A 144,179-nucleotide genomic window follows, 5' to 3' on the forward strand; every position below is an offset into this window, starting at 1 on the left:
GAGTAGTCCAAAGTGTAAGAGCCTTTCTGAGCTGTAGCTGCTTAGCACAGGAGTCCACAAGCACCCATTCATTGCCATTTGTCACTTCTGATAGTCAGCCATTTCAGCCTTCTAGGCCACTAACCTCCATTGCTGAGATAGGACACAGACCTGAAGGCTGCCTGATCCTGTATTATTTGAACCCTTTACTAATGAGGGACAGGTTCTCATCTGCTGTAAATTGAGACAATTTAACTGAACTCACTCAAGCTGGGTAAACTCCAACCAGCTGAGTGCCTGGTGTAACCAATATAACTTCTGAGTGCATTTACTGAATAAAGACAAAGAGAGAATAATGCACTTTATTCTTGGGGATACTAGCTTTGTATTTCTGGGTTTTGTGTTAGCTTTTTTCTTGAAGTATTTTTGTCTCTTTAGGAAGGAAGAGTGAGGTGGGAGGAATTGGTTTTGGCCTGCTGAGCAGTTGAGGAGCTGAAGTGGGGAAGCAATGCAAAAGAACACTTTAATAAATGGAGAGTGCCAAATGAAACACTGGCTTTTCTTCTGTGGATGGAGAAAGCTAAATACAATATTCATGTTACCTCTGTTTCTTCTATCGCTCCAGACAAAACCATTGCCAAGACAAAATAACCCCTTTGCTATTGCATAAAATCTTTATGTGCAGTTATTTGTACTAGCCAAACAGAAAGAAATTAATCCCATTTTGAGCACTGAATGTGTGGCCAAAGATTTCATTATATTGTTACCATTTGGGGCAAATATGCAGGAAGAATGAAAACTCTGCCAGGATTTCAGACTGAAACATACATTTAAAACTTAGCTTGTGACTTCCTAGTGCCATTGTGAGTTTTTTTTCCTGATGTTTCACCCTGGAGGCATCATGTTTTGAGTTCAGTGGGCAAAATGTTGCCATGACATACACCTCATCAGATCAAAGGCATTGCATGGAGTTCCACAGACGGACATGATTCCTTTGACTAATTTTATTATTGTAACTCCACTGACTTGAGGGTGTTAAACCAATGATGAATTTGGCTCATCATCTACCAAATGAAGCTTAACATCTTTTGTTCCAAGCCTTCCTTTTCTATCCACCTCCTCTGCTACCACCTGCTATTACTCTTAGGGTATGTTTACACCACATATTGCAAACAGCCATGAGCAAGCTCTGCCCACGCTCCAAGCTGACAGAAGCCATGTGATTGCACTGGCACCAAGCCTGAGCTAATAATCCCTCCTGAGAAGGATTTTTTTCAGTGAATAGCATGGGCAGGATGAGTGTACATCTACTCATACAGTACCAACATGCCCAAAGAGTAATCTATGCTGGGAATCTCTGTGCAGGCCTGGAATCTTCTCCTTCCCTCTTTCTTTTTACACAGGCTTTTCCCCATGCCCTGTAAAGAGGTCTCGTACCTGCATAATCACCAGAATTAGCAAAATGGTCCTGAGTGGTACAGAGAATGACTGTTTTCTCAACAGTTGCTTGTTGGTACAGAGCACTTCAGAAGTGCTAAGTCCTAGATGCTGGGCTCTCTTCTCTACCAGTTTAAACAAGTTTTTCACCTAAAGGGTTGACAAAACAATCCCATCATTCAAATAATACCATGACTCTCACCCTTTCTTTCTACTATTCCACTACTTTCCTTTGTCTTCTGTATCAACATCACTATGGCTTGTTGATGGTGCCATTCCTGCATATGGCTCATCACCCTTCTTTGGAGTAATACCTGTTGTATTTCCTGAGTTCTTACTCAGCATCTTCATCTTTTGCTTTCAAAGACCTGACAGAGCATTCTCCTGGGGTCTTGCTGCTCCACCATATCCTTGACCTGCACCAGGGTGAAGACAAACCTGTAAAAATTGCCACAAGTGTAATGATAAATAACCTGGACCTCCACAGTGGGAAGGGAACAGTGAGGTCCAAGGCCTTGTGGTGTCTGTGCGGAAGTGTCACATACTCTACATCTCTTGGAATGTATTTTCTCTGATGTAGGGAGAAGTTGGGGTTTTACACCATATTTTCAGACAATTTGAAGTTACCTAAACTCACTGTTTTTAACTCTACTTTTGTTATCAGTTTAAATGAATGACGACACACCAAGATAAGCCAAGTAGTTATCCACTCCATGACAGTTTCCTACACACTCTTCAGTCATGCACTCCTGTACTTGGTCACTTTGGGCTGCTCAGCAGGTACAGAGAAGCAGAATCAGGGTATGCTCGTGGTTTCAGTGCACTCAAATATAAACTCAGGCTGAGGCTCAGCATTACATTCCTATTTCTCTACATGTGCATAATGGTGAAGGAGGCCCATTTCTTGGTAATATGAAACTCCCTCCTCTCCCATAAATCCAGGGTTAGACTAGACGATCTCCAGAGGTTCCTTCCAACCCTAACCTGTGATTCTTTATAATCAGAAACAGTCTCAAAGCAAGAGGTACTAATTTGAACATCAATTATTTGCATACCTACACAGTATTTTTTCATTAATGGAAGCTGAAGAGAAGCCATCACTGTTTTTTCAGGAGCTTTACTAATAGCTTTGCAAAAATTTAGCCCATAAAGAAAAGATCCCAAATTAAACAGAGGAAGCAAAGGAATGTGGCTTAAGAAAGAAAAGACAAGTAGAGAGTGTGGAAGCACATCAAGAAGATAGAAATAAGATAAACATTTTACCTTCCTCAAAACCAGCAATGAAAATACTCTGAAAACTAATATTTTTTTGGTGTGCATCCTCATAGCCACATTTACTATCTTTGTCAACACCTTCCACAATACTAAAAGGCTTTAAGTTCAGAAGATGCAGTATCGCTTGATCTTTCTTCAAATCTAAGACTGCTAATGAAAGGGCTTGTAAAAGTTATGTGGAGTTTGTATTGGCAAAGGATTATAGAGATACTTTTCCAGAGCTTAGAAGTAGCTCATGAATTGTCCATTGATGCAGGGAAAGGGAGCCATGGAATCTACACATCACTCTACACTCTACAGCTTTTTTTCGTGGGCTGCTGTTTCAAGTGAACAGCTCTACTTCACAGTGATAAAGAAAAATGATTTAAAAGCCACTTGATCTGTATTGTCTCAATTCAAAAAGAATCTAAATTGATTTATTGTTGCTCAAATGGCTGAAACACTACTTTGCTTAATGTCATTAAAAACCTGATATCGGCACCCAGCCCTAATAAAAGTATTGGGAACATGGTAGTAACCTACCCATAGAGGGAAAATGAAGCTGTCATTTTTCAATATAATTAAACCTGGTTTCAAAAATCCAAAGGTCTGTAATATGAATTACACTAATTACTTCTTGTGGTTTAAACATTGATTTCAATGTTAAATTTAATGGACTTAATGGATGTTGCTTCTCCCATCAGACTGGTGGCCGATGTTTGTCTTGTTTCTTGACCATTTATAGATTTCTGTTGACCCTTTAAACATATTACAATCGGCAGCCTTCTCATTCTTCGTGCATGAGAGTACCACTATTATTTTCCACAGATAATCCAAGCTTCCATGTAACGTGTCTCTTGGAGTTATTTTTGGCAGCCAGAAGCATACATAGTCTAGGAAACAGAAAAAGAGATCACTGGGCTGAATTTTCAGAAATGTGCAGGCAATTAATTTTGCCTGGGCAGTATGTGAAATCCAAACAAACATTAGGAAATAGCAAAACGTGCAAAAATTCACAGGGCAGTATTGCTGCTGTTTGCTGCATAGCAGTCTCTTTCCCACATTTGTTTATTGCTGAGCAGAATTAAAATACAAGGAGGAAGGATTCTGAGCCTAGTTTTGAGCTCCGACTGGTGCAAATCAGAAGCTGTTGTAATTACACCCATGGCAAACATGTTGGAGACTGGAATGAGGTTCCCTCTTGAACTTCCTGCTTATTTGGAAGAACACCAAAAGCGGCGCACGGGTTGAAAAAAATATGAAATACACTACAAATAATAAACTTTGGGCTCACTGTTGACTTAATGACAGAACCCTCATGGATTTCAAGGAGGGTCAGATGAGATACACTTCATGTGTGATCTATGGGAGGAAAGGACGACCTCTGTATTTGGGCTCACACCCAAAAGGCACTGAGGATACTAGTTGGTAATGCTTTGATTCTCTTCAGGAGTTAAAATTAGTTGAGGTTTTTTCCAGGCCACACAATGTGATTTGTTCCACTGTTAAGAACACAAACAAAGCCCAAGTTCTTCAGATCACAGAGTGTGCCTCCATAGGAGTTTATAAAGCAGTGCTTGGGAGAGGACGTCTAATCCCAAAGGTCCAGGTGAAAATGGTGAGGAGCACTAGTTGCTTCATGTTCTGGGAAACAAGACCACTGACAAATAAGTATGCAGATGAAAATCTTAGGAGAGCTTTTTTAAAGTACCTCATGTTGAAAATCTTGTTCTCCTAATTTATCACTGTTGCTGAAGTCATTCTAGACTAAGGATAAAACAGCAGAATTCTTGTTTTCCCACCAGACTGTTTTTACATTTGTTGTCCTCAGATGAGGGAACATTGATACCAAAAAAGGAATCAATACTTCGTGATACTTGTACTTTTTCTGAAGCAGAAACTCTAGATGCTAGATAAGAGGCAGTTGGTAAGAATGGAAGAGAAGCCTACTGATAATTATTAATTCAGTCTGTCAGGAAACCTGCAACTGCAGTGAAGTCAAGTAGAAGAGTTTGCTGTGACCACAGAATTGGCAGCTGTGGCTCAGGACAACAAAATTATTATACATCTGTGGCAGGTTTGTCACAGTGGTGATGCCAAAGGGGAATTATCTTTCAACAAAACAGTTTTCCTCTTTGTCTCTGTTTGTGGTGCGCTCCTGAGCAAAGCTGTGCTGCTGTGATTGTCACTGGTTGTGCCTAAAACTGTGACTGGTACGATTTTTAAAAGAGTAACACTAGCAGAGAGGAATCCTGCCAGCACCCAAATGTCTGTTTCTGCCCAGGAACTAAAACATCTGTGCATAAGTAAAATGTATGTGTAGATATATATATATATATATATATTATCCATATGTGGATTGAAAGATTTAACAGAGTCAAAACACGCAGCTGTGGGAAAGTCTTGTTAAGGGCCAAGTAATCAGCATGTATAAACTAGCATGATTTCATTGACACCAGTGAAGCTCTGCTGATTCACATCATCTGAGAAGCCTCATCTAGTAAGTGTGCTTTTATTTCTGTATGGGAGTTCACTCAGCCCAGAATTAGAGTATACCATAATGCTCAAAGAAAAGGGAGAAAATTTTTGAAAGGTGATTTAATTATTTCAACTTAGGAACTCAAGCCAAATTAGAAGATACTAGAGATTTCTGATCTAGATGCTACAAAATAGGGAAATTTTTTCCAGAAGTTTAGGAAGGTTCAGAAAAGCTTAGAAACCTTTGGACTATGTTGCCAGTACTGACCTCCTAGCCAGTGTCTAATGAGAGGTGACAGAGCATGAACTCTTATGTCTCAGATTTTGACTGAATGGAGAGTTTTGGTGGATGTGTACTGACATGTGCAGCTCCTATGTAAACTCCACAGTTTCATGATTGGATAAAGCCTTTTTATAGCTAGAAGATATTTGAGTTCATAATGCGTGCCTTTCCAGACTAGATGATAATGGCATTCTTGATTATTTTCTATCTTAAGATCAAGCTGCGGAGATGACAGGTTAATAACACTTCTTCCTTCAAAGGTAACTCTGTAAGAAAAATAATTAAGCAATGGAAGAAGTTGCAGGAAATGGCTCCCTAGTCACCATTAATGGTTGCAGTCCAAAACCAAACATATCCAGCCATCAAAACTCAAATCTGTTTTGACACTGGATGATGAAGATGTGTTGGTCTCATTATTCACTCAACTTTCCTTTCTAGCAAGCATTGACTCCAGACATCATATTACTCTTTAGAACTACTCAGATATTTTTCTAAGCAGATAAATTCACTTCCATAGGCTTATCCTTCCTCTTTCCTGCCTCTGCGCTATGTATTTCAACCAGCCCATGGACGTGCCTTGGGCCTTGTCTCTGGGAAGACCCCTCACTCCTGCAAGGTCTCATCCAGACCCTGCTCAGGGCAGCAGTACAGATGCTCGTTACCATCTCTTCATGAGCACATCCAATTTCCATATTACTTCCTCCCCATGCTGAATATTACATTAAACTGGAGACAGTTCCCCTAGAGAGAGATGTTGGAGCATTTACTTTAACCGGTCACTGAAGTAAAACACATTCTATGCTATTGTCTCTGAGAGCGCGTTGGAAGGACAGAGGGTTTGTGTGCTGGTGCCTCAGGAGCAGGGTGCAGGAGGTCGAGCTGGGGACCAGGAGCTCTGACCCGCCATGGCAGGACTCCTGGCCCTGTCACCAACCCCGGAGCTGCTCGGGGTCAGGGCCGTGCCGCTTTCGCCTTACTGAAATGAAGCAACTAACACCATGTTTTCTCATCTCCTTGGGCATGAGGGAGGACAGATTCTTCAAAATAATGATTTTGATTCACAGTACTTAAAAATAGGCTCTTAACTGTATATGCTGGCATCTAAATAAAAGCAGCCTGACTTTGAGAGGTGCTAAGCATTTGCACCTCCCAGCAATGTGTACACGAGCTGTTTTAAAGATCTCCAAAGATACAGATTTTCTTTCCTGCCAATACCATTTCTCTCTCCTTCAATATAATGTTATAGGCCATCCATTTTGACATTGCATCAAATTAACACTAAAAACACACCTACCACTTTGGATAGAGATTTTAAGATCCCACTCTTCACAAAGAACAAGGCAGAATGCCGATTTTGTGTTACAGACAAGTTCACATTTAACTTTGAACATGTGCATAAGTCATGGAGAATTTATTTTGACTTCTGTGTTGTCCTGAGCAATGACATTTTCCTGAATCAGAGACAAAGAAAGCCATTGGAAAAGCAGTGACAGCAGAATAGATCATGTAATTGCAGTTTAGCAGGGGCATCTGTTTCCCTAAATGAGAGACCCCTACAGAAAAATAATAACCAAGGAGAAAATTTCTTCAGTAAGATTTGAAAAAAAAAAAAACCCAAAACAGACAAAACCTCCAATCAACCAACCAATAAAAAAAAAATCCAACAACAACAAAAAAATACAACCAACAAAAAACAAACCAGGAAAAATTTTCCCCAGCTCCTCCGGATGAACCAGCTCATGGAGTCAGGAATGCTGAAGAAAAGGAAGAGCGCATTGCTGTGAACTTATCTGAGCTTTTATATCTCTTCCATTAAGTAATTTTCAAGTAATGTTGATTTAGCAGTTTCAATTTCATTCAGAAGAGGCTAAACAATGTTAGATGTTAAAGTCCTCCTTTCAGGTTTGCCTTACAATTCACTATGGCTCTTTCTACTTCTAAGCCCATGCTCCGGTATATAACCAGTTATATATTCCTTATTAAAAATGTACAATGTTTCAGAAAATTGAAATAGTTTTCAAAATTGTCCCCCACTGGTAATGCTGCATTTGATTGTCAAAAATGTTAATCTTTTCTCAGGCCTGAAATTATGAGCCAGCTTTATTGGTCAAAGGCCATAATAATTTGAGCTCTTATTTTATAAACTCATTTCTGCCGAGTGATATCCTGATAGGAGCAAGAATAATAAATCACAAACATGTCCCCCAAGATTGCATTGTAAATGTCAAACTAGACAGGAAATTGTAATTAAAGAAAGGAAATTGCTACAAAGAAGCACTTGATTTTAAAATGAGCTAAGCACAGAATTTTCTAAGCATTTAATTATAGACCAATTTCAACTGACTGCTTTGCTTTTGCAGTCATATTTCTTATTATAACTCTTCTACATAATAACCAAATCTTCATGCTTACGCTGGTCAGGAGTATTACTACATAACACTGCATAAGCACAAGGATTACCAACTTTGCAGAAACTATTATCACATTTTAGCATGATGGACAGCAATATCAAAATTTTGAATCGGTGACAATCTGACTTTAACTCAGCAACCGTGTAGTTATCTTTTCATAACAGCAACTGCACCTCTTGGCACCTCACTCTTAACCAAGCAGCAGGACCAGTTTGGAAACACCTGGACTGACAAACGTCTGGATGAGTGAATAATGTGGCCGGGGACAGTCACGCTGCCGTCACAAAAAATCCCTGTTATCCATGAGGGCCGCTGCAGTTCTTATCAATCTAAACAGAGCCTTTCAGTGCCATAAAAAGTGTGCTATTTGCTTCCTCTCCAACACATACAAGTCAGAAACCTAAAGATTTTGGAGAGTAAACAATATATTCTAGTAACCCTAGACTAGAAAAACTCTTAGACGTATGGGTTATTGTACGCTGAACAATTCAGGGCAGCCTTTTGGGAGCCCTTTTGGAGCTACTGACCCAGTGTTTTTTACTGATCTGCTTCAAGAGAGCTATCAGGCCTTTAAAAGCCCTCTTCCCATCTTCTCAGCCAGACCCAGGAGATCATCCTCAGTTACCCAACCATCTTTTTCTACTTCTTGTCAATACCACAGTTGTTGAAGTGGTAGGACTGAAGTGCATAGCTCCCTTTTTCTTCAGCATTGCCTAAAACTTTATTGGAAGTAAAATGCACTATATACCAGCACACCGTATCTTTTTTTATTTGAAAAGACAGATATGCAGAAAAAACTTTTCTACAGGACTGAAAGTGGAGAAAATCATGTTACACTGAATCCTCATTAGGACCTAGCAAAATTCACTGAATATTTGACACTGCATATTTCCAACTAGTAAGGAATAAATCAAGATGCAGATGTGATCATTTGCACCCATAAGCTGGCTGCTATGGAAATATTATGCTGCTGCAGGCACAAGATGGGATTGGATAAAGCATAGTCAACTGGCAGATACTTACTAACCAAGGAATTTACTTGTTGCCTTGTGAATCAATATACTGACCTAAAATTTAACTACTCAAACATTTAGGGGAACGAAGTTAATAGAAGCATTCTGATCTTTTACTTTCCTAGGGAATAAAAACCATTAGACTGGATGAAAAGAGTGTCACAACAGAAGCAGCATTTTCTTCAAAGTGCGGATATGTAATTGTAATGTAATGTAGTCATTATTTGATGCAGTGTCTAAGGACCTCTTAGGTAGAATGGGGTTACCTTTTTTAAATATGACATGCAAAGGAACACAATCTAATATGTGTGTCTGATAAAATAGACGTCCTGTAGTCCAGCATAGTTTACTTGCAGATTTTATCAGTAATCAGAGTTCAGGTGGAATGTGTAGACACAGAGACTGGTAATCCAGGGGAAAAAAAGGTACTAATTTGATTGGAAAGAAGTGTAAAGAAATAGGGCCAGTCAAAAAGATGTGTCTTGGCAAGAGAACATAAAAAAAAAAAAGGAGTGAAAAAACCACTAATGTCTTGAGGTTGCTTTCGTTAGTATGAACTGCTGAATTCAAACTAAATAAAGATTCTGTAGGTCAAGTACTATGCACCATCTTTGAGATGTTTGTATCAAAAAAACAGAGATGGAGCATGTGTGAATAGGTAAGTGTTAAAACCACAGGAAAAAATTAAGAGAAATTGAGAAATTAAGAGTAATTTATGAGGGTCCTGTGTGGATGAGAATACAGAAAGACAAGACCAAAGGGTCCCAGGAAGCAGAACCTTGGAAGAAAGGACTCCAACAAGAGATGGAAAACCAGGCACAGAACCCCAAAAGAAGAAGGAAGCAGTGGATGTAAGGAAAGAGCTAAGAGAACAGGTTGTATTCTTTGGTAAGGTCTGTAGCAAAAAGTCAATATTTGCCACTGTGCCAGCCAGCAGGACATGGGGCTGGGTCAGCATGAATGGCAGATTTGTGACTGAACAAAAACAGTGTTTGCTGAAGCTGGTATACTGCTCATTTCCTGAATCTGAATTTTGGTATAACACATTGAACAACAACAAATTGATACAGATGACATAAAATTTACTTTTTGGGTCAGGGTGAATAAATATGTATCTAGTTATATGGAGCATGATGTGAAGTAGCAGTGACTGCAGAGGAGCTGAGGAAAAGGCGGATGGAGATGATGCTGTGATTGAATAAACAGCACAGAAAATAATCATGTCTAATAAAGCATGCTCTTACCAGTGCACCTGGAGAATTCTCCTGCTTTATACAGAATTTTCCTCATTATTTCCTATTTCTGTTTTCCTTCATGGTTATGGCTTTGCCACAGAAGTGGCATTACTGCCACTCAGCTTAAATCCTCTCAAGTTAGTTTCACACCCAGAAGAGAGTGGCAATTTTTGCAAAATCATAAATAAAGCTTCTCAGAATTACTGAATTACCTTGTGGATCATTTTATTACCAGCAAAGAGAGGCTGCTCTGGTCAAGCTGCAGTCTGTGCCCAACAAGGTTCAGCCACGCTATGGGGATGGTCCCAGCATTAGGGTCTGGCTGTTGATAAAATTAGGGCCATGTTCTTCAGATGAAGCTTTCTTCAACTATCCGTGGCATTTATGTCCCTTTGTCTAATTGTTATTGCTTTATTTCTTGTGCATTTTTCATTTCCCCTCTACTTGCATTTATTTTTTATTTCTTCCGGCAGTAAATTCAACCTAAAAAGTCTGCTTGAATCGTTCTTTTCAGAAAGATCGCTACCTGTGCTTAATTCAAGCAAAAATGTGAATACAACCATTTCCCTGTTTACTAGCAGCGATAGCATGACTTAAAACAGGCACAAGCAGCACTGGAGATAGCAGGGAGGTGGGATTTGAGTGGCACTCAGGGTGATGGCACCGGGGACTCATGGTGCCCGAAAAGGGGCTCTGTGAAGGGCAGGAGCTGCCCACCCTCTCCCCTTGCGCTCCATCCCCAGCACCGGCTGACCCACGCAGACACGTGGCACTGCCACCTGATAAGCATCTTGTCTCTTTGGAAAGCAATATTTCCTGATTACTGGCCAGCTTCTAGTGGCACAGACAAATTTATTTTGGGGAAAAAGAAATACAGTCTGGCATCCCACTCTTGAAAGGCTACTCACCTCACGCAAGGATTCCATAACAGTGAGGTCAGGGAAGTAACACATCTCTCTGACAGGAAGATAGCACAATACATTTTCAGGCTCTATTACACTGTCTCCATGCAATCTGGACACGGCATTTCATGACTCGTTTGCCTCAGTTTCTCATTTGTAAGAATGAAGATAGAAAACCTTCTCATTTGTTTGGACTCTACACTCCTGAGCACAGGGACAGTCTGCAATGAGGTTTTACAGCACACAGCCTAGCAGGAGCTATATCTTACTGAGGGCCTTGTTTCCTTTTAACACAAACTTGAAACTTGTGTTACTGAAATGCTATTTACGTTTGTCACAGTATTCATTAGGTAGTTAGGAATATCAAGTGAGACTACTACTTACAAAATTTGCAACCAGCACCATAATAATATATATCACAAGGGGGAGATGTTTAAAATGTTGTCTCTCAAGCACTTCAGAAGGAACTCTGTTTTCGCTGCCCCCGCATAGTGCTCTCGCTCCCCCCGATTGCCAGCATACTGGAATATGCCAGGATCACCGCACAAACACATATTTATACTTCAGCTTAATAAAATGGCATTTTTTTATAACCTGCAGTCTTATGTACTTGCCATCAGGTGTGCATGCTCACAGGGGAAGGGTCCTGAATTACTTGGCGGGTATCGCTAACACAGCATAGGGAGTCATTAGCAGCAGCAGATTGTTGTGAATGTGCAGAATCAAGTCGGAGACACAGTAACATATAAAATGTACACAGAATGAGTGCATTTATAAGCCAGTGCAATGGTAAAGCTTCTTCCAATGCACAGGAAAGGGAATTGCTTTGTTTACTGCCATCAGTGCCCCTGTGAATCCCAACCCATATCATTGGGGCAGATGAAAGGCCACAGATTTAATTCCTCCAGAAAGTCCCACATCAGAACAAACAGTCAAAACTTCAAGGGAAGAAAAAAATTCCAGCAAATGAAAATATCTAGCCATATCCAAGTAACTTTTTAGGATATAGTCCCAGTGCTTCTTTCAACCAAACCCTTTATATCTCATGAAAGCACTTCAACCTTATCAAAATGAAACATAATGATCACTTTTCAAACATCTTGATCAAAATCAGCTTGTTCCCACAAGTTTTTTGAGGCTACTAAATCTCTGTTTTCTATCATGAAGGCTGTAGTGCTCTGTCAGTTGTCAAATGCTGTGTCACACAAATATTTTAAAACAAAAAACATTTTCTCTTTCCTGCACTCCTCTTATTCCCTAATCAGTAACAGAAATAAGGCCTGGCCTTGTGTAACAGCTCCATTCTGTCCATACCAGGGGTAAAAGAGACCAGGGTAAAATTTTGTGTTAAAGCATCAGTTCAAACTGTAGACAGATAAGACCCAGGATAGACACTTGGGATAGACAGATCCATAGATTTTGTAGACTAAAGGTTGAAATCATGCTGAAGGAAATGCTGTCCTGTGAGAGGCTTGTAGGATTTATCCAGGATTCCCTGAGAAGCTAGAGAAGCTGGTGGAGAACTAACAGGCTCATTAATGCCAGCCTACATTACTCAGTGGCCCTTATTGGTGCACTTCACCATTTTTTTCCAGGCTGTGGTTCCTGTGAGTCTCCAGATCGACAGGTTGGAAAGTCACATCACTACTATGGTCAGAGGAGCGTGGGCACAATTATCATTCGGGCTGTCACTGTTGGGAGAGGTGTCTTGTGTGTCTGTTTGCTTAGGGGGCAACAATTTCAGTTTTTTCTTCTGTCTTGTTGGAACGGGAAGTGACAAGAAATCCAGAGGATCCCAAGTCTGTGTGGGAAATCAACGGCAGAAACAGGATACAGGGAAGCAAGCTCAGGTCTTGCGAGTTCCTTTTCACTAAGCTACTGAGCTCAACTAGACATGAAAAAAAAATTTGGAGAGAATGCTGCCTACATATGCCATAAACAGATGCAGAGTTGGATTTTGTCCGCATTGCATGAACATTTAAAACTCAATAGAGGCAAGATATGCAAACAAAGAGGGAAACTTTGTGTATTCACTCATACATTGACTTATAAAACTCAAGCTGATGGGTCATAAAAATATTTGAAGATGCTTACATGAAAATTTCACTTTGCTTGCAGCAGTAGCTGTTTCAGCAGGATATTCTCCCAATAGACCATATCTATTAAAGCAACCCTTTTTCACTACAAGTTGCCGAATGATATTACCTGATTCTAGAAGATCTAGGCCAGTTACACAGTGTGTTCTGTGAGAAGGTTTCATATGTATTTCTCACTGGTGCTTCCTGCAAAGAGTGAAGAACTTGGTGCACTCTTGCTATGGAAGTAAATAAGATGGCCAAGCCAAAGCTTCCCACCTACATGTCTACACCTCTGTGACAACCAAGCAGAAGGTGAGGAGTCCTTGCTACTGCCACAGCCCTGCTTTCCTCCTGGTTCTCATCTTAGTGGAAACCCAGTGCTACTCAGTACACCTGCCCTCCACTTCCTGTAAAACAGTCAATATCAGAGGGCAGACACACCACGATCAGCCTCTTCGGCTGCACCCGGCAGAGCAGAATGCTACGTCCTGCAGAAGTGGTCAAGTTTGCCTCGAAGGGCTGCACTGCAGTCAGTGAAAGTGTGTGGTCAGGACACTGGGCACCTCTGTGAGGCCCTACCCCATGCCATGCAGACAGATGCTGTGACGCTTACAAGTGACACAAGTACTCCTCAAGCACACACAGGGATGCCCAAGCCTGACTCCCACAGCGGGAGCTGGTGACATGTGCTGATCTCCTCATGGGTGCTGCTGTGACACTGCAAGGCACAGACGTGCATCTTTGCAGCAGGTGTAAGTTCTGTGGTGTGTTGCAATGCATCAGAACAAGACTTTGGGTCCATGTGAAGAAACTGTAGCAAGAGTGGTGCCTGATGTGCTCATGAGGTGTACAGCCTGGCTTAGGGTGGCAGACAGGAGCAAAGGGGTCACCACAACTCAAACAGCCACTGGCAACCTCAGGAGTCACTGTGAAGGTATTTAGCTACTGCAAGAGGATAAAAATTGTGCAGCTAAGCATGAATCAAAATGACTATTTTGAGAAAAATCTCAAATTCTCATTTTTTAACTATTCCAAACATGAATGAAGAGTCAGAAATGTGAATTTTCCCCAGGACAGGAATTTTTAGAAAATGACCCTTTGGAGAACCCCATGGGGAGCATGAAAGACACACCAATACGTAGACACGAGTGTGTGGCTATAGCAGCAGAGCCTGAGCAGCAGCCCAGCCCTCACGGGGGCTAGGAAGCCAAGGCAGCTCATAGCCCACCAGCTGGGTGGCCAGAGACCGTGGCAAGCTTGGTGAGCCCAAGTTTAAGTGAAGCTCTGCAACCCCAACACTAGGAAGGCAAAGTGGCAGCAGCTCAGGTGGCCTGCGGAGGTCAGTGAGCCCCCAGGCAGCCTTGCCAGGGGTCCTGGGCAGCTTTCAGGGGCTGCCTGCGAGGTCTGGCCTGGGTGAAGTTGCGCAAGCATGTTTCCAAACCAGGGCTTTGATTCCCATAACCAGCCTTTCCTAAACGAAAACCTTCTCTGTTGGCAAGCTGTGAGGGTGGAGCCCTTCTCTGAGACCCTGTTCCCACAAATGCCCTGCTGCAACCACCGTCTTCTGACCTTCCTCTCACACTTGGAAAGGGAGCTTTTCAGAGGGGCCTGATGAGGGCCCGGGACTGTGCCACACTGGCCATGGCACAGAGGCAGAACCTCCGCCCAGCAGCTCCAAGGGCTCCCAGCAGCTCCCAGGGCGGCTCCTCCCTGGTGTGTACCCTCTCCTGGGCAACCTCAGTGGGGTCTCTTGTACCCCACCAAATGGCCCAGGTTTCACTGACTGACCCTCATCATGCAGCAGTGCTTCCTCTCACTTCAACAAACTCCAGTAAAAGTAAAATGTTTGCCCAAATCCATCTCTGATTTACATCTAAAAATCTAAAATGAAACCTCTACGACGTCAATGCCAGCAGCATCCATATCACTAGATACAATCCAGACAATTCCTACAATTAATGAACTGGGAAAATTACAGGTAAAAGAAAAATGACTGTGTGAAAAAGACCTTGAAAGGCATGAAACAGACAATGAGCTTTTTCTACTTTTTATTTCTCTTTCCCTCCCTTCCATCGCTACAATTTTATGCATAATTGTTTGGTCAGTTTGTTCTTCCCTGAAAGTTTTACTGAAATGGATTAGGTAAACCATGCTCTGAAACAGATTGAAAATGGAAAATATGTAAATATATAGCATATAACTTATAAAATTGTATATATATGTGTGTGGGTGGGTGCTGGAATAAAAAAGCTACTGTTACTTGCTGGTAGAACAACATATCAACAACTGTTAGAGCTGACTTGAAGGTTAAATATTAGGAAGGAATCCAATTTCTCTTGTCTATTCAGCTCAGCGGTGTGTTAGATTGCGGTTGGAGTGTGCTTATGGAGTGTGGGATATGAAGTAGGCTAATCAATCCCTGCTGCTTCATTCTCAGGTTCTTCTTATATCAGGTCCCTGCCCTCAGGCAGCCTTCAGCTTTCCAAAAGCCAATTCCATACAAATAAAAATTGCGACCTGCAGCTAGAGGGTGAAGCTGAGTTTCCCCCTCGTGATTAATCTCTTCTTGGGTGGCTTTCAGAAAAAAAAAAAGAAAGAAAAGAAAGAAGAAAAAAAGAAAAAAGAAAGGAAAAACGCATGCTGCAGCCCTGTGAAAGAGTTTTCCTATTGAATGAGCCCAGTGCTCTGGAGCCAGCTTATCAAATGAAAGAATTCATTTTTTTTAACAGTGCCTCATGTTGACATTGAGAAAATGAGCTATCAAACACTATGATTAAACTTCAGCTGCCATAATTGTCGTCCGAACAACTGCATGGTGGAACTGAAAAGCATTTTTTTTAACCAGCTCTATATGGTTCACCAGTAATACTCAGTTTAAAAGGTTGTTGCTGCTAGCAAGAGAAACAAGGCTTGAAATTAACTTTTTCCAATCCATAGACAAAATTAAACATAGGTATTTGAGTCACACAAACAACAGGTAAATCAGATGTGCTTTAAATTTCATTTTAGTCATTTTATCTGCCAAGGAGTAGCTCCAGGGTATTAAAATATCTGAGCATTTTCTTGTTTCACTGCATTTGACTGGATGCGTTCTGACTTTTATTTTGAGGCAGAGAGAGATACAGACAGATGGACAAGACAGAGAGAAGTGCAAGGAAGGGTGGCTCAAATACTCAGTTTAGTGCAAGGAGGGGTAGAGAGAGGGGAATCTAGTGATTTGTGGAGTATTTTACCTGCAACTAGAATTAAAGATTTTATGAGAACGGGGGACAATCTAAAACACAATTGCCATATTGCATGCAATTATTGCTTGGTCTTCTTTCTGGATTGGGCTAGTGCATTCATTCAACTGAGGCTTACAGGGATACTAACTGTTTGATATTAATAAGTATTTTATATCAATTCTCGGCAACCTTTTATCATCCTCAAGAGACTGTGGCTCATCAAGGAGTCACTCAGGGAGGTTGGTTAGAGGCATGATATCTTGGAAAGGTGACACCCCCAGTGACAGCAGCCCTCTGGCCAAATGTAATGCTTTGGGAAATGAGCTGTTGCACAATTAAATCATGGCTTAAGACTGTTGCAGTAAATTCAGACACTACGGGGCAGACGACAGTGCAGTGAACATGAAGAAATTAGTGGTGGGGAATAACTGAGGGCCAGGTTAGAAGAATATAAGTGGTTTAAATTAGAATATTTCCTTGCCATCTGGCCTTTGCCTGGATGGAATTGCTTTCCCCAGCTTGTCCTCAGACCCCAGCCACCAGCCCTGCCCACCACAGGCTGTCCACCCCTGGCCCTGGCACCCACAGCACTGCACCGCCCATCAAAACCTCTCCCTTCACAAGTTCCCATTTCTTTTGACAGTCCTTCCATCAAATTAATGTCACATTATGTTTTGAAACTAAATGCTTTTTAAAAATTTTTCGTGTTTCCACCTTACTCTACCTACTCAAGCAGGTGTTTCTGTAAAGTCAATTACATAACCTGATCATCTTTCTGTTTCCTGAACATATGGGAGTAACATTCTGAAATAATAATAACATTTGCATCGTTTTTAGAATCTCTCACACTATGAGCTTTAGTTTACCTCTTTCCGAGAGCAAATCTGATAATGTCTAGGGCTTATTCAGGATATTCGGGAGTTGAGGCTATTGCTTGTGAACAGATTTCATGATTTGAGACGAGCAACTGGAGAAGCAGGGAGGTGCAAGATGACTTAGGCATGGGTAAGAGTTAGAAGTAGAGCTGGAGAGAAAGGGACAGCTTCCAGAAAAACAAGTTTAGCAACAGATTGGATGCTGTTAATGAAAAATAAGACAGGTCTGCAAATCTAGGGAATGGTACCCACTCAAAAAAAAAAAACCTTGCACATGTAAAACTAAGAAAACTTTGAAGTCACTCAGATCTGTTCCTTCCATCACATTCTCAACAGCTTATTTAGCAATCTAGTTCTCGGATTGTTCCCACCTGCTGGACTGCACACACTAAGTTATTATTGTAGGGTTGCTTATGCATGCTGAGCTGCATTCCCATGGTTGCTATTTGTAGGGTCACTCAGACATGCTGGCTGGATCATGACTATTTTCAAGCACACTGAGCTGCTGGAAATTATTCATTTATCAGAAGCAACACCAAAGATATTTGTGTGAGAAACAAAGATATGAAAAAGGTACTCTCAGACAAATTTTGGGCCAAGCTGCAGAGGCGCTGAGCAACATATTATTCACTCATCATGAGGACTGCAATATGAAGATGGCAAAGTTATAATCAATTAAGAAAACAGAGCCTGACATTGCAATACTCTTAGCTTAAGGAAACTGAATAAAATATCACAGCTTGTTCGAAAAGCTTATTTTGAAATCTCAGTATAAACAAGAGGTATAAACACTCATTCTTTTAGCTAGCTTTTGGGTGAACTGTCTGATACATTTGCTGCTGTGCAGAAAGCTAAATTATCTTTTAAGATGAGTCTTTCATAAAAGCCCTTGGAATTCTCTCTTATTCCTCCTCTCCTACATTTGAAATGTTTTGATTTAAAGAATCCAGTCTATTGTTCCTGTAATAAAATTAACATTTATGAAGAGATGGGCCTAATATGGTCACTTTTTGAAAAGGACACAGTTTTGATGATATTCTGAGGAAATCTTATTGAGGACCACGGCAAATGGCAGTATGGAATATGTGGGGAAACACCGAGCTGATACACCTGCAGGTTGTTTTGGCCTTAGGTTGTTCTCTGGCTAGAAAGAAAATGTGAACTTTAGAGTAGCTGGCAAGGAGAAAGGGAAGCCCTGGCCTCTCTGCATTTGGAAATGGTTCTGAGGACATCAAGCCTGCCAGGCTTTTCTCTGGGTGACAGAAGTGCTGGGCTCTAACACGCAGGCATTGTGCTAAAGCAGCAATAAAACTGTGACAAACTGACAAAAGCAGGTCAATTCACAGCTCAGGCTGACACCACTTTTCCAGCTCATATTGGTCGATTACCAGTCAAATTTCAGGTACAGGAGAGACAGTGGAAGAAAAAGGCAGCACTGAGACACCTTAAGAGAGTGACACGGGAATCATGGCTCACTTAAGGACACAAACAGTCCCACCTCTTCTGCTCTGTTTTTTGGCAGCCCTCACCACTGCAGGTGTGTGTGGCAACCTGTGGGAGAAGCCCCTGGAGACACCTGCAAGCCACGTGTCTTACTGACCACCCCAGCCAGACGAGGAGACCCCTGGCAGACCCTGCATGACTGCGAATCCCAGGAGCAGGTCTCTGAGACCCCTGGGCTGTGGAGGGCCCTCCCCAGCCACTGGCTAATCTGAGGACTATCAACATATTCCCCTGTATGCCAGTGCCTGAGGATCTCCGGCATGTGGGGTGTCTTTTCTTTTACATCTTTTCCCACAACTCCAAAGGAAGGCAACTATTCATACAACATAGTATCTCTGCTTTTAAGTTGGCATGTTCATCCAGCGATGCTTGCTTTTTTTTTTCTTCACTGTGTTCAAACTGTCGTTAAATTAATACTTTAACAGTAAAAAACAGAGCTAATCATATCATCGCTGCATGAGAGTAGCTGTGACTGACAACCTTTCCAAAAACACAAGCCCATGACTCAGTGCACAAAACACAATCTCTGAAGGGCAAAATGAGAGCTGCCTGGCAAATAACTTCAAAGTAGAAGAGGAAAAATAACACACAGCCTAAGAGTATAATAGGCAAAAAACTTCCTAAACCCCCAAATATCATCTACTTTTCTGTTACAGGTCGTTCAGAGGAAAGAAGGACACTACATCCACACAGTCACATGTAACTAGATGCCTATCCACATTTTCACCTTTTCATGCAAATTTGTCCCATTTTTGCCATGCTGCCTAGAGAAATTACTTATATTCATAAAGTATTGTTTCTCCTTTTGTGTTATCAGAGTCAACTGCCTGTCACGGCCTTATGAGGTCCTCTTTCTCAAAACTGTTGGAGCAAGGGCTGGACTTTGGCATTCAAAACCAGCCTTGAATCTCTGAGTCCAGCCTGAGTATCGCAGGCTTAGCGTCAAATAATGCCTTTCACAAATTTACCTTCTAATTGGGAAGCATCTCACAAACGATGCCTGCTGCTGTGAAGTAATAACAAGTAAATCCAAGGAGTCTTTTGCCTTTTGAAGAGAAAAATATAATAAAAGTTAAACAACTCCCCTCAATTAAATAATGACTAAAACACATAGTAGCTTCTTTCAGACAAGCCTAAGGCAAAGTCCAGAGAGCAGCTTGCTTCATCCAAGCGATGAGAAACACTCCTTCACTGACTAATGCCACCAACTCAATCATCAAACCTCTTTCTTTCTCAATTAAACACAAGTCTGGGACACTCATGGAGAATAAATATTATATTGTTTAACCTGATTTCTATACCAGATATCTCCACTGAGAACAACAATGGTACGAGAAGAGGTTAACCTGTTTCGCACCAAGCTTTCAGTGTTGCTTATACTGATGCTTCCACCATGATACCAAGTAAAATCCGTCTCATCATTACAAAGAAAAGAGATAATCAGCACTTACATTGCCTTCTATCCATTTCAGGAAAGTTGAAGTAGGTTGAATCATGGTCCTAGCAGAAGAGTCCAAAGTATATGGGAAGTAACTGAAATAAAAAAAGATGGAAATTTCTCAGGAAGGCATTTCAGTCTGCTTTCTGCCATTGAGGACTTCTGGAGCTCCAGAAGTTGGGCAGAGAGAGAGTAACCAACAGCTGCATCCTCCAAGAGTAAGTATAGTGATGGAGACATTGAGAGCTGAACATACAATTGATTCAGTGATATATATTCTCTGAGTTTTGGGAACGAATTGCTATTACAAATAGTCCTTTCAATCCTACTCAGCAGGTATAAATGTAAGGAGAGTCTGTTTTTATCTCATAGCTGAAGAAATAGCAGAAGCAGAGGAAAGTACTAAAGACATATGTCCAAGAGCTCTGGCAGTGTATATAGTTGCCGCTATACTGTTTTTAACAGAATTCCACCTATTTACATGAGCTGTTGTGTGTAGATGTGCTTGTCCAAGTAGTTTTCCATGGCCAGAAGCCTATTAGGCATTCATAGTAATTGCAGCTGGTAGCAGGGCCAACTCTTAATGTTGCCTGACACTTCCCAGTGATTCCAGTAGCTCTTAAATTTACTAGATATTAGTAATTCAGGCTGAAATTGGTATACTGGATATGTACCACTTTGTTGAATTTGTCATGAAACCCTGCTGCCTCTTCCAAGGATGAAAGTAGAGGAAAATACATTGCATTGCCTTTGTTCAACACTTTTTTTTTTCTTTTTCTGTATATGTTTCTGTTTGGTTTCTACCACATAATTGCAGTGTTACAGTCTTTCCACTACAGAAATTTTGCAATTTAGCAGAAGGAGAAGAGGAGAGGTTGTCCTACTGTTAAGACTGTCAGCCTTGCTGCCCACTGAAGAGGATCATGTATTGATTTGCTCCTTATCAGTTCTGCTCACACTGGAAGGAGTCTGTGTCTTATCTTTCCAGTCAGGCTGGGTTCCCCCTCATTTGATCACTAGAAGGAAACCTAAACATGGCCAAGGGATGGGACAAGAACATCTCCTGGTCCAGGTTTGCTGAGGACTGTGCAGTGAGGCACATCTCAACAGGAACAAGGTGTTGGGTTATGGCCCTTAGTAAATTATTCATCACCAATGATTCACTGAGCTGTCTTAATCAACAGAAATGACAATATATCTATAAAAATATCCTTGTGATTGGTTATGTCATTATGTAGGAGAACTCCCACAGCTTGGTGAAAATGTGCTATAGTTTCTGTATGTTTGGCTTCATCTTCAAGAGAAGAGGGTAAAAATAGACAGTCAGCCAAAACAGATTTTAACATAAATTATTATTCTATAAAGTAACTGAGGAGATTATTAGAGACGGTGATTACTTCGTGATTTTATCTAAAGAAATAATACTCAAGGCCTGTCAGCCTGCATGATGGGATGGTGTTTATTCCATTTTTTGTGAACCACCCAGTATAGTGGCTGTTTCAAGTCCAGAGGCAGGTAAGCAGACATGTGCCCCTCTAGCCACAAAAACAATCTGACCATCTTTTTATTCTGGTCCAGACTGTCAACAGTGTAAATTGACATAACTCCACCAATGCAAAGTTTCAGGCAGAGTAGAAAAAGTGCCAGTTACTGTCCCTTCATTCCAGTGGGGCTGTGCTCAGATCCACTGAAGATCTGACGATTTGCTCTTAAACATGCATGAAGCATTATTTGCTGGAAACAGCTCCCTTTGACTTTGGGCCTTTCAAAAAAAGTACCCAAAACCTTTAAGAAGGTAAAAGAAAACAGAAAGGTTGAAGAAAAATGACTTAACTCAGTAATATTAGAGATAGACATAGTGATAAGAGAAAACTTCAAAAAGGCTTAAGTGGAATTTAAGATAAATACATTAATTAAGATACAGTTAACACAGTAATCTAAAACTTCCTGGAGACTTAATGAGTTTGGAGCCACTAAAGCTGCACTAAGCACAGAAGACACAATCAGAACAGACACATAGCTCAAAACCATTTCCATTATCTCTTTCACTTACTTACATTAGCTAGAAAAACAGTAAACAGTCAATGGGATACAGGAAGCATAGTCAGACAACATCAATGGGCAACAGAAAAAGGTTAGGTCATACACTGTACAGAGAAGAGAACTTGCCCTTTGGAATTGAAATATAGGCATTTTAAGCTCCAGTGGAATGTATCAGAATGGCCTTTTTCAACTTAAATGCATGAAAGGTCAAGGGGAGGTCATATTTGCCTTTGGGTTCATCAGCACAGAACGTATCTCAGCCCTTTCTTTATTCATTCCCATTAAAAAAAAAAAAAAAAAAAAAAGGTTTTCAAACCTCTCTGGCATGGCATAAATATTCATTCTTCAAGGCCCAGATTTTCAGTTGGTGTAAAACAAGATAACTGCACCGAAATAAGGAACCTCTGCCAATTTATACCATCTCAGAATCTGGCCATCCTGTTAACATTCTTCTAAGATTCAGAAATGGCAATTTTGAAACTTTTCTTGGAGCAAATGCTTCCAACAATAATGATGCATGTTGAAATCTAAGACTTTGACATTTAAATTGTCTGGGGTTTTCTTTGAAATGCATGGCAGGAGGTATCTCCAGAAGAGCCAAGGAGAGAGTAAATACTGCAACAAACTAGTTTACTGCTTCTCTATGTGTTCACCTTTCAATAACAGTTTTATGCCTTTTTCAATATTCCCACAATACTTTTTAGATAGGAAAGAACTTTTCCGTTCCCTTATAAATTGCTTTGAAAATGGAGAAAGACTAAAAAATAAAAGGGCCACTCACAAATGACATTGCCGCATTAACACAACGAGGAGAGACCCAGCAGCCTGCAATAGGACTGTGCATCCATATCAGGGCACCATTTGGCTCTCATACCTAACCAATTAATGACAGAGAAACTACAAGAATATAGGGTGATCATCCAAAGGCAAATGAGTGGCCATCTTAATGAAACAAGTATCTACAGTTACTTAATTTAATATTAGTTAGCCTCCTTTCTGAGGGAAAGGATGAAATCAAGTCTGACATGGTTCAGTGACTATTTCCAAAGGATCACAAGCTCTGTGCCTTCCTGCCTGAACCCAGGAACTTCACATTCTACTTTCTTAGTGCACTAAGGTAATTTCTAAGATATTGGCAAAGAAAAAGTGCCTCTCTTTTTTAAGAGAGAGATTCCATTTGAAGAAATAAAATAATATCAAACTTCTGCTGCCCTGGATAACTATTTTTATCCTAAAATGGATAATAAATAAGAGTTTTTCTTTCTTTTTATTTTCTTTCTGAAGAGTTTCAGATGATGCTATTCAACAATTTTCAGAAACTCTTAGGAAAAACACAGCTCACCCCAGGTGGCATTGGTTTTCATGTGGCATTTCTTAGTCTTTATCCAATTTCACTTCTGTCCCTCAGCATGCAGGACAATCAACACAAAACAGTCAATATTTCTCCATATTGAGAGTCAATTCCAAGGAAGAGAATCTCATTTTATTTTTTATTTTATTTGTAATATGCTTATCCTTAAATGAACATTTTAGACACAGATTCCAAATTATGCATTCATTGGAAAGATTAACTCTGATTAACAAATTTATGCTAAACAACTGTGTTTAATTGGATTTTTGTAAGTAGCTAAATGTGAATGCTTCTCAGTTTTCTACAATATGGAAAACAAAACAAAAAGTAATTTAAAAATATTTAATGAGGAACAAACTCTGTGCTGCTGACCTATCTTCTCTGGTGATGTCCCCTTCTTCCCTGCATTCCCCTGCATGCAAAGTTCCCCTAATCTAGTCCTAATAATGGTTAAAGTTATCTGTCTAATCAAACTAATTAGCACTGGTGAACAGAGACATAATCATAATAGAAAGCAAATGCCAGTTTTACAAAATGAAAACGCCATATGTGCAGTAATTAGTGAACCACAGGCACTTTTTATAAATCATATTTATTAGTTCGTAAACAAATCAAATCCTAAATGAAATGAAAGTTACCATTAACAAACACCAATGAATAAACGGATACAATGGCTGGCCCTGCTGGGTGCATTTCTCAAGGAGGTGTGGAAGGGCACCCTCTCTTCTGAAAGTTCCTTTAGAGGTGTTCAAGCCTTTTTACAGGGCACTTCTGTGCCATCTTCTTCAAGTCACAGCACGGATGTATGAGCTGATCCAGGGAAGCTGCAGTTTGATCATATGGGCTGCTTTTGTCTGGAGACCAGATGGTCATAAATTAGGATATTCAGGTTACATCCACAATAAAAAAATGTAGTACTAATAAGTACTCTCATAGTGTTCTACAGCAGACCAGGTTTCACCAGAAATTTAACATAGATTTTGTCGCCTTGCATAAATGATGATATAGTATGAAATATATTTAATGGCAAACCCCCACCTCACCCCCAAAATTGCCAAAATACATGAACCTCTGCTTGGTTTTAAACCCTAAATCTTCCTTTTACTGATGGTGGTCAGATCATTCCTTAAAGGTGATTATAACAAAAGACAAAAAAGGATTTGTATTGAGAATATTTTTGCAGGTTATAAATTACCCTAAAAACTCAGCTCAAAGGAGTTTCACTTGCAGATTGATCACTTCTTTCTCACTAAGCAGCTCAGTATCTGGCTGATAAAACCCAGCCAGCAGAGGCAACCTTTCAAGCTGGCTTCAGGCTGAACAAAGGTCTATTTCACACCTCAGACAAACAGCTTGAATATACAGTATTGGAGTACTGGAGAGACGCACAGCCCAAACATATAATATTGGAGGCTCAGACTGAAAAATCTGACTCAATACTCACAGGAAGACTTAGTTAAAATTAAGAAGGTTTGTAACAAATAGCACATATTATATATCTGATCACGATGTTTATGGCTTTCCTCTCCATAGGAAATACTGGCAGCAGAAAAATTATGAATAGAGATATTTTGAAGGTAGAAAAACTACCTCATTCCTCTAGCTGTTAAAATAGTCTATAGGCTGAGACCTTTTCTTTACATTAAGTGCTCTTATATTTAATACATCTTGGCTATCTCCAGGCTTTAGGCAGAGACCAGATTTCCTTTCTACAGTTTAGCTTAAAACACTGCAGAACTTGCTCTTTTAGTCTTGACAAAGTGAAGCCTTTGACTTCCGCAGCTTCTGCAGACCAAAACAGATCATGAATTTTCCTAAGTCTGCAGAAATTCAGATACAAGTCTTAGTGTAGTCACATCCTTCTTTCCAAGCTGATGGTATAATCTTGTGATGGGCAGCGCACATTTGTACTCTGAGGTCATGGCACAATATGTGCTCCAATCCCCACTTTGAGGTGAGAACACAGCGAGAACTTGGGAAGCAGAAGTACAAACCAACTTTTCTGCAAGTGGCAAGTCATACTATTCCCTTTGGTGCTCATTTTGAAAACATTAATTAGAGTGGGTATTTAATGTGACTCTCCTGTAGTATGTACATGAATAGCTCAGACTAATCTCACCCCGCCCCAGCAATTCCAATGTACGCTGTAACAATGTCTGAAACATTAACAGTGAATTAATTATAATTGTGCAGTGGCGCCTGGCCACTTTGCTTTCTGTCTAGTTTATCTTTGTTTTAGACTAAAGAAAACAACAATGAAAGAACAAACACGCAGTAAAATCTGTGCAAGAAAGTATCCCCATTTCAGTTCCCCTCTCGGCTATACCCCCCATCTGGGCGGCAAGCATGCTCTTTACATTTAAAAGTGCGATACAGAGAAAACAGACCCAAAGCTGCAAGCATGCTGTGCATTTAAATTTGATCCCTTTTTTGTTTATTTATTTTCCTGTGTTTCTTTGGACTGGACAGGAAGCTTAAGCACTGCAATACAGAAACAAAGGCTATTTTCACTGTATATTTGGCCTGGCCAAGCCTAAGAGGTAATACCAATATTGTGAAAAAGCCTGAGCAGGCAGGTTTTTTTCCCAAAATAGATGAAATGAATCCACACAATTATCTGAATACTTGTGGATTTTCCAAAATGGAGCATTACCAACCACTCATGGTCCAAAATAGCTACTTAAAATTACTCCAAACCCATGAAATTAACTTTGAAATTATTATAGCTAAAAATGGCAATAACACAACAATTTTCTTTGTTTATTTTTTGTCTTCTGAGCTGGTTGGGCACTTTTATTTATTTACACAGGCAAGTAAAGGCTTTCACAAAACCTCTTGTTTCTAAGACCTGGAGCTATAGGTCCCTTCCCCAATCTCCACCACAGGCCCTGGGATAAGATCACAAAAGTTTGACCACTGCAAAGTGCACCAAAGCGTCCCAGCTGGGATCGACTCCTATGGCTGGCAGAAATGCCATGTGAGAACGCACAAAGGGCCTCACACGTTTTAGCAATCTGGGCTGGGATTTTTACACTCAGTGGTATCAGCAAGAGCTAAGGTTAGTCCTAGCCGTGCTGGAAGAACACATTTTAAAAAGCCTTGTTCTCCCCTGAATGGGTGTGTGTTGGACTGGAGAGGTAACAGGAGGAAGAAGGAGGAAGACTTGTCATATGCCAGATAAGAGGAGGTGTGGAGAACCTTTGTGGAGAAAGCAGCAACAAAGGATATGTCACTCATACAAACACCTGGTCAAGCCCCTTCACAGCACTCAAATGCTATCAGCATTCTATTTTACTGTTTCTGGAGAGCAGTTTTAGCCTCATCTCCATGCAGAAGGTATAAAGCAACTTGAACTCCCTCTGGAAGAGTAATTTTGGAACAAAAATGACAGACATCCACCCGGTGCTGTGATGTTTCAGGAGGACTGGCCTTGTTCCTGCTGAAGACCAAGGGGGATTTGTTAGTGACTAATGTGAGCTGGAACAGGGGACATACGTGACTCTGTGATACCCCGATGGGCGACTCTGTACGAGAGGCAGTGAAAAGACCCCTGTCGACTTAAATAGCCATTAACTGTTTAACTAACTAAATGAGGTTTATGGCTTCTTCACATTAAAGCTGGTAGATATCAGTGATCTGACCCCAGCATTGTAAACAGCAAGACAGAGCTTTAATTTGCTTATTCTTTGAAGACTGGCCTTCTAGCGTTCTAATAAAGCAGGATTCTAATTGACACAGGATGAACTACAATATGTTTTAAATAATTATACTGCATGGTTAAACAGTCATTACTGTAGGAGGACAAAGACCAAAAATATTAGTTCACACCAAATATTTCTTTTAAGCAATGTTGTTTTCCCCTCCTAATTTGGTTTCCTTACAACAAACTTTGCCTTCACAATTATTCCCTTGATTGCTGTAAGAGTGCCAACATAATTTAGTATTTAGGGCTGGTACACAGAGCCTGGCAAAAACCTGACTCAAGCAAGTTTTGCTGCAGAATGGAGATTCGGCTTACTGCACAGAAAGCAGTTTTCTACATGAAAACTATTAAAGTATATGAAGAGTAATTAAAAGCATCAATTAAGAATGTGAAATACAAATAATTTTCTATTAGCCAGAAAACTTATTCTGACATACTAAAATAGGTGCTTAAAAGAAACTGAGATGTGGGCTACCACTTCTTCAGAGCTCTAAAATACTGCCAAGTGGTGTCTAAATGTATCATTTGATGCAATATTTATAGGAAAATAATTTCTCCTTATAATTTACATTATCATAATACACTGTCACTGTGTTTATCTGTACGAAGATACCCAGAAATGCCACTGCTATGGTGACAGTAAAACTTAATTCTGCAAGCAAACCTGCCTTTTCTATGTGTGTGGAAAGACACAACCTGACATTCTCTACACTCTGCCATCCCTGTGCCAAGAAAAAGGGCAACAGTGCTATCAGTTGGCCCATGCTTTGTCACATTTCACTGAAATAATTCATATTTACTGTGAAATAGTATCCATTGAACTGACATTTCATCTTAAAATTATTCTGTGACAATTATGAATGAATTTAATGGGTCTAAGGCAGGAATTTCCTGTTTTACACACAGTTGTGTAGCTTTTTCCTATGGAGAGTCACTGCAGAAGGCTGGGCGCCTTGATTCTGCAGAGTTACATTCAAAGAACAGCAGAGACCCTTCGCACTGGTTTTTGGCAGGGTGCGACAAAGCAGACCCATCATCTCACATGCTCAAAAAGGTTACAAATGAGATTTTTACAGAAAACAAGATTTAGAACAAACTTCAGTCAAACCATCCTTGCTATTGCTTGGGAATTTGCTGCTATTAGTCTCTAAAATCTGACATGGCATGTCAAGATGTTATCTACTTATCACATCACTGGCACCAACCCACAACCCTGGGGAAGAGGATCCACAGAAGGAGATTCTGGATCACTTAATGCCAAAATGGGAATAACCTCTCTTAGCATGTCTGCACGCACCTGCACACAGCATTGACAGAGAAAGCTGCTGCTGGATAAAGCAGGACACTGGTTGCCTTCTGGTACTCACCCTTTGCTAAGGTTCTGCTCAACAGAATGAGTACTCTTCTGCTTGTCTTTTAATTTAACTTCAGGAAAAAAAAAATATTTATGGAAATGAAGAACTATTTTTTTTTTAAACAACATCCATCTGTACCGAAACCCAAACTGGCAGTAGCCTGACATAAGCACCAAAAGGAGAAGGTTACAACACAAAAAATGGGTGCACTGAAGGATTGGTCCTGTGATCCTGTAATGGATGACATCACATCCATGGAATAGTTTAAGGAATTATTATGAACCTATACATAAAAGGGACAGTGAAACTTACCCTAAAGTTCTTAATAGTTGATGTTTCTCAAGTTCAGCTTTTTGGAGCCTCATGATTTAAGAAATTACTCAAGGAGGAAATATATATGAAGTATTCCCTTGTACTGATGTGGGACACTGTGACATTGGGGACTGTGTACCTCACCTATGGATGTTTAATACTGTAGAAAAAGGGAAAAAAAAAAAGTATCATCTTTCCTTTTAAAGAGAAGTGTACAGCTTTTCAAGAGCAAGAAGATGACATGTAGCGCTGCGGTCTGATCTAGTAACTTCATGACAACATCTTTTCCCAAGAAGAGCTTGGGAACAGACTGGGCTTCAAAAGACAGATTACTTCAGGAATACATGGACACGCACATCCCTTTGCCATGTGTTATCTCTGCAGTCCATCAACAGTTAGCTCAGAAGCCCAGGCCAAGGCAGGGGCTCTTACCTGGGAGTGCAGCTTCTCAGAGACCAGATAAAATACTGAGCAGGAGCAAGTAGCTGGTGTGTGCTCACTGGTGACGTGTTGCATTCAAAAGGGTCACAAAAAGAGGAACTGGAGGTAAGAATGGCCCGGGAGAAGGACTGCGTTCTTCAGCAGCTCCAGCAGAACTGAGGAGTACAAAAGACTCATAATATTATATTTTGGGCACAAAGAGATTTTGGGTCTTCACTAAACAAAATAAATATTCAGCCAGACCAACAATTTCAGCTGAGTTATAGGAAACACCACCTGAAAAGCCATTTGGACAGTTTCAATTCAAATACATGGTAACATGCTTCTTTATATCTCACTTTCCCTCTGCACCTACTTGTTCAGGTAGTCACCTTCCTACTCCTCATTTTTGACTATATGATCATGCTTGCCTTGAAAACCCTTATTCTCGCTTGCTGAGTTTAACCCTTCACAGCTCCTGCTGTAGCTGTGTTACAAGGTCGTGTAGGAAGAAAACAGAGGCATGGTTTATCTTGTCGGCTCACCAAGGAAGCAATCTAAATTGTAAATCCAAGTCCTAACCTACCCTTGAGCAGCAGGTGATGTCCTCAACTATTTCCCTTGCAAACCACAGTCAATTACGCTAACATATGTTTTAGAAATGCATATGCTGGATCACCTGAAGAACAGTGGTTTCAGCTCTCTTGTATTTTTAAGCAAGAGACAACGGTAAATTTTCCATCCAGAAGAGTAATGTGTTAACCCGCTGTGGCACCTAATCCCTAAGAGTCTCATTTTGATTGTACAAAAATAATGTAGGGACCTAGCAGTTTAAAACTGTCTTTTCTGGTGCCTAAGTGCTTCATTTTAATAGATATTAGCTGTTAAAGATACTCATTTTGGCAATGACATTTACAGCTTTAACCAGTCTATCACAGAGCACAAGTGCATCACTTAGTAGGATAGTACTGTTTAAAAAATAATCTACCTGCTTTAATGCATATTGGAGTGTATTAGTTGATGTTGAATTAGGTCATTTTAACCCTCCAGCTTTTTTTCAGGACCATGAGTACATTTCAGACCCTTTTAGTTCAACATTGGACTAAAAGATTCTTCCACCCAGTCATAATATTCACTTAGGTCTCCCCTTCCATTTAAATTAATTTCCATTAGTTCCTTTCAGTTAATTAAGCCTCACAACGTCGCTGCAAAGAGTTTAAGAGCTACCATTCCCCCGTTTGGGGTTGCAGGCCTAATCCATTTGAGATGGACAGAATAACTCCCACTGTTTTGAAGCAGGGCAAAGAACTAGGCTTTTTCATATCTCAGCAAAGACTCCCATCAGTTTACAAGGAAATTGGGTAGAGACACAGGTGACTGAGCCAAAGCCACACACAGACACATGGCACTGCAAACCTTCTGAGAGGTTCCAGATGTGCAGATTCCTGCGTATCTGTAACCACAGCCCTACCCTCCTTTAGAAACAAAATAATGAGACAGCAGATGATCAAGAAAATGTCAACGGGCTGTATAAACATGCAATGGAAATCTAAGAAGCCGATTTCTCCTTTGTTGCTAAAGGCAGAAGAACTGCCATGCTAGATCAAACAGCAAATCCAATTAACACAGTATCTCCTCTCTCATAGTGGCCAGCTCTTTGGAAAGAATATAAGAATTATGTCACGCTATCTCAGCTTCTCAAAACCAAAAATTTAAACACCTTCCTGAGCCAGACCTCCTATCTAGACCAAGTACCTTTAAACAGCCCTGCCGCCATTTCTGGTCTATCACCGCTGCTGCTCAAAGTGAAGGGTTAGGAAATGAAATGAGGGCATGACCCCCTGAGTAAGACGGAGCCTTGGCCCTAAACAGAGGTGAGTACTGTCCATGAGCTGACCAGATGTCATCTGCTGGGTCTATGGCATCCGTAGAGATTGACACCATCTCTCTGGGAGTCATTGGTGGAAGGTTTTGTGTGTCTGTGTGAGCCTGTACTTCCCCATTCCCCGCTGAATTCTTGCAGGTGGGGGAGCTGCAGAAGCCCATCCCAGTGGGAGACACCCAGGGAGCTTGTGAAAGGTGGAAGGCTGTCCTCACACAAAAGCCCAACACCTCCCACGTGCTGAAGTAGGATGCTGTTGAGCTGCTGACTGGAGACATCTCCCATGAGTTCAAAGCAGCAGAGATCACTGCTGTCTGCAGACACTGCCAGGCAGCCACTTGTCAATAGTGTGTCCATACCAGCCTGTCCAAAGCAAAGCAGGGGCAGCGTGCAGGGCCTCACTGTCTCCTGCCTGAAGCCCCATGAGACAGGTGATGAGAACTACAGAGAGCTCCTGAAACATGGACCTGCCATCCATTTACATGGTGGAATGTTTTCTCTTCTGTTTTCTACTCTTTGCTTAATAGTCTGTAAAATTCTCCTTGCTTTCCCAGCTGCCGCTGAGCAATAAGCAGATATTTTTTGAGAACCAACCACTATGACTCCATAATATTTATTCTGACTTGTAAAAATCTCATTTGACCTTGCTTAATCTTACCCAGTTTGCTGTGTAGGTATTGCCAGGGCTCTTATTTTCCAGTCAGCATTGCTTTGAACATATTGCCATTGAATTTCTCTGCCATTTTGGTTACCTAGTAATGCGAATGCCACAGTCATTAGGTAATGGTACATCATTCTACAGATTCTTGTAGGCTAATTTATATTTTACTCTTTTGTTATGTGATCATGTTCTGTAGGTTTGGATGATTGTGGTGTTCAAATTTCACTGCATGGCTTAAGACTTGGGAGAGAGACAGTTTTCTGGATAGGGGCTAGTCTTTGTACATGTAAATTTTGGTAAAGGTGTCTACATTTTTTAATATCATGTCTGAACTACCTTATGAGGAACACAGTGTAAACAGTGATTTAAATACAGGTGTCTGAAAACTATTAGATTAATAGTTAGAATCAGTCTTCTTTGGCTCTGTCTAGTACACTGAATTTCTTCAGAAGCTATCATGCTTTTGCAGGAGAGCAACAGAAAGTAAGCAGGCCCACAGAACACATCAGATGTATTATTGCTAAGGAAGTAGAGGTTAATAAAGTCGTTTTCTAGATACAGAATTAAAAAGAGATTAAAAAGTTATCTTCTTATCCTGAAAATGATGTAACACTGTGTGCAAAACTCAAGGTTTGACACAAGGGTACATGAACACATGAAAAGATAATTTGTCAGGCCCAGTTCAGGAAAGCATTTCGTGTTATAGGAATACACAATTCATTTTATCATTTGCTAAAACATCTCTGCTTTTCTGAATAGCAATAGAGTTAAGTATCTGATGTAGTCTCCTGAATGCGAAGTTCTAATGCCAATTAAGTTCAATTCATTGGGTCTAAGGCTACTTACCTGAAACAAGACACCGATACATTTGCATACAATAAATGACAGCTTGAGCATCTGCAGAGTAAACCACTGGCCTGCTGAGAGGATGCAATAACGACAAAAAGAACTTGGAGATACCTTTTCCTTTGGCAGACCATGCAAAGCTGATCAGGAAATGAGCTCAGATTCTCACCAGAAAGGCAAGTATAGCATCAACTAATATATCCATTAGTTTTCACAAGGTTTTAGTAAGCTTAGAACTCTCTGTATGAGATGCTGAGCAGCCATGAGTGGAGCTGGATAGAAGTAGCATCCTCCTATGGAGCACTGAAGAGTTCCTTATATATACTGTTCCCTTTGTGAACTGGAATAAATCACACAAATGGGTCATGTAGGATAACAATAAAAAGGAGAACAATAATTTTAAAAACTAGAAATTAATTTTTGGAGCTTTTTTGGTGACTACCTGATGCTTCTCAGTAGCCGTGTGCTAAAACTCAACATCTTTTCTCAGCTTTATTACAATAAAAATCACTCAGTACCATACAGAAGTACCACACTTGGTTATCAGGTCAGCTTTTCTAGAACTGTGTGGGATAGGTTCCTGAACACACAAAAGAAGCATTTTATCATCAGTTTGGAGGAGCTCTTCCCAAAAATCTTATCACTGCACCATTAATTTAGGGAGAAAAATACTACTTTCCAATTGATAAAGCGTATGAATTACTCAGGAAGAACTGATTTAATAACTTTTATTTATAGATAGACTTTGCAATATCTGTATGTAAGGAACTACGGCCAAAAGAACATGCAAACAAATGGAAAATTAAAACACTCTATGCAATTTACTGTCATAGAGTTCTGTGCATGTATGTGTGTTTGTGAATATGTTAGGCATGAAGTTCTGAAGAACAGACATAAAATTTATTAGATAAATAAAACCAGGTTATAAGTATAATAGAAGAACTTTGGACTATCAAAAATAGCATGTGGTATAAAATGCCTGGGAGATCATCTCAGGTATATTAAACTATTGACAAACTGCCCAAAGTGCCAGCTTTTGGGTTAATAACATTGGATAAACTTGTTTTAGATACAGGGTATGATGTTTGGGTTGTTGTCCTAAGCAGCTGATACCAAGCAACACATATTGAATTTCTCTGTACTTTATCAGGGGAAGATGTCAAAACCGAAGTGTATCCTAAGACTGGCATCTCAGAGGATTTCTGAAGTGTTTATATTCAGGCTACACAGTTTCCACCCACTTATGAGAAGGAATGTCCAGGGTACATAGCTGACAAACACAACCCTCTTGACAGCCTGTAACATGTCACAAACCAGAAGATTTGAAGTGAACACGAAACTGTCCAACTTGTACTTTTATTTCCCATCTGGGTTTTTGCAAGAGAAAGTGAAAAAAAAGCTGTCAACCAGCCACAAAGAAAGTGCATATGTCTGTCCTAAGGGAGCAGAGTGGTTTCAGGGACAGGCCATTTCACCCATCGAGCCTTGAGATCTCAGCCTTACTAATGGTGATTTGGGGTCAACCTCTATGCCGTGTTTCTTCTCTTCCCTTGTCTACTTAAGTAACAAGACATCAGCACTATGACCTCAAACGGCCGATTTTTTTGGCGACCAGTATGAACTGAAGTAATCGATGTGATTCACCCTCAAAAATCAACTAATGACATAGTCGGTGACTTCTTGTGTGGGAAGCAACAGCTGCTTGAGATACTTGGCTGTATGAATCTATGTCACTCTTGCTAGGACCACTTTCTACCAAAAAAAATGCCAAGATCTTTCCTTTTTACAGTTCTCCGGAAGTGAGAACGGGACTGCCGCCCACCACAGCCCTTCAGCCGGCAACCTTTTTGGTGCCAAGATCTTGTAACAGGCTTTCTGTGAGCAGGTGCCAGCATCAGGCAGGTATGTGTGAATCTGCAGCTCAGATTTCCAGTTCCTCAGCATTAGCATCCACAGTGCTGTTGATTTGTGTCCCTCCAGTTATGACACTGAGGCTGCTAATGTGGTCATTCCTGTAGAACTCATATCCGATTAGCTGAAAGAACAGATGTGCTGCTTCTAAAATTTGCATTACCCATTTCCACCTGTGAGAATAATACCCATCAGTTCGCCAATTACTCATGGAGATTTGAGTTTGAACTCCAGACCCAGATCTTTTTACAAGCAGTACATTTAACGAATCAGTAGTGCACTCTGCAAAAATGCAACTAAACTGAAGTTGGAGAAAACATCTGTCTCTGATGTGAGCCATTGTGATGCTTTATGTCAGTTTGCATCAGTCAAGCTTGCAATTTAACTCTGTTTCAGGTTTTTTTTTACATGCATCAAAAGGTTTGTCATTTTTCTGTGATTTAGGTAAAGGTAGGTTAGGTAATAAAATTCTGTGGGCTGGCAAGCACTGAAGCAAACCTCAGCTTTTAGCTTTATGTTCCCAGATGCCTACATTTCCAGTGGGTAGTGTGTCATATGTCTAAAGAAAATGAATGCTAATGAAACAGAAAGTGGTGAAAAGCTGCTGTAATGGTAGAAAGTTGCTCAGCTAATAGAACAGGTTCTGATAGAGGCAATTGATAGAGCTTTCCCAGAGGTCTAAAATATAATATTTAAATATTTATATGACCAAATAGCGAGCTGAAGGTGAAAAGGGGGGGAACAATTTACAAGTCTGCTGTATAAGGGTTGTTCTGGAAGGTACCTAATGCATGGTCTCATGGTCTTGCAGGTTCCAGAGGAAAATTCTTCCTCTATTGCCTCAGAAAACTCAGAAACCAGCTTGCTGCTGAGACAAACTTCTGTATTACATCAGGGACAGAGCAATGGATGTTGAACTATGTCTCTTCAATGGAAATCTTTCTTTCCCCAGAGCTGGAAGGCAAAAGTACTATGCCTGCTTCAGCCCAGAACTGTCATCACATAGGAACTGACCCCAGACGTTTCAGAAAATTCATAGATTCCACCAGCTTTTTTATTAAAATGTCACATTCTTCTACTCCTAAACATTTCACTAAATACAAGAGCTGCAAGGGGCAAAATGTTGGCCTCAGCAAAGCCAAGACAGGATTAAAATCCTAGTCCGTTCAAATCAACAGAACTGTTTCCATTTCACTAAGGGGATGGCAATGAGGAGGGGAAATTGCAGCTATTTTGCCAATGCTTTTCCTAAGGACTTTTTTTAATTGAAAACTTGAAAATCTGACTCATTTTCATAACTGACATACACATGAGCATATGGTTAAGAGAGAGTCAACTTTCCAATCAACCCTCTAGGTCTCCAGAGGTCTTTCACCTTCAGCCAGTAGTTTTTGGAGGATGATGTTTCATTAGTGGATCAAATCCAGACTTGAACTTGAATCCAGCTGGCACACATGAGGCCCTCAAGCTGACAAGCTGTTCCTTGGAGCGTTAGCAATTCTTTCCTCTCCTGCCCTAGCTTTTAAGCCAAATATTGGCAGTAGGATGGACCATTTGATTGTGGTATTTCACAGTCATAACACCCACATTTTGGAGCGGCAGTGCATGGAGCTCCAGGAAATTCTGCATCAAAGCTCAGCCTCAGCAGTTATTGATAAACTTCTTCCCAAATGAGCCAGGGCCTCCTGTCCTCTGAGAGGAGGGAGCCCAGGTAACCTGCCCTGTCCACCTGTCTCCCTATGGGGCCTGGCCGAGTCTCTCTCCCATTTCCTGCAAACTCAGGACTCAAGGAGCTCAGACTCTTTTCTCAGCTGCTTGTCCGGTTTCATTCTGAACAGCCGCTCCGATTTGGTGCCAAAGTTCACATGCAGATGCTGCCCCAGGCTGCTAATAGCTGTAAAGTTCCTCCCTTCTCACACCCTTCTCAAGCACTCGTTTATAATTAAGTAAAACTTATGTTCAGCAAAGAGATATGTCTTACCTCGTTTCTTGTGTAGCTCCCCACTGCTACCTTCAGTAAGGAATACAACAGACTAAAGAAAAAAAGAATTCACACGTTTGGTTTGCAAATCGCAAAAATCCTTGCTTTTAAGTACAACGTGTTATATAAAGCAGCAGGCAGTGATGGCCTGTCCTCAAGCTGCAGTACTCTGTATGCACCAATTATAAAAAAGGGCTTAGTCAAACAGAAAGAGACCCCTTGTTTCTTTTTTTGTGTTAAAATGGTGGCGCGGCACTTCCTGCACACCAATAACTAAAGCGATGGACCAGAGCTGAGATTCAGTTTCTGGTGATAATTGCCAAGTGCCAACTGCCTTCTAGGTCAGCATCTGCCTTCACACTCAAAAACCAATTCACACAAATACTGGATTGCTCACTGGTAGCGAAGAAGCATTACATGAACTTTGAAAGTAAAGACAGAGCTTCAGTGTTTCAGTCCAGGTCCAAAATTTATGATGTTTTCTGTGCATCACAGTGTAAGGGTATGTAAGCCAGTCTTAATGGAAAAGCTTTAGTGGCATTCTAGTTAGCTTTGATTTAAAGCTTAATTTAGGTCCTGAAAAGGGTTAGTGCATCTTTACAGCCATCTTGTAATTCTCCAAGAGTCCTGCCATGAAGTTAGCCAAGTCCACATTTCAACACGGCAGGGTCACTTTCAGATCAAAGAGGCACTCAGACAACTACCAAAATCCACTGATAAAAGGCTTACACCTTGTCCAAAAGTCTGCCAAAATGGAGACAGGCAATTCACATTACTATTCAAGTGCATTCGAAGAAGATGCAATGAAAATAACATGTCATATATACATACATATATATAGCCACTCATGATGTTAAATGAAAACTGAAATTCTAGGTTGAAAGTGGATCTAACTAAATATTTAAAATTGAATATTAGAGCTGAGAGAATAATCAGCAGCAAATAATTCACACGATGAATTTAGCTTCTTTTTCGGCATGTGGAGTGTCTGCATACAGATTGCAATTTCCTCAGATTTGATCATTACTTTAAATGAGGCTCAATTTTATAGTGTCATTCTTTTCCTGTATAGGTTGATGGTGAGGAGTCTCCAGTGCTTTCCTGACACTTCACGTCTGAAGTTTGTTCTGCGAGCAGCTGCACACATAACACAGAATTGCTCTGACCCGCAGTTTGATGTGCGTGTCCTGTTTGAAGATTTGAGCATGCCAGCTCAGCACTTAGTTTTTACAAGCACTTGTGAAAGCTGACTGCTAAAGGATCAGGAAAAAGCAAATATTAAGCAGAAAGTATTGCAGAAAGATATTCACTTTTAAATACTAGCAAATCCTCAACAACACAAAGGGCTGAAGAAGGTTTTTCACTTCTCCTGAGTATAAGCAGCTCCAACAACAGCTGTTCATTAGCTCAGCGTAGAGGATACAGCATTACTGGAATCAATACTAAAACCCCAAGTATTTCTGCAGCTGGGATGGAGTGCACCCACATACCAGTACAGGCTGGGGGCCAGCAGGATGGAAAGCAGCTTTGCAGGAGCAGCAGTCGAGGCCGGTAGGACAAGATGCTGAACACAAGGGAGCAGTGTCCCCTGCAGCCGAGGCCACCAGCTGCATCCCGGGCTGCACACCAGGCAGGGGCACAGCCAGCAGTACAGGGAAGGTGATGGGTCCTTTTCATCCACCACTGGTAAGACTGTACCTGGAGTATGGTGACCAGTTCTGGGTGCCGCTGCATTGAAAAGACAGACACTGACATACTGGAGCAAGTAAAGCAGAGTCCATCAAAATGACCAGTGAGATGGAAAAAAGTAACATATGAAGAGCAGCTGAAGGAAGTGGGTTTGTTCAGTCTAAAGAGAAAGTGAAGGAGAGATGTTACTGCTGTTTACTGCTACCTAATAAGAAGGTATAAAGAAAGAGAATCAGACTCTTCTTGGAGGTGCACAGTGATGAGACAAGAGGCTATGGACACAAGTTACAACTTGGGAAAATCTAACTAGATATGAGAAAAAGTTTTTCACTGTAAGAGCGGAAAGTACTGGAGGAGGTTGCACAAAGAGGTTGTGCAATGTCCATCCTCAGAGGTGGTGAAAACCAAACTGTACACAGCCCTTAAGCAACCTGCTCATACCAGACACGCTCAGAGTAGGAGGTAGGACTGGATGAGCTTTGGATGTCCCTTCCAGCCTACAAATTTCTATGATTCCTTTATACTTTAATAAATATTTTCCCAGTGCTTGAAACAAGTCCAAAGTATTTTTACATCCCCAATCTCAATTTCTGTAAGAATTTGAAGATTTTTATAGTAATTTCTGCCTATGGAGAGATTTAAAATGGTAAAATCCACCCCAACAGAGCTAGATTAGTGGTAAAATGAAGGTAACAAAACCAAAGGTGCAAAATTCCTTGAGAGTCGGGTTGCCTGTGAGCATATCTCAGCTCAGCACGGCTGACTTACGGCCACCCTGATTTACACCAGCAGAGAGTTCTGCATTGAATCTTTAGACTGCATAAATGAATGTGTTTTACAGTTAACATAACCTCATATATAGTACAGCTATTTTTAAGACATCCAAAAAATGCTGTCTTTCTCAGTGTTGAGCCACAGTAGGAACCTACGTGCAAGTTCTGTGATCTCTGGCTTGCAATATTATTGTGTCTGATGCAGAATTATTAGGTACTGAAATAAACTTCAGCTTTTAATGACTAAATGTCATGCAAGAGGATGCTGGATTTGAAAGCCAGTAGAAAAGCCCTAGGCTGTTTCAGAATTCAGATTCAAATTATTCAGTTATCTGTACTCCTCTTAGATATCTATAAATATCTACACTCCACAGGGTGCTCATGCAATTTCTGATGGTTTACCAGGCTGAAGCCACCTCCTCAACTGTAGGTTAGAGTTGTAACTCCTTGATATCGATGAAAAGGCAAGGGACTTAGTTATGAAGGTCATTTTTCAACTGAACAGTTAACTGGAGGGCAACACAGAATGAGTTTAGCTCTCTTTTGTCTCACAAATTTTGCAATCAAAGAATATAAACATGAACAAAGCTGTTAAGCAGGCCTCTTCTTGCCGAATGCTCTGGAAAAAAATTTAACTAACTTAATAAGGTAAAAAATTAGAACATTTTCATTAACACAAAATGTTCTTTTTAATTAGGATTTTGCAAGCTAAGTCTCCTAATGAATGAAGGAATGGAACTTCAAAATGATTTGAATTGCTTATTTTTTTTTCCTCTCGCTGAGAAGAACAAATGTAACTTTTTGCAAAATAAATTCAGTTGGTAATTGGAGACTTTCTAATTAACTATTTCATGGATTGAGTTTTCATAGGCTTATAAAAATGAGTTGCTATGGGATGGCTGCTCTCCTGGCTCATCCTCAGGAGCTCTGAGTGCGCTGAGAATGCAGCCGGTGCAAACCGAGCTGAGACACATGCGGTGGGCAGAGGTACAGGTGATTCACTCCTACACAAAGTGGGTGCAAAAACACATCCAGAGGATAATTGTTCCCTTCTAAGGAAGCAGTTACAAGGCACAGACGATAATGCTTATAGGGACACATTTATTGGAGGGATCAATGTAACTGTAGCATGCGGCAGGAGGTACTCCTGCTACCTCCTGCTGCCAGCTGCTCTGGCGTGGCTGTCTTGCCAGCATCAGTGCTGGCCCCACGCTATATGAGGTGCTGAAGAAAGACAGGTTCCATAGGGATGGTCCCATGTGAAGGAAGGCTCCTGTGTGACAAGCTATGGCAACCAGAGGGACAACACACGCTGACTGTGCCACACGATAAAGCCTTGCCTGAAATCACACCACCAACACTACCATGTCAGACCACCGGCAAACGCAAAGCAAATGAACTCAGTTGAACATCTCACATCTGGACACAGGTAGCAGGACCTGGCCACAACAGGGGAAGTGGGGAAGGTTTCATCAGAGTCCACATGCACAGCAGCTGCAAAAATCCCAGGGTGCTGCACAACACTGCACGAGCACCTTCTGCTGACAGTGGAGACGTGTTCAGCACCACCAGCTACCAAGGACGAGCTCAGGTGAGTGCAGCATCTTCCCCAATGCTCCTAGCCCTAATGACGACAAACAAGCCTCTCTGCCCGCGATACACCCATAGCCAGCACGTTGCTTCCAAAGGAAGCGCACCAGGGAACAGGCACTGCCAACAAACATCATCCTGAAATGCCAACAGAAAAAGCATAAGCTATGGGTCTTCAGTTATAAGACAAAAGTAGTCTAAAAGCTGGCATCTTTGTACAACAGAGATGAGATGCCGGTTTTGACCTAAAGCTCTGTCTCCCTTGTTGCAGCAGTTTCAGAAACTTTTTACATGACCACAATACTACATGTTATGCAGGAATAGGCTATAAAATCAACTACCAGATGCCACTATTAACCAGAGAAATGCACTTAATCCACAGAGATTGGAAGATTCAGCAGATGGGCTAAGGCAGACAGAACACTGTGACATACAAGAGAAGTCAAAACAAAGTTGTGGGAATGGGCCTGGATATTTGCAGAATTAGTAAAATCTGTTTTTCCTAAAAGAAAACATTACCAAGCAGTAAGTGAACAAGGCACAGCTAATCATAAATGTAATACATGGGTAGCTGCTTGCTACTGCTCACTGCTCATAGACTTCAGCCCAACTCTACCCTCTCAGGGTTCTAACACTTACTGCATTTTAAATATTCATTAAAATCTCAGTGGTAGTCTTCTAGATCAAGATGTGGAGAAACCTGGTCTTTGGGTTTTGAAGACTAGGTTCTTATCTCCATTAATGCCCATCAAAACAGAAACGAGGTTTGTTTAACCTTCTTGTTTTTTTCCGTGGGAAATGATCAGGTTTGTTTGCAGTGTGGACGCACTCACATTCCCATGTTCAGGATAGGGGTACAAGCGATAAGAAGGGAGTGACCCTTTACTAAATGAATTGTCCTAGGCACAATATATGAAGGAGAGAAAAAAAATATCCTAATATATGGAATGCTGGAAAGAAAAGGCATAGTGAAGGCAAAAGATGATAAAAAAGAGATTTAGTTGAGATGTCTTAATCTATTTACATAGCAGGAGGTTTTCAACAAACTGCCTTGCAAGATTAGAAACGAATTAGCAATTTGTGAAAACAGACATTGAAGTCCAGGAACATAGGTCAAGCACACACATCATTTGTACCAAATACTCAGCACTAGAAGTAAAATGTAAGTCCTATTTGATGTCATGGTGGCCACACGCTGATATAGAATAGAATAGTTCCAGTTGGAAAAGATCTACAACAACATCTAGTCCAACTGTCCCTATACAACACAGTAAGACATGAAGTTGAAGGATAGGAAGTCCTGCATAGGGTCTGTCTGAAACAGAAAACGTAGATGTCTTAAAATGGTGTAAAATTTATCAAATTAACACAATGCAGTAGATATTAAAGAACTTCACAAGATCTTTAACACATTGGAATTATCTAAGGATATATCATACATACTAGTATTCAGCGAAAAATACACGCACACGTACAGGATTTCATTAGACAATTAGAAAAGACATTAAATCTGAACTTTCCTGGAAGATAAAGTCAGATCACATTCAGTATTTGCAGATATCATCTATTTAAGTTACAAGTGAAACCACTTAAACAAGTGTTTGAAGAAGTACAAGATTCAGATCTAGAAGACAATAATGCTGACTGCAGTCCTGAAAAACAGTCACTCTGTTTTCCTGCAGACTGGACGACTGGGCAGATCTTAATGCTGGACTTACATTTAGAAAAAACTATCTGCAGGTATTTTCTCAGACTTTTTTTTTACTGTATGCCCACTGTTTTACACAGTCAGCTTCAGACTAGAAGAAAATGAGACACTACCACACATGGGGCACTGTGAATGTGATCCTGTTACCCCAGACAGATTTTTCTGTATTTGTCTCATGCCATTCTCAGGCCAGGGAAGGATGCACAAAACTGGGGTGCAGCAGTGGTTGGTTTCATGCCTTTCTGCACCACAAAGATATGAGCAGCTGAAACTGGTTTCAGTGGATCTTTACATGAGCTCAAAATCTGCCCCAGTTGCCCTGCAGAGGATGAGAATCTGCCCCACGCGTGTGGGATTCAGGCAGCTCCTGGGTGCTGGAACACCAGCTGCAGGAACCGGCGCCCTGGCCTGTCCTTGTAAGTGCTCCTGGGTCAGGGAGTATTTCTATTTGCTTTCTCTCATTTTCTTCTTTGTTTATTTTTGTGCATAGGCCGATGGCTGGGTGCTTCTCAAAAATACAAGCGCTCCCCCAGAGAGCACACATCCCGTAGCACAGTGCGGCGCAGTGCTGGCTGCAGAACCCTTTTTGTATTCCTTGTGCACTGGGCAGGGATTTTTTCATTTCATGCATCACCCATAACTTGCCGCAGCGATTCCAAAAATCTCTACCACGCTCACATGAATACAAATAATTTAAATTCACATTTTTGCTTTTGGAAATTTATCTTCATAGAACTTGGGCTCATAAAGCAACTGTATTTCTGAAATTTCTCACAGAATAATCAAGTGATGGCACTGCTCAACAAAACAGCCTAATCACATTGGTATTGTACAGGCACTTTGACCTATGACTGCATCTCACAAGAAGGTCAGCTGCTGATATAAATCTGTCACCAGTATTACTGTCCACGCTACTGTTTTTTCTTTGATGTTTCTTTATATAGACTAATTTAATAAACAATTAAAAACCAAAGGGGCTGCTGCTCAGGAAATCGGTAGCCATCTTTTCTCTGCCAATGGCCAATACCAAATGTTTTGGAGGAACTTACACAAATGTTGCTGTGAACGGCTATGGAAGAATTGGCTTGGAGTGGATGTTACATTTCTTGAACATAATTGTGCATACTGGTGTTCAGTTCTCCCTGACCTCAGAGAAAGTGTTAACTTTCAGAAAAAGTGAAGCAAATTATAACTTTGCAATAGGCAAGGAGTTCCACCAGGCTTTGAGAACCAAATGTCACTCTTGTCTCCTACCGCAAGGGCGGGACAGCTGGCCGGAATGCCCAGGTCACAAGCCACCACTCACAAAAGCCACCCAGAGGCCACTTCTTCACAAGCTGGTGCTTCCCCAAGTCCTGTGTTCACCCACTAGCCCTGGCTGTGTGCTCGCATCAAGGCTCCGCGCCTGCCACTGCCTCTGGTGCTGCTCCATAGCACAGGGGCTGTGCAAGGAGAGGCGGGTCTGTGTTTTGCACTGTAAACACTTTCTTGTGACTGACGTTACTTCTTTTCCCAGTGCATATATCTGTATTACATACAACTGATGAACACAATACTGTGCTTCCACACTCAGCAATGCTTACCTGAAAAAAGTGAGAAAGTAGAAAAGAGTGGAAGGAACTGGATTAATTGCAATGGCTTTTGTGTTGAGCTCAAATCTGGCAGAGCACCTGCCTGGGATTCCAGGAACCGGGCACACCAGCTCCTCAAAAGATGCTAAACAACTTTGCCCAAACAATTACAGACAGAACATTTAAGACAACGGTCCTAAATTTATCATTTGAGCAACAAAAACTCCGCAGGAAAATAAATTCATGATTAAAAGCTTCTCAGGAAGACACGCAACATTATTGAGCACCTACCCAGCTGAAAACTTAAAGTTTTAACCCTGTTATTTCTTTTCTTTCTTCATTAGTGGAATGAAAAAGCCTTAAGTTTTTCCTGTCCCTGAGTTGCTGATGGCAGTGGTGGCATATCCTCAGGCACTGTCCCCGCTGCCCCTGTGGCATGTCCCAAAGGGGTTTGTCACAAAGCACACTAACTCCTGCCAACCAAGCACCAGCGCTGCCTGCTGCCTCAAGGAGTTTTATCTAAAAATAGAAGCTGCTTAAGAAAAATGACCACTTCTTTAGAAGAACAGTCAGGTTCTCTCTGAATCAATTTAAGGCTGAGCACATCAATGACATAGAGCTTGACCTTAAGCGCTCCACAGAAATCAAGACCTAAGGTAAAGGTGTGCCAGTAATATGGAAGAAGATAAGGAGACCATGGGCCTGATCCAAAGGCCATTAGGTCAGTGGCATCCTTTAATGTTGATGTAAATGGGCTTTGGAACAGGCCACACTAGAGAAAAGAGCACTCCTGATTATAAAAAATATATTAAAAAAATAAGCAGCTGTTAGAAATGGACTAGAAGTGAAGGAATTTTTTTTTGCAGGCAAAACTTCCACTTTTTCCAGCATCTCAGCAAAGGTTTGGGCCATCTGGCCCCATAAATGAGGAGGCACCAGGTTGTTACCTCATCCTGACTGAGCACCCAGAGGTCAGCAGACTCTGGTTCCTGCACCACAAGCTGGAGTTCATAGTAGCACATGGGTGCATTTTGCACAAGCTGTTTCCACAGCAAAGACGTGATCAGACTCTCTGGTGCAGCTGTTCTTGCAGCACATTCAGGTGCTTCTTTAGCACAGCTGGACACCCATTCCTGCATGCATCCATTTTGCATGGGTGACTGCAGGAATCTATTCCCAGCTCACTGGGAGCAGGGACGGTTCAAATGACAGAAGAGCTGGGTGGTGGTGGTGAATGCTAAGCCTCACCCACTGCACCCCACCTCCAGCTGCTGTTTGCCAGTGGGTGCAAAGGCATTTTTTTGACTCAGGTGTAATAGTCACTAAGCTGTGGAGAAAATGCAAATGTTTATTCCTTTGTGATGAGACAAAAAAATACAACCATAATTATCACCCTCTCTGGCCCATGCTGAATATTCCTCGCTGAAGCTGCTAAACTGAGAAGGTTGTTCCATTGACAAGATATGAAGGAGCAAATATTCTGTAATCAAATATCATGTGCCCCAGCACAAAGAAAAATAAGAGAATGCTCTCAGAGGTAAAATAAAGGATATACTAAGAGAGTGTTGTTAAACGAGCTTACTACACTAAAACAATGGGGAAAGAGGGAATATTCAAACCACCCTGTTGGCTACAATATAATTGGCTTGTTAAGGAAATGTGTGCACACGGAGACGTGTGAAGGAAACAGGAGATCACAGCACACGAGGAGCTGCAGAGCAGCACGGGCTTCGGGCACAGCTTACAGACATTGCCGCCAAAATGCGGGAGCTGATGATGGGACAGAAAGCGGATTTCAGAGCCTTGATAAGTAGTGCACGTAGCTGCATCCAGCTGGCCCCACCGTTTGCAATTCAGGTTCTCCTGCAGGTGGTTTCCCCGTGCCAGCCAAGGGCACTATTCCTCTGTGACCCCACAGGAATTGTGTCGAGCTGTGAGATAGCTGAGACGTGCTCTCTGGCTCGGGAGCTGCCAGTTTGCCTTCAAGTATTAGAGCAGCATCATATTGATTACTGCTTGATATTTGCAGGTCTACAAAATGTCCAAGGAGACACAGGAAAGTTTAGAGACTTTTAATTTGTTGTACCAAAGCTTTTCTGATGGTCCCAGAAGATTACACATTTATGAAGAAGGGCAGCAACAATAAAAGCTTATTGTTTGCACTCAGCCAAACTTCATGGATTTTTTAAGTATGACAAAAGAGAAAATGAGTTACACAGATTTTCAATAACTTGAACACCAATCTCTGCTGTCCAAAGGGAATTACTCCAGTGTTCTCTCTTTGTCTACCTTGGCCTGGCTTTAAGGGTTTATCCTTGTAAACGACATCAGTAGTTACAGTTAACAGGTCCAAATGAAGCTGTGGGGTTGAGCTCCCTCTTGTCTTGATGTGCTAGATGCTCCAGGGAGAAGACTAAAGATAGCAAGAGAAACTTTGTCAAGGTAGACTCACCACCGAACACAGGAGCAAGTAGTGCGCGTAGCCCTACCCTTCGCTTCAATGACAAATCTGAGGTACCAAGAGGATTCTCTCATCAGAGGGCAATGGCACGAAGTGAGATTAAGGTAGCAAGCCATTTTGCTTTTATGTGTTCAGCTAAAGAACAAGGTCAAAGACATAAGGTCTTAAAACTTTTAATTAAGTTACAGTGGAATTATTTGCTTGCTCCTGGATTACATTGATGCAATTCGGCATAAAAAATGCTATTTGACATCTCCCTTGATTTCTCTTGCTCTTTGGTGGAGGTACACAGTAAATTGGTTTTGGGTACAAATTTGCTACTGTTAGGGATGCAGGATGCTTCCAAAATTTTCTCCACTCCCTGTTTTACTGAAATGGAAGAAATGCCATTTCTTTTTAAAGCAAGCAAAAAAGAAGCATTACTACAGCAGAAGCTAATGTGGCTGCAGGAAAGTATGTTGCAAATTATGGGGTGGAGGATAAACATAAGGCAAGTACAGATATTTTCTTTGAGAGCCATGCATGAGAAGCCTCACATCACTGAAAAATAATGGGTCATAAAAGGCCCTCTGAACAGTCCCTATTTGATGGACATGGAGTAGCACGTTGTTTGGAAATACTGATGAATGCATGGGCACATCAGGTGGCTCTGACGGGTCAGACTGGTCCTGGCCAGGCAGCCCTGGAAGCATCCAACCTCCAAATGTATGCAGTGCAACAGAGGCAGGCCCCACAGCCCAGAAACAGAGCACAAAATGCATGGCTATGATAAAAAAAAATAATCTAATGTGACTCAAAGAAAGAGTAGTGTTTTGGCTTCTGAGCCATCTACTTTATTTGTTTTTATGCTCCTGTAACTAAAATCAACAACTTCCTTTTCCCCAATAAAGTTAAATTTTGCAGACCATTAATCCATAATATGGACAAAAACCTTCGGGTGCTTGTGAAACAAAATGAAAAATGGTCAGTCTGGTTCTTGCAGGAAAGCTGATACTTCACATGCACAGTAAAGATTTTCCAACAAGCAGCAGCAGACCCACAGTGACTGTGTTAGCATGGCAGAGGGTAATGGCTCTGAATATCATTTACGCACACTTAACTACCATTTAGTTAATGTTTATGCAGCATTTTGAAAATGTAAAGTGCTATAAAGATGCCAAATGTTATTATTATTAATAATCCAAGTGATAAATATGACTCAAAATTCTATACTCAGTCCTTGTCCTGCATGTCAAAGGGATGTTTGTATACATAATAAGGACTGCAATTCAGCAAGACGCAGTTTACACGCTACCGCAAGTTCATGAGTTTTACACATAAGCGAATAAAGGACTAACTGGTTTCTCCTCAAGTTTACTGAGTGTTACAAAAATACAAATGAAGATGGAAGATTACGTTAAAATCCCGCTTTTAAAAAAGCTGGGTCAGAGCTCTGCTGTAACATTTAAAAGCCTATTTAGCAAGCCACACAGGTCAACACGTATTAATAAAATGTATTTTATTTTAAATGAATGTAAAGAGGGCACAGAAGAGGACTCAAAGCCAGCAACATATGGGCATCTGCTGTCTGCTGTTTCCACTGCACCCACCACTGTCCATAATTAGAACACCAAGACCCCAGTTCTGTCCCTCTTCATCATCCCTCAGAGGAGGCCTATGAACCACAGAGCCTGTCATCACAGAAAGAATTATCCCCTCAGTGATTTTCCTTTCTCTCTAAAGCACTTCTCTTCTATTTGCAACTGCAGCACCAAGTCAAAAGCTAGATGGGAACCACCCCACGAGTTGCTAAGGGTCCAGGGCATGGTCCATGTTGAGCACTCGCCATCGTGGTGGATTACACTTATTGCATTAGACCTCACCACGGTAAATAATCTGTGAGTCAGAGCCTTTGGTCTCTCCTTTTATATTCACAAAGAAACCTCCTGGTGCTCTCGGAGAAGTGGCTGTTATTTCAAGAGGGTGATCAGCTCGTGAGGAAGTGCTAAGTAAGGATAGGGAATTTTTTTTTCCATAGGTTTTTCTCAGGTTTGGAGTGGACTTTGCAATTGCAGTGGCTTCACCACTGAGACTGAATGGAAAGTTTCTTCTCTGAAAGAAACATCTGCCATTCCCCTTACTGGAAAACTGCAAGGAAAAAAACAGTTTTCTAAAATAATACCTTTTAAATATTTTCACTCACTTCACCAAACTGGATTTTCCAGAGAGTTCAGCTCCTATTCTGGTGTTGTGTTGCAGTGGTGAGATGCTGAGCTCTCGGGTGCTTAGTCCAGCCCTTGAGACTGGGGACACAGGTAGAGAACATGTGGTTAAATCCCCTCTTTGAAAGCTTTTTCCAAGACTTAAAAACCTATCTTAGTTTTAAAAAGGAAAATGAGGAAAAAAAATCCCACAGAGACAGCCTGATCTTCTACTTGCTCACACTGGTATAAATCAAGAATAACCCTGTGGACTTTGTAGGACTTACACAAGTATAAAACTGCTAGAAATGAAAGGTTTGCATTTCCTAACTTCAGCAGTTGGCTTGGTTTCCTTTAAATAGCTTCATTAATAAATACTTTTAAAAAGGAAAAAAAAAAAAAGCGTTCTTCCTCCCCCAATACTAATTGCTAGTGCTCAGATTTAATCTTCAGCATTTATTGTGCTTCACCAAATCCCTAATAATCACCCCAGAAGACTCCTTAACATTGTTGTATAATGGGAAACAAGGGCAGGGTATTACTTTTTCATGTACAAAGATGTTTCATCAGGAGGCCAGATTTCTTCTATACAGCTAAAGTACATAGAGCCTGACACTTTTAATTTCTTCCGTAATTGTGTCACGAGAGGGGGTTATGTCACTGTGCCTCTTTGCTGAATTCCAAGAGGCTCAATACTATTCCCATGGTCATTGCCTCCTGCCTCTACTTTAAAATAATGAAGATTTGGGCTGAAATAAATTTGAAGATATCAAATAAGGACCCCTTGAGTTCCAGGGAAAGAAAATAAAGCAGCTTTTATTAAACTTGTTATGAGACCTTTCATGACCACTATTCTCACTGTTCTCTTTGCTCAAAGCCTTTAGAGAATGGTCTCACTTTAGCCTAAACTCAGCTCTTTCTCAGCTCTCTAAGCCTCTGTAAAATTGAAGGACATTCACTCCAACACACGTCTTTAATAACTCAGTATGATTTAAACTTTCAATCTGCATTCCTGATTTCTGTAATAATTGAAAGGAATGCATTAGCAGCAGAAAAAAAACCCCACTTTTGCTTCATAAACTTTACCTTCATTGCCTCAGATTTTCAGTAGTTCTCAATATGTAAGTTTAATGGCGTGACCCTAACAAGAAACGATCAGCAAATGAAACGAACCAGTGTGTAGCTGCTCCACACGGCTACAAGTGTCAGCTGTGGCCTGCCTGCCATTAATTTTATTGTAACTCATTTCTTCAGGTTGAGTACAGCACGATTTAATGTTCCCATTCTCCCATTCCTGTTCTGCATGACAAATTGTTTTAATAAACATAAACCGGGTAATAATAAAGTAATAATAAGCCTAGCACTCACCTTATATCACTGCAGTTAAATTCTCCCACAAGCCAGCGCTGGTTACAGTGACAATTACAGTCGGGCCAATCCGCAGTCAGGCAAGCACAATGGACAGATTTAATATCGTTTGTAAATATGATTAGTGTGCTGTCATGTTATTGCAGCCTGGTATTTACATTTCTCTCTGGGGTTATTCACTACACCAAATCAACATTAAATAGTGCTCCCTTCTCTTCCCCTTAAATCAAATATACCTTTCTTTGTGCTCCACTCAGAAGTTAATGAAGAAAATGGCATCGATTGTTAATATTCAGGGATCAATCAGCGCTTTACATACCTCTTTTTTTAAACAGATGTATGTCTGTCTGTATAGCCCTGGAAGATTTCTTTCAAAATTCATAATCTCTCCCTTCCTCCTCCCCCTACACACACACCCTTTAACATCAACACTCATCTGCTTACTCTCTTATGAAAAATGTTCAAATAATGAATGGCTGTTGTTTACAGAAGTAATTTCATGCTACATTTCCATTATTGCCTGGATTTGTTTAGCTTCTCAAGCTTCCCCATTTCCCCGCAATGAACTTTTAAGGAAATATAACCAGCTTTCACTGTTTATGCCATTATGTTTATAATAGAAGCTGCTCTCATTTGTGACATATTGCAACACTTCATAACTGTGTGCAAATAAGCATCCTTAAACTTGTTAAGGTCAATTAATCATTGTACAAAAGCTTTTTTAGCTAGGACTTCCACCAGCATAAATCCAGCCGTGCACCAGGGTAATGAAAGGGCTCGAGCGTGGACTCGGGTCCTACATGGCACAATTGTGTGCTTCAGATGTTAATAAAACTGCCTGCAGATGACACAGGTCTTTTCCTCCAAAGTTATTTGGTTCTCATGGTCAGGCAGCACAGGCTGAATACTTGCAGCCCAAGTCCAGGAAGGACTCCGGCAGACAAAAATTTGTAATTGCGTTAGTGACAAATTCCCACCAACGTAGCAATTTTTAAAGCCACTTTTTTAACAACAAAAGCAAGGAATCAATCCAAGGACAGCCTGCTGAGTTTGGGGCCATGGCATTTTGCTAGACAGGAATCGGCACATGAAACACCATGCAATGAGTACCTATGTCAAGACACCGTGGAGGACACCACCAAAGGAGAACACCGCAGCTGGCAGAGCAGAACCAGAGCTGTTCTGGTGTGTCCATCATTTCACAACCCGGAGCCCTGGCCTCCTTCTGCTGCTATGTTAACTGCTCTGGGAGGAAGGGATCTCTGGGGAGGTGGCAGTGATGGTACCCACCGTCTGAGAGCTGCTAGCTACAAATACTCTTATTAATTACCATTGGTCCCCTGCATACACAGCCATGGCACATGCCAAGACTCACTCTTGTTCTTCGTGCAGCTAAGAAAGAGGAAATATTCACAGGGTTTAGAGTTAATGCTTCCATTTGCAACAAACAGGTTCTCATCTCCTGCACTTTGACTGAATCAAGATCTATGCCTGAAATTTAAGATATGTCTTAATCAGACTCGATAGGTTTTCTGGATGCCTCAGGATTACCAATGTCCTGGTGCCTGGGTGCATGTAAAAGAAATCTGGACTGTGTCATTGGACTTTGCTGGGTGTGTAAAAATGACAATAGACCCCCACCACAACCTCAAATTAACTATAATAGCAAAATTCAGTAAAACCTTTAATACTAATGGAAAATTAAAATATATAGGATAACCATTTTCTTGTGCATGCACATATTCTGTGCATTCACTAGCATTTTACTTGTGCTTGTATTTCCATGCAAATTGGAGAAAAAAAGAGATGCCTGATCAAGGTCAAAATGCTTGGCAAAGACCAATAATCAGATACTTGTAATAATTACAAAGCCGACACACATTTTGTTATTTACTGAAAGTTAACTTTGCCATAATACCAGTTTAAATTAGGAGAAGGGGAAAGAATGATGATTTAAAGAAAGCATTAACAGTCAGTCAGAAAGCATAGCTATTTTGTGGGGGATGTAGATATTTTGGAGACAAAAGCCGGACATTTTAAATACCTATCTCTAGTTGGGGCTTTATTGAAAGTGATAGATTTAAGAACGTGATTCATATGGTCACCCAAGGGGCATGGATCTGACTTAGTCTGACTTGCTGATATTATTTATTCAAGAGAGTCAAATGTCACAGCAAAATATTTCTGCTAAAATGTGTATTTACTGGATTTTCCTTTCAGAGCTCAGCAAGGTGACAGCTGGAGAGGGGTGTCTGTGCATGTGTGGAAAAAAAAGAGGGGGAAGAAGTGGGGTGTTACTAAACACAAGATCACAGTACTTGAAACATCCTACTGAGATCAGAAGAATTGTGAAGCATACCGAGGTGGTACTCTAGCTATTCATTAACTGCCTGTATCAGCCGACCCAGAGATTAGAGCTTAATGCAATGGTGAAGTAAATGTCCATATCACAGTGGCCTTGGAGGAATAGCGAGATGTAATGAAACTGAATAGCTAGCCATTGAAAGTTGAAAAATATATTGATTTTTCAGTGCTTGATCACCCAGGAGGCTTTATCAGGTATGAATACTTGGGAACCATCTGCTAACTCTGTAATGGTATTTTAGGATTTGTGACAGACACCAGCAAAAAATAAAACTGTGTGTTAGAAAATAACACAAAGTGAAACCTGCTTCTCTGTAATACATCTGACTGCTCCACATCTGGTTTTCTTATTCCTGTCTTTTAATTGTTTTCAAATTAGCTACAGCTAATGTGTGAATACAAATTAAAATTAGTACACAGATTCAATTTCTCTGCACCTTTCACACCAAAGATAGCTCAGACATTTATAGCTGCATTTATCTCTACATCAGATTGCATTACTTTTGTGGTAAAGATTTCTCTCCTCCCACAAGGAAGTCAGCAGGACCCTGGTTATTGTATTTAGCTATTGAACCTCGTTGTCAACATTTCTTAACATTCATTTGTGTAAGTCAAAGAACAAAACCGAACAGGAACAGGCTTGGAGGCACAATATCTACATATTGTCTGATGTAAATAACACTCCCAGACATGATTGGCATTCTCCAAACAACAATCATTGTTATTGAAATGTGCCTCTATTCCCCTTGTTTTAATACTGAGAATGATTATGAAATCTCTTTGGGTACGATAAATCAGCTGAAAGATGTAATAACATGTTTCAGCTGTTGGAATGGATGTTTGATTACAGCTCTGAGGGTTCTTTCCTCATCTTGTTTCCAGTTTAATTCTTAATCCATTCTATGATTTAAAAATATATATATTCCACACATCAACAGCAAATACACATTCTTGTTTACGGAGTGTGGGTAGCCAAGCAAGAATCGAGTTGCATTTTAACAATGAAGGAAAATATTTTTCTATTACAGTTTTGGTTAAAATAGTAAGTTAACCTGTCATTTGAAATCACATTCAGTTAAGTCTCCACTTTAACACCTAAGTAAAAATAGAAAAGATAAAAAAGGAGGGGGAAAAAGAAAAAAGAGAGAGAGAAAAGGCGTCTTCGGTCAGACCATGTTTGATTTCCAGATACACAAAAATTCTGCCTCTCCTGCCCTGCCTCCCTCCATGATTCTGCAACCCTCTCTTCAAGTGAGTGGTAGTAGAATTAACTTGCCCCAAAATGGTCAAATGTAAATGGAGGAAAATTATTTTCCCCTGGTTTTACACTGTAGTGGCAACACACAAAAGATGAAGGAAGTCAGACCACACCACGCAGCGGCAGCAAGAGCGAGGCAGCTGGGCAGAGGCTTTTGAAGGATCTGAGAATCCCCGTACAGCAAAGGCAGCTCTGCTTCTCCAGCCCACTCTCCCAGAAAAGATCCTGGCAAATAATGCCTTTCCCTTAAGTGTATTCTGTGAAAGGGAAAAAGTGAAGAAAAAAATAACGAAGGGAAACAAAAAGATTAGTACATGGGTGGTTTCTTTCTCCAATCAACTTCCCTTCCCGAGGGGCTGCCCTGTGCTGATGAGCACGCTACAGCGGCTGCAAGCACATTCCTTGATGTTCTCCCAAAGTTTGCAGGGCCAAAGAGGCAAACACATTCAAGGCTGGTGGTGGGAAAATTCAGAGAAATTTGGGGCTTCCTGAGGTCTTTAGAACTGCTCAGTGATGTGTTGCCAACATTTCAACAAGAGGCTCCTAAGAGAATTCCCCCCTTGGCCTGTGATAAACCCAGTGCCCCAACAGTGTGTTCGCTTGCCAAGAGGAGGGGTGGGAGATGAGAAAAGCATTCAAGCATTTTCCTTTTTAAATGAAAACACTTTCTCATCATCATAATCAAGAAATGAGACTATCCTACTGGGAGAGCAACCTTACACCACCCATTTGGGTAGAACTGCATATACCCTGTCACCCTGCAAGAAAGAGAACGTGCATTTGCACTGGAGAAATGGTAATCTGTGTAGCAAGATGTCCACTCAGGAAAGAGTAGTCAAGATCCCCACCCTTTGCCCCAGGGGTCTGGAAGCACTTGTGGTAACCTAGAAAACAACCAGTGATAGCTATTAAGGGCAACTCTAAGGTAACACTCACATGAGCAGAGCTCCCCAGGGCCTGATCCACAGCATGCTACAATCAGACACACGCTGACAGCCCAGTGCACACCTACGTGGTGACAGAGGGAGGTTTCCTGTTCCCCTTTACTACGTCGTTTATTGTGTAGCACGTCCCCACTCTTCAAGCAGGCGAGCTTTTAAATTAGGACACAGAACTCACTCTTCCCCAGAGCCACTAGTGCAATGAAGAAAATATTTATAATGTTCAATGGAATCATAGAATATCTTTAGAAAGGTGTTCATCAGTTAATTCACTCCCCTCTTTTTGACCTTTATTCGAGGGGAAAACTGCCAACAGCACGAAATCCTGCCAACTCCAAGAAGCTTAATTGTGCAAATTATGGTTTGTTTGTAACACAGATTATTAAAAGCACACTTGGACCCTTCATGTCCCCGCATTTGATTCACTAATAGGTTCTCCACTAGATAAAGGAGATTTGTTTTGATCCCCTCCTCACAGATGCAGAGTGCCCTACACCTTTTGTATTCCAGACTCCATCATCTGTGACCTCTTTGCACAAGTGATGGAGCCACAATAGGCTGCTCCGTACTGTAACACCGAGCTCCCCACTTTTAGGGGTGGAAGAAATGGTATTTTTAAAAACCAACCAACAACAAAAAAGCCCAACAAACAAAACCCCCACTTCTCTTACTCTGTGTGTAAAGAGCCCACTTCTATGTGGCACAAAAGCCAAGTACAACCATTTTCAAAAGCATAGCAGATGATATTAAAAAAAAAAAAAAAAAAGAGTGAAAATTGCCTTTTGAGTTTCAGAGAATGAGGTGAAACTCAGAGTCAGAATGGAAAAATTATCCTAGAAATAAATGAAGTGAAATAATTGCTTTAGGTTCATTCCCACCTCCCCCCTCTTTCCCATGGTATAAATTTAATGAGAAAGTAACCTCCTCACACCCCCAAGAATTTAAAAAAATGATGTAAAGCATTTACATTTGCAACCTGTTCACAAAAACATAGAGATCACCTTTAATTTGTAGCTGTCATTAGGTAACTCCAATCAGTCCTCTCTGCCCCGGAACTAAGGCCTCATCTGCAGACAGCCATGACCAATGCAGGGGCTGGGTGGGAAACTTCAGGCTTTTACTTTGCATCTTACTTCTTCAGTTTCTTGCACCTCAACATTATCATAATTAAGAATCAAGGACAGGTGTTTGTTTTGTGGGGTTTTTTTTGTTTGTTTGTTTTAACACTAGCTAATATGTATTTTGTGAGGCTCTTGCATACACTTCGCTGCTCTTATGAAAGGAGGGCAGGCGAGAGGAGACACCAGAGCTGTGGCTGTTGATGTCAGCCCAAGATTCAGGACTGGCTGTTGAAGAAGAGAGGGGGAGTCACACCAAGCATGGCTCATACTCCCCACGATGACCCTGCCGTGGCTTCTCTCCCTGTTTACTGTCTTATAAAGTAGGTAGGAGGTGGCAACAGCTTTCCTTGGTGTTAATGTGCTTTTGGTTGCTCGATGAAAATATTTTCCTTCCATAATCGCTGCACAACATAAGAATAAAAGCACAGCATACCCTTTTAATTTAAACACACACTTGTAGCTGTGTGCCAATTCCTTGCTGCTATACTGTTGATGAGCAGTTTTATGTGGAACAAATTGAAGAAAGCCACAAACTAATTTCCTAAATGTGGGTTGCTTTTTTTTTTTTTCTTCAATGGTAAGGAAGTGATGAGTTTTAGATGAGAAGGAACATTTATCTGCAACTCAATGAAGTGAAAATTCAGAAAGAAAACTCGTGCAGTCTTCAGAAGTACCCAAGAGTGACACAAAAGTACAAGTCTCTTCAAATTTTGTGATGAAAGTAAACGTAGTCAGCAAATGGAGAGGATGCCAAGGATGGAGGAAGACCGAGACACACCTGAACTACTGTGATAAATGAAATCAACAGCTTGTTGTCTTTAACAAAACAGTGCTGATTCTGTGACACATACCATAAGCTGTCGTACTACATTTGTTATACTTCAGCAAAAATTGTGCACAACTGGCAGCTCCCTACCTGTCCACTTCTCTGTATCAGATGGTGCCTGTCACATTCTGTGCAGTTGTGCTTCACTTAGTGAAGAATCAAGAGGGTAGCAGAAGTGACTGATTCTCTTATTGCTCTGTACTTTAGTCTCTTTCTGCTATGAAACACAAATATGCTCACATTGGACATGCATTTAAGATAATTGACTCCTACAAATTTTATTTTCAGCCACAAATAATGTTTAAGTCATCTGAAAGCCCACAAAACTCTGTTCCTGTAGAACCAACATTGATAAAATAGCTCCAGTGGAGGAAGCTCACTGCCATGCAGGTGGGTGGAGGAATTCTGTAAGTTTCTCATTTCTGGAACTCTGTGAAACAACTTGATAGGATCGTTTTAAGGCTTAGATTTTACTGCATGCCTGTAATGTACCTTTGGTTCAGCAAAGTAGGTTTACTGAATGCTTTTAGTATCTGGGTCACTTTAAAATGGTGGAGCTGTGTAACTGCATACCCTCACATTTCAATGCAGATGCAGTTTTGCAGAGGAATTCTCACCTTACTTCATTATTTCAGATTTCAATAGGACCTCATCTTTACTCCTTTTGGTCAGCAGGTACCACTAGACCTCACTGCTTTGCCCATTGTGCTACTAGCAGCTTCCTTATGGGATTTTCTTGCTTTTAGCCACCCCTGATGACTTGCAGCACATTTAAGGGAGGCCTGTGCCTAGTGGTGTAGGACATAGAGTGCTGGTTTGTCCTCACTTCTGGCTGACAAGTTACTTCTAAACACAGACGCAATAGCCTCAGCTGTTTTACTGGGTAGGTAACTGCTCTCTCAGAGTTCTTACGCCACTGTAATATGAAAAACAAGGTTAATATGAAGATAAATTAACAATGCAGGATGGGTAAGTCCCATGAAAGCAAGGGGCAGGGGGGTACATTGTCTTTCAAATTAAGATGCAGTTGATCTTGTTTGTTAAACCAGCTCTGGACATCAACAATATGCAGACGAAGTTGTTTGGTGCCTTTCCTCTCTTAGTGCTGTGTTTACCCATTGGGAAACAAATTGAGTTTAGGCCTCTAAATGAAGGCTACATAGCACCCCTGACCTGAACCTGAATGAGAAAGGAATACCCTTGAAAGGAAGAAGTGCCCACCATCCCTGCCACTGTTATGGGAACTCTTTCTGGTGAGGCAAGCAAACTATCTTATTTGAAAGCACTATGTTTCAAATGGGCACCATCTGAAGATATCAGAACTTTCAGGCAACAATTTGTGATATTTGTGGAGGGCGGAGCCTCACAAAGATCCTGAAGCTACAAACTTTGCTACACGTGTACTCCTCGGAACTCACACTGGCGGTGGTCGGATTACTAGCACAATGAGTTCCCACAAGAACAGTGAAAAAGGTCATAATCATTACACTGTGAAACCAAAATCAAGAATGTTAGGATAAAGTGCCTAAAATTCAAAATAACCATCTGCAATAGAATGTTTTTCCAAGTTTTCTTGTAAGGTACCAGCATTTGGTAAGATACTTCAAACAGCGTATTTCAAAGTGGAAGAAGCGAATGTTAATCCCTGCCGATAGCAGAACAGTAATTTTCACTGCATAAGTGATACATCGGTAGCAAAAAGGGCTCCTAGAAGACAGACTTTCAATGTTCCTCCATATTTCACATGTAAATATTTTTTTTTTCTTTAAAATATGCCATAGAGCAAATTTTGATTTGTCACCAAAATTCTGGGTTAGGTGCCAGTTCTTGAAAGCAATCCAAAATTACCCCTTGTTTTTAAACAAGAATTTTAAGGATTCAGACATAAGAAAAAGTATTTCTTATGTGAAACTAGGTGATCATACGACTCCTACTCAGTCCAATAAAAACAGAAGACTAGCAAATATCGAAAAATACACGAGAGCATTAGTTCTCTTTTTTCTTATTCCCTCTGGAATCATTTGGGTCCCAATTCAACACAACAGGTTCCACAGCCTTATTTTTATTTATTACTGGTTTTGCCTTATTGCTATGCAGAGTAAGTATAAAATGTTACAAATTAGAACAGTAATATTTTATAAGCACTTTGTAGTGGTATAAATAATGAGAACTCAAATAGAAACAGTTTTTCTATCTTTCAGAATTTTTTTGAGGTTCTACATTTTTCCAGCCCCAAATTTAGATAAAAAAGCACTTTCAAAATCTTGAAAGTGTTCATAACTAAAAATTAGAAGACTACTCAGTTTGACCATCTTAAATATATTGTTTCAGCCACCTTGGGACTTTCCACTTCTACTGGACCATTTAATTTTAAATGTTTTCTCATTTGTTTCTGAACCTAAAATCAGAAGATTTTGTGCCAAAATATGTAAAGGTATGTCTGACATTTTCAAGAGCTCAAAACTATCAAAATAGAATACTTTGTCAAAAATTATTCTACCCCACCAAAAAACAAACAAACCAACCAACCAGCTTGGACAAACCACAACAGCTAGGAAAGCATGCCAAGTCAACTATAACAACAAGAGATCACGAAGGGCAGCTAAGACACAGGTTAGATTCCATTAAGCAAACTGGAAATAAACATCCACATGCTCAATTTTGGGCTCCTCACCACAGGAAAGACACTGAGGTGCTGGAGAGGGTTCAGAGAAGGGAACGGAGCTGGTGAATGGTCTGGAGCACAAGTCTGATGAGGAGCGGCTGAGGGAACTGGGGCTGTTCAGCCTGGAGAAAAGGAGGCTGAGGGGAGACCTTATCACTGCCTACAACTACCTGAAAGGTGGTTGCAGCGAGATAGGTGTTGGTCCCTTTTCCCAAGTAACAAGTGATAGGACAAGAGGAAATGGCCTTGAGTTGAGCAAGGGGAGGTTTAGATTGGGTATTAGGAAAAATTGTCAGTTGTCAGGCATTGGAATACGCTGCCACGGAATTTGTTGAGTCACCATCCCTGGTGATATTTCAAAGATGTGTAGATGTGGTGCTTAGGGACATGGTTTAGTGGTGAACTTGGCAGCATTATGTTAACAGTTGGATCCAATGATCTTAAAGGTCTTTCCCAACCTAAATGATTCTATGATACTATCCATTTGATGAACAATAATAAAAACTGCCAGGGCCACCATCTTAAGCCAGGCTGCTGCTCATGCTGCTTTATCAAATGTCATGCAGACTTCCAGCTGTGTGTGTTCTTGCCATTAACTGCTGATCTCCAGCTCTGTGCTCGCCTGGCCCTCCCTGGGCACCTCTGCTGGGGACTGGTCTCCCTCTGCCCTCTCTTTGTGTGTCTGGCTCAGCAAAACGGCATCATGAGGCTACAACCACAGCTCCTTCCTGCTGGCACAAGACATCCCGAGAAGCTGGCTAGAAGCAGCTCATGTGTCGGAGGGCTTCATGCACCATCAGGCTCTCTCCAGCACTCCCACAGGAAGGACATCTGCAGAGACCTGGGAGGGATGGAGCTCCCCAAATGGACAGCAGGCTGCCAAGAAAGTGCCCGTGAACCTGCCTCTCTGAGACCCCCGAGTCCTGCAGCACAAGCATTGAGCAACAGACAGATACACTCCAGGTGCTTGACATCACTGGCAAGTCCCTATGCTGGGTAGAAAGGACCAAGAAGTAAATATGTATTTTCAATAACTCTCCAGTTATACAAGAAGACTATGTAAATCCATTTAGGGAAGCGAAGAATCTGCGCTACAGCACCATCATCAGTTGGTAGACAGTCACATAACAACCACAAGGAAAACCAAAGCAATATGATGTAGCTTCATCTTCCTCCAATGAAAAAAATCGATCCATCATGGTGGTGATCATATTTAAACTCTGTTTGCAGGTAAGACATAGCTTCTAAATGCTAACTTCTAAAAACTACAGGATTTGGAAGCTATGCTGTATTCCAATGCTTCACACTTTCCCTCTACTGGTTATTGGCATCCCCATCATCACAATTTTAAGTGATTTGCTAACAGAAACTGTCTTTTACTGAATAAAACAAACAGACACTATTCTGCTTAAATACAAACTGTGGGACCAAGTAACGAGCCTCTTGCCATACAGGTCAGCTATGTCAAATTTATTACGAGGTCTCAAATTTTTTGCAGAACCAGAAAAATTGTATATGAAAATTAACTCCCTAAGGCAAACAGTCTGTGTAATTCTTGGAACAGCATGTACAATAAATATACATATAGACATGTACTTCTACAGACTGTGTGATTACGTTTTCTTCTTACACTCAATGGGAGATGTTCAGAAATTAAAAATAAAAAATAAAAAACCCATATATATGTATATAAATTCAGCGGTATTTTCTACCACTTCTGACCAGTTTGAGTTGCATGTTCTTTATTTTAATTCAGAAAGAGAAATAAATTTATGTTAGCCTATGAACTCTTGCACTGGTATTACTCACCTTTTCTTCTATATTAAAACTACACCTAGTGTTTCTCATATAAGGTTTCCTATTTGTATGGAGAAAGTCCATCTCCCCCAAGTATTTATGTTACATAATCCGTGAACAAAGATTTAATTATATGGAGGTTTTCAAGAAAATCCGTTATGTGGCCCAAAAGTACATTAAAAGTTAGATTTGAAAATTTTCAGCATCTACTTTCATATTTCTGTTTTAATTTCTGGCTAGATATCCATTATGAACCTGTTAAAACTACTTGCCTACTACCTTTTAAGAAACTGGCTTTCTGAATAATGAAGAAAGAGCTGTTTCCCTAGTCTTGTCCATTACAACCAATTTTTTCCTTTCTTATAAGTATAATTTCCTCTATCTACAATTCAAATGGTTTTGCCCCACAAGACTAATGCAGTTTTAGCCTCAGCACCCTCTAACAAAGACAGCTGCTATTTCCCGTTGTGTCTAAATAAAATGGACTTCATTTAGATAAAAATGTAGAATATATTGTTGTCTCTTGCAGTATAATTAAAAAACCCCTATTTGTTTAATTAGAAAATGTCTCAAGATGAGGGATGTGTATTCTAGAAGCACTGGGAGATGGGGTTTGTTATACATTTGCGCAGCACCTCTCCCTCTTCTCCTGGTAGGCACGGCTCTGTGACTGGTCACCACCGAGGTAGTTTTAGCTTAGTTGGGACAAGTCAGAGCTGCAGCACTGGGTGTGATCTTCCTTTGGTGGCCCAGACAAGGGTTATTTCCCTTCCTGGTCATGGCTACACCTCATTATTTAATGAGGGCAAGTGCTGATGAAAAAAATCTTGTTTCTAAAGATTACAGCACCTAACCTAACAACAGAGACAAAATCTAGAGATACAGAAGTCACTGCCCCCCACTGCAGAGGCCACAGTGGGATGAAAGAACAACCTCTTCATCTACCACATCTACACATACCCAAAGTACTTCTCATTTCAATTAGCCAAGTTCACACACAACTGAGAAAGTCGGAGTGTTATTGCTATAATTATTTTATTCCTTTTCTTTCCATTTTCCTGCCTTCTCCACCCCTGGGCTCTTTAAAGAAAGACTCCCAGGAGCTTCCATTCAAGTGGAATGAAAACAGAGCCAGTGGGGGCTAACTTCTGCAGCACAGGTTGTTGTCACCAGTGACCTATTCAACGGCAGCAGCACCAGCCTGGCTTTGTCTTCTGCTCCGCTAAACAAACCGATGGCAAACTCGGTCCTGCTGCAAAAGTGTTGAGATTTAAAGAAAGCACAAAGGGAGCAGGCAGCAGGGCTGAAATATTTAGTGGAAATAGGGGAGCTGGTCGATAAAAGCGGATGGAGACTGGGTCAAAAGGGGCTGACTTACAATGGGACATGGGCTAAAAAGGGGTGTGCAGCATCCCACAGGTCAAAAATAGCAAAAAATGGTGCTCCTGAAGCTGTCACCTTCTGCACAGTAGGGAGGGATCTGGGAGAAAGAAGAAATGCAAAGCGAGCAACTCAGCATATAGGCAATGTATAAAGGAAAAAAAATAAAAGAAAGAAAACCTAAAGGGTGAAATTCTGTGGTGCTTGCAACAAGCTGAGACCACTGACCTCGACGAACCAAACAAAAGAAATGTTTAGAGAAGATCTTGGAGAGAAAGAGAAACAAAGTATGATAAGGAAGAGTGAGATTTTGGTTAAGGCATTCACCTGGGACTTGGGAGAGCTGAGTCCATTTCAAAACTCTGCCACATATTTCCTGTGCGTCCAGAAGTGAGGCATTTAATCTCACTTCAATCTGGTCCTCATCAGTGAATAAATACTCCGGGAGAGGATATGGCATGTACTTTGTGTGTTGGGTCCCCTGAGCTCAGCCATACTTCACTCATGTAAAAGAAAAAAAGTTTGTTGAAGCAAGTAGATGTGAAAAATTCCAAATTCTGAATTTTTCTATTTTACAGGCATTTAAATGGATCACATTATTCTTAAATAAGTTTTCAAAGCATTAAACTTCCAAACACACATTTTGATCATTTTATACCTTTGAGGTACTGAATACAAATATCTGACTGTTTTCCAATGAATACAGATATCTAAATGCCAGCCAGAGATTTTTGTCTTCTCTCTTTTTCTGTGTTTCCTATTTTACCTTTTGCTCTTGTGTTATGTTCCAAAAGCCCTTCTCTTCTGGAAAGGTTAGAAGAGATGAGAAAGAGTAAAATTGTAACTCCTGTGACTTTCCAAAACTGGGGGAAAAATAAGCTAAAACATTAATGATATTTGAGAAAAGTAATTTCCTCACTTTAAAGGGGTTTGGCACATTTTCAGTGGAAAGGGAGGTTTTTTTTCATCATTTCTTCTTTTATGTAACTTCATTTAATTTAAGTATATTTCTCTCCTTAACTTTTTGCAGAAAGAAAGAAGACCAGAAGAGTAAAACAGCTAGAGAAAATATAATTTCTCCGGATATTAAAAGACCCACACACATTTCAATAACATTTTCTTTCCTTAAAAATTTGAAATAAACCCCTGGCCCCTGACATGCATCCTGAGAAAAGGCACCCTATTAAACTCTCTTACCATCCTCGATGATAATAATAACAGAGGCTTCTGGACTGTGAGAATAGACCCTTGCATTGGTCTATGGGGTGACTACAGGGAGAGGGGAACACATCTTGTTTACCTTGATGTAACAAACTGCTTCCCTCTGTCACTGCAGACAATAAGGAAGGCAGGTTCCTATACCCAGGTATATACCACTGTAACATGTCCTGGACAGTATGGAAGATCTGCCTGTGTCCTTCAAACCCCTGTGTAGATGGCATGAAGATCGCGGCCCCGCGGATGAGCTGCTGTTTGTCAGATAGGGCTGCCTAAGCGAGCCTAGAAAAGGCCTGAGCTGCCTGATCATCAGCTGCTCTTAACTATGCTAGTTCCACAGAAATAAATTCTCAGATCTCTCCTCAGAGTTTAAACGCTGGCCACCTGGCTGATAGTCTCGCAAGCAATAAAATAATTCAAACAGGTCAAGTTACCAACTCAGAAACAGTGAGGGGTTTTTTTTGCTTCCTGCCATGGAGAGGAAAATTTCCCGTCTCAGAATTGGCCATCATTATTAAATGCACACATGGATGGGCTTTTTGGCCGTGGTATAAATGACTTAAAGCTGTGATTCAAATAGGTCTATAAAGTGCTCCTATGATGTTCCTCTCCCTTTTTTTTTTTTTTCTTTTTTTTTTTAAACTGTCTCTGCTCTGCTGTTCTTTGTAGAGAGAAGCCCTTGAAAATCACCCTTCTTAAGGTGTAAACTCGGTGACTGTACATTATAGTTAAACATTTGATTTGTTATAGGCTAGAAAAATAGAGAACTTGAAATCTCTTCATGGTGTATTAAAGGTCACACAATTATAATAAAATCTTGCTCCAGCAGCTCCAGTCACAGACAAAATCAGTCTCAAATTTCCAGTGAACAATGAAGTCCCCACAGAGTTTCAGCTTCCCCGGGAAACCAGGGTATCTCAGGCTCTGTTGACTTTAAGTATGTCCTGAATGTCCATCGTAAAAAATGTGTTACTCAACACAGTCACAGCTCTTGTGAGGTCCTCCGATTGAAAATACGCTTGTTATTTCACAGCCATTTGTGGCATCGCATTTTTCTGGTTTCAGAAACTTAAAAAGCAGCCAGCTCTCCTCTGCTTGGGTGAGACACTACCGGCTTGAATGTCATTTCCTAGTATTGCACGCATCAAAATAAAATAATAGTAATACAGAACAAAAATCTACATCCTCACAATACAAACTAATCTTCTGGCTTCCCATCAGGCAAAACATATTGACAACTGACAATAGGCAATTAATAGATTAATGAGCATAGCTCTTATCTGTCTACATTATGAGTTTATCTGGTTGTAACAGGATGAACATAACATGGGCCTGTGCTCACAGGAGTGCTGTCCCAGTAGAAATGAGATCACTGCAGCAAGATATGAATGCAGCATTTTGATTACCAGGTATTGCTCAATGGAACAGAAACCCCCCCCCCAAAACACTTTATTCTATACATTTTTAAATTATTCAAGGGCAAAGAACAGAATATAATTTAGTAGAGAGAGAATTAGAGGAAAAGGTTTTACGAAAGCAGAAGAGATTAGGTTTTGATCCAGGGTTAAGAAGATCGCCTCTGGCACACACAGAATCTGTCAAGATAGGTGATGGAACGTAAGAAAACGAACCATTCCACCTAAAACTGAGTCTAAACCTGGTGATGTCTGCAGTGCTAAATGATAAAACTAACTTTAAAGGTCCTTCAAAAACTCAAATAAAAAAAATCAGACACACAAACTCGTTTTTCAGTGGGTCTAACTCCAAAAAAATGGGGCTGTTGTTTCTGATAGCCATAAACTCATTCACACCATGGATAAATTTGGCCCATGGAAGTACAAAGGTGCCCTGGAGGACGATGTGCTTCACGTGAAGCCTACAGAAAGGCAGCCTTTCCAAATGGCAGAGGTAGGAATGCAAACAAGGTATGAATTTGGGGCACCAAAGTACTATTATCTCGGTTGTATCCTGATGTTTCTCCCCAGGTCCCTGGAGATACACTTGCTAGTAACAGATTTCCCCAGCTGTGGGCTTACACATCCCCCATTTCTACCACGGAAGGAAGCCAGCTTTGCTTTTCTTGTGCCCACAGCCAAGTTCTGCCTTCTTTTCCTTTCATGTGTAATCTAAGTTGTCTCAACAGGGATATTTGTACGGATAAAGTGAATTTGCCCTTGATAGCATTATAAAGTTTCAAAATAAATATTGTGATGTTTTGGAGGTTGGCAAACACAATCTGCAATTTGCTGTGTGGAAATCGTTGTTCTGCTCCAGAATTATGCAGGCTTTCATAATGACTAACGACATGAGACAAACACAGCATGACAGTTGCATGTTGATCATTCTACACAATTTTGCTCATAGGCCATTTATTTGGTTTCTTTCAGAGCCCAATGCAGCTAAAAGAAAAACACCAGTGGAGTGAACTTTGGATCAGGCTTGATATGATTCCACTGTAATATGCTACAGAATCAGAACCAAGTGATTTATTCTGATTTGGACCAAGCCTCCATAAGAAGAGGCATAATCCTGATGATGACACTCTCTTGGGGATGTTGCTGTGGTGGTCTCAGGCGCTGCTGTCTCAGCTGCCTATGCAGAGGAACACGTTCCTCTGTCCCCCCATGTCAAAGGTCTCTGTGTGACTGCTGGTAGTTAATTCCAGCAGTGGAGCAGGGGAACAGCTGCAGGCAGGAGCATTTAGCAGAAATTACCAGAGGACATCTCAGAGCTTGGTAACCCTCTCTACACCTGGCCTGCTGCTGTTTGAAACAACCATCATGATCAAACAGTGGGAAGGGACTCAAAGCTACTTCTGCACGTGTCTGTTTGGATGACAAAAGGAGCTATACAAGCCTAGAGAAACACAGTATTATTATATACCGTATTGGAAAGGGAATTTGGTTTGTGCCTCATTTTTAAGAGCTAATATCCTTTTATCTGATCAAATGGTAAACAGCACAGGTAAATCAAGTTTTGACAGCATATGTATTTGCAAACAGAACTTTATATTCAACCTTTTCTAAGATGATCCCACAAATCTGTGTTGATATCCTCTGTGGTCACATTCTTTAAGAGCCTGGAAAACAGAACAGCTTCCTAGGCGCTGCTTTAAACCATAGACACACACTTTTATGTTTCCTAATTGAATGGGACCTTCTAGGCATGCAGTGAAAAGCAGCTTTGCAAAATCAGGGTAGAGAGGGACAGAGTATTTCCCAAATGCTGAATTTATTCTGTTCTTGGGTTTTCTATTCCGCGGGAAACCAAATGAATATTCCCCCACTAAGAACATGATGTGTCATTCAAACACATCCCCCAGCAAGGTGCTCTGCCTTGGGATGATGTGTTCATGGATGCCACTCAGAGCACCCTGCTGCACTAAGCTGAAGTTCCTGGGCACTGCAAGGGGAAAGGTACAGACAGCATGGCACAAAGACTGTGAGATATTACAATTCTCTCAAATACATTCCTTCCTTGGGCACCGCCAGCCATCGTTTTAGATGGATGCCTCAGGACTAGTCTGGTACAATGACCTTGTCACCTTGTCACTCCTCAGGGTTTGAGACACTGATACACTGCAAGGCATCACAAAAGCACCTGTACTATATCCTGGCAAAACCAAGCCATGAGTGCTTAATGCAGCTTGGTACACTTGCTCCTTATCTTCATGGTAGAAGTGGGAGAGACATCCCAGGCGTTTGCCCCCAGCATTTCTGGAAAAACTCTTTTCAGTTTTGTAGCTCAAGCTGGGATCTATCTTTTGTGGTTTCTAGGCAGAACTGCCAACAGAACTATCAAGAAATAACCCCTACCTGTTTTACTGGGAGATACATCCCAGATTAGAGGATAGGTAACAAATCTGAGTGGAGCAGTTGTGGTCAGCTTCCTCAATACTATGGAATGTAGCATAACAAAGAGATCAGTGATTAATTTTGGTACTTGTGGAGAAGCACTGAAGGACAGTAGCCCTTCGGTCACTGAAAACTACTGTAGTTCTTTACACACGTAGTGTCCACTTGTTAAATTTTTCACACAGATAATTTAAAAAAAAAAGTAAAAATCTGCATGAACCTGTGTTTGAATGTGTGGACCAAAACCACCTCAACAGAGCACAAGGGGAAGAAAAACAATGACTGAGGGCCAACATCTCTGGCTGCTAATAGACAACAGCTTCTGTTGACAAAAAATGGTGCTGCTCCATTAAGGTCATGGGAAGCAGCAATGTTTTATCTTCGCTAAGAGTATCTGGACGTAACTGTTTCTCACTTTTATATTATAATGAATACTTTAACATACTTAAGCATTTTCCTGTGGAGGAGTTAATGAAGCAATGTTTAGATCTGTGGACACATTTACAGCCCTTTATTTAGGTTATAGTGAAAAATAAGGTTCTTTAAGAAATCAGCTACGTGAAACAACGGGAGTCATTATCCAAAACAGAGAGATAGCAAAGTGTTTTAAGCAGCAGTTGAACCAAACAGTTACCTTCAAAACTAGTATTGCAATACTGAAACGGGCAACACAAAGGATTTCAGATACGCTTAAATATAAGCCAGAGGGGTGGTGGGGAAAACAAACCCCAAAATAAAAGACAGCAACTGACAAGAGTGTTGGCTCAGCAACTTTTTAGACCTGACAGCAAATTCATTAACCATTGTACAATCTTTCCTGTGCTCATGAAAGGCAATAGAGTCTTGTACTTTATTTGCAAATAAACAGGACTGCACTAACAGTAGAACCAAATTTGGCATTAATTCCTCTTTTCACTACCGATCTCTGCTGCTCCCCCCCAGTCTGGAAAACCAACTATCAGTTTGGCTCAAAAGGAGAACACAACGCAAAAGGATCAAAGGCGAGTTGAAGAGAGCTACACGCACATTCTCCTCTCTCACCATCAAAGCACGGCTCTGTTCTCCCAACCTCTTTGGCCCTCTATTTTGGTCTGTACAACAGAAATAACATTGCAGAAGAGAGTGAAAGTCACAGATCATGAACTCTGGAAGAAGCAGTTCCCCTTCTGGCCTTCAGCATTTTATGCCTGCAGTACCTCTCCTATGGCAAGTGCTACCTACATGGGAAATATCTGGTTTACTCTGTGCACAGAAACTACTTTCATTTAAAATATTTGTGAAAAGCCACCAGTTTCAGACACATGACTGACGAACCTCAATTAAAATAGAGGAGGCTTTAATACAAATATAAAGCTGTTTATAAATCTCAGACTTCATGTCATCGGCTGTGAATGTAAAACAGCAACAATTTAAAGATCAATTGCCTTTTCCTATGAGATCCCCCATACTGATTTCTGAGGACCTAATGAAATAAAAAGTATTTCAGCATATGCTTCACTAATTAGTTTGGCAGGGACTTCAATATCAAAGTTGTGTGTATTTTCAGATAGGCTTGGGCAATCTAGCTCAGATTTTTCACTATTTGTGTTTCTGCACTAATTGTGCTCTGTGCCATTTCACACACACAAAAATATATTTAACTGAGCTTGGAATTTATAATTCTGCTGATATTTCTAAAAATATCCTTCCAAAAAAAACTTAGATTGAAGTTGACTGGCATGGGAGAGGTGGTGCATACTTTTCTTCCCCTTGCAGCTCCAAAGTCCTTCAAGTAATGCTGTCCGTGTAATCTTGGCATCACGTGTCATACTCAGTTCACACTGAGCTGAACTTTCTGCAGATTAAATACCTTCTCATTGGAATACATCATGTTGTTCAAACAGAACCTTTTTGGCTTTAACAATCTCCCAGCTCATTGCAGACAGGGATGTCCCATAAAACCAGTCATGGGGCTCCTAAATAAACAATCTTGGGAAAGGAGGTGATAAACTTCCTAGGTTGCCTATGACACCTCAGGAGATGCTTTATCCCATTTTGAATAGAAACAGGAATAAAAAATACTTTTTTTTTCCCCTCAAGTCAGTGCTTCTGAATTTCCGTTCCGTCTACAATTCTCTTGTTTGCATCTCATCTCACATCCAAACATCCCAATTAAAGTCTTCCAGCAACGCGGAACTGTTAAATACCACGTTCTCCGGCCTGATCACTCAGAGGAGCAAGAGGGCTACAAGGAGGCAAGAAGAGCACTGAGACAGGTGATGCAGCAGAAGAATCCAGAGTCTTGACACAGATTTACCTGGCTGCTGAAGTACTGCACTGGCTTGATAGCTTTTTCCATGCATGTCCAGCCCAGGTTTAACTTTGGGTTTTATTGCAGGCAAAAGCTATTCAATGCCAGTCAGTTGTGGCTGGCAGCACTTAGCATTACCTAACAGTTCACAAGAATACTCTAGAACACTCAAAAGAAACAGATGGGAAAAACCCTGTTATGCACCGAACTCCCCAAACAAAGGGCATATTCACATGCAGAGCCTGTCCTGCCTCTCCACAAATAATGACATGGTGTGTTAAGGAATCTTCCTACACTTTGGAGAAATAAAGAGAAACAGGGACTATTTTGGAAGTGATGTGCAAAAGGTAAGAGGGTTGAGGAAATGTATTCCTTATTTTTGCATATTCATTTTCACCTCGCAAACAGATGTACACATTCATGTGCCTTTGTGTGGCATTTCTCTAGTAAATATCAAATACTCATTAAGAGTTTCTGAAATTAGGAGGAACATACTCATGGTTTATGTGCTGCCTCTAAGAACACCACATTTATTCAGTCAAGATAGTCTGAACAATATTCTAAAACATAACAAGGTTTACCTCATCAAATGCATCAAAAGCAAGTACCATTGGCCTACATACTGCACTGTGCACAGCCATTAAATAAAGCTCCCAGCATTTTACCCAGCTTGGACAATCACACTGGACAACATACCTGGATCAATGTGGGAGATGAAGATAAAGATCAAACAGCTCTGGAGATGTCCTAGAGAAGACTAGTAAACAACCGGCCTCCATAGAGAAAGGTGCCAGAAAAATCAAATCCCACTGAAATTTATTGAAGCTTAAAGCTGCTTACAAAAATGGCTCAAGGTGAACGATTAATTTCAAACCAGGCCAAATTGAGGAAAAGAAGCTTGATGCACACACCAATTTTGTTCCTCAAAGTCAAGAATTGCCTAATCAATAGTAGTGCTAAAAGGAGATGGGCGCTCTCAGGGGTACCATTACAGAGAATCACACTGGGTTTTAGGCCACCTGGCTCCCAATTGCTTTAATAGACATCACATGGCTAAAGCCCAGTCTAATGCTTTAAAACCTTACCCCTCGGTCTTCCTGAACATCTACTGCTGTCAGGTGGCAAATGTGAAACAGCAGGAGGGACTGTGAGATTTACTCCTGTATTGAGCAGTACTAGAACATGCCCAGGAATTTGTGCAGCTGTTGGGAGTGTCAGTTACTGAGTGAAGAAAGGCAAAGCAGAAGAGGGTAAAAGGGGTGAGTGAGAGAAAGTGAAAGAAACTGTACTTAACCCTTTCTCTGTTGACAGCAGTCTGCATCAGGTACTCATATTGCTGGGTTAATCCAATCAGTCCTCCTCTTCCATTAGCTAAAAATGAACTAGGAGTTTTTAGGCAATGCTCTGACTGCTCCCCCCCATTCCAAATTGTGCGCAACGTCTTAATGGAAAACCTTCAAAGGGCTTAAGGTTTTAAATCAAATAAAGAAGCAGACAAAAGGAGAAAAATCCAATCAGAGCAGAAAGGGTTTGGCTTATAGAAGAACTGATTTTGTTACCATTTTCAACAGCACTGAACTCCACAGGAGAAGTAGCTGGAGAGACAGAAGGAAGCAGGGAAAAACAGGAGAGGAATGGTTTATTTTACACACTCATTTTATACATAACCTTACACAAGGAGAGGTGGCATCCTGTCAACAAGATCTGGGCTTGATATGAGTAGTAGTTATCTATGGGACAGTGAGCACTTTGCTCCCTTTCTCAGGTGGCTCATACAGCTCCAGAGCCCCACATGGACAGGACCACCCTGCTTGCCCAAAGAAAGGCAATGGGAGCCACCCTTGGCAGTGGCCTCCTTGTGAGAGGTCACCTAGTGGTGGGGCTCTCATAGAATCTCTGACTGCCAAGTAATTGCAACCACTTTTTAACAGGAAGTGGGGAAACATTGTCATGAAGAAGAACAAATCAAAATATCCCTAAGTGGAAGTGGGTGGGGAAAGGGAACAAAGGAAATACATGGTGTTTCAAAAACATGGGCCCAATTTCAAAAGGGCCAAAATGCATCTTTTTGAAACTGTAAGTAAACCAAGGAACTTAAAACAAAAACAAAAAAAAAAAAAAAAAAAAAAAAAGAGAAGACTTGTGTACTATTTGCCTTCCTGCCACCCATTTAGAAGACCGCACATCTAAAGTTTAGAAGGGTAATGATTAGACACTGCTTACAAGCAAAGGAAGGAAATGGAACAATCTTTCCCCAAAATAGTAGATAGCTGTTTCAAGCATGCAAAAATGAAGAAGTTTTTTTAATATGTTTATATGAGCCTGAACATTGCTCACAGTATGACCCTTTTCCATCGAATGCTACATACATTGTATGTGCTTTAGAATAATTAAAATTAAAAAAAACTCACAACAACCCCCAAAAAACCCAACACCACAAAAGAATGCCTTGAGCCAAAGCAAAACCATATACTGTAAGGAACGGAGACCATTGAAATTTCTATTGAAATAAAGGACCAAAACCTGATAAGACCCAAGTGTGTAGAAGATGGTACTTGCATGTCTGACCCATATCCCATTAACTTGATAAGCTTTGAATCCAGCCATGAGTGTAGGCCTGGCTTATGAGCCACAGAGTATTTGCAAGTGCTACTGTTACGCTGGCTTTTGCAGTATCTTTTTTCATGGACATTAGAGCCAAACCACATCAGTTCCCCTTAGTTGAGCTGGATTGGCACTTTGGAAATCCTAGTGCACAGGAAAGGCTTAAATCCTCATATCTGAGGAGCAAGAACAACATGGAGCTTAGCTACTGGCTAAAAATGGCTCAAGAAAAATGAAGGTAGAAGAATTGGCAGGAAAAAAGAGAAACAATGAGAAACAAAATGGAGAGGGAAATGAAATAGAAAAAAAAAAGGTACAGCAGGGAAGGGAGAATAGGAGAGAGTATGGGAAACAGTAGGGAAAAGTTAATAAAAAATAAGGAGAAGAAAATGAGAAACAGAGGAGGGTACTACAACTCACAAAGGAAAAACAAACCAGAGACAAGACATGTATTGGAGGCAACAGAAGGAAACAGTGAAGCATCAAGGGAAAGAAAAGGGAGGGGAAGAGGTATGAGAAGCTTAAAGTGGCAAGACATACCAGAGAAGATGAGGGAGAGAGGAAAAGGGAGGCAAAGAGAAGGAATTGTACAGGGAAAGGACCAGAAAGAGGAGAACAATCCTAGGGAGCCTGCTGTGGTGGGTCGCAGAAGAGTTCACAAGCCCATGCACTCCAACTATTTCTTTTTGATTCTGTGTCATTGTCAGGCTTCAGACTGCAGCTGCAAATTGTTTGTCTGGCAGTTCTGGTAGGTTTGATTCAATAACTCCTATAAGAGGGCAGGCAGGATATCAATGCTGCTTTATTGCCTTTTTCTCTGCCTACAATAGCAATCCTCCAGTTATACAGTATTATAAAGTGCCATCACTGGGGGTTGTATCTCAGCATAGTCACGTCTCATCTTCCTAGGCTATAATAAGCTGACAAAGGTAAAAGGCTGAAACTACAGGAGCTTCATGAAATGATTAACATCGAGGCTTAAAGATTGGTGTCAGGGAGGGGCACTGAGCAAAAAACAGACCCTCACTTCCCAAGTACCACAGTGAGGGGCATCTGCGTCCCACAGGATCAGCTCCACCAAAATGTACTTGGTGCTCTGGGTCAAGTCTTGCTCCAGCCACCAGTGGACAAATCATTAACACTCCAGAAAGCTGCAGCTGCTGCTGGGGAACAGGAAATATATCGCACACAGTCACGTCAGATGGGTAACTTTTAATGTCTCTCTCCAAATCCTTTGGATGCGAGCTCTTTAAAAATAGTCACGCAGTGACATTTAACATCAGAGTGGACTGACTGACGTGGACTTACCATTTTTCCTCCTGGAAGCTGATTCCTTCAGGCTGCAGGGTTGTCCCTTACCAGGCTGACAGAGAAATTTCCCCAACCTTGAGTGTGCATGATCTGTCAATAAAAAGAGGCTTTCAGTTACACAACGCTGTCAAATAGTGCCTTTTACAAACACTAAATTTAAGTTAAAAATGTCGCAGCAAAACACCGAAATCACCACAGAGAAAACTACCTATGAGGCATTTTATTGGTGTGTCTTTTAAAAAAGAAAAATTCCTGGCTCATTGTTCTGGTTAAAACCACACAAATCAGAGCAGAACTTCTCATTCAGGCCTGGTTGTTACAAATAGTGGGATTAGCTGAATAAAGAGAGGCCCAATTTGTCAGCTTAAACTTTGTCTCCCATATATACATACATACGTAAAAATCCCTGTTTCATTGTAAAAAAACATAAGTGGATGTCTTTAAGGATGTGCTTATAAATCATAGAGACTTTCCTCTGCAGTTGATTCCATATATTTCCATCCATTTGAGTCACACTGTTCAACTCCCTACTTATTCTTAATAGATTAATTTGCGATTGCTCCCTCGACATTTCGGCCTTTCATGATGAAGAGCAATTCCTCTCATTTCACTCATCAAGGCTCTATATAATAATGAAAGTTCCCATAGGTCACCTCTGTTGAGCCTTATTTCCTTAACCCCTTTAGCCTTCCCGCCGATGAGTGTTCTTAAACCTGGAGCTGCCTGGGCTAAGGCAAAAATGAAATTTCTCCTGCAAGGCAACTGCAACTGAATCCATACTGGATCAGTTCTATAGAAAACGTGACTATAGCCATGTGATTTCAGTCACAATATCCTTTTGTTTGTTTGTTTTTTTCCCCAAGCAGTCATACACACAGAACTGCTGGGATTTTTCTCTAATAACCCCAGGTCTCTTTTTTTCTTTGATACACTGAATAATATGAACTCTGTTGTGGTTCACGAGCTCTAGACTTACTGTTGTAGCCACTGAAAGATCCAAACCCTCCTCGGCTTGGTAAGCATTGCTTCTTACTGTTTGCTTAATCTTTACGTTTGGCAGAATAATCAATGTCTGCTATTTTACTTCTTATAATCTTTCAGAATAAAAATGATAGGCAAGCTCCTGAACTGCTGTAAGTTGGCATGCCCCTAGCATCATTTCAGTAGTCCAGCTTCACACACTAAATAGATGCTCCAAAACAAACCTGGAGGGCAAGAGGCCAATTTTAATTTTCCAGTTGTTACTTATGACCAATAGCTGTTTCCTAAGTTGTGGCCCTGCTGTTTCACAATTTACATTTATGCCAGTGGAAGTCCTGACACAGCCCATGGGCAGGCAGGATGCTCCCACAGTGTGGGAGAGGTGCAGCTCTGGGTTCAAGTGAGGAGTAGCTGAAGGTGGCCAAAAGTAGCCCTGTTCTCCCAAGAAACATGCATTAAAAGAACAAGTCATCACATTTTTTTAAAGAACAGTTTTACATTGCAAAATACTGCAGGATGTCTTTTTGTTTGTTTGTTTTATGCAATCTGTCCATTCCACAGAAAACAAAATACTTCTGAGCAGCAACATAACACTAAATAGAACAACTGCTATTCATACGCATAGCCTTGAAGGTTGTGCATCTTTAGGGGGAGGAGGCAAGAGTTAGTTCAAAGTAATTCAGTGCTGATTGAGCTGGGGATAACTTTCTGGCAACTAAGGACAGGATTGAGACAAAAAAATCATTTCAAGTAACTATGAAGGAGTCACAGGATAGCAACACCTTTCAGTCTCTAGAGACCTCGAATTGATTAGAACTGGTCTGCCACTTAGATGGAGAAAAGCTATTATCCCCTCACTAATCTCTTGAGCCATTCGGTCTCACTTGAACCAATTTTTTCTTCAACAAGCTATTTTACATATTTCACTTAGCCTACAATCTTTATGGGAGAAGCTTATCACATGATTTTTGTAAAACGATAAGTACCCTTCCCCGTTGGATTTCTGTTTATTCTTGGGTTTGTTGCTAACAAGACAGAACTGTTAAACTTGTTCCTCTTCTTCTCTCCTTATGGAACTCTGTTGTATTTTAGAGTGATAGCAAGAAAACCAATTTCTTAGTTTTTGGAAGAAGACCCAGCCTATAAGCCTGTGTTCCAGAGAATTTTTTCCCAGATAAATGTAAATTTATTGCCCTCAGATGTCGTAGTAGTCATCAGTACTGAATACATCAATGCTGATACCTCCTCAATAGCTCTGCAGCCCAAGACAGGTCAAATCAAGTGGTTAAAGTAGAGTAACTTACTCTAGTTTTACCAGCGTATTTTCCATTGTAACTTTAAAGGTTTTACTGCCTCAAGTATGGCACTTGGACTGGTAATAATTTCTATTTTATTACATTATCATATTTTTTAGATTTATTTCTAGGTTTTGCATAAGATTCAAATTCTTACCCAGTTTATAAAAAGTTGCTATATATAAGAACTGAAGCACAGCACTGCTAAGGATCAAACTTGCAAAAGCAGTCTTCATTTTTAGGTGCATTTATGGGCACCAAGAGGTGGACGCAGCAGCCACAAGTACACGAAGAACTTGTAATTAAGAATGTCTTCAAAATTTGGCCTTTTGGGTCTGCTGGTGGACTTGCAAAAAACTAAGACATCTATATTGCAAGAATTTTATGAAATGGGGACTGCAAAAGAGGCAAAGCTGAGAGCAGGGAGGTTGGAGCCGCAGTTTGGTGACAACCACACCAGTCCCGCAGAAGAGCTCTTTCTCATGAGAAAAACACATGCTCCTGCTCAAACCTCTTTACTTCTCTCACTGTTTTTCCACTATTTTATGTGCTCAGAGAAGCCTTTTTTCTCTACTTTGTGCATTCTCTTCCTTAAGCATTTTCCCTGTAGTTTCTTCTCACCGCTGAATTTACTCAGCCTCCTCCATCACTCCCACAATTAGGGCCCGTGCCTTCAAAAACCCTGGGCTTTCTTCATTTCAGGCAGCTAATCCCCCTCTCGCTCACCCTGCAGGTTACACTGAGGAGCAACACCACTTTGATACTGTTCCTCTGGCAGCAATTAGAATCAAATCAGCACCAGGCTGTTTATAAAAAGGGATGTTGCTATAATGACACTATCAATTCTTCCAAACATTGTAGCTATTTATCAAGTGGTTAAAGTAGAGTAACTTACTCCAGTTTTACCAGCCTATTTTCCATTGTAACTTAAAAGGTTTTACTGCCTCAAGTATGGCACTTGGACTGCTAATAATTTCTATTTTATTACATTATCATATTTTTTAGATTTATTTCTAGGTTTTGCATAAGATTCAAATTCTTACCCAGTTTATAAAATAAGATAAATTTATCTTGGTCAAAAATCACATTAAGATAATTATCTTGCCCTTTTGGCAGATAATTTTGTTTGTAATATATTGAAAATACTTATTTTTTGTTTTTCTAACCACTCGCTCTTGCAAAAGTGGCTATTTTTTTCCTAATGCGGGCAACTGTCTCCCTCTCACTGCCAAGAGCTGTCACATCTCCTCCTGTTTTCCCCTCTCCGTTAGGGGAAAACCAAACAAAAGGTTCACCAGCAAGACACCGCAGACCCCTGTGTTCGTGGCAGGGCGGAGGTGCCCGCTGGCCGTGCCACACGGCGGTGCTGGGGACCCGCGGGGGTTCTCACTCAGGTGGTCCCACGTTACAATTAAGGTAACACTGATCGGAGCAAGGTGTTGGCTGCTTGCACCCTGACAGACACCACAATAGCCTCTTTCCCGGCCAATGTGCTCTGCTATGAGTGTAGCTTAATTGTGCTCCTCGCCGAATCCCTGCTTCTCTCTGTTATTGAAAATAATAGCTGCTGATAGCCAGCAGAAAGGACCACTTATTAAAGACTGAACGGAGGTCACTGGCTGGTTCTTTCTCCCTTTGCCCTCTCCACCAAGCCTTGGTACCCCTCAAACTCCTGCCCTGTCTCCCCTTGTTATAAGCCCACACTTCTCCTTCCACCTCCCAGAAGCAGCAGGCTGCATATAGCACTGTACCCTGCCAAGGCAATTAATTCAGAGCCAATCTAGCCAGATACTAATTATCTGTTAAAACTCCCAAATCATCAGAAAAATAATACTTATCAGGTATCAGAAGAAAGTTGCAGCAGCTAAGCCTAGAGTAAGCAAATCACACCTGTCCTCTGCCCTGCCCACAGGGCCACTGGGGAAGGTTTTATGAGCTTTATCTTCAAATATCTGGACATCTGTCTTGAACAGCCTCAGTACCTTGGCCCTGGATGTCTGAAAATCCACCTATGTTCTCCATAATTAACACTTTGAGTGTAATTAGATTTTTCAGTTTATGGGAAAATTCGATACTGAAAAAGCAGGAAATCACAGTTAGATGAAATCTGTAAATGATTTTGTGTGTGTGTGAAAAACAAAACACCTCCAAATAGTGCATGTCTAGGGGAAAAAAATCAGCTTTAGGAATGTTAAAGTTTCAAATTTTATTTAGAATGCATGGATTTTCATTTGTGTGTATACAGCATTATTATAAAATAGTAGTTTAAACTGACATTGTTTCAGTTGACATCAATAATTAGTTAAAATAAAATATCTACTCCTACTTTAAAAATTAAGGTCATGTGATGCTTAGTACTGACGGAAATAACTCTGTTATACAATAAAGTGGCATTCTGGTGTAGAAAAAGGACAGTGATACCCCTGAGTTTTGAATAAGATAAACAATGATTTTTCAATTATTCAAATACACCAGTATATGAAAAACTTACAACAGAAGTACCAACAAACAGACACTGGGTAACATCCAACAGGCTTCGAAATCTGAACTCTTTTTGAGTGAAATTATTCACATTTCTCAATATCTAAAGTAGCCTAAGAGCTTTACAAAAGCAATTCCCTGTATTTTTCCCCACTTCTTGCTCAAAGGCCCAGGAATGTACAGGGAGTATCCTGTCTTTTTTCTGCTTTAACATGGGCAGAGAAAAAGAAGCAATTCAAAACTGGAGAAAACCTAAGAAAAGCCTGAACACACAGTTACAACAGTTTTTCCTTAAAGTGTTCGGGCTCCATTTCATTTTGGGATTAAAGTGAAGATCAGTTTACATATATGTGTTGTTTCTGATGACAATTTTGTGGAATATATACAGCAGAAATTCACCCATTTATAGTGAGAAAACTTCTACCTTTCTCCTTCACCATTGCACAGAGCCCAGGTGACGTTAAACCCCCTTTGTACCACCCTCCATGGCCACGCAGCCAGAAACGTGGGGACAACACACACACGGCAGAAGCCAAACACAAGGGAGGCAGCTACGGCTCCCCGTGGTGAGAATGGGTTTTGTTTTCCATCCAGTTCAGTGCAGTCGTAGAGAAATTGCACCAACAATTTGTATAAATCACAATCCAGATGGGTTGGCCACAAAAGTTTGGCTACGTTGCATGCTCTGTATCTCTGAACATGGCACAGTGAAGAAGCTGATGATCATAAATATGGAATGTATCGCCCTGTCCTTTAACTTTCTCCTTATTGCTTTTGCAACATAATATATGCATATCAAATGAATTAAATATGTGACATATAAAATCAGTTCATGTTTTTGGGGGGTTGTCAAATTCCTGAGAAAGCAAAACGTTGAAAATCACTTGTCAAAACGTTCTGGGATGAAGTAGTTAAGCTGTCATCGACACTGTTTATTTGAATATGTAAAGCAACTTTTTGAAAAACCCAAAGTGCAGGGTCTGTTAATCAGAGTTCTTTCTCCAGACGTCTTAATTTTGCTTTCCTGATCTCCTGGGAAAGAAAACTTCACATGAAGCGCGAGGCCACATACACCCGCAGTGAAGTAAGTACACTGCTCTACTGACACAACTGATTTGACAAAGTATGGCAATGGTATTACCATGGTACTACAGGATTATTACCCTACTGTGCCCATTATTTGAAATGGAGTTACTCTGTGCTTACCACAAAACAGCAAGTAGCATTTTGCGGTAACACAATAAATAACCCATGTCATCTCTGTATCTACACCTTTTGCAGGAACAGATACAGAGCCAATCTAAAAACAAATCTAAAAGTGCTATAATAATGCCAGAATGACATGCCTCTTAAGCTGTTTACAGCTGACAGAGTAAGTGAAATGGTTTGACAAGGAAGAACACAGCATGTGTTGACAGCCCTGCTTAGTTCATATTTGAAAGGCAAAATTAAAGTCATACTTTTACAAGGTACAGAATTCTGCTCTCTTGAAGGACGTTCTCTTAAGCAAGGCATGGTATTAAGCCTCTGCCATCCTCCTCCTCCTGTCTCCCATTTTTATGGATAGGCCACTAAGTGGCACACCTCAGAAACCAGTCCTGACTCCCTATCTCAGTAATTGCTTGTGAAAACGTATCATTTAGAAGAGTATGGAGAAAAAGCAACAGCAAGAGCAGCCGTAAACATTCACCCTCCGTAATTTAAGGGAGCACGGCAACATATGGGCAGCATTTGGCTTTTCTTACAGCAGGCAGCACCGTTAGGAAAGAGCAAATATCAAACAAAGGCTGAGTACAAATCCCCTCTATCCACAGAGACACCTTTCACTTGATTACAGGATATGGAAGAAAAACATAAAAGCACAGTGAATCCTAAAAAAAAAAAAAAAAAAAAAAGGAAATTAGAGCTAAGATAGGTCAGAGGAAAGGGCTGGAGACAGGCAGTAGGAAAACCAGATCAGTTTGGCAGTACTTTCACAGCTCTAAGGCACAGGGAGTGGCTCAAAGGACAAACAGCGGCAAATGCCTGGACTCTCATCTTACCTTGTCCCTGCTAATCCTACAGGTTAGCAGTAACCAGGTGCTGTCAGCAGCTCGTGCAGTGGACACTGTAAGAGTAACTTGGTGGGCTCAGTCCAGCTACTATCAAAGAGGCTTCTTCACTGCAAAAGCTGTTGCTAATACTCAGCCTCTCACTCTCAGAGGCCATGGGAAGCCATGAACATTCACCTTCCCTCCTGCTTTGAGAGGCAGCAGCTTTATCACAGGCCAGATGCACTGAAGAGGGAAAAGCCAACACCTGCTATTCCTTTCCTGTTGATAAGCCCAGAGGTTCAGCTGCTAGTGGTACCAGTCAGTCCAGCTCTTTTAATGAGCCCTGTAATTGATGAAAATGAGCCTGAAGTTGCCAAATGAAATCATCTCGCCAAGGGGAACTACCAGGAAAGCATTAGGAATTTTCTGTGCTCGAAGGCATAGGATGCAGTCACCACTGTGTTTACAATGGACCAGCTCTACCAGCTCTGCCAACCAGGACCAAGGAGCTGGACAGTCAGTGTTCAAGAGGAAATGATCTGCTGGCAGCACCTTCCTTAACAGTAAGCAGAGAGCTGGATCCAGCTGTAACCTTAACCCAGACTTAGTATGCATCAGTTCCCAATAGTTTCAGTTGCAGCTCAGTCTCTGGAGCCCACTGGCAGATCACAAATAGGGACTGTTCAAAACTCCAGGATGAAGCTGTGGTTCAGGAATCAGAACAGTGCTGACTAGAAGCTTTTTTTCAAACTAATGGAAGTTTTGCCTACATATTTCTTCCCACACATGAAGGTCATCAAATGTTTGTGTGCCAAATGTTAGAATTGATGCCATCCTAATGAACTCTGAAAACATTTTCCTGTCAAAGCAAATAGAACAACTTGACATCACTGATCCCAGCATCGACCAAAGAGGAAAAACAAACAAACCATCAGTTCAAAAACCAGAGGGTTTTTTTGTACTCTAAGTTCAAGGATGTGAGTCCAGCAGTGCAATGACAAAAGGGAGCATGGCACAGATGACAAAAGAGTTGTGTTCACTGCAAAATCGGTCCTGAGGGAAAGAGATTGCCTCAGCACCAAGGTCAGAAATGCCTGGGCACTGCCCCCTCAAATGTCACACGAGATGCCTCTTGTCTGAACTGTGCTGGCTTATTACCTGTAACGTTTGTCACAGGCTAGGACCTGAGTGGAGAGGAAAACCTACTACTAAACCCTGTCAGAAGTTGCAAACTGATTACACTCTTAAAAGCAAACCAGCAGGTCTCAACTTGTCTATCAAGAAGCTTTTTCTTTCCTCTCAGAGCTGCCTGTCCCTGTGGCCTCCTCCTCCTTCCCCCAGAGGATCTCCCAAACCACCTATCCAAGTATAACCCGTGGAGTGGCAACCCTGCTAAAACTGGATACAAGTGTGAAGTGTATCTTATGCTACTAAATTGGGGTTTTTTTCCTTCTAACATGTTTCCTGTATGTTCCTTGGCAAATTTGTGAAATCCTTCCACACTAGAAATAACTGTACTGGCTCCTTTGCCTCTCCTGCTCATTCAGAAACTGGGGACAGGGTTCATCTTGCTGTGCACAGTTTCTAGCAAGAAAGTGCCTGGTCAGTCTCTCTAGGTAGGTCAGTGGTTCAGTATATGACTAATTAAAGCTAATTTTATTATTCACATAGTACTGAGAAAAAGATAGAGACTTTCTACAGGTCTGCAAGCCTGGTGAAAACAGCTAGGTACGGAGTACTCAGGAGGTTCCCAAACTAGTGTTTCTCCTTTGTTGCTTTGGCCATTTCATGAAGGAAATTTTTCACAGAAATTGCTACAGGATGGAGGTCCTGTTGAAAAGTACAGCGTTAAATTTTGAAAGAATGACAGAAGAACCAGAGCAGAATTAAAAGGATGAAACATACTTTGTTGCTCCCTACATCAAACACATTTCCATTTTATTTACTGTTTTAACTTCCAGTTGTCCCATGCTCATCCTGTGACATCACCCATGTTTTTTGAGCTGAAAGGTATTATCTCAGCTCCCATTCCTCCAGAAGTCATTTCTAATCTCAGGCACTCTCCAGCCCCACAGTTTTCCTTCTCCTTGAGAAGCCTGGCTACTTCAATTTCTGTCAGCTCAGACGTTTACCCACACCCCTTTCTTTTCCTATCTCATTTCTTCCCCTTCCAGTTTTTGTGATGCCATCATACATCTATGCCAGTGCACAGAGCATGCAGCAATAGACATATAGATCCTGCCTGTGTACAGGAAAGGGGAAAGGTTGAAGTGAATAACATCCTGCGTATGAATGATTCCCTGCTTGCTATACTACAGTGAGCTGTGCTTTCATACACTGTGATGGATGTGAGTTATGGGTCACTCCCTCACTTGTGAAAAAAAATGTACAAAACTTGCCAATTGTTATACTGTATACTAAAAATTTCTATCATTTAGGATTTATACACTTAGCAAAACAATCACACAAGCTATACAGGTACAGCACAATGACTCTACCACCAGGTCTTTTCTTCTTGAGACAGATGCAAAATCACCCTTAGCAATAAAGTGGTGCTACATTATCCAGAGGGGGACATTTTATGGACAAAGGGTTTATCATATCCAGAGTTCGCCTTAGGTGCAGTGGATTTAGCATGCGTTAAGTAATGCTTAAGTGATTTGCTGAACTGACCTAATACCACAAAACACTCCTGGCTCTATTTGCTTATAAATACATTTCAAGGCACTGATTGAAGTCTGTAGTGCCCTAAATGGTCTGGCACCGAGTTACTTAAGAGATATCATCTCTCCTTATAAATCTGACATGGTAAATTCAGGACCACCAGTTGTTCTTGCTTTCTTTCCCTGGGCGGACAGTGGGGTGTCCGTAACGGGAGATGCATGGGCCTGGAACCTCTCCTCATCAGCCTTTGCTCGCCACAATGCTTCAGAGAAACATTTCAAGGAGAAAAATTAAGCTGGTCTCTTCAGTGTGACAAACATCAGTTAGTCACTTGAGTGATCTTTTACATCACGTTAGAACAGAGACCCTGGCTGTGACTGGCCATGTGCTCAGGAAAGCCATTCCAGAAACTGTTTTCTCTTCCTCATATAACCAGAGAACCAGTGCAAGGGCTGAAAAATCACACTCTTGCATACACCACCTGTCCACAAGGTCTAAGATGTCCTGGAATCCAGGTAATGTCACCAGAGAGATTGGAAACCCTTGATGAATCCAGCTCCAGCAAGACTCCCTTAAAGTACTCACAGTGCCACTGGCACGTCTTAGCTAATGAGAGTAGGTCCTGATCACTTGTATTTTATTTACCACCATGTTTTCCATTTCAGATTCATTTTAACCGGCATGAGCTGCTAAAGCACTGGATGCCCTTATCTGCTTTCCTCAAGGGAAATAGATGCATAAAGTACATAAGATTGCAGGTTTTTAAGATTAAATGCTATAAATACAGATTAAATTATATTACTTTTATCCCTTAAAGGAACTCCTGTTCATGGAATTTTATTCCAAGTTTCAAAAATAATTTCTATTTACATTTGCATTTAGAATCATTTACACACAGCAAAGAAGTGATGTATTTGTGGACATACCTGGCAACAGAGAGCTCAGGTCTGCCTCCCGGCTGCCCCCAAACCTAGAAGGCAGCAAACTCCCAGGGCAGCTGAGCCTGCTCAGGCCCCTCCGTGGGGTACCAGAGGGGTCCCCAGCAGCGAGGAAAGGTCCTGTCGGCACGGCCTCTTCTCAAAACCAAAAAACTGACACTTAGGAAAAACAACAGGGAAACTGGTGCCTGAATCTCTGTTTTCATGATGCCAGCAAAGACTGTTTGGTCACCTCCTTGAGACAGATCTTGGTTACTTGTCTATTCGGTAAGGCTGCCCTGATGAAAAGGAACTGAGAGACAAATAGCCACCTACAGGCTAAGAGCCTCAGTGCGTTGTTTTGCTGTTTGCTTTAGTTCACTGGCTTAAAAGGGTCAGCAACCTTCATCCTGAGGACCCTATTAGAGAAGTAGTTTTGAGCAAAACATATAATTAACCTTTGGAACTCACTGTAGCAGGATATCATTGAGGAAGCATATGAGAGAGATTTTCATTTTTTTTAAAGAGATTGCATATAAGCAAGTCTAAGGACGCAATCAAATATTATTTTCACTGCAGAGAATTCACTGGTAACAGCCACTAAGAACTGTGCTTCTGGGAAGCAAGAACAAACAGAAACAGGGACTAATGACAAATTCTTCACTCACCAAGTGGTAGGTAAATATGATGGGAGAAAAAAAATAAGGTGAATCCAGACTGCTTAAAGTCTTCAGAAATAGCCGCAGGAATAGAAATTACACTTAGTGAATGGCTATTTGTCCTATTCCTTTATGAAAATTTTTGTGTCTGCCTCTTTACTTCATGTCCACTTAGTTGTTAGATCACAAGTGATGGCCCTGTACAGCCTTGGAAAGGTAAACCAAAGGTACATAAAACCCAAGATGACCACAAACACTTAACAGGCAAGTTGAGAGAAGTACATGTATAGAGAAGATTTCAGTTGGAAAGAATTTGGAACCAACTGAAAACATTTTATTTTACTGTGCAAGAGAGTAATATGGTTTCTGCTAAGAAAAGCCCAGCTGACGAACTTGTCTCAGAATAACAACCTTTAAGTGACTTCTGTCATACTTAGAAAACAATGTAAAATCCCTGGGTTAGAGGGACAGTGCAGCAGACAGGAGATGGAAGATATTTGGAATGTGTTGACATCTGGGGTACTTTGAAGTAGTGAGACTCACAACTCTCCTTCAGGACAGAGAAGGCCTGAAATGTGCAGCACATGCTGAACCATCAGAGCTACGGCAGCAAGAGGGTGTAGTAAAGATCTGTGCAGACAGGACGCCACAAATTCTTCCATTTTGTTACCATTGCCATCAAAAATAAGCACGAAAATACATCTTTAGCCCTACTACGTGAACTTACCAGAGAGGCAGAAATTGTGTATAATTATATTTCTAGTGACATGTAACCAGCTACCTGTCATTCACAGGGATCTGTCCTCAGCAGTGTAACTCATTCTGGATCCCTCCATGTCCATAAATCTATTCTAGTTTTGAACAGGTAAGCCTTTAGATTTGATCTGAAGGATCATCACAAGCTGAAAAAAAACCCTGTAGTTTGAACTTTAACACTTCTATGTACAAATCCAAAATGTCGTCGTGTGTGGAAAAACACAAAAAACAAAACAACCCCCTCCCTCCCCAAAAAACAACAACAAAAAAAACAAACCTAAGCCCCTGCAGCCTTGTGAAACACAGAAAGAGAAACTATGCTGTGAGCTCTGACAGTAATAAAAACATAACTGGATTGATTCTAGAGAATTTATTGAGCAAAATTTAGTTATGGTATTTTTGTTTTGTTTTGTTTTAACGATTGCACACCACTTAATTTTTATGAGCTCGATTATGCCTTTAAGGCACATTCCAGCAGAGGGTTGAGGTGAAAAAGCCTCTCCAGGCAGGATGCAACAGAAGAAAAAGCCTCTGGGATGTTCAGGAGTTGAGCTGATCCTTTCTAGGCATGTGTTCAGCGTTACCTACTTGCAGCTCTCGCACTTCCCAGTGGAAAAGCAAATCTGTGGGCCCACGGCTAAGAAATTTCAGCCTCCTTCAGCACACCATGCCCAGGTGTAAGAGTGGGCTGGTCTAAACCCTCCTTCAGGCATAACAGAACTTGTCGTGAACAAGTTATTCAAGTTGGGAACCTAGTCCCTTCACCACCACTCCACCACTAAAACCTGGGCTTTCTCAGGAAGGACAGAGATAATTCGTCCCATGTATCCCAGGCAACCAATACTGGCAAGTTTTTTTTTCTAAAAACTCTAAGTTGCCCACTCTAGAGAATGTATCATGACTTAAAACATTGAAAATATGAAACTCAGATCTAAGAATGAACTGATCTTCTCTACCAGCCCAACAGACCAAGCCATAAGTAACACTGAAGGTCATGAAGCCTTTCGACCCCACTCCTTCTTCAGTGACAGAAAGAGGAGCAAGGGCTGTTGCAAGCTAAATTGAGTAGGGGGATGATGGAGCAACATTATGGAGCTCTATTACATTAACCTCCTTACCTCACTTTAGCTTAATTCTTCCTTGAAGCAGAGACCAGAGCTCTGCCCTTTCAGGAGGGGCTACACAGCACAAAGCCCCATGGCTATTGTACTTCAACCTCCTGACAAACAGGTGCTCCTTCCACTTCACTTTCCAATTGAGAGGACTGTACACTTCCTTGGAAGAACAAGCTTTTAGTGCCTGGAGAAAACACTAGAAATGGCATAAAACATTGTTTGTGGTATTTGGGATCCTTGGAACAACTTCAAAGCAAACTCTACCAGGTGTTAAAACTATTCTAGTTCCTCAAATGGAGCTTCCTTCTCCTCAGCAGTGTTGCACATTGAAACACACATGCATATTACCAGCAAATTGCTACAAGTCCTTGCTTCTAATCCATTAATGTGAAAACATTTCCCTCAGACTTCTTTTCAGAAAGAATTTTGTGGTCCTAAAATACAGCATGCACCACCTGGGCTTCTCAGAACCCACCATGGCAATCCCTGCAGCAAACAACTAGTTCTGTGCAGCAACTATTGCCCCAGTCCTACTGGGGAGAGCTGCTGGATCTGCTTCTGAGAGGTGTCTCTTGTTTCTAAAGCCGTCCAGCTCCCAGCACGGCACCTCCAGAGCAGAGCCAGACTCCTCCAGGACAGCATCCTCAGCTGCTGGGGGCTGCCCAAACTCTGAGAGAGGGCACAGCCCCAAACTTGACCCTCTCCTTGACTCCTCTCTCTGGTGTGACCACGTGCAGCCAGTGGTGGGAGGGCAGAGGAGGGACAGACCTGCTGCTCACATTCCTGGACTATTCCAGCTGAGCTGCTCTGTTTCCTCCCCTGTCACTTGCCCCTGTACACAGAAGTTGTGTGTGCTGGGCATTCAGTCCACATTTTCTTACTTTTGCCCCCACCTTCCCTCTGTTTTGGGTCCCAGTCAAACACTGCATTATAAGGCGTGCTTGGAAATGTAAAAATATGTGAACTCTGGGCAGGTCAGTGGGGAAATTCAAACTGAATTTAGAAAGAAAAAATACTTCCCCACACCCCAAGAACCAGAATGAATAAGAAATGCCCATCTTTACTATTAACTTTTATCAAATGGATCACCAAGATGACCGGGGCAGCTGGCAGTCCCACACTTACTCTCCTGCCAGCACAACACCCTATAGCCCACGGCATCACATAGTCCTGGTACAAAGCCGTCCCTGATGGTGACGGTCCCGAGCAGAGCCGCGTGCAGTCTGGCAGCCCTGCCACCCAGGAGGGCTCCTCCAAGGTGAGGGATAAAGGAACAGCAGGACTGATACTGTGTCTAATGCAGCACAAGGTTCCCTCGGCACAACGTGCCCCAGCTAATGAACAGCACTGCCCCAAGTGCAAACAAGCCAGGAAAGGTTCCGTTTTCAAAGCAAGCATATTGCACTTCAATGAAGATTTTTTTCCCCCTAAAAAGTTTTAATATACACACTAAATTAAGCTTGAGAAAAGGGGACATTTCATCTTTAATCTATTTACTTCTGAATATTTAACATACAATTCTGGCACCAATCACCAGATTTAACTGGAAAATTACTCACTAATCTGTTTGCTTATTTGGAATAATTGGGTAGGCTGCCAGGGAAGAGGATTTCCTACCCTGTTTAATATCTCAGTTAGTAGTCCAATTTCAGCTTGGCGGCATAATTACTCTGACAGAGCTGTAGCCACAGGGCCTGTGAGTGGGGCTGCTTTTTAAACCGTAAATTATGGAGGATTAGCATTTATGAATTTTAAATCAGGGCTGTGGTAGGAGACACTAAAGCTGCTTAGAGCTTGCAAACCACTGCATTCAATCACCAGTCATTAACACATTCCTTCCCAGGACTTTCTGCAATCATATTTAATAAAAATGTATTTCTAATTTGTTTTAGAATATTGTGTCTCTGTGTCTCCAGCATAACGCCAGGGATAAGGAGATCCACTTTCCAGGAAAAAAGCATCACAATTTAATCTGACCCTGATTCGCCTCCCACATGAGATGTTAAAGGGCTGTTTCCTCTGCTTGATTCCTACCATTTCCTCTGCCATATGGAGAGCACATGGTTTGACCCCTACTATACTTAATTACAAAAATTAAAAACTGCTAAAAATCAGAGCTGCAATGTGGCTGATCAGCAGAGATCTGAACTCTGCCGTACCCCTAGCTCACGAGCTTTGGCTTGTGAGCTCTCTGCTGTTGTGTTTGCCTGTCAGGCTCACGATGAATCATTATGGGGTAAATCCTTCCTTTGATGTAGGCATGCAACTTCTTTTAAGGCCAGTGAGAGTTATGTACATGCACTGAGGGCAGAATATTTTATGCCCTGAAGAAGTCGTCTTAGGAAAAAAAAAACCTGCCAAAAATCACACCGCTTTGAACTTCGGAGTTGCTCCACTCAAGAGTCTAAAGAGCTCTGAAGCCGTAAGACATGCATCCAAATGCAAATGCTAAGCCCTTCCTCCCCTAAACATGTGCATCTCTCCCACTCTGAGCCTACAATTCAGCAAAGTATTTAAGTTAGTGCTTCACATGACTCTTTCAAAGACCAAAGAGACATGTAGGAAACCTACAGTTTTTACACTGAGAGTTTTCATAAATTAAATTGTATCTATATAAGTTAATAAAAATAAATACATAGAGCCTCCTACCACAAAACAGATCAAAGACCTCAGTGAAACTTATATACAGCAAAATGTGAAAACCAAAAAAAGATGTCAAATTGGTCAGAGTGAAACTTGATACAGCATCTGTCATTAAAACCTGAAGAAAACACAGACAATTTAAAAAGTAGCTTGACTGAACTCCTCCCACAATATCCCCATGTAATTATCCCAGAAACTCAGAAGAGCCCTGAGCTCTCAAAGCCACCTCCAGGAAGAGAGAGGAAGAATTTCCCCACCATTGGGTGGTGATGGGGATTGGTACACGCTCCTCAGAGTCACTCACTCAGCACTGACCTTTGACATGAGCAGGATACCAACCCATGATGCATTATGCTGCAATCAACAGTGCTATTCACTGAAGCAACCAAATGATTTGAGATTCCCAAACCTCATTGAAAGTAGCTGGAAGTTAGGCACTTTGAAAAGTTGACACTTTTGAAAATGCCTTTTAATCTCCTAAATTACTCATGCTTTTGAAAACTTTACTCACGCTAAGTACTTTGGGGGCCTCAGTCAGTGAAAGCTAAACTGAAAGACACTAAGGAAGGACCATTTACACAGAACCCTGCTCAGCTCTTATCTCTTCTCTATCCTCCTAGCAACAATAGACAGAAGGAAAGCAAAGCTCTTGGCAACACCAGCACCGTGCCAAGAATTTGTCTGACAGTGGCAGGTCCCTATATCCTATTAAGGCTACTCAAGACAGATTTTTTTTCACTATTGCACCCAGAGTAGACTTCTTCCAGCTGACTTCCTCCCTCTGAAGGCTAAGTGGTGCCACCACTTCTCTCCAAATCATGAGAAAGATGCGGTCCTTACTGCTGCAGGAGGAACAATCTGAGTGCTCCTCAAGCAGTGCAAACTCCCCGTGTCCCAGGCACGAGCTGAGTGCATTGCTTCTCCTTTTACCTCTTGCCTGCACACAGCTGAAAACCATTTATTCATTCTTCTGTTTGTTTGTCCCACAGTATTCTCACTGACACTAACTCCACACATGTGCACATTACAGTGAGACAAATATGAGAGCAGGAGAGAAGGAGCATCTCTTTGGCATTCAGAGACTGAGGTGATTCTAAGTGCTTTTTCCCACTTTGAGAAGCAGTTTGGAGGCAAGGAACAGATGCACACAGGTGACCAAGGTGAAATAGTCCCCAGAGTAATATATCTGTGACTTATTTAGTGATGCTTGTCTAGATAATGAATTGAGATTTGAGTGGGTGGCAAGTCCTTGATGTAGAACTATGCCCGAGCGTGATGCGTGTCAGGGAAGGAGAAGAAACAACATCACCATCAGGAGCCTTGGTATTTCTCAGGACTCAGCTAGTGCCTGATTAACTGGAGCAGTGCCCAAGCTCTAACTCTAAGGGCCATTCTTTGCAGGTAACAACAGAGTACCCCAAGCCACCCGCACCTCATCTAAAACACCTCTTCAAACACAGTCATCCATGTCATCTATCTTACTGTGGGAGGGGAAAGAGGCATGACACAAGGAACTGAAAGAAAGTCATTCAGTAGCTGCGAGTTGTCTGGAAAAGCACCAAAGAGCAGGACATCCTCCAAGGGGCTGTTTGAGTTGGCTTTAGGAACATTGCTGTGATCCCTGCAGAGACAACGTAAAGGCTATAAAAGAGACCAGATTCAAACCCCTGACAAAGTTTGAAAGGAAAACAACTAAATGATTTGGATTCAACTCGTACACAGCATCTCTAGCAGCTTCAGTTCCTTAGTATCGGGGCAAAGAGCTGTGGCACTTCCTTATTCCTCTCTGTGTTATGTAATCACTTCAAAATGTTGGCTGCAGCCAAAAGTTACATTTTAGTCCTCATAAATCAAAGGAAGAGGAATATCCTGTACATTTAATGTTTATATAGTAATATTTCTAAATACATCCAAATCCTCTCTTGTCCCACAGGGTTTCTCTCTGTGGCTTTGAAAGTATCTCAAAACTTGCAAAAGAAGAAAACACTTCTTCCCCCAAGGCAAGGAGGATGGGGGGAGGTTGCACCATATGTATAAGTGACTGATATAACTTTGACTTGGAAATCTCTCTTCAGCAGGTTTAATATGCTTCCTCTGCCTGAGAAATGTATAATGTATAAAGCAATCCTGCCTGTCTCTTCCTCAAAGCCACCTGAACAATCTTCTTTCATTGGCCATGGAGCTTTACAAGCAACTCTTCCGTACCACCAGGTGGCTTGGCACATAGCCTTGCTTTTCTGCTATTGCAGCTAGAAGCATTTTAGGTTGGTATAACTTTACCTCTAAAAGGCTGGTTGCCAACAAACAGGGTCATCACCATTTTCTCTGCCACCAGAAGGGATCCATTATTACTCTAGGTCACTTCCAATGCTGTACCGAGACTGAATCCTTCTTGCATTACACCTTGATTGAGAAATGGTCAATGAGATGTTATGGACAAGAGGGTCCCTAAAGTGACTCATTTAAGAGTTGCATTCGATCACAGATGGTTATACTGAGGCACAGCATCAGTAGCAAACATGCAAAAATGCCCCAGCATAAGTTGTTTAGCTGTGATAGGAAGGATGGAAGGTAAACAATGTGGTGAATGCTACTAGCAACTAAACGGTCTTTTTTTCTGAAGGAAAGATAAAATATTTAGCAGATACTGTCACATGAAGATTAGTAGTATGATTTACATGGAGTTCAATACTTGACAGGCTCAAAACCCATATAATTTTACAGTTATGCAAACCATAGCCTTATGGCATTAGTGAGAAGGGAGCAAAGATCTTAGATTTCTGTTCTGAGGGAGGAAGAATCAGTTCAACTTATCTTACCCATGCAGAACCAAAGGCATTGATGGCTGTGGAAGACAGGTTATACCCTTCTGCAGAAAACAGTTCCAAGCACAACCTTATTCAGAGCATTTTACTGCCACCAGCTCTACAGGCCACAATGCACTTGGCCTCTCAAGTCCTGCTTCATGATACTGTGAAATCAAGTGTTTCACATTGTTTTTTATCTTACTTTTAGTGTGACGGCACATGGTGAAATTGCTGACTCAAAATGATGGAGCATGCTGAATACTTTGCCACAACCTTTCATGTTCATGTGTGAATTTTCCTCACTTCTGTGGAGCCAAATACTTGATGAATGACAGCTGGAACTATTTTTTTTAGTGCTAAAGTGATCGCCAAATAGTCGAAGGCACATGAGTCCGTTTGCATGTACTGCTTACTATACCTATATACTGTAGAAAGCACAATCCCATAAAGCCCAGGCTTAAAAATAATTATCTCATTGGAAAACACAAGGGACTCATCTGAAAAATACACTGCTCAGAACTGCAGATTTGTAGAAATTATGTGAGACAGAAGATTAATGAGCACACCACTTGATCGCACCCTGGGCAGCAAAAGCCTCAGCAGCATCCTGGTAGCACTGGGGTCACAAGGGAAGTTTTGCAATGGTTTGTCCATGCCGGTTGCATTGAGGAAAAAGGAAGGGCAAAGGTGATGTGAATCCTGTGAGGACAACTGAGCTAGGTCAGAAGTACACCATCCAGATACCACTGCACAGGGTGAAGACTAAGATGTGCCATATTTTAATGTCAAAACTCTTCAGGACACATCTGTCTTGTTATAAGAGGCAGAATGCCTCCCTCTTCTTCCTGCTCTAACTTGGGGAAAAATTATTGAGGCAGGAAGGAGAAGGGGCATCAGCTCAGAGAATCTCGTATGGTGAGATGCTGCAGTAAAAGTCTTCGGACTTGATTTTCAATAAAGGACTTAGTGCATATACTTAGTGCAGTGAATTCAGTATGAAATTGGCAAGTTTTTACCATGTTCAGATGGAAAAGCACTTCATCTGCAAAAACAATATCTCCCTCATGTACCTCCTTGTACATAACAAAGACAACTTCTCCCACAGGCAAGCTGAGAGAACTATAAGGTCTGTGCTGCTTTTGGCTAGAAAAGAGTTCATTTTCTTCATAGTAGCTCATATGGGGCCATTTTGGATTTGTGCTGGAAAGAGCACTGGTAACACAAGGACAATTTTCTTTGTTGCTGAGCAGTGCTTACACAGCACCAAGGCTTTTTCTGCTTCTCACATCTCCCCAACAGCAAGGAATCTGGGGGTGCTCAAAAAGCTGGGAGGGGACAAATATGGGGCAACTGACCCCAACTAACCAAAGGGATATTCCACACCATATGATGTCATGCTCATCATATAAAACTGGGAAAAGAATAAGGAAGGGGAGACATTCAGAGTTATGGCATTTGTCTTCCCAAGTAACCACTACATGTGATGGAGCCCTGTTTTCCTGGAGATGGCTGAACACCTGCCCGCCAATAAGGTGAATTAATTCCTTGCCCGTCATTCACCTTTTGCCCACCAAGAGGTGAATGAATTCCTTGTTTTGCATTGCTTGCATGTGTGGTTTAACTTGCTTACTAAACTGGTTTTATCTAAACCAAGTTTTCTCACTTTTATCCTTCTGAATCTGTCCACTGGGAGTAGTGAGCAAGCAGCTGGGTGATGCTTAGTTGCCATCAGGGGTTAAAGCACAATAGTCCTTTCAAACACCCAACATGGGGTTGGAAGCATTTGAGAAAAGGACAGGTTTGTTTGGAATTGTGCTAGACTGAATGTATAGCTATTTAGCTATTAATTGGGAGGCTTGTGTACTTGCCATGGGGCTTGCTTGCCTTACTGTTCATTAGTGTCAAGTGCTCAAAAGTGGGTGCTTTTTGCTTTTGTTGTACTGCTGATCATCTCACTCTGCTGTGCCTGGGAACACTCTGATAGCACCGATGGCATGTGCCTGGGCTGGCAGATGGCCAGAGCATCGCGGCTGTTTCTGTGCTGCTGTACTGGACAGGCTGGAACTCCAGTGCGAACTCACAGTTAAAGGGATTGTGACCTATGGATGAGTCTACATGGGAGCAGGATATCCCAAAACATCCATAGCTGTGGATAAGCCCACGCCCGAGTAGATACATGCCAAAACACCTGTGGCAGGGATTATACGTCTGTGCACAGCAGATATATCTCTGAAGCCCAAGGATCAGTCCACACTGGAGAAGGTACATCTCAAAGCACCTGTGGCTGTAGATAAGCCCATGCTGCAGCAGGTACATCTTGAAGCATCGGTGGCTGTGCACAAAGTCATGCTGAAGCACCTCAAAGCGTGTGGCCATAGATAAGCCCACAACAGAGCAGGTACACCCCTGGAGGTACTGCAGCCACGGGTAAGGCCATACAGGAGCAGGTTTACTTCTGAAGGAACTGTGGCTGTGGGTAAGGCCATGCTGGAACACGTGTATCTCTGAAGGCATTATGGTCCATGGAGAAGGCCAAGCTGGAACAAGTGCACCTCAAAGCTACTGTGGCTGTGGATAAGTCTATGCCACAGCAGGCAGACCCCTGGAAAGATTGTGGGTCATAGACAAGGTCCCACTAGGAGGTGGTACACCCCTGAGGGACTGCAGTTTGTGGATAAGTTCAAGCCAGAGCAGGGGCAAGTGGAGGAGTTCATTGCAATGTTCTTCCAGCCTTCAAAACACAGAAAGATTTAAGAGAAAGACTACTGGATTGCAGATTAAAACTGATCTACCACATGAAATAGATCCCAAGTCAGACCTACAGCTGGTGTGATGGACTTCAGTGCAGCTAGACTGATTTATGCTGCCCAAGGATCTGCTCTTCCACAGCTCGTGACATCTCAATTTCCTTTTTAATAAGCAACAGGCCCTGTTATAATGGGATATAAGGAAGGAGAGATGTAAAAGCTTATAATGTGAAAATTGATTATCATGTACTTTAGACTATTTCCTGCTGTGCCCTTTGTTTTGGTATGCGTGTTTCATTTCATTACTCCGAGCTGTTTCACCGTCTCTGAACTACACTATAAAATACATTAATTATCTCATTATCTTTGGGGCAAAACCTTCAGTCCTTCTTAAAACCCATATTCACTCAAAACCTTCTTTGGGCTTTATTAAGGATTCTGAGTGTGATGAGAGAGGACAGAACTGCAGCTACATCACAACACACACCAGTTAAAATTTTGGTTCTGTTTGTGCTTCTACAACTTGAAAAACAAAGAGCAACCAAAAAAAATCCAGCTCAGTATGTGTTTGCCTGCTTTTTTTTAATGTTCAAAATAAAATTGCTCTCAGGTTCCCAGCTCATATGTCAGAGTGTGAACCCACAAGAAATTTTCAAGGTTTAGTCATAAACTTCCAAAATAGAGGAGAAGAGAATGGCGACAACAGGTGACTTTACTTATAGCCCTACCAGAAGGTGCCACAGAAATATGGCAATGTCAGCATCCTGAATTAGCCTCTATATCAGATAAAAATGATCTAATACTTTTATTTGCATCAATAAATCTTAATTAAGATAATGTCTTCTGAAAGCATAAAGTACAGGAATATAAAAAAAAGCCTCCACAAAAGTCCGTGTCACACACACTCCCACTTTGAATTTAGGATTGTGTTGGGGTCATTTTCTAAAGAAAATAATGTTCCAGGCCCATCGCAATTTGTGAAAGTCAGGTTAGAGTAAAAGCAAAATTCCCCACTGTCCTCACAAGATTTCTTGCCCTGTTCTTTTGTGAATACGCTAGAATGGGTGATGGATGGGAAGCTGCCCCTTTCTAGAGTTCTTGCTGTGTTTTGTGATAACTCATTATATTTCTTTCTTTACAAATAGCCCCATTAACGCTCCAGAATTGAACAGAATCATAAAGCTTGAAACATCCCGCTCCCATTCCGGTAGAGCTAGAGGTATTGTTTCATGAATTACAGAGCTGCCAAAACCTGATTTATCCAAGCGAAGCCTTCAAAGCCAAGAAACAGATATTTATTTATTTATTTAGGATTGTAAAAGAAAATACTTTTTACTGAGATAAGGATGATATGACCTAGCTACAGCTTTATTTAAATTGAATTATGTGTCTTTTATATTTCTTCAACAATATGGCTGATGGAAATGTTTTAGTCCTTGTTTTTTGAGGGCTGAACTGAAAACCTTATTAAACCATTTATAGAAAATTTACAAAACAGAAGAGAGTCAAGCTCTTTCAAAGTCTCTGTGGCCTCAATAAAACCTTATATATTCTGAGATTAGATGTCACTCTTAGTCAGATGATTCTAAACAAGACTACTATAATCCTCTCTGTTATGGAGATATTTATTTTTGTCTGAAAAACTTCAAAGCAGGCTGTGACAGATAATCAAAATCAAAATTTGCATTCCAATGAGTTTCTTTTTAATAAAGAATAATAATTCTCACAGTTCTTCTGTGAAGAGAACTGAGCTCACTTACTTTAAGTTTTGGGGGTTTGGGGTCTGGGATTTTGGTGGTCGTTTTTTTTTTTTTGTGAGTGGTTTTCACAGTATCACAGTACGTTTGGGATTGGAAGTGACCTCAAAAGATCATCTAGTCCAATCTCCCTGCTGGAGCAGGAACGCCTAGGTGAGGTCGCACAGGAACATGTCCAGATGGGTCTTGAATGTCTCCAGAGTAGGAGACTCCACAACCTCCCTGGGCAGCCTGTTCCAGTGCTCTGTTTTGTTTTGGTTTTTAATGACTCCCATTCATCACTATTCAATAAAGTTTTTGCTGCACCAAATCAGGAAATACATCAACAAAACTGAACCATTTCATTTTTTTTTTTTTTCAGAATTTTTCCCAGATTGAATGAAACAGTGAGGGATCACCATCGATATGTAGTCCTACAACTACCTTCCCAGGTGAATACTCCACGAAGACACCGTGTTTTCCTCTGGGAACTGGAGACAGCTTTCAGTGGCAGCCGCGACTGCATGGGCACTGAGTGAACCTGCTTTTCCTAATGTGCACAGTTCTTGAATATTTTTCATTTTGCACTTGTGGTGGCAGTGGGGAGCTCTGTCTATGAACCATGACCCTAGCGTGGCAAACCCTGCATCACACCAAAATAGCTGATGCTCTAGAGACATTTAGACATCCCTTTAGGGGCAGCTGAAGACACGCTGCACTTGCAGACAGGAACACTCCAAATCACTCCCTCTTACAGGCCTATATGGACACAGCCAGGGCTGGCAGCTCGCCCCAAGTGGGGTGCGCAACAGTGATTTTGTCCAACCTACCCCATTCCCTCTGATAAATTGCTTTTGGGAAGGAGAGCCATTTGGTAGAAAATGCAGTGCACCCCTGAGTGCCAAGACCAGCACTGGCCAGCTCTTTACAGTGGCCGTGCACAGATGAGGGAAGGTGCTTTTCCATTCCCAAGTAAAGCATCAACCTGGCACGTGGCCTTGCTGTAGGACAGATCTCTTTGACCTCTCAGAGTACTGTTGTTTCTTTCCTTTCAATAGTATTAACAAGAAAAAAATTGAATACCCTGAAATAACAATGCACTTAACACTGTTCATAAAACTATACTGTGGCTTCCAGCCTGCCAGCTTCTACCAATGAATTAATGCTGAAATAGCAGTATCGTTCCCCTTTCTGATGCAAACCTCCTCTAATGCCACTTCTGGAGTCCTCCTCTCCTCCCAGGGACACACACAGATAAAAAAGTCCGCACATCTCACAGGTGGGACTGTTGAGATTTTGTCTACTGGGCTAATAACTTAGAGAAACGGAGAATTTGCAGACTCGGGATCATCAGTTCCTTCAGTTACTTATTTAACCCACAAGCTAGGGAAATCTTTGTAAATAAGAGCTATGTGGAAACTGAGGACAGCTGGAAGAGGATGGGTGAAAAGCAGCACAGTAGCGAGGATGGTCTAGCAACTCTACCGACACTTTTGCCAAGACCTCTGGAAAGGGCTGAACAGAAACATCCATCAAAAGAAATAACCTCAGGTTCCCACTTAGTGTCACTGTGGCTTTGTGTGACAGGAACCCACTTCATCCCCTGGGAAATGAAAAGCGGTACAGGACAAGGAGCCAAGAAACTGGGTTCTCTCTGGTGTGCCTTTCTGAAGAAACAGGACAGCTATTTACATTTGCGTAGCAAAAGCCCAGCAGCTCTAAATGGCCGTGAAATACCTCTATCAGACATGGGGTTTGCTGGCAACTTTTGGCAGGGGGCTGGGGAGTAGTCGATGCTCCCTGTGCCTCTCCCACTCCCTGCTACTCTGGCTGTAGACTTGCGTAGTCCCCTGTGTGCAAAGCTGATTTTGTACCTCCTTTGTTATGTAAATGAGATACTGAAACACTTCTCAGATCCTCTAGGGCAAAAGGGCTGCCTGTAAACTGCAGAATCGCACTTCTGTGTGGCAGGCTGCTCAGCTGGCCCATCCAATCCCTTTCCAATTTGCTGGGATTTATTTTTACATTTCCTTTCCAGGCAATACAGCCTGGCCCATGTCACTGCTCATTCACTGTTGCACAATTGCTTTATTAGCACGTCTTTTTATTTATTAGTTGTTTTAATAGTGGTCGTTCCACAACAGCACCGTGTTGAAATGCATCTGAAGGAAACCTTAAAAAAAAATTTATGACTGCACAGTACATGGGCTGCTTTGATATTCTGATCTCACCCCACTTAAGTACAGTTCTTGAAAGTGAAGGACAGTGGTGTAAGTCAATCTCAGTTAAATGCTAATTTTCCTCATTTAACGATGCAATGGGCACACTTGGCTGTGTTCACTAAAATCTTGTTTGATACCAATTAAGCCTTAAAAAAAAAATCCATTAATAGTCTGAATGCTTCTCAAACTCACTTTGCAATTTATTTTGAAAAGACTCAAAGTTGGATGAAACTGCAAAAATCTGCCAAAGATTCAGTGGAAAGGGGCTGATTTGGAACAAATGGTACTTTTAATAAAGATAAACCTCTGCATACCTTTAAAGTGGGCTCTAAATCTGTCTCTATCCTCTTTACACCTTTAACTTTATCCTGCATAAAGCACTACGCACAGTTTTCTTCTTGGAGATATCTCTTATAATTGAAACTTTCTTAAAGAGCTACTTAGCGAGAACAGCCAGATTTCAGAATAAGAACTCCTTTTCCTAGGGTACGGCATCTCCATGTCAGATGTTGCATCTGAGGCCTGTTCACTGTCAGCCTTCATTTGGGTGGGAACGTATAGCCAAAATATTTGGCTATAGAGAAGAAAAAGACTCTTTCCTCTTCCACGATGCTCTCATGCTGCCTCATTGATCAGCAAGCTTTTCTTTTGTGCCTTGCCTAAACATAATTTTTGAGGCCATTTACTCCTTCGGTAAGAAGGGCTGCTTTCATTTTTGTCTTTTATGACAAAACAAAAAGATTGGAATAACTAGACTCGCGCCTGCAGCCTGTCTTAGTTTACTTTATTTTAAGTTTTCCGGGTTTAGTTTCTGAAACTCCCTCAGGTCCTAATTCCTGCTGAATAAGAGCATGCTTACTTCTCACTTGCAGAGTTACACCACAAGACTGGCTTGAAAAAACAATGTTCCCTAAAGCAGAGACAGCATTTTTGCTGAGGGCTGACAGAGTGCACCCTTGGGAGAGCAGGACCCTGGTGACTAACATGACAGACATCATGCAGAACAACCACCACTTTTGGGGAGCTGCCCTGACAAAGCTTCAAGTGGCACCAGGGTACCTATTATGACTGCTCCTCTATTTCTAAGCAAAATGATATCAAATACACAGAAAAGACAGCCAATAATGAGAAACTTGCAGCTGTTCTCGAAGAAAGACTTTTTTTTTTATTGTACCCCAATCCAAAATACTTTAAACCAGTTTTATCAATAGCGATAAATCAGTATGATGAGATGATGTCTCTTTAATCTTTTCTAAAACAAAATTTTTTGAACTTTTGAGCATGGCCTTCCCAAATGGGTTAGGTCTTCTAAGACAGCATCAAACCTTCTTTTCCTTGCTTCCCATGTCAGCCCGAATCCCAATAGTTATGAAGCATAAAAAAAAGTTCAAAGTAAAATATAAATTACCATCCCCTTCAAACACAAGTAGAAGTCTTATTAAGTCTCTAGTGCTTGAATCACGTCCCATGTCTGTTCTTTAGACCTTTCTTCCTTTGTGAGGCATAAATGGACACATCTTATTGATTTTCTTTCAACCTGGATCACCTCGATTGCTGTGAATATGGCAGACAAATCCAACTCATTCTCCCGCAGGGAATGAGGAAGAATGCAGACGAGAAGCTGGGGAAAGTCTTCTCACAGTGGGATACCAGGAGTCATTACGCAAAAACCCAAGTCTAACTGCTTGTAATTCCAAGACCTTTTTCTTTTCAGCTCCTTCAAAAAAATTTCTTTTCTTTTTTTTTTTAACGCTGAGAGCTCTTTCTTAAATTTTTTTATGAATATAATTTTGGCTGCTGTATCAATTTCTGAGGGTGTTTTTGTTTAAAAAGAGAAGTATCAAATAGGCCAGTGATGGCTGCAAACCCTGATAAACGTATAGTTAATGACAAGTGGCTGTAAACAGACACTGGTTAGAAAGAGAAAGTCAGAATCAGAGAAAGTATTGTTTGAAGCCTGACAAAAAAGCTAGTTAAAACTTTTTCCTTCTAACTTGGCTCCACTTTGTATTTTTTTTTTATCATTTATAGACTTACTTTTCTAAGGACAATTGTATGAAATGAAAGGAAGTGTAAAAGTAGAAAGATTTTTGTGCCTTACACCAAACCACTTACTGTACATGAAAAAAGGGATTTACTGAATCAATTTAGTTGTGTAGGGTTTTTTAAATCAAGTGAATGATTTCAGTGAAGTGGAAAAGGTAGCAAGAATGTGCAGCACCCCAAGCTTTGCTCCTAAAAGCAATAGAAAAGACACAATTGAAATGCAGTGGGACCTCTGTGGATGAATTAGACAGACTGTGTACAGACACTTTGCAGTGACAATCTGCTTCTGAAAGGGATATATTAAGTGCTAACTGCACTGAGAACGTAAATTGAAGACACGATATCCAAGGACTAATTTCAAAGCACTCCTTGTTAAATGAATTGCTGAAAGAGCAGGGTTTAAAAGACTTTGTTTTGTGCTAAAGGATTTGAACTACACCTATCAGCAGACTGCAGCAACAAACTAATGCTAACATAATAAACTCGCCACTGTCTTATTACCACCCCTGAGCTACACCATCACAGCTGTAATGAGTTGAATTTCTCAAGTGCTTCTCAACACCCCATACAAAGTGCTCTGCCCCAGCACTCAGTCTCTATCACATAAAATTAACATCATTATTGTACTGTGAAGGGAAAAGTTTAAGTCATCAGTAGTTTAACTACGTAAAATTCCAGAAAATGAGATCATCAGGAGTAGATTTCTAATGCTTTTTAATAACATGTCTAGGCACCAGTAACTGTATTTTCAGTTATTTAAAATGAGTTTTGAACAACAAAAAGTGTGATCTTGGAAGGTGCAGAAGAAATTCTTTCTTGACATGCAGGTTTTATATTGGCCTCTAGTTACCTCATTTCACAAAGTAATTCTGGTATTAATATGGATAGACCTTGGGGATTATCTCAGGACAGTTCTTCCCACAAATATTCATCCAAGTAAGTGACGCTGTTAGTCAGAGTTTGCCCAGCAGGCTACCACAAAGCCCTGCATCACCTGTGTGCTCTCCATTTCTGTCAATACTCAATATAGTCACTGATCAGAAGGTCCACAGGAACATCGAAGGAAGACAAAGCACTGCAAACAGCACATGTGAACATTTGAAAGACAGGTCATGCTGTTCATAGCACAGTACTTGAAAACAGGAAGAGGGAATAGATAAAAAGAACAGGAAAAGAGTAGTTACTCGGGATACCGTGTCTTCTGGAATGACCTGTGCTGTAACTGAGAAATCTCCTCAAGAATCAAAACTACACATGATTCAATCAGAAGAGTCAAATGACCAGTGACTGAGGTTGAAATAGCATCCTTTCCAGGGAGATGACATCCTTTCTAATAGCCCAGTAGACAGAGAACGAGTCAGACATGCTTAGAGACACACTCAGGCTTCCTTTCACATCAGACTTTTTGTATAACCTTGAACACACCCTTTATCTCTTCAGCACATCAGTTCCTCTAAGTACACATGAATATTGTAGGGCATTATTCAAATATCGCAGTAGTGGGAACTATAGAATAATCTAATATATTAATAGTAATTTCAAGATTGGCTGTTCATAAGAATTTAGACATAATTTTCCTTGTTTTAATTTTTAATAGAGACAGTGAAAGTAATGCATACAACTTGTAAGATCCAGCTACAGCACCTGGTAGAAGAATCCAGATGTTCCCACTTCCAACAGCATCATTAAACATGAGGCTGATGTGAAATATTTATAATGAAGGTGAATCATAGCCCACAGAGGAGGAATCTAGGGCTGTACCTTCTACTAGCATCAAGCACAAAAATGCAAATACACTGAACAAATACTGCATTAACTTTCAAATCACACGTTCTATGTCTCACAAAGTAAGACACATTTTAGTCCTGATACAGGTGACAGATGGGAGCAAGAGACCACTAGTTTGGAACAAAGTGTAAAGAACAGATTTCAAATGAAACCCACCCAAGGACCCAGGATGCAGGAACTCGGGACTATGAGTGACCTCCTGGGCCAGGGACTCCACTTCCCCTTTCATAGTAAAGGGCATCATAGAACCCCTCCCTCAAATTAACCAGGTCCATCTTAAAATTACTATGGTCATTTGTGCCAGTCACTCTCACTAAGGCTGTCCCAAGGATTAGAAATCTCCTTATTTACAGGCCATTTTTTTCATGCTTAATTCATACCCATCCCTTTCTGTGTCAGCACTGACCTCTAATCAAAACTGCTCTTACCAACTCCCAGCTATCTACTATCTCCTCCAAGCTTTTGTTCTGCAGAGCTAAACAAGACAAGGTGTGCAGTCTCTTCTTTGAGGTCAAGCTCTCATTTCATCTCTTCCAAACCCAATTAATCCTTAAACATGGGAAGCCACAATTATATTGTTGCTCCATACCTTACAAGATCATTCAACACTTTCTTAGTCTCTACTGGCAAGACTTCATTTAATGCGTCCTAGAGTCATTTCAACCATTTCCACTGTCATATCATGCTGACATTTCTTAACCACTGACATCTCCGTCTCTTATTTCCATGAGCTTACAGTAGAAATCTTATTATTAGTCCCAGGTTGGTAGCAGAGCAAGGCAGGGAATTTACAGGTACTGACTGACGCTTGAGTACAGCATTTGACTGACTCATTTCACTTCCTAAACCATTCACTGAATCACCACCATGTCCACATGCTCTCCAAGTCTTTCAGCTTTTCTTAAAGAACAGTAAACCATAGTTTCCATGGCCATAGTGAAGTATGACTCTCTCAGAAGCATTTTTGTGAGAAATTAATACTGTTAGGGTATATGATTCAGAAGCCTTCCATAAACTAAAATTAAATTAGACCAGTGGCTTCCACATTCATGGGTAGATCTAAGAAGTACACACCTGTTGAAGAGCAGAAAACCATGTAAAACACTGGCCTGTTTACCGCGTTCTCATCATCCACACTTAAAACACCCCACACTGTTTTAGAGGATGGACCGCTGACTTGTACATTTCTTCTATAAACAGATAACGTAAATCATGTTACCTTTGAAGGAAGAAAATGCATAGAGCCACCCGCGTACCCACCAATACATTCACAATAAGAATACAAATGAAGTAAAATAACTGCTACGTCCACTATAAGCTCTGAAAGATGTTTGAGACAATCTTTGTCCTCAAAAAAATACTTAACAACTGTGATTAGACTTTAGCACCAGGTCAAAATTTGTTGTCCTCAATTTTAAGAAGTGTTTAGAGCCAAGCAAGAGGTTAATGGTAAATACATATTCAACTGCTTTGTTGAATAAAGTGTAGAGCTTTATTAAAATAAGAACTTAAGCTCACTTTTTTTGTATTAGCTGTAATTTACAAACTTAAAACGGAGACTGGGCTGAAAATCTAGCAGCTATTAAAAGCATACTATCAGACATACTTGTTGCCGAGGAAATTTCTTTAAGCCACTCACTTTTAAACAATTCATGCACTTGATCCGCGGCAAAGTAGAAGTGCTTATTAGGACACAAGCTGGTACTGAAGGAACCTCAGAGGCTAAGAAAATGGAATGGTTGTAGACCTAGAATCCAGCCATTCTGTTAGAGCAGGGGTGCAGCGTGAGCAGAAATGAGAGCATTGCTCCCCTTGGACATCTTTTTTAATATCCATTTCTAAACATTGTTGCATGTGTTTCTTTGGCAACTATTCATTGGCTTATATTGGTACCTCCTCTGATTCTTCTGCTCCCAGATTGAATTTGACAAAATGTCTTGGATCTTATCTCTCTTTTAATCTCACCTAATATTGTTTCTTTTTCCTCTCATGCTTGACCTGAACCATGGTTCACTGAAGCTGTAGTGAAGACACCAGTTGGCTTCAGTTAGTCCCAAATCACACACCAGAAACTTTGCCTTTGATAGGAAACAGAATCACAGAATTGTTGAGGTTGGAAGCCACTGCTGAAGACTGTCTAGTCCACTCCTGCTCTGTTCAAAGCAGAGCCAACTAGAGCACATTACTCAGGACTCTGTCCAATTGTTTTTTTAATATCTCCCAGGATGGAGACACAGCAACCTCTCTGGACAACTGGCACCAGCGTTCGACCACCCTCACAATGAAAAGTTTTGTTCTTATGTGAAAATGAATTTTCCTGTATTTCCATTTGTGTCTATTGTTTCTTGGCCTATCATTTTGCACCACGGAGAAGAGTCTGTCTCTGCCTTCTCTATACCCTCACATCAAGTATTTATACACATTGTTAAGATCACCTTGAATCTTCTCTAGGCTGGGCAATCCCAGCTGTAACTCACATCAGATGCTCCAATCTCTTAATCATCCATGTGGCTTTTTACTGTGCAAATTGCTGCATCTGTTGGCTACTAATCACTGTCTGTGCTTGAACTTAAAATTATAAAAATTTTGATTTATAATCAAACCTAACAGTACATCAGTACCTTGTTATAAATGGATCTAAACGCAGTATCAGGGAAAAACTGGGCATTAAGCTATCCTAGACTGGCTCAGACTGTGTTAATTTGGAAACTGAAAACTTTTACAAGTTATCAACTAGCTCAGTCACTAAAAACTAACAATTATCACCATACACAGCTTCAGGATTTCAAGCACCAGTTTTGTCTACAGTAAGAAACTGCTTATCTGTTTGGTACAACTGTGGTCCCGAAGAGCTGATACGCAATGAAACAAGATGTACTTTGAGAGAAGCAGCTGGTGCATTAAACCAGACTCAAATTCCTTTCTTCCTGGCACTGACAGAAATTCTGCTAGGCATTATTAAGTCCCACACACCCTTGCAATACCCTGCACACTGATGGACGATGAAGATCTACAGTCCATAATAGCAAATTATTTTCACCCAGCCTCCAACTCTACAAAAATCCATTTGAGCAGTCTGTTCCTACTCTTCAGGCAGTGCTTAGTGCATCTCATTGCCATGAGACATCTACTGCTCAGATAAGAATAGCCTGCAGTTACCGGCCTCTTGTTCCAAAGCAAGGCATGATATTTCGTCATGATGCTCAGTAAAGACCAAGCTTTTCACCTATAGAACACCACAACCAACTCGGGCCAGCACGTCAAGGGTTGTGAAAGAGACTGAAAGGTATATAATGAGATTTCTCAGGCAAGGAACTTGCCTCATTTGAAGCCTTCTGCTTCTCTGTCCTCTTGCTATTCCAAATCCTCCTGATTTCAGGATGCAACCAAGTTATTTATCTGTAAGGACTCCTTCCTGAAGAATTATCTTATCAAACTACTGGATGACAAAAGTCCGCTTCTCTTCTATTCCAGTCAGTCTTCACTGAAATTAGGCAGTTCCCCATCTCTGCTGGAACTGGATGATGCACTTCAGATCTCTACAGTTATTTGTGTGTGTATACAGTTATATGCACCCTCCTGCCCATCGGTGGTGTTACACTGAAATGGGAAGTGCTAATTAATTTCTATTTTATTTTGGATGCCACTGATTAAAAATACTTGGCTGGGGTTTGTGCTTGTGTATGGCTGGTTGCTGGATCTAAAATCTTCAGGAACAGCAGATTGTGTTACTGACCTTAATATTAATTAAGTGTTCTGTGCATTGATAGACTAGGAAAGCCAAATAAGCTTTCCAACGCCTATGTTTCACTAGAGGGTGAAGGCAGACAGAATATAAAGGACATAAAGTAGGCAGCTAATTTTAATCTTAATGTCAATTTAATGTCATATCTATTCCTACCTATATCAAAACAAAATGATTTTTTTTAATACAATAAGAGCAATGATAACTACAATTAGAAGTGTAACTACAATAGCATAACATATTTTAGGAATTCATTTTGTGGTAGTTATTGCGACTCATTTTTAATACGAGAATGAGATAAAATTTCCCTCATATGCTTTGTTATTTCCCCAGTTGTAAAAATCTTTATTAATTTGATTGATCAGCTAATCAATACTCATTATTTTCCTATTAGGAATAAAAATCTTATATCCACAGGAGAAAATGAGTTGGAGTGACTTAGATCCTAGTAGATAAGGAACATCAATGCTCTCTGTGTTTGAAATAAAATGAGAGGTCCTGCTGCCAGGACCACTAAGCCATATACGACTATATCTCTGTGGCACTGGTTACATCATGCAATATAATTTTTCTTTATCTTTTTACATGTCTTGTTGACCAATTCCATCTTGGATTTCTAGAACTTCCACCTTGCGAAGTAAGAATAGAAGAATAGAAGTCCCTAGGCTAAAAAAAAAAAAAAAAAAAAGTTTTAGACTGTAAAATATGTTCCAAACTTAAACAATAGGTTAAAAAAAAAGCTAAGTTACAATAAATGATAAAGCTGTTTTCTACAGAATTTGAAAGAATTAACTGTATAAATTATTTGTGTGAAAACAGCAGCATTTCCAAATGTAAGGCATAGAGACCTGTTAAAAAATTCTAAAAATTAAACAAAAGAAGCCATTTTTTAAAAGAGATAGGGCTCAGTGGGATTTATTAATGCACATCTTTCAGAGATATTCTTACTTGTACAATGCAAGCAGTAGGTTAGCATGGACTTCCAAATTATATTTAATTGGACAATTATTCAAAGTGAAAAACCCAACACAGTAAACTAAGGAGGTCTTTAATAAACACCTTGTCTCTTCAAGAAAAAACAGGGAAGTCATTTACTGACCCAAGAGGCACAATTTTGTCTTTGGCAAATTTATTTTAAAGTAATTGCCGACTCCAGGAGTAACAATTTTTTAAAGAGGAACATGGCGCTCTCAGGCAGAATAATAAATTGTTCTGTGCCCGGTATGATGGCCTAATCACATTATAAAGACATACATGTAGTTGTCTGAGGCAAATAATGGAGGTATGTCACCTGGTCTATAGAACCACTAAGACTCATTTAATGACATATAGTTTTCTCCCCTCTCCACATCAGGATGGAGTTAGAGGGAAAAGACAGATGATAATTTACACATGGGTTTTATAGCTTTGCCTTCCTGCCCCTACTTTCCAGTCCAAGTGAAGTTTCTGAAGAAGTCCTCTGCAGTCTCCTGAAAATTTTCACTAATCTGCCCTCTGCCAGCCAGAACTCTACCAGGAACCAGTTCCATGTTAACAGCATCACCTTTGAGAAGCCGTGGCCTCCTCATGAAACCCAAACACTATAAAGAGCACTGTGATTAATACCGAATTAAAAGCATGAACCAGTATTTAAAATGTTGACGTTCCTTCACCTCAGCTTCAGAAGAGCTCTGCCAGGACTACTTTGTCTTTTGTCTGGCAGGATGTGCCTTTCAGATACAAAGGTCTCTGATACCAAGACTTTAAACCTTGGCCATATAAATGTTAAGGGCAGACCACAGTTCTGTGAGTAGTTTGCATGCCTTCAGTACTGGCACAGAAACAGCAGAAAGCCCCCATGAAATAGTTCCAAGAATAATCCCTGAAGTCCACAAAGCAGCGTAATAGTTTCTTGCATGCGTTATTTTGCCAGGAAATTTCCAACTCCAAAGTCTTTTCTCCTTGTCAAGGTCATCCTGGGCATTGGGACAGCAATGCTAAATTAACATGCCTCAGTGAATTCCCCCTATTTCTGACTAAAAAGCTGGGACTCCTGCAGTGCAGATTACGATAAAAGATTTATTTGTGTGGAGTGGAAGATGGTGTCTTTAGTGAAGTTAAGAAGTTGTTTTTATTTTAGATGCTTTCATTACAAACACTGATAAATCTTAAGGCTGAGAGAATATGTGAGAGTAATGAGAAGTTGAAGGGCTACTCAGCTCTTCGGTGATTATCTCTTTTAGTGCATTACCATGGGACATCTGGCTTCCAAATTTGTGCCTCTCCTTCGCAGATCTGAGGACCAGCCTACCAATTATACATTCACATAGGTTGTAATAAATCAACAGCAGCCATACTCTGACAAGGTGATGGCTGTTGACAGATAAAAACGATACACATTGTCGTGCTGTTCTCCAAAAACAAACACATGCTTTTATCAGATTTTTTTTTTCTTTTAATCAAAAAATTGCCTCTCTCAACATACAGTCACCTAATTTCACAGAGGACTTGCACTACACAATGTTCCCTTATTTAAACCTGAGCTGCATGTAAAACCAATTCTCAAACAGGCCCCAAATTCACCTCCTACCGCAGTCAAGGAAATAACTGCTGCTCTGATCCTGGATCAGCCCAGGCCCAAAGGTCTTTAACATTTTACTCTGAGAAGCATGTTCTGTGCAGCATAAAGAACTAAGCCGGAAAAATCCAAGGATATAGAAGATTTGGATTTTGTCATGAGCCAAGCAGAGGCTGGATATTGTATTTTCTTCAACGAAGGACAGATATAGTAAGGATCTATCCAGCGAGTAGATCTGTGTGGTGCCCAGTCTTTGTCCCTCGGGTCTCAGAGGAATCGCCTGGCAGTGCTGGATTCCTCTTGCCCAACTCCAGCCCTCTGAAAGTTAGCTGTCCAATTCAAGCTAATTTTCTGAACAGTGCCATAGCAATGAATCTCAAAAGCAGTACTTATACAGATAACGTGCCTTGGGCTCTGCAGGGATGGCAGGGGACCGGGAGCAACCTGCTTCCACAAACACCTCAAATTCAGTGAGAAGAACTCCACTGCTGTTCGTAAAAGTGATCACCCTCTTTGCAAATCGAGAAGAAAGTTGTCATACTGTTCCAAACAGAAAATACTTTCAGGTGATATTGCAAAATGTGATTTTAGTGACAAATATTTTAAGTTAGACCTTTTTGAACATGTGTCACCTGCACAAACTATTAAAAATATTTGATCACCCCCCAAAAATGTGGGAAGCAAAGGGCTGTACTAATCCTGCTGGTATATCTGTTAGCAATTCTCATTCAGGGAACAGGGTTTTATCCCAAAGCTTCCTAGCACATGGTGGTAATTTTTCCACTGTCTTATCCTCCCTTGAAGAGATCAGGACTATTTTCACATCAAATGATGTGAAATACCTTAATCTCCAGAAAAGTCAAAGACTGAGAGACCATCACATTGTGCCAGTCCCTTTGTTAATGAGAAGAATGCAGCATAATCTAGCTCATCAGAAGTATTTTAATTCCTTCAGAATTTCTTGCATGTCATGGAAAACAATATCTCTCAGATGGGTCTACAGAACATTGAATCAAATGTAGTCTTTTCTAGTGAATGGACTGGACAGAAAGGTAAAATGTTACCCTCCGGCTCAGTTTTATTCTTTGACGATAGCTTCCAGTAAGAGCTCATCAGACATATGGTTTGAACCCTTTCTTATTGATTTCAACTCCTCCTTTTATCTTTCTAGTTTCCTTTTCCATTCCATTCCCACTAGTTAGCCTACTGCTTTGATGCTAGAACTGGTAAAGCCCACAGAAACAAAAAAGGCATAAGCAAACTTACAGGTTAGCCATATGTTCCCTTTCTGCTAAAGGAATATGATTCCCTTGACACACAAACCTCCCATTCTCATCCATAATGTTGAAGAAACCATTAATTGGGGACAATGAAGACAGAAAATGTCTGCTTTATGATAAATGCCATTCACTTTTGACTATTTTGCAGAATCAGGCAATGAAACTTCAAAACATGTCCTTTGTCACAACTTTTTATGTCTCCTCTCATTTAAAGTTCGGTACTCTGGAAATTACAGCTGTCATATGATCTGTAGCTGTTATGTAAACCAGGGTGTCCAACTTCTCAATATTTGGTCTTTTTGAAAAACTATGCAAACTAATACAGGTATGAGTTTTGTTTATAAAAGACACCGTAAGTAAATATTCTCATAATAAATATGATGCCAGGAACTTATTTATTGCAGTTCTTTAGCAACAAAACCACATGCAGTAGTATGACTAATACTAAAATAACAACCTGAGATTTTCAAACAAGTCTAAGGAAATTATTCATCCAATTTGCATTGTAATTTAATACAAATTAGGTAACTAATTCCCTCAGGTATTATGAAGTTTTAAAAAATGTAAACTGAAAATAAGATTTCAGCTGAATTCAGCTAGATGGGGTACAAGAGGTCCCTGTGGGGAAGTGTATTATCAGAGAGGCTGCCTCTACTGACTTTGGTACAGAACTTAGTACTCCTGATGTGAAAACTAGAGCAGAATGAGGGACAAAACCAAATGGCTCGTTCAGCTACTGCTGGTAAATTGGGGAACCTCCGAAGAGAGATGTTAGCTTGAAAACTCTTAAATTGACATTAAAATTCAAGATCATTATCTGGTTCACAAAAAGAGACACCAGAAAATACAAATTGCTAGAATATTATAGATTCCTTAAACTAACTAAAACTGTTTATGGCACTGAACTGCAGAAATGACTGGCTTCTCCTGCGGCTCTGGGTTTAGGTTCCAGTACTAGCAGCAAACTCATGTAAATACTTTTGTAACTTTCAAAATCGGCTCACTGTTTGCCACTACCACCTTCTAGAGGCAAACATCGTTTTTGGGTAAGATATTCAAGACACGTGCTCCTTTGTGGTCTTCTAATTTGGGTCCACATGTACTCACAACCACTGCTATTACTGGCAATTTTATTCTTTCCTTAATTTCAGTTAGTAAAACCTCTGTAAGTTTTATTTAGCTAAGCTAAGCAGACCAGATTCCATTGTTTCCTCCACTAAGAAAGGTTTTCCATTCTTCTGATCAAAATTAGGTTCCTCTTTGCATCTCTACCTTCTGTTTTAGACATAAATGCCCAGAATTATAAACCTGTGACTTGTACAATTACATTTATACTTTCTTATCATCAACAGAAATATTTCATCTGAAACATCTTAAGATCACACTTGCCTTTTACATGGTCATTTCACAAGAGTGTGTCCTGTAAAATACCTATGCACTTTTTCCTTTGGCATTGCTGATTAGTGACCTACAGAAATTTTTGGTCATTTGACCTTGTGTACTTCACACAAATTCAACCCCATTTCCAGTTCTCCAGTCCTGAAGATGGTCCAGTTCTTCCTGTACTATATCCTAGTCTTTCTGTGTGCAGATGAGGCTTCTCAAACATGTAGCCTCAGCAGATTTTATTTTGCTTTCTCACACATACCTTTTCTGCTTGCCAAACATATCCCAAAGCCTGGGCAAATCTCTTTATCTCTCAGTCTAGAACAGTTACTCCCACAAGAAACTGAACTGAATGAAATGAAGATTCAATACCACTCTCCAGGACAAAGGTCCGATCACAAATCATATCCTCCTCCTCTTTCATAGCTCACAGAAGAGCATTCAATTTCCCACAGCACAACTAAAGAGATACAGGAATATCCACAAAATGCAGCTCACCCTCAAGTGGTGAACCTGAAATGACCTGCCACAGATGGTTCACTTGACTCTACTCAGTGGCATATGGTATTACAAGCTCATGTGTACACATGGACATTACTAACACCCAGGTGCTATTTTTAAGAATGGGATGTGAACCTCACCATCCTGACAGCCTTACCACTGAGGGAAATACTTTCCCCACTGGACGCTACTCTCCTTGTGCTCCTAGCGAGCTACTGGTGCTCCTCTCTTCTTGTCCTAGACCACTCTTTGTACAATGGTTTTAGAGCTTTCAGAATGTAAGACCCTATATAAGTATATAACAGTCATGATTGTATTAGCAATTAATTAACGTCAAGAGAAAGACTGACACTATACTAAACATGCCATGCCTATATCTGAGGGATACTGTTATTGCTCTGGTAATGTTATCTTCTAGTTGCAAAAGAAAAAAATTAAAGATAGCCATGATAGTCACTGTGAGTTCTTCGTCATTATCTTTACACACTCTTTCTATATAGTTTCTCTAAAAGAAAAAAAAAAAAAGTGTACATATATATAAACCTTATAAACCTCTCCACAAAAATCCTCAAAACCTCTATGAAATATATAACACATTCAGCAATATTTCCAGTCATGGATTAAAAGAAACATCACCTCAAGGGTCATAACCATCAAAAAAAGTAAATTTTATGAAACCAAGTGTAGGGTTAAACTTCTAAAACTACCTATGGAACCCACAGTCTCACCTACAGAATAATTTAGGCATTATAGCCATGTGTATGTAGTTACACTTGTTTGGAGCTAGCTTGGGTATCCATACACAGCAGATGTATGTAGCACAGAAACTACACAGAAGCAGAGAAAGACAGCTACTAGAAACACCCTCAATTCAGGATCACATACGTGGACCTGGAAACAAAAATGCTTACCTAGAATCTAACAGCAGAGTTAACAGGATTAGAACAAACCTGCAGGACCTCAGATGTTGAGCTTCTCCCTTGATAAAATAAGTGAATGACATAAGCAATGTCTACATTTTGAGGAAGTTCAGAAAATGGCATTTAAAAATGAAGAGAAGAATACAGAGGAAAGGGAAAGTAGATGTGATCTAAGAGGAGAAAAAACAGGTTTATGACACCAGTTGTGATAAAAAGTCATTATTACCAGGCCTGTTAAGGGAAGCGAGAAGGAAAAGTAAGAATCTCAAGGATTACAGAGGGATTGAAGAAATGGAAAAAATGAGGTGAGAAAGCTAAAACTGGAAATGGGAGGAGCTGTCAGAAGCACAAAGACCAAAGATGACTATGGATTTAGATTTTCACCTGCTCAAGAGTCCAGAGAGATTCACCAGACTGAGGATATTGTAGTATGGTTTTCTAAAAAAACGAAAGCAACAGAACAGGCTTGGTTTAAAAAATGAGGATGAGTTTGTCATTAAGGCTACTGTATATGGCTCTTCCAAGAGCTTGATCAACTCCTAGCTCTGTCAAAGATCCCTTGCGTGACCTTCCTTGCTAATTTATTTAACCTCACCTCTTCATCACGTTCATTCTCATTTGCAAAATGGATGCAACATTTTCTTCTCTTTCTCTTAAGGGCAAAGGCTTTCCAGAGCGAGACTCTGTCTCTAATTTCATGTGTGTACAGTTCCCAATACAATGGGGTTCTCATCTCTGAAAAAAAAATCGACGAAGTAACCGACAACACCAAAGAAATATTATGATAAAAAAATACTCCTTTAGGGACTGTAGCTATTTAGACAGTATGTTATATATGACTGAGTCAGCGGCATAATGATGGTGGTCAAAAGTAAGTAGGCAACATATTCTCTGTCAAGCAAAACCTGTTAAAAAGTCATATACAAGAGGGGAAAGTCAATGAGATGAGTTATGCCTTGTCTACTATGTTATCAAAGGTTATGTTACACACAGTACGGAGGACAGTGGGAATTCCTTCGATCTACAGTCAAATGGAACAACTCTGGCTCCTGCTGTGAGCTCTGAGGTCTCCTCTGTAGGTGTCATTTTAGCTGCTGATGGCCATAGATAATAACAAGTTAGGGTACAGACTAACCAGGAAATGATACCACCTGCTACCCAACATAAATTACCAACCCCTATGGGTATAATTACTCTTGTCAACATGTCACATGGCTATTATATTCACTCTTATGCAGAAATGCAGAGCAACAGCAGATTCTGCAGAAAGAATGGGGTTTGTGGCTTTTCTATGTATTCACTGGAAAAAACGAGTTTGTTCCTGAGGTGGAAAAGAAATGGGAAAATCCTGTAACACAGACAGCAGAACTAGTCTGTCTGCTGGCAGTCTTAGCAATTGCACAACTAGTCAGAGAGGAAAAACAGGGAAATGAAGGGCACACTCCAGCAGGTTTCTTTCCCAGCTTCCCCAAAGTGTGAGCCTCATTCCCAAAGATCAGAGGCTCCCCATTTGCAATTCCCAAGTGACAGTAATGTGCACATTATTACTTGACACTGTACCACCACATGGAAAGTCAGTAGACTTTTGCTCTGCCTTCAGCTGAAGTGACTTTCACGGCAGTTTTAGACACCTGTTTGTGAAACAAGCAGCTGTATCAGAAAGAGCCGAAGCATGAAAGTTCAGTGTTATTGCTGAAACAGTTCAGGTGTGTCTGAACTACCCCATGTTGTCTCTAGACTAGTGCTACATTCTTGAGCAAGATTGCATGCTATGTTGTCAGCAATTCAGTCACTGTCATTCTATTGTAAGCACTTTAAAACAGAGTCTGACCCTTAAGACACTCAGAAAGACTCAAATAGTGAAGAAACCGAGCAAGCCTTTTCACATGCTTCTGCTTAACCGGCTGTGGCTGAGCAAACCGACCACTTGGTTACAATGCCCCTCTGGTGCGCTGAATGAGAAATGATCAGATTTTCTCCAAGCCCTAAGACCCTGCACAAGGCTGGCAACTGTCTGCTCTGGTGAGGAGAGTCTGATTTCTTCAGTCGCTCTTGAGTAGAAGTGTCATCAGAATCATCAGGACATTTACCCAACAGGCCTCCGTCAGCAACTAGGACAGCCTGTGATTCTGTGCAGACTCATATATGAACAATTGAGATTGTTTGCCTTGATTCAAATTATAATTCACATCTTTTCTCTGCAGAGCAACATATGAGGCCTAGAAACTGTACCCTGAACCAGAAGAAGGCTATTTATTGAATGATATGAACAATGCAATATGCCAGCACCTGCCAAGGGTCTTTCTTGATGATTACTTGTAATTATAAAGGTAAATCATTTGCTTGTGTAAAATAATAATTAGAAAAAGTAAAGGTCATTCATCCAGATACAAACCTGGCTGCAAAAAATCATCAGCATACAGATTTAGCAGGTATATTCATTGCTTTATAAACAGCAGGCTGGGATAACATTATATAGTTTGCAATCTGTATTTGTTCTATGTGAATCATTGCTTTGCATAATTTTATCACATTCCTGCCAGGCAAAAGCAAACATTAAAAGAAATATTAGAAGCCAGCCAGTTAAATATCCTAGAAGAAGAAAAAAATTGTGCAGCTATCTCCATTGTAATTACCAATGAGCATTATTTTATCTGTGTTATTTGGTAGCTGGTGTGTAATTTTTTTTCAGTATCACTTTAAAATAATTCCTAATACACGATTAGTTGATTTTGATTGGTCTAATATTGTTACATTGTACTAAAGCACTGATACAACTGCTTGGACTTTTTATATATGACATGATTGATTAGTTACAGATAAGAAAGAAAATATTACTTGAAGAGACCTGACCTTCAGTGAATCATCTGAGATGAATAGAATTTAAATGCTGCATTACTCGCATCAGAAAGTGTTACAGAAAAAAAAAAAAAATAGAAAAAAACACTTACTGAAAATTTCTCCTATGATTAAGAATATTTTCCAGTAAGATTCTTTCTCTCCATTTCCCCTGGTGAAGACATTCCTCATCCCTAAACACTGTTGCAAGAGCAAACGTGCTATGAAAACCACACAACACTTCATCAGATCTGCAGAGGAGTATCTTCTACACCTTTACATCTCTCCTACAACACATGACAGCTTCTTTCCTGGAACTTTAGGACTTGAAGCTCTTGGAAGGGATCTTCCCTCTGTCCCCAAGCCTTTCCCCAAGTGTTCAGTGCCACAAACACCGCTCCAGGCTTTGGCACCTGCACCAGGTCCATGTGAGTTCCACTCTGGTCCCCCAGTCCCTGGCGCAGTGACCACACTGAGCAGTGGCGGAGCAGGAGTGACATCAGGACACAGTGTGTGAGAATCTTGGGACCATGTCTTGGAGTCTGGGATGATGAAAAGTTGGCTTAAACTGATGTTTCTCCTCTAGATCCCCATAATATGCCTTGTGTGCCGTGGCCCGCAGGGAAATACTTCCTCACACACTGCCGGTCCCCTCTCCCGTGTCCCTCCCATTCCCCGACCGGTCTGCACCATAACCTGACTGATCCCCACTGCTCCCACCCATGTCCTGGCACTGGGGTGCCCCAGCTGGAGCCCTCAGCCCCCATCTCCTGCAGCACCTCCACCCCGGGGGAGCTCCACGGTCCAAGGAAACCCCCCACAATGTCCCACTACAGCCAAGCGCTGCCATTTCTTCCCTATCATACAGTCTGTAAGGCTCATCTGCCCCATTTCATTGCTGAAAGGACAGTGCGAGAGAAGAAATTAGAGAGACACCATCATGGGGTTTACTCAGCTCCGCAGGTTTCTTTTGCCACTAGTTGTCTCACACATGGTGAAAAATTCCTGACTCCCACTCATGCCTCTATAATATCCATGAGAGAGAAACTGGGCACAGAGATGGGAGCAGGGAGCTTAGACATATTTCCTCACACCCACTCCCTTGGCTCTAAATATACAGGAATTTAAGCCTGTCCCTGCTAAAAAAAATATTCATCCTAGAAAACAGCTATTCAACCCCCCCCAGCTTAATCCCTGTTATATTTTCCATTTAAAAGAAAAAATGGGGTAGAGAACTACAAAGAGCTAACCATTTGGCAAAAGTAGCTTGCTCCTGTAAAGAATTTTTCATTTTTCTCTGAACTATTTATCATAAAGCATGTCAGAGCAGGCATCAAAGGCAGCCCTGGCATCGGTGGAGTGCACACTGTGCGCACTGTCACTTACTGTGATTGAAAGGACAGTATGTTTTCAAACAACTGTACTTGTGTGAAGTGTCATCAGATCTGACTGCTTAATCCCGATTAAAAAGAAAAAAAAAGTCTGTTCCGTTCAGAGGTGAGACTACACTGATGACATTGTCCAAGAGTAATTTGATAGAGACAGTGGATAATCACAGCAGCCATGAGTGACTAGATTAGTGACAGGGTGCATCTTGGAGTCATCGCCATATTGAACATACAGTACGCGATGCAGCCATCAGGCAAGAATGAAAACCAAGGAGAGGTGGGTTAGAAGTTGCATACAGCAACAAGCAAGATTTGCCAGGAGAATTGTACTTTGCAGATTGTCTTCCTCTTCCTACAGAATGCTATGAAAATTTGAGATTCAACACTGTCAGAGGAGCCTGAATCAAAAAAGAAACTGAATTCTACAAAGCAGCTTTAAAAATTACCCTGGTCCTTCAGGAGTATCCTACTAAATTCCAGTAAAAAAGCAAACTCAAAAGAAAAAAAGCATGAAGTCACAGAAGCCGTTGCTTAAGAAATTTAAAGTGATACAGGAAATAAGTTAGAATACATACAGCAAGGAATAATTTAGGGTCGGCAGGGGGTTGAACTAAAATATTAGATGACCTATTTTTCTGTTTGTGATTTAAATCTAAGGCTCTTACTACTTTTACTAATTAGAACCGAAGAACTGATCACTCTGCACAAAGTCACTTAAAAGTAACATCAGACTCTTAGTAACACCATGAAAACAGTGTTCTGCCTACGTGTGATAAGAAGGCATTTAAATTTGCTCATTTACAAAAGTTCATCTGTTTGGGACCTAAGCAGGAGACGTACGGCATCTTGATAATTCATCACGTTAAGGAGAGTGTGACTCCAGCAGACTTTGTTCTATTCCGCTGCATGTTATCTCCCTGCACATTCCCAGGGCTCTGCTATAAAAGATTGCAAGGTGACAGAATATGTTCATACAGCCTCTAAGTGCTACTTCGCAGGATGCATTGTAGTCTGTTACCCTGAGGCACTAAAGTGTTTAATGATGCTGCTGTATGTCGTTAGTTAGTGTTCTCTAAGTGGATCTTATAGGAAAGTATTCTAAATTATAAATTGTGAAGTTAACTTAATATTAGTGAAGAGAAAACATTAAGAGAGGCTGCTTTTTCAAGTATCTGTGCAGGTGGGTACAAGTTCAAATTTTGCCAGAATTCTTCATGCCTTCGATCAAGCCTGTAATCCCTAAAATGCTCCAGCCCTGCCTCTGCTCAATCCTGATGGGCCAGACTGGAAGAGTATCTTTTGTGCTGGTGCTTTCCATAGGCAAATAGACAAAAGAAAGATTAGATTTTTTTTTTTAAATCATTTTCTTTCTAGGGCTGTCATATAAGTTAGATATCACACATCATAACTATTCTGTTAACCAGCATTTTTATTAATTATCTATTAATTTATATCAATGCCATGTTCTCTGATGGTCACAGTAATTTCCTTGCTTCCTGCTAGTATCTGTCATACGCTTCTCTGCATGCACATCTGTGTATTAGAGAGAGAGTCAGAGAGAGAAGAAGAGATGGGGGGGGAAACAGAGAGAAGAAGGCTGGAAAGTGGGGGGCACTAAGTAAAAGTGGAAATGGAGCTGCAGAATTACAGGCACAGCTCACAGTGACACCTAGAGTCAATCCTGCCTAATACTTTTCCATTGTAAACCCTTGCGCTCTCACTCTTTCTCCCTCCTCTGTTCTCTAAAAACTTTGTTTATAGCTGCGACTGATGTTACCTCTGGCTTAATTTAAAAGAAACCCAAAGCAGACAAAACCAAAGACATCCCACTTCAGCAAAAATGTCACAGCTGTTTCCAATAAGTCTAGAAAAATCTGGAGAAATTGCCAGCACAAACCACTGTTTTTTTAAAACAAAATGGAACATTTTGAAGATCTGGAGAAGGAACATGGGAATTCAGCATAGAGATAACCCTGAAGCAGACAGAAATGTATTAATTTCCTTATAAAAAATCCTCTTAATTTAGCCATATGTGAAGTCTCTTAAATGTGCCATCTGCATGCGCTAAATAGCAGCCATGAGAGTCGGTTGCTTGAGCCCAAAGGCTTCACGTGCTCTGCATGAGCTCGGGCACCCTCGGACCTGAGCTCCGAACAGCACATGGTGGGTGCCGTTCACCTCTCCAAGCCCAGAGGACACCCTGTGTCCCCACCTCTGCCCTTCCTACTGCTACCAGTGATTCCTATCAGAGGTACACACCAAAGTGTGTTTTGTGGATAATCTTGATTTTTCTACCTCCCATCTTTGAAGTCCAGCTTGCAAACTTACTATTCCTTAAATATTTGTGTGTCAATGTACATGCTGCCACGTCCTTGTGTGGCAGCAAGAAGCCCAGAAATAAAGTTGTTGAGAATATTCTTGATTGTAATTGATAAAGAAATGAAATCAGTGACGTTCAAGTTATTGTTCAGAAAAATAATACAATGAAATATAAACACGTGTGACAGCAAGTAATTTGATCAACTCTTCTGACTACCGAGCCATTGTTCAGGCCTCAGTATTAAAGACAGACAGTGTCTTTTGTCCCTTTGACTTTCAACGTCTGATTAACTGAAAGAAATTCATCTAATTAAGATATCCAGAGGATCGTACTCATCTTTTTCTGATTTATTGCAGAATTTTTAAAGTTAACTTTGTTTTACTGTGACTTTTATGTATTAAAATTCAGGACCATCTGCACAGACTTTACCCATGCATATTTCAAACTCTGGAAGAGCTCAAGTTTGAATTAGTGCTGATGTGTGGACATTGTTCATCATTAACACACTGTACGTGTGCCCAGAAGAAAGGTCAGAGGATCCTGAAATATAAAAAACTCCTAATCGACACCTGCTAGAGAATAATGGTATTGTGACAAGCCAGGTTTAAATATCTGTTTGTGAAATAGGTAGCTAGTAGGAAGGGGGGACACATGAGAGAGCAGCTTTATATAATGCAGTTTCCACCCCATGGTTGTTTAGATTTTTGAAAGCTATACTACAGCTATAACTTGAAAAGGACCAAGTATTGGGTAGAAACTTGAAAAACAAACAAACAAAGGAATATCCTGCATCTGTTACTGTGTAACACTTTATGACTTCTTATTTTGTTTGAATAGTCTGAACAAGTAAAGGAAAAGGGACTATAAATCTCAGTAGAAAATAAGAATTCTTCAAATCAATAGGTTTTCCCTATAAATGAGTGATATTTAAAACAACCTAATTTTTTATTTGAACACAATCTTGGAAAGCTCACATACTAAGATTATTTTCCTAAGAGGCTCTTACAATGCATCTTGTCTCAGCCCCATAACTGCAAGTTGGACTTTCTCGACTTATCTGTCTTTAATATATGCTGCTCCTCTCGATTCAATCAAATGGTATTCAAGACCATACTAGTTAGTTGCTGTTAGGAAGACAAGCTTGTACTAACAGACATTGTTCAGCTCAAACTTGCTTTTTAAAATAAAATTTATAAAAGATCTGGCTCCCTAAATGTCACAGGTACAAGAACAGGTTGCATCCTGCTCAGCAGTTCAGAAACTCCAAAAGAACCCTGCACTGCTACTTCCTCTGGGCCATACATTCAGCTGCCCTCTGCTTTTCTATAGGCACACTGTCCTGCCTTCCTGCATCCCAGGCACCAGCATGCACAGCTGCAAATGGCTTGGCTCCTGGATTTGCTTCTGTTTCAGAAAGTGTACTCAAAGCACCAGAGGCCAGGTCCACTTGACCAGTATGCCTGGGGTGGCCAATTCCTATATGTCACTGCTTTTAGTGTGAGCAACGATTAACAGTCTTAAGTATCCATCTTTTCTAGCATAATCATCCTCTTCTGATTATCTAGATAAATCTCCCTTTTCTTGCTTCTTTTCTTTTCTTTTCTTTTCTTTTCTTTTCTTTTCTTTTCTTTTCTTTTCTTTTCTTTTCTTTTCTTTTCTTTCCTTTCCTTTCCTTTTCCTTTTCCTTTTCCTTCCATTCCTCTCTCCTCTCCTCTCCTCTCCTCTCCTCTCCTCTCCTCTCCTCTCCTCTCCTCTCCTCTCCTCTCCTCTCCTCTCCTCTCCTCTCCTCTCCTCTCCTTCTCTAAACAGGGAAGCAAACTGTTCCTATATGAATGCAAGTGCTTTTAAAAGCAAGCTACCAATAAGCAGCCAAAAACAGTCCTGTGATGGAAACACACAGTTTAAAAATTCCTGCACCTTACCTGCCCAGCCAAGTTTAAAGGTATCAAACTATCAGTCTCCAATCAGATAAACAGTGGCAATATCATTATTACTTGCACGTGACATTGAGGTCTCCAAAGAACATTGCTACCAGTCGTGACACAGCCCCAAACAATGTGAGTTTTGTTCAGGGAAAGACAAAAAAATTAATAAATGTAAAAATGAATAGAGTTTTTGGGTCCCCACACCAATTCAATTTATATAGTCATTATGCACATTTCCCACAGCAACACAGCACCTCCCTTTCTATGAGCTGCACACTACGCGTGTTGACATAAATACCGCATGAACTGAAGCCAGGCCAACACCATCCTTCAAAACTGGACATTGGGTCAAACAGCGGTACGCAGCCAACCACTGCAAAGTTTCACAGTTTTCATTTCTCCCACCAGTTCTCCATTTACAGATCACACACACCGTAACCCTGACACTGTGGTCCCGGAGAGCACGGCCTTGGTTACAATGTCACCACTGGCAAAAATCTCCTGCTGCGGTTCCCTCTGAAGAGCAGGAAAGCAGCAGGAAGGTGGGGCAGAGCTCAGTGTTCCTCCAAACCTCAGCACGGCTTGATGATTGTCTTCTGCTCGCTTTAGACCAGGCTGTGGACTCTCACTGCCCAAGGGAGTAAACGGGGAAAAGAGGAGAGCAAGGAGGAGAGAGTTTGAAGCCCTGGTCCTCAGCTTTACCAACTGCGCTTTGCCCAGGGATCCGTAAACAGGATATACACCAAAGATGCTTCTGTTTTAAATGATGTGACTTAAAGCAAACTGCCGAAAGCAATTAGGCAGTAAACCTTACAGCAGCAACAAACATTAATTTTCCATTCAGATTCATACCAGATCTGTTTTCAGTCTTCTTTCAAATGCTTCCTACCTTCCACCTCTAGGTATTTGCCTCAACAATCACAACATATCAAAAAAATTCAAAGGAAGTAGCCAGGGACAGGAGCCCACTACAGTGTGTGGTAAGGAACATAACACAAAAAATACAACGTTGAGGGTCATGTAGATCCTACCACTTCAAAATGTTTGTATGTGTACCACATATTCTGTAACAAAGTTTTATTGGACACTCTGAGACAATTCAGAGGGGCTGAATGGGGATCTGAGTACTTGGGTTGATATCACAGACTATAACAAGGTACAAATTAGCATCTTATTTTAATTTTGTACTATAGCTTCTAGTAGGCTCTAAAACTGTCTCTCTTCCATATAAAGTTCATGTTCACAGGTTTGGAACACTTGGGAGTTAACATTTCTAACCTGGAAGTTCATTGAAATATTTTTCCCTTTTTTGTGCAACAGAGAAATGTCAGGAAAGGTGGAGCATCAAACATTATCCCCCAATCTGTGACCCTGTTATAGGGAGGTACAGTTCAACTGGACATCCTTTGATTTTTGACCAATTAAATTGCAAACCTGCAGGAATTCAAAATGTGTGCAACTGCTGGATGTGGGATCCAGGGAGACCACACTGTTCAGGTGAACACTCCAACCACAGGTTTACTTCTTTCCCTTTGAAGTGGGCTGGCATCCATTTGGATAGAAAATGAACTGTGAAATATAGAGGCTTTACAACATGTAATGACTGCGTCAATTTAGTTAAACCTGATTTTCAGAAGCCAAGAGCTGAGTTTCAAATTAATTTCCTTATCAGTGGCCACCGTGACAGAGCGTATATTTAGGAAATTATTTATTCCAATGTGATATAATTAAACGGAATATGTTCTTTAAGTTCTGCAAGGCATCCTAGGCACTGGGCAAGTAAAATATAAAGTCGCAACTCAAAGAGTATGGCAGCCAATAATTCATGTATGCTGTTCTGGGTGTTCACTTGTCAGGCTCCAAATGAGGGAAAACCAAATAGACTTGATCAAATATTTTCAAAATTTCTAAATTTTGGTAACAAATTCATTTATTGCTCTTTCACTAGTTTAGAGAATGACAGAAACATCTTTTTTAAAAAAAAATAAAGTCTGTTTGCTCCCAAGACAAAACTATGTTATTGTCATGTCTGACTAGTTCTGCTCCTTGGCTGCAGCACATTATGTTGATTATGTTGGCTTTCTGACATCCTTGCTAAAGCTCCATGGTCTTACTAAATAAATAATGAATTGTGTGCATGTTTATCTACACATACACTTTAATATTGCCCTCTGGCACCTGCTCAGAAAGGCTGAGAACCTACAAGAATTTATGTGACAAGAAAAATATCTTTAGCTCCATTTATGAAATATTGCACCTTTTGAAGACGAAAGAAAAGGCTGCAAAGACCCACTTGCGCATGAGCTGCCCACCAGGTAACGGCTCATCTGAGTTGTAAAAAGAGACCAGAACTTCTGTAATAATTGTGCCATGGCTGGTGGCCCCAACATGAGATGAGCTGAGGAAGGTCTGGAATCCTTCAGCACAAGCACCAGGTCTTCCAGCTTCATGAGACTGAATGAAGGCTGATGAGCATGTCTGCTGCAGGTCGTGACAGGTGACTGCCAGTTAAATGAGAGCTTCCCAGCTCAGCTACAGTGGCCGTGTTGATCCACAATTACAGTTAATCTTGAGAATGATGAGATGTAACCTGAAGCTTTTTGGCAGTGAACCCTCGGTTTGATTAAAGGCTGAGAAGCTCCTCGCAGCAAGTGGACAGCTTCTGCGCAGTAACAGCACGACTGTCTGCCACGTTGCTTTGCATTTCCCAAAGGATCCCATGGGACTTCACTCATGGGAGAGAATTGTAAAAAACAACATTTCTGTTACAGCCAGGCCGATGTAAAAAACTTTGCAGCAGAAAGGACAAGTACCAAATTCGACTGAAATTGCCAAGTGCGTGCCACCCACGTCAGAATATTACAAGGACACCTAAGTTCAGTGTCTAAAAAGCACTTACATAAATATAAAAATTTAGTATGATAAAGAAGTTTCTTTCTCCCTCACCACCCATCTAAATGATTAATCAGATCAATCATGCCACATTTCTTTACAGAATTCTATGACTTAAGTGCTACAGACATTAGCAACATTTCAATCTCCTGTCTCTGATCCTGAAAACATCATCTGTTAGGTTTTTGGCAACATTATAAGGAAAATCAAGCCACTTTAAAAAAAACAGGGAACATTTTAGGAGATACCAGTGTCAATCTTTCATTTGCTCTCCCCATCTCTGCAAAAATTTACATAGAGTCAAAAATATGGAAAACTGGCATGGTTGGTGGCACTTTATAAAACCTCATTCAACACTAAAAAGCAAGCAGGGAAAGAAGGCTATTGAGCACTATACTGATAAACTTATCTCCTCCTTTCAGTAAAGACACATGAAGAAACTACATGTTAAAGCACTATGTAGTACCATGCAGCATGCATGTGGAATTAAAGGGAAAAGAAAAGCCCACAATTTTATTAAAAAGTGCAAAGACAGTGGTCTCACACTACTTTGAGTGCTAGTGTTCTAAAAAAACAAAAAAGCTCTTTAAATTTAGATTATTCCTCATTTGCATTTGCCACTACTGAGATTTTTCCTACAAGGTCCAATTAAGAAAAATATTTCTTTTCAACAAGGCAAATTTATCAAAAATTCAAATAAAGTCTTTGATGCAGCTTCTGCATAAACTAATCATGAATAAACATAATCCTGTTGCTCTAAGAACAGATGCCATCCTGTAACTCCCTGCCCCTGACAGCTTTGCTCTCCAATCATAAACGAGAAGGAAATTGTTTGGCCAAGTTTACAGAATGAACCATAAATCACAGGCATCTTTGCCAAAGCAAACTCATGTTTCTTTTATGAAACAATTGCTCCTAAAAGAATTTATATTCATTTCTTCATATATGCATTTTTTATAAAATACATAAGGAAAGTAGAACACACTGTTCTGTTTCTCCTTTAGAAATGCTTGATATTTTTCAGTTCTGGTTAAGAAAGCAAACATTTGCATTTTCACATGGTTTTCTGAAGCTAATTGCACGGACCTAGCTGCGGTATTTTGAGGGATTTGAGGGAGAACATTAAAAATACTTTGGGATGTTTGAGTCACCGTTATTCACAAAAGTACAATTTGAAACTAGAAAATCTTAGGGATTTTTGCTGAAGTCAGATGCTGGAAATGGGAATGAAGACTTGTGCATCTTCACATACAGGGAAAATTGAAAAGCTGGATACTTTCTCAAGCGTTTAAGGGAAAAAATAATTCCAAACTCTATGAAGAATATGGCCATTCCAGAAGCACTCGTATAGCAGTGCCATTCTGACAGGCTGGTGTAGCTCCCTCACTTCTCAGAGGGTGTCCCAGCTTTCAGAGAAAAATCCAATCTGAAACGACCATGGTGAGCAGGAGCTGCTCACAGAAGGGTGTGGGGAGCACAGCATGGCCCTGGCAGCTCTGCTGAGCATGGAGGTCACTGTGGCATGGAAAAGGCTCCATGCTGGTCTGCGTTGCTCCATCACACCCTGCTGACCCACCGGGGCACACGGCTCCTCGGCTGCTTTCAGCAGCAATGCTGGAGAAAACTGTCCTCAGGGCCTGAGGAGAGGAAAAGAACACAGATCTGAAGGAGATGCATATCATCACCAATATCTGTGACAGTCAGTCACTTCAGTGCAGCTTTCTAAGCCTTCTAGGCGAGCACAAGTGCTCAGCGATGCTCTGGCTATGCTGTTAATATCCAGAACATGCCATTCATACTCTCTCGGTTTATAGAGGATGAATGCCTAGTTATATCCACGGCTCTTAAATGTGATCAGCCCCCAAGGGTCCTTCTTCCAGGGTACATGGAAGGGTCCAAGCCTGTGATATGGCTTTATTTTCCTTGGGGTCACCTACTTTGACACAACACGTCTGCTTTTATTCATGAAGAACTTATCCTGTCTGATATGATCTGTGACTCTGGTTGCTGGGACAGACACTGAGACATAGTAAGTGTGACAAGTCCCTGCTCCTTCGTGTCTACCACTCTCATGTCAAAAACCAGACAGTTTTGTAGAAGAATCAGAGCTTATCTTCCCTTTCCACTCCCCATTTTCTGTTCCACGCAGTTTTGAAGATTAAGGCTTTTCCCCATCCATAAGAAATTCAAAGTTTTTCCACACAAGATATTTCTTTTCTGAGACTTGCTTTGCTTTCCCCACCTGCACCTTACCTCTGTTGCCCCCAATAGATTCCTTTATTTTACTGCCTCATGCTTGCCAGTCTCTTTTTTCCTTTTCTTCTCCTTTCATTTTTCTGTAACCAACAAATGTCAATCTAGAATAAGAGCCCTGGTGTGCTAAGTCCTGTGCCAACACTGTGAAATAGCCATCTCTGTTGTGAACAGTACAATGCTTTTCCCTGGTTATCCTTACCCTTTCTGTCCTATGCTGCAACACATCATTACAGCTATCTACCACCTCCCACTCATTAGGATCAAAATCGCTTCTACAGCAAGAACATATTTCAGTTCCAGCAGGTATTGAAATCAAGTGCCTTGCTGCAAGCTGGGTCCATTCTGCAAAGCAACAAAATTTACAACAATGACAACGCAAGAACCTAATGCCAGTGATCTGAGATCACCCTATTTTGCCTTGCACTTAACACACCCCAAATGAAAGACACTATTTATTACACATTTTTGTGTAATTGATGTTTTCAGATGAGACAATGGCCACTGGAAGTGACAACTTTTGGCTGGAAAAAGTCATCTTATTTCCTGATAACACAGTATATAATGTGTGTCATTTGGAGGATGAACAATTTCTTCCAGAGTTTTCATCTACTTGCTTGTTATACAAAGTATATGCATTACCAGATTAAATAACTCATGGCCCCATAAATCGTTAACCATGTGTACAGTACATAATTCAGCAATCTGCAAACTGCGTTACAATGCACTATTTCAAAGCTTTTATTGAGTTGAAAAAAAAAAAAAAAATAAAATAAAATAAAAACAACCTGCGAAGCTTTGCTTATCAAACACTGTGCCAGTGACCTTCCTTTCTAGTTTCCATGGCATGTTTGTTCAGTTAACTGCTCAAAACATTTTAATGCTATATTCAACCCCTGCAAAGTCAAACAGACGCATGACAATCCATCAAAATCAGCCAGATAACAGAAACACATTCCGATTCCAGAATTATTGTTGTCTGATTCTAAATGACAGGGTATGAAACAAAAAGAGCACAGAGCTTGATTTTCCAAAGCAAAATTAAGCCCAAAGAATGATAAGAGAAAAATCCTTTCAACTGAGATCCTAAAGAAATGATATGAAATTTAACAGGATGAGAACATATGCAACAAGACAATTGCACTGTCACACATACAAACTTCGGTCGAGTAAAAAGGTTTCTAAATGTGTGTATAACTGAAGACCTCTTAAAACAGAAATTATGAAATAGTTTTCCGACAATTAATGCAAGAATGTGTTTATGCCATTAGGTCTAGATGCAAACTCTTTCCCCAGGGTCCATCTCAAATCTAAGGATTAAGTATGTAGTGATGAAATGTTTCAATTATCTTTGTTCATATCACTTATTACTAATTAAAATGTATAACTCAGAATAAAAAAAATCAAGATGTAAGACAGCCTGCTTTATGTAAAAAGCTTTGTTAGCATTGTTAGTCAGCATAAGAATTAGCAATAAAAGAAGACCTAAAAATAGGTACTCATGAATTAAAAAGAAGAGATCCTCCAGGTTCTTAGAAATGAGTGAAATAGAAGTGTTGCTATTTAGGAATGTCACTGTCAGAGCATTTTGCTAATTCAAGGAGGTAAAGAGGTTGACAACACACTTCATGTCTCCTCTCTCTCTATCTTCCTTTCCATGACCAGAACAAGACTGCCATTTTGTGAGCCACCTTGTGGAGGGGACAATGCCATCCCAGCCAAGTGTTCTGCAGTTCTCACCAAGCTCTTCTGAAGCTTTTGCCTCCTAGAGTCACAAGTCTCCCAATCTGATTCCAATCTCCTGGTGACAGTGGAGGGTGAAAAATCACACACAGGAAGATGTGGTCCCAAAGTAGCAAACACATGTCTATGTAAAGGTCTAAAAATCTTGGCAGAGACTTTGAACCATATTCTGTCTTCAAAAAGAAGCAAGTCAGAGGTGGGTAATGCAGTAAGAAGTGTGTCAGCCGTGAGTTGCTAAACACCTGGGACCCTCTGAACAAACCTGGTATCCTGGACATGAGACTTCCTTACTCAGAAAGACCCATGACAGCACAGCCTGTGGGCAAATGTGACCAAGAATTTAACTCATCAGGACTGGGCACAATCTCCTCGCCAGCCACAGACATAAACGTGTAGTTTGTCACACTGTGATCCTTTGGGTACCTGGACTCAGTAGGGATGGAGTCAAATTTGAGACAGGATGTAATTGGTGTGTCTGCCAGAACACTTCTTTTGTGATGTGAGGGCAAGTAGTATTCACAAAAAGATGTTGAAAAAGCAATAGGAAAAGGAAGAAAATGTTCTTTAAAAATAGATGTAAGCACAAGAAGCAATTGTTATTTCATCATTTGCGTCGTGAAGGGTGAATGTTTCAAGATTAAAGACATCTAACGATACTTGATTCTGAGCACTTGTGCTGCAATCCTCATGAGGACTTGACACATATGCAAATGTTCTCCAGTTTAAGTTAGGTTAGAAATAGTACAGTACAATAACCTGTTCTTTGGTTTCTGAACTTTCTTTTGTGATTCAGGCTAGAAAAAGGAGTTGCAAGGAGTTGCAAGCTTAAGATGTGTTATTTTCCAAACCATTTCCCTGTAACTTTAGAAAAAAATATAAGTGTTTCCACCCACCTCCAGTGATCCAACCACTAACTCAGCCACTCACTTCTCACTTCAGACATGTCAGCTCCCTCCCACCCAGACATGTTTCTTCCTACTTGCCTTTTCCTTTACCCCTACAGCAAAGTTCAAGCAGCTCCTCTTCAGCACCACGGAAATTTTAAACATTTCTTGTATTTGTTTAACCTCTCTCTTACAGCACTACCCGTGGTATTTTCTCGCTGCCAACAGCAGCCATATTCAAGTCCCTCTACTTGTCTCTCGTCCTTCTTCTCCTTCTCCACATCTCTCTTTAGGACCGTGTTCTGCCACAAGAGCTGTAGGGAATTATCTAGTTGTTATTGGATAGACACGCTAGGGGATGGGGAACAGTGGGACTCATATCTAGCCATAGATACGAACTAAGATATTCTTCTCAATTCTCATGTTGTTTAATAAGAGGGTCTTACACTGACAAACACACATACAGAGCAAAAGAATAAATGCTGGGCATGCAGGAAAACCTGTTAATACACCTAAGCAACAACAGGGTAAGCAAGCAACAACAATATGCAAAAGGAACTCTTGAATTAACTTGAGCAGCGGCACCTTTTCAGGAGAAGCGCTGTCTATATGCACTGACAACAGTGCCCAGAGAGCAAATAGTAATATAATTGACAAAATCAATCAGAATTTGGAAAAGACACATGCCAGCGCTCCTCCACAGAGGAGTTTTAATGTCTAGACCCCACTGCACTCATACACTGTAGTGAATTTCCTACAGGCAATGCTCTTCTGCCTACTGAGATAGACATCAGCTCATTTCTGAAAAGGGATAAACCAGCAGTCCTTCTGGCAATAGAATTAGCTGATGCCCAAGGCGGGTTCTGGCTCCCTCAGAGCTGTTGTTCAGTATCAAAACACTACTGTGCTTCTACCCGTAGGAAAATCTGTCTTGTGCAAAAACTCTTACACATTTTGACTGCACAAGTCAGCATCTAAATCCAGAGCATATTCTGTGAACGAGAATACACATGAAATGCCTGATTTTTACATTTGTTTCTAAGGCCGAACAACACTTATCTATTTCCATGCCCTCCCGCCCCCCCCCAAAAAAAAAAATCTCTCTCCTTACTTCGCAGTTGTGGTACTTATCCAAAGTAATAAATGAAAACATACCATGATAAAAAGTCTATAAACTGCTCACCTACTACACACAGATCTTATTCCTCTGCATATTTTTCAGGCTTCAGACTTTTCTAAAATTATATAATCTAAAGGCTCTCCTTTTTAATCAAAATTAGAACCAGTCAACCAATATCTTATAGACACAATCATATATTTGCATCACCAAGTAAAATTATCACAGTACCTGGGTGCATTTTACATTGAAACCACCACAAAAACTGCTCCCTGCCCCTCCCAGCTATTGAAACAGCCATAGAAGTACCCTGAAAAGGGTAGCCAGGATACCGACTGCCAAGCGAAATTCCTGCGCCTGCCGTTAGTGGAAGCCTTGAACAAAGAGACGCATTTAACACTGCTTCCTCAACTTTGCCAGATTCAGGCTCAGACAGATTTCTGGCAGGAACGAGATCCCGAGCCAGGAGCCTGTCGCTGAGAATGACCTGCCCCTCCGTTCCCACGAGCTCCTCCCTTGGGACAGACGCGCGAGCCGTGACAACCCCGTCATTAACGGGGGGACGGAGCGTGGGGCGAGAGCAACCCTCGCGCTCGGGGCAAACAACGACCTGGCTCTTTGCACCGAACAACAAACTCCACGGAAAATCCTACAGGATTTAAAGAGCGACACCACAAATTGGGTTCCACACAATACAATTGGCTTCTACAAAACATCTTCCAAGATCTGTGCAATTTAAGAAAGAAGGATGACCTTTCTCTAGGAATTTTTTATCCTGTCCTGTGGAGATCTAGCAGACATGTAGTTCTGGTTTTCTTTTTTAGAAAGATTTCAAAAACTTATACAAAAGCTATGATTGTTTTTTTCAACTGTATGCGACTTTGCCAAGGCAATTGTGGTTTTTTTAATGCAGTTAAAACTTCAAAATGATGCCATTGGCAAGAGAACTTTGCCTGTTCTGAGAGAGGATAAGGTAGAGCTGATTATTAATACGGGTGGCCCCAAAAGTTGTTGTGGTACCTGCTGGAACTCTAATGGGTCATACGTGGTATTGTACAATTGCAGCTTCAGTTTATAAATGTCAAACTTTCAACATGAAATATAGAAAAAGTATACTTCTCATCTCTTCTAAGCAACGCCTTAGTACTATATTTCAATGCATTTCTAGCTCTGAATCTTTATGTTTTGCTCCAAGTGAATGAGTATCTGCACACTAGGAATTTATATTGAAAAACACAGAAATATATTTTTATCCAGATTTCTGAATAAACATTTGAATTCCTGAAATTTTATCCAAAAATTCAAATAAAATCATTGCAAAGTAAGAAGAAATTCCAAAACAGACAGAAAAAACACTGTTGCTGCTTGATCCATAGACAGCATGTATCCTGGAACAGATGACACGCTGCGAGGCAGAATACATTGTATACGTCTCGTGTAGAGCTATTTCATCTTTGCATGCACTTGAAAATAAATGGATGATGCAATCCTAAATCGCATTGCATGACTGTGGTTCAAATATTAGTCATACTCATATTCCAGAACATGTAACCAATGAAACTTAGACCACCATGAAAACACAGAATGTTCTGGTGGGCATTTTTCAATGATAAATGTTTTAAAAGATCATTAAGAAAAAAAAAAAAAGTATATTTTAGTTTTTAATCTAGTTCTAATTTCTGAATAAAATTGCAAAATGTAAATATTACACCTCAGGCCTTCAAACAGTGATTAATATATGTAATTTTGGATAATATATTTTTTAGTGAGTTTTCTCTTTTTTTTTTTTTTATTTTAAGCAAAAATTATCTAAATGGATACATGGAGAGAAAAAAATCACTCTAGTATTCTGTAAACTTCTTGAAATAGAAATTACTATTCTTTAAACAAAAGCAGAACTGACATATAATACAACAGAGTTACACAAAAAAGATATTTCTACCTTGAATTTTGACTCTATTTACAGAGGAACAAAACCAAGGAAATTCAAGAAAAATCTTCTAATCCATAGGACTGACATGAATACCACATGATACACCTAAAATTTTACTAGGGGGTAAGTAACGATACTCTGGTATGTCTGTGATTGTCCCAATAGGTGACTGGGGTGCATTATGCACGTGCAGTGTCTTGGGTGTGCTGTGACTACAGATCGACCATTATCTGTTGTCACTGTGACGTGACTGCAACGGTACCGCAAAGCTCCGAGCCTTGGATGTGACTTTATTGTCGTAGCTGTGGCAGAGTTGCCAAGCTCAAGCAGTCCTGGTGAATTTTGGAGGTTCGATAACCGTATATATCTATTATATCCTTTTTATTCTGTAAATATTTTGCGAGGGATTTTCAAAGACAGTGTAAGAAATTAATATGGCAAAAGGACTGATTTTCATCGCCGAGACTTTCAGAATATTTAAATGTGCAAAAATAATAACACATGTGGCTATCTTTTAAAATATATTTTTAAAAGTTTTTTAACTTAGCAGCAGTGCAAGCTGTGATTAGTAAAATACGTTTACTCTCTAATTTAGTGTGTGTTCTCTGGGAATGCAGGCTATCACAGTCACATTTTCAGGGACTAGTACTTCTAAAGGAGGTTAGATCATCTGGAAAGTATACTATATGTTAAAACACAATATTTAAAACAGTATGATAATGTTTAGTTTAGCTCAGTTATAGCACTTGGAGGGAATGGAGGGAGCTGAGCAAAACTTAAAGCATCTAATAATGTTATTAAAAAAACAGAAGCTTCATACTTCTGCATAATTGAATTATCTTTTGTTATTAAAATTTATTCTTGTGGCTTCTTCTGTAAGATTTTTCAAGTTCTTAAGGATTTCAATTTTTTACTAGCAAAAGCCCATGAAACTAGAGGTCAGCATTGACTTAACTGAATATAAACATTTGTGGGAATTATCTTCACAAAACAATTATTCATGTTCACAAAAATAAAAGACAGACATTTTTTAAAAAGAAACAAGTTTTTACCAACTAAAAATTTCCAGCTTACATAGCAGAAAACACAAGAGAAAACAAAAACAACTGGTTTGCAACATCTAGATAAACAAAACTCTAAGAAAATTTATCTCATAGGATCTGTGATTTTCAGTTGTAGTACAGCACAAGAAACATCCTCATAATTGCCAACTTGAGAAGTTTCAGTATGTTACGTATCAACACTCTGATGTCACATTTACAGCCAATGATGTAAACCAGCACAAATGTAAAATCGCAGCATGCTGAATTCAACGTGTGCATAAAATATGAAATAAAAGAAACCATGCCAATGTACAATGTCTGAAATCTGATCCTTGAACTTCACGTATATTCCATAAAATACAGATTACAACCATTTTTTAAAATTTATATCGTATTTTACACCTTAAAAGCAATGCAGAGAAAACACTGGCAGGCTGGGATCTCTGTTACAGGCTGCTGGACTCACTCAAGGCAGGACTGAAGGACACTGACATCATGAAATGCCAAACATGAGCTGCTGCCATCAGCCCAGTTCTCAGCTCTTTGCATGTGCTTCATTCCCAGACACCCCCTAACCAAATTACTCCATGGTCTCTTTCAATAACACACTAGCAGGCTTTCTTTAAAAGCTTCTTCCATGCTGGATAGTTCCTGGCTGCTATAAATGCCATATAAATAGACAAACAAACAAACAAAACCAAAAAAACACCAAACCAATGGATCGGTTCCACTACAAGAAAACTTGTTTCAAAAGAACTAACTGTGAAAACTATCCTTCCTAATTTTGCGGTGAAATCGCAGTTCAAACAGTGATGAACACCTCCATTCGGAAGTATGGAGCTGTGAAAACACTGCCTTGACACACACAAAACCTCTGCACATAACTGTAGAATACAGTCAGATATTTGGAAACCAGTGTTTTGAGAAGCAGCAGGAACTAGTCTGGTAGCAAACTGGGAAAGTTAAATATGCAGAACTTGTCAAACACAGCATACTCACCTAGAACCATACAGAAAGTTTCTTATTTACTGCAATGAGATACAATATTTCTAGGGTGTTAGAAAGAAAACTCAGAAATCTATCTTTAAGGAGACCCACTGCCAATTCTTCACTGGTTGCTTCTTTTCTTTTTCTCAAAATATTCATTTGCTAAAGCTTGAGATGAAATTCTTAACTCAAGTCCTTTGCCTGAAACAGGAGGAAAAGTCTTGATTCCTCACACTATCCTACTGCACAAACACAATTAAATACTCATTGCAGAAGGGACGGGGGTACCTCAGGCTCCCACAACCATGCTCTCCAGAAAGGCTGCGGTCACCCAACCCGTGTGTGCGCTCTCCCGTTGCTGCCATCTGACACAAGGCTTTGCCAATGGGTGGCCTTGTCTGGAGCAGCCAGCAGGGCGGGCTGGTGGTGAGGACATTCACTTTGCAGGTACAGAGCCCTGCAGTGAGGAACCTGCTCCAGACCACCCAGGGGAGAGGTTTCCTCGTTGAAGCCAAACTCCCAAGCCAGTGGGGTTTTTGGCTATGCTAGCACAGGTGTCTCTCCTGGACAGACAAGAAGCACACGTTGGGACAGTTTGGTTTTACCACAACACGGAAAAGACCTGAGCTCCTGGAAAATTTGCAGGCTTGGAAAAGTTTTCCCCCAGCGGCCATACAATTAAATGCAAAACTGCAGCTCACTATACAGAAGGGAAAGGCAAGCCTGTATCACTTTCTTTTAAAATTTTATTATTCCACATCAAAGAAAATATTTCAGCATATCTATTTTGCATATTTACATTCCTGAAATAAAACATGTGCTTAACACACTATCAAAACTATTGGGGACAAACTCTACTGTCACAGATAGCCACACAACTGCGAGAAGTTAGTGATTATAAATGTTAGAAAAATTGGACACACTTCCCAGGATTATTTTTCTGAGCTAGTTCTCTTCTGTTTTCACACCCTCTCATCTGCTTTCCTCCCCAACACCATTCTCCCCTTATATAAGTCTGTGTCCCAATTTAAAATTCAATTTGCTGCATTTATTGAGACGGTTGTTACCTCTGATAAAAGGTATCACCTGGCTTTGCTTAGAGATTTTGTGGTCTTTACAGAAGCCTGGCCACTAGCCTTTCTTTCCAAGCTCGCCTGGATTTTTGATGTAGTATGCAGAAGCATGGTTGGATTCACAGCGAGTAAGTGAATCCGCTGTACTTACAGTTCTGTGCCTATGACTTTGTACAATGGTACTTTACCTTACCTGGGATAACAACTCTACTAAATGTGTTTCATTTTTTATCAAACTCGAGCTTTTTTAATCTGAGGTATAAAACATTGATATTTCTATTACATCCCGCGAGGGAAAAGAAACACCATTTGCTATAATCAGGGGAAATGTTTCATTGTCTAAGACATGCATTCATCTCCCTCACAAACAGAAGTCATAAAAAGAACATACAACTGGTTAAATGTTACTTGATGTACCTTAGGTCCCAATTGGTTTGCTTTAGGTCCTGCAGTGTCTTGTGGAATTAAATCCAGGCATGAACACAGGTTAATGCTTTTTCTTTCCTTTTAGCAGAACTCTGTCAGTCTGGCCCGCACCCCAAGAGCTTTCACTTCAGACTAACCTGCAAGCAGCACTGTGGGTCTCTTCTTTACTTCTCCTTCCCAATGCTCCACCGATTCAGCGCTGACTAATTAATTATAAACCTCTGTTCTTAAAGCTCTTACATAAATCTCTGTCCTTGTTGCCATCCTGCAGATCTATTCAGTGATGACACTCTTGCTTAAATCATATAAGAAAGACTGGTGTGTCCCTTTTATCTGAAAGGCTGTTAAGGAGGCCCAAATTCTAAAGCTTTTTGTAATGAACCGTTCTTTCTTGAAGACAGTTTACCATCAAGCATCCTTCCAGGTCTCATGAAGGGCTGCATTGCACAAACCGAGACGACAGTTGTCAGAAGAGAAGGCCAGTCCGTTCCTGAATGGAAAGAAGAATAGACTTGTCTTTTCACTTCTGTCCTTTCTCCGTTGTACTTTTAAGGCACAACTGGAGCTCCTACTGCAATAGGTATTTTTCTTTGCTAAGATTCATTGTTGGATGCTCACTGGTATTCTGAGTTCCTAATTCTAAACCCACTACTCTCTTTTATAAATGTGCACGTTATTTGTATCTAAAGGACCTTCTTTGTAAAGGCTGCAGATCTCAGAAACTTATTTCCTCTTTCTTCCAGGGCCCTCTGTCTTCCTCTCCTCCTCCTCTCTGCCACAATGATCTCTTAAAGAAGTCTCTCATGTGCGCTGCTATTCAAAAACAAAATCAGGTATTTGATCTTTTCTGCCCAGACTTCCATCTTATTCTCCATTTCACTGTATTCTCTCACACATTTCATTGTGTGTCATACAGGTAGCTGAACAGCCACTATTTAACAGCATATATTGAAAATACTAGAACAAATAAACATATTCAATACCATGTTTCATCTTGATACTTGACATGAAACATAAGCAATTTATGAAAAAGAATATTTCCAAGCTTTTCAAGTGTAACTTACTTGGAATTCCATACTGAAAAAGATGGACTAAAATCATAATGACACATTTTCTAAAAAGCCCTGTATTTAAACTAAAAAAGGGTTCTTCTACAGAAGCCATTGCGTATCAGTCAATAATTGTAGGGTTTCTGGTCTCAGATTTTAATTCAGCCCTCTGTGGGAAAGACTGCTGCTTAGAGCTTTAAACATAGACGTTGATGCTTGTCCATTTGAAACTAAAGGCTCATGTCCACTTTAGGTGAAACAGAGGGTGTTTCAAAAAGATGGACCCATTTTCAAAACAGTATATATTTTGTGATGGGTCCATCTTTGTGAAACACCCTGTACTTGCTGTCCAGAGTTTTTCACGTTCAAGGTCTATAACTCAAACTCTACTACAGTTCATCTAATATCCAGGTTTGAGCAATATACACCCCTCGCTCATGAAGAGCTGTTCCACTAAGTTTGGTTAATGGACAACATAAGACAATTTTCACCTTGATCTCAGAAGAAGCAAGTTTGTGTGCAAGTATTGTTTGGAATGCATGACGTAAAAAATTGAATTTGCCTTAGCTGACAAAAACATGATTTGTGAATCACTATTTTTAAATTTATCTTCCCAAGACAGAATGTTTTTTTGTCTGGGGAGAATTTTTTCGTAGGAGAACATTACCTGAAATTGTTGAGGATAGTGAATAATAAACAGAGTGTTCCAGCCTCTGCTCAGATGCACCTGAGTGTTCTGGATTTCCAACTGCAAACCCATTCAACAGATTTATGAATTCCCTTATCCGCTTTTGTCATTGCTATATCCTCAGGCCTGTGACATTTTGGATGCATGGGAATGCCAATTCTGCAAAAATTCACATAACTTATTCACACAACAATAACAGTTGACATTTTCAGTGGTATATGATCAGGTTTAACTACGACTTAAGGGTGAAATTCAGCAAATCACCAAACTTAATTACTTTCTTTTTTTCTTCTCCCCTCCTTGACGTGAGGCTGGTTTTTGGTTTGCTTTGGGTTTTTTGTTTGTTTTGGTTTGTTTGTTTGTTGTTGAGTTCGTTCTGGGTTTGGGGTTTTTTTGTTTCAGTTTTGGTTTGTTTGTTTTTAAATTACAGGTCTGTATTTAAAGTTTACCTGAAGAGCATTGACATGCATCTTCAAATATCTGGACCTAAGCATATCTGACAATCAGCTCTCGAATAGCTACTAAAAGCTTGTGCACAATTTTTTGATCAGATTTCTACTTCTCCAATTTCAAAGAAAATTCATTAAGGAAATCATAATGTGGTAAAGAGACAAGTTGGACAGATTAAAGAAACAGTTCAGAAACATTTTTTTTCTTTTAATTTTTATGTATCACTCATTTCTCAACCACGTAAAATGTTGGCCTGTAGAGAGCGCTGAAGGATGCCCTCTACAAAGCACTTTTTGCCAGTTACCCTCTTAGGATTTTGCAAAATCTAATCTCTATAAATCTGTCACCATCTTGCCAAGGTTCCTGATGTGGGGGACTACTAAGAATATTTAAGTAATCTACTAGATTTCTGACACTTCATCAGCATTTAACATGTCATTTGAACAACACTAAATTGTATTTGCACAAACATACCAAGAGTTTAAGGCAGTGGAAAAGCTGAAAAATATGAAGTTATTTCCTACATCTGCCTTTGAAAATTCTTTTTCTTTAAAGGACACTTAAAAAAAAATAGCTACAGCTTCTATCCCCTGCCCTCCCAATTAGGAGGATGAACAAGATTTCACGGCTCTACAGCATGCTGTCTGAGCTTGCGATGCACTAGATCCATTAGTTGTTTGCTGGGGGAAATAAAATTAGAAATGTTTTATTATGATTTCCAAATTACTGTGTAACAAATGCTTCAATAATCCTTACAGCAAAATAAAAGTCTGTTTTGCCCAACAAGCAACTGACAGCTTTCTAATGCAGTTACATTAAAGCGCTTTCCTGAGTGTGCGAGGCGCTTTTTAACTAGCTCCTGAGGGCATTGTTAGATATCATTGCTTACAGCCACTGTGAGCCACTGTGCTGTAACAGTGCTTCCCACCTCCTCCTCATCAGTCAAATACAAGAGGTGACTTTAAACATGGGAAAAAGCCTCAACTGGGCAAGATACCAGATCTAAGACCGTGTCTTTACATACAACAGGAGCCCAGAATGAAAGCACAGGCTTCCAGAGAAAGATGGCTCTCAGGGTGCTAGAAGAAGATAAAGAACTTCTACAGGTGCTTTTTCTTAGGTTAGTAGTTTATAGGTGCTTGGAGTCATTTTAAAATGGGAAAATATTAGTTTCTTATTTTCTGCTTTAAGCATACTGTTGTCTACAAAATGAGTAAACTTGAAGTAAATCTCAAAGTCATCTTCGCTAAAGGAGTGAATTCATTTAATCTAAACATGAAAAACTAGGAATTAGAGAGGGAACAGAATGTGTATTTTTGATTCAGAGATTACTAAAAATATTTTATTAGGTATTTATTTAAGAAGCTGCCCGTCACAAATTTTACAGCTCTTCCAAGTCAGAATTTGTGGAGATCAGATTCAGAAGGTATTAAGTTACCTTCTACAGTCAGAGGCATACAAACAGTGCTTATTGAATAAATCCTTGATAGCTATCACAAGCTGCATCCAAAGTTCAGGTGCAACAAATCTCAACGCTGTCAGCTCTTGTTGCCTAGGTATACTGGGATACTGCTAATAAAGCAAAACCAAAACCTCTGCCAGTGGGACCATCTTTAGGACAGATGACACACACAGTTTTCCAGACCCAGGTGAGACATAGGACTAACTAACCAAAACCATTCCAGAGCTATGTGACTACCAACACATTGTTTCAGAAAAGGAGGGGGGGGTAAGTCACCCCATTCCTCTTGAACAGATCCTGATGTTCTCCAGCATGTTGTGTTCCCTCTGGCAGGGGAGGGCGTCAGCTGAGAAACCCTGGGCAGCCTCTCGGCAAGTGTTGTTTGATACCTAATTCTTAAGGCCACCTTCTACCACAGCGACAAAAGGGATGGATGCTGGTGATCCTAGTTCTGTCTGCTGCATTTTGTTTTGTTGTAGTTTTTTCTTTAATTCCTCAAAGTCACAAGAATTTATCTATGTCAGGGCAAAATTGCAAAGCTGAATACGAACTCTTCCCCAAAGCTCAGCCCTCATAACAATATGGGACAAGAGAAGATGTAGCAGACACCAGACACCAGCCAGAGCTATAGGAGCAAGCAGTAGTAGAAAAGCAAATAATTATGCAGTTTTGGAGCACAAGGCTCATGTGATTACGATGTGATTGAGTTCTCCACTATGGAGATAGACGACCATTTACTTTCTTTGTTTATCTACTCACACTTTACATTTCAAGAAGCTGGAAGTCTTGCATCATCCCATTTATCTAAGGTACCAAAGGCAGCACAAAAACCACATGGAAAAAAAAAGAATGTGGCCCTGGGATATATGTTGAGCAGTTTTTCAGTGAATCTTATTTATTTCCTCTGAGTCCTCAATATCTAAAGCTTTTATGTATTCATTATCAGCAACATGTCAAGTAATGTGATAACTTGACAAGGTTCTATTGAAGCAGCTTAGTGGGACATATAGTACTTATGCTGCCTGATAAGAAAACATTCAGAAAGGTCATATCCTCTGTTGTATTCCCTATCTCTCTGGGCAGCAGCACTTCGGGTTTTTCTGAAAACTAAAGTTTCAAAATATTCCTGGTAAAAGTGAGCAAAAAGCAGTTTGGCTGCATTAGCACAATGATGACTAGCTATTATTAATGTTCACGCTACTTTCTCAAAACTGGACATTAAAATAAAAATCCTTGCCAAAAAGTAAACTGTCTTGACTAGGGATCATTATGAAATGATTAGCTGGTTGGCTCAGTGTAACTGTTAGACCTGGGATATAATGATAATATCCCACTGACTGACTGACTCCCGAAACGGCAGAACAGGCCCCACCTTGCCTGGTCACCTTGTTCCCCCACATCAGCTGCTAAGTGGTGTAGAAAGTCAAATCAGATTTCAAACAAAGCAAACCAAAACACACACCCTGACTGCACCTGACTTGCATTTATACAGTGAGCAAGGAGTGACTCTGTTTTGAAAGTCTTGTAATGTTGGAGGCCTACAGAGCTTGTTCTGCACCAGTTATTTTGCAGAACAAGGACAGAAATCAGGAAAAGTCTGTGGTCAGATGTCACTGGCACCTGGAGATCATCTCCTGCCTGAACAGACAGTGCTTGGGGCCACCTCGGGACAAAGAAGACGAGCAGCAACACTTAAGCCCCTGATGTGCCTCACAACCGGAGTTTTACAAAAAGAAACTCTGGAACCTGGTTTGTCACACGTTCTCCTTTGCTGCACTTTCTGTGACTCCAAGGCAAGCTTGGCCAGACCAAATAAATTCTTGTTATTCATGCAGTAAATGAACACAAGAGGACAGCCCAGCTACCTCTGCTATGGTAACACCACCAGTTACAAATAACCTGCTTTAGACCTATTACTCTACTTTGGGCGCATACTGTCTACAGGATATGATGTATGATATCTTCAGGAATATGTGGACACATTCAGTTTGCCATGTACCTAAAAGTACATGCGTTAAGTCACAAAATCTTTATATACAGGCCCACAATTAAAAAACAAAAAAAGAAACAAACAAAACTATGAAAGACAATTTCTCCAAGCAGCAGTTTTCTAGTAGTTAAGTCTTCTGTATTTTCCAACATATCATGGTGCTTATTTCATTGAACAAAATGAGCTGATCAGGTCATCTTTATCATTACCTTCCACAGTCACTTATTGTACATTGTGCAGAGTGCATACAGAGCTCTTTCAAGTGTTTTACATACAGAAAAACACAAATGTCTTAATTGGACTTTATTAGATACAATATAACCTTTTGATGAACTTGACTAAAAACAATGGTCTGATTGCGAATCTGGATCACAGCTGGATGCCACAAGCAAAATAGTAAAATGAATAATAGGAGGAAGGGAATAAAACGACACTATTGGACAAATTAAAGAATCATCATTTACATAAACACCTGCTCACACTTGAATCTTTTGAAAGACAATCATTTTAAATCCTGGTAAATACTGCAACTCAGTTTGTTAATGCTCAAATACACTTGTTTTTTTCCCTTCATTCAGAATGCTGTTGGGATCAGAATCAGCAGATTGAAGTGTCACTGTCAGCTGTTCTGCCCGAGGGAGGATTTTGCTTGTGATGAGATGAGGGGGCTGCACTTGAAAAAAATGAGAGAAGCGGAGGGGTGAACACCCATAACAATCATTTCACTAATTCCCGTTGAAAATCAGCCTGACCACCAGTTCTTGGTGTATTTTTATTAAGTCTCACTGAAGACAGAAGCCTAATTATTCTTCCTATTGATGACTCTTATAAGTAAAACTGAAGTTTAATTCTTGGGTGCAGTCAGCAAATGCCAGCAGATTCAAGACAAAGAGTGAAACGCTGCCCTTAATTTGTGATGTCAAGGCCTCTATGGCCACAACTACGAGAGAGTTAATCAGCGATATCATCTCGGGTAATGTGGCAGCTTCTGCTTGCAATCAAAAGCCACTTTCACACCAAGATACAACTCCGCATGAGCTGTAACTGAAGACAGAATGCCACTGTGCACAGCAGGGGCTTGGGGAGCAGGTATGAGAACTGTCCCATATTTAAATGATAAATAATGATTTTATCAGATCAGAGGACAAATTTTAGCTCAAGGTGAAGTCGATATCATACCTGTTTTGAAGATGAAAGGAAATGAATCTGACTTTGACTTTGTGCCTGGCCCTCTTTACAGCATCTCACCAGGATGCCTGGGACTTAAAGAATATGTAGATTCCGACTTGGCCTGAAATCTTGTGCTAGGGCTCACCATTGATCTTAAGACTTAAACTATTAAACCTGTTTTTTCAGCAACTTATCTATTGTCCTGTTGTGATAGTGACCTACTGCCTTTTTAAAAAAAAAAAAGAGTAGAGCTTACTAATAGACAATTAAAATCCTCATAACAAGGGTCTTATAAGCGTAGACACAGTTCTTATTCAATTAACAACAGTCTCCATATGTTCCAGTGTTCATACTGGGGAAAAGAAAAAAACAAGGCAAACTACCCTTCCACTGATAACACATAATTTTATCACTTGCAGAATCCTTGCGTGAAATGAAAGACATATCTTAACCCTTTGGATCTGAGCAGCTATTCTGCAAGACACAGTTACTTAGTTCATCCTGCATTCTCTCCTGCTTAGCAAGATTCAGACTTACTTGAAACCTTTCCTAACAAAAAAAAGGAAGGGTCAGAGATCAATGTCCAAATTTATACTGGTAAGACGTTAATTTTGGATTGAAACTGTTAATAAACCATATCAAAGGCAGTTTTAATCACATGAGAAAGTCTAATTAAATGAAAGGGTTTTCACAGGGAGTGCCTTTGACCTGCTTGTTCGAAGTTAAGACTGGTGATTGAAGTCTCACTGCAGGGATTCCAGAATTTGAAAGCTTTGGGATTTCCCTCTGGCCACCTTTGATTCTTACTAGATTCCCTACCTCATGCAAAAAACATCACAGAGAGAGATCTCCAATCTCCAACCTTCAGGCCTGACCGCAGCTTTCTTGCGCAGCTGCTCTGCTGTGCTCCCAACTTCGAACAAGCAGCCTGGAGCGGAGGGCACAGGGCACCGTGACAGGCAGCTCCCACCACGAACAAAGCTTCTAAGGACCAACACGTCCCAATGCCTCTTCCCTGCCGAGACTCCTTTCAGACTCCTGCTTGAATGGAGAGATGTTTGCTATGAACCCATGTTTCTGCTGGGGTGCAGAAAGGTCCCAGAGAAGAGTTACCTTTTTGTTTCCAAGCATAGTAACTTGCAGAAGCTTTTGCTTCATACACTGCTCTTCCCCCAAAGTATTTCCTACTCAGAGCAATCACCCTTAATGTCCCTCCCGGAGAACAGGGCCTCTGTAATAAGAGTATGGTGAAGAGAGGAGGGAGATACTTGTCCTGAGCACTGCTCAGCTTGGATGCACTTTTGAGATGCAATAGCAAGGACACTGAAAGCTGGACTGGACAGGAGATTCTGTGAAGGGAAAGGTAAATGACTGTAACATCAAGTCTGCCACACATAGTAATTTCTTGAAGCAGAAATGCATACCTGACTTCATTTCCCAAAAGACTGTCAGAAAACCCAAGTATTTGCTTATCCTAGGAATTTTGCCCTCCCTCCTAATCCCATCCCATGCCTTATAGTGTTTTAAACATATGGCAGGCTCCATCTACGTAGAAGGAATTTGTATAGCTCAAGAAAAACATAAGTTGATGGAAACAGATTTGATTTCCTTTCAAGAAACTTGACAGACAGTGTAAATCACCTGCAAGATTTTGTTGCTTTAAACAACTAAATTGAAATTTGAGAGTGTCTCAAATTTAACTGAGTTCTTGAGCAGAGTCCTTGG

General features: G+C 40.7%; 1 long non-coding RNA gene across 1 annotated transcript; it reads right to left on the bottom strand.

Moving 5' to 3' along the window:
* Positions 1-19,640: 19,640 nt before the first annotated feature.
* On the bottom strand, positions 19,641-80,605 carry LOC110365825 (uncharacterized). The gene is made up of 5 exons (XR_010473111.1): positions 80,344-80,605; positions 73,542-73,634; positions 36,576-36,627; positions 20,124-20,205; positions 19,641-19,717 (listed from the first exon to the last, which is right to left on the bottom strand). It is a non-coding gene; the product is annotated as an uncharacterized LOC110365825 (long non-coding RNA).
* Between the last annotated feature and the right edge of the window lie 63,574 nt (positions 80,606-144,179).

Source organism: Columba livia, chromosome 5 (assembly GCF_036013475.1).
Source record: "Columba livia isolate bColLiv1 breed racing homer chromosome 5, bColLiv1.pat.W.v2, whole genome shotgun sequence".
Lineage (NCBI taxonomy): Eukaryota > Metazoa > Chordata > Aves > Columbiformes > Columbidae > Columba > Columba livia.